At 34.8% G+C, this 144,179-nt stretch overlaps 5 protein-coding genes across 18 annotated transcripts in view; 2 read left to right on the top strand and 3 right to left on the bottom strand.

The window, feature by feature from the left end:
- Positions 1–36,100: 36,100 nt before the first annotated feature.
- LOC134843871 (uncharacterized) lies at positions 36,101–51,520 on the top strand. Of its 3 annotated transcripts, XM_063860186.1 has the most exons (4): positions 36,101–36,333; positions 46,038–46,112; positions 48,764–50,115; positions 50,981–51,520. In XM_063860186.1, exons 3-4 carry the CDS (start codon positions 49,558–49,560, stop codon positions 51,422–51,424), a joined length of 1,002 nt encoding a protein of 333 aa, XP_063716256.1. In that variant the 5' UTR covers positions 36,101–36,333; positions 46,038–46,112; positions 48,764–49,557; the 3' UTR covers positions 51,425–51,520. The 3 variants fall into 3 exon arrangements, with proteins under 3 accessions (XP_063716256.1, XP_063716255.1, XP_063716257.1); XM_063860185.1 differs by lacking the exon at positions 46,038–46,112; XM_063860187.1 differs by lacking the exons at positions 36,101–36,333; positions 46,038–46,112 and adding an exon at positions 48,529–48,562.
- A 4,760-nt stretch (positions 51,521–56,280) lies between these two features.
- Positions 56,281–77,598, bottom strand: LOC134844816 (universal stress protein Sll1388-like). Of its 2 annotated transcripts, XM_063861630.1 has the most exons (5): positions 77,539–77,598; positions 77,262–77,335; positions 76,542–76,689; positions 57,020–57,151; positions 56,281–56,630 (listed from the first exon to the last, which is right to left on the bottom strand). In XM_063861630.1, the coding sequence occupies exons 2-5, from the start codon at positions 77,298–77,300 to the stop codon at positions 56,416–56,418; spliced, it is 534 nt and encodes a 177-aa protein (XP_063717700.1). In that variant the 5' UTR covers positions 77,301–77,335; positions 77,539–77,598; the 3' UTR covers positions 56,281–56,415. The 2 variants fall into 2 exon arrangements, with proteins under 2 accessions (XP_063717700.1, XP_063717701.1); XM_063861631.1 differs by having other exon boundaries at positions 57,020–57,127; positions 77,262–77,598.
- A 13,892-nt stretch (positions 77,599–91,490) lies between these two features.
- On the bottom strand, positions 91,491–99,456 carry LOC134844288 (universal stress protein Sll1388-like). Of its 9 annotated transcripts, none has more exons than XM_063860894.1 (6): positions 97,347–97,459; positions 95,786–95,840; positions 95,599–95,673; positions 95,073–95,229; positions 94,314–94,421; positions 91,491–91,842 (listed from the first exon to the last, which is right to left on the bottom strand). In XM_063860894.1, exons 3-6 carry the CDS (start codon positions 95,635–95,637, stop codon positions 91,562–91,564), a joined length of 585 nt encoding a protein of 194 aa, XP_063716964.1. In that variant the 5' UTR covers positions 95,638–95,673; positions 95,786–95,840; positions 97,347–97,459; the 3' UTR covers positions 91,491–91,561. The 9 variants fall into 9 exon arrangements, with proteins under 9 accessions (XP_063716964.1, XP_063716966.1, XP_063716965.1 ...); XM_063860896.1 differs by having other exon boundaries at positions 95,818–95,840; XM_063860895.1 differs by having other exon boundaries at positions 95,786–95,856; positions 97,347–97,453.
- Positions 99,457–103,892: 4,436 nt separating this feature from the next.
- Positions 103,893–113,806, top strand: LOC134844418 (uncharacterized). 3 transcript variants are annotated; one of them, XM_063861088.1, is made up of 8 exons: positions 103,893–104,233; positions 104,684–104,821; positions 105,270–105,332; positions 106,547–106,729; positions 107,159–107,273; positions 108,337–108,587; positions 112,648–112,882; positions 113,126–113,806. In XM_063861088.1, the coding sequence occupies exons 1-8, from the start codon at positions 104,215–104,217 to the stop codon at positions 113,709–113,711; spliced, it is 1,590 nt and encodes a 529-aa protein (XP_063717158.1). In that variant the 5' UTR covers positions 103,893–104,214; the 3' UTR covers positions 113,712–113,806. The 3 variants fall into 3 exon arrangements, with proteins under 3 accessions (XP_063717158.1, XP_063717156.1, XP_063717159.1); XM_063861086.1 differs by lacking the exon at positions 103,893–104,233 and having other exon boundaries at positions 104,349–104,821; XM_063861089.1 differs by lacking the exons at positions 103,893–104,233; positions 104,684–104,821; positions 105,270–105,332 and adding an exon at positions 105,603–105,658.
- An 8,960-nt stretch (positions 113,807–122,766) lies between these two features.
- The window catches only part of LOC134843709 (mitochondrial uncoupling protein 4-like), a 156,791-nt gene continuing 135,378 nt past the window's right edge, over positions 122,767–144,179 (bottom strand). Inside the window, exons 3-10 of the mRNA XM_063859948.1 lie at positions 127,017–127,160; positions 126,763–126,825; positions 126,612–126,693; positions 126,221–126,343; positions 125,242–125,354; positions 124,798–124,882; positions 124,545–124,637; positions 122,767–123,214 (exon numbers count right to left, since the gene is read on the bottom strand). Of these exons, the coding sequence (XP_063716018.1) occupies positions 123,040–123,214; positions 124,545–124,637; positions 124,798–124,882; positions 125,242–125,354; positions 126,221–126,343; positions 126,612–126,693; positions 126,763–126,825; positions 127,017–127,160 (878 nt within the window). The 3' untranslated portion in view covers positions 122,767–123,039. The remainder of the gene's footprint in view (positions 123,215–124,544; positions 124,638–124,797; positions 124,883–125,241; positions 125,355–126,220; positions 126,344–126,611; positions 126,694–126,762; positions 126,826–127,016; positions 127,161–144,179) is intronic.

The following is a 144,179-nucleotide window of genomic DNA, read 5'->3' as shown; positions in this document are numbered from 1 at the left end:
GTTTAGTGTGTTGTGAAACATCATCTTTAGTGAAATTTTCTTTAATTATATGTAGAAATGTTGAAAATAATGCGATTTCATTTCGTACTTTTGTATGTTTGGATGTTTCAGTTGGTGAGATACTTTGAATTTTTGTTTTTTCTAATATAGATATATAAGTATATATTATTGCAAAAACTTCGTTGAAGAATATGGAGTTTGCTCTTTGTGAATTATGATATTGTATGCTTTTGATATATTCTAGGAATACTTTTGAAAATTCTAATTCAATATCGTCTGTTTGAATTACATATTTGCGATGGGCTGTATTGGGTGTGCTGAATTCTATGGTGTAGATTTCATATTGTTGTGTTAGATTACATATGTCTTTCAAATAATGTTCAATATTTTGTCTTTTGATTTTTACATCTGGGAATTCTGCTTTGCATGGACTGATTCCGGGTTCAAACAAATTTACGAGTAATTTCTTGCAAAAATCGTGTTGTCCTCTATCATCGGGTGAATCTATAAGAAAGGAGTAAACTGCTTCGTCATCTAAACTATTATCACTTTGAATGTGGCTCATGTTTTCGTTTGATGACTGTTAATATATAACTATCGATGTGTCTAATTGGTTGATTCCAATTATACAAGTGTACTGGTTTGTGTTTGTATTGCTTTTTTATTCTTCTTTTTCCTCTTTTTGATGAATTTGAAGTTGTTTCTGAGTCGGAAAAATATAATTGATCATGGATGGGACAATTTTTATCAATTGATTCTTTTAATTTGTAGAGTTCATCTAAATTGCTGGCTTCTGATTCAGAAAAAGCGTTTCTATTTTTTGAAAGTCTTTTTCGTGTGATTTGTCTTTGTTTGTTTATAATTTTTCTTTTTATTGTTTGTCGTTTTGTTCTAATGTATCCAACTGTTTGTGTATGAGGTGTGATTACAAGATCATATTTTTTGTTATCTATTTCACAGTTGTGTAAAACGATTGTTTGTTTATTTCCTAATTTTTTGAATGACATAAGGTTTAGGATGAGGGATGCAAGAAGTTGTTAGTTATTTCTATTTCCTCAGACTGTAAGTCCTTACGATTTTTTGGTTAGCTTAACCTGGGTCTTTTTGTTCAGGGTTGGAGAGAAAAGTATATCGATTCCGGAGAATGATTTTTTACTTTCTCGTGGCTAGTCTAAGCTAAGGTGTTAACTTACTTAATCTTACTTAGGGGTAGTGATTGTGTTCAAGGGTTGGAGAATAGTAAATCGATCCACAAGGTTCAGGTATAATTACAACGCAAGTAGTTCGTTAGATACTATTTTAAACTTACTAAGTCTAAGATCTATCCTGGGTCTGGTAAGAGGAGGGCTCAAGTGAAGGATGAATAACCGAAGTTCTTCACTGTTTATCTTAATTTAAATGGTTAGTTTCATTAAAAAATTTCTATTAGTCCTGGGTCTTTTGGAAGGGTTGGATAGTGAATCGACGTTTGAGGTCGTTAGACACTTGCTAAGTGGGTGGGGGAGAACAAAATTGTTCTGTTGACCCAAGGATAGGCCTTGATGATCAGGTTTTAACTTTATTGAGATAGAAAATTTAATAAGATCCAAGGATAAGCCTTGATGATCTGACTTTAAAAATTAAGTGAATTTAATTTTAAAATGATTTAAATTTATTGAATAAAAAGATTTAGTTCTTTAATGATATTAGTGAGCTTGTGATTGCTGTTATGTTTAGGTGATGAAGCTGGGACAACGAATGATTTATGATTACTAACAATTTATTGTCATGCTATTAATTTTTATTTTTATTTTCAATAAATATTTTTCAAATATGTTTTATATAATACTGCAGAAATTAAGAAAACGATCTGAGATCTTTTTATCAATCGTTATTGTACATTAATAATTTTGTTTAACGCCTGAAATGATCATGATTTATTTCAAAATTTTATGTTTGCAAATGAAAATCTAAATTCATTGCTAATAAGATTTTAAATGCAAAAGTTTGTGTTGGCTTTTGCCGTACAACCATAAAACTAAATGGTAATTTTCTACTTTGTCGTATGTCGTCTCTTGTCCGAGGTCTTTTTCCAATTCCGGGTAGTTCTTTTTATCGTTCGGAATATCGGCTCTGATCTATTGAGTCGTAGAGACATTTCAATTAAATTATTATCGTATAACATTTTGAAAATGTTTTGTCTAATTTCTAATCTATTTTTGGTTAGTTCTAAGCTATTCAGGTCTTATTCGAGACTTATGGTCGCACCAGATGAGTTATGACCGATGTGGTTAACTCATAGAGTAATTTTGGATAGGGTACACCGTCTGCTCTTCACGCTATCTTATTTTCGGCCGGATAGATTCGTGCAACTTCTTAGTCTAATACCGATCCTAATCTTACTCTTATACTTACTAGTCTCAGGGTGTTTAACTAGTCTCTGCTATGCTTAATAGATCTAGGGTATACTGGTTTATTGCGGCTGCTGAAGTTCTCTTGGAGAGGCAACTAATATCTAAGTTAAATTCAAATCTCTCTGGTGCTGAAATTACAAGTAATTTCAGCATTTACAAATAAGTGGGTTGTTAGTTAGATGGATTATGATTGGTTAATATTAAATATTTTACAGTGGTAAATTATCCAATTTATCCAATTATAAAATGTAGTTTAGATCAGGTTCCAATATGTCGTATGGTTTCATTGAAAGTTTCTTAGGCCTGTTCATAATTAACAGAAGACAGTTTAGATTGCTAGCTTTCTGGTCGCTTTATGTTTATGGAAGATTTGCAAATGGTCGTTTGTCTTTCAGGGATGCTGATGTCAGTTTTTTGTAGCATAGCTAGAAGACAAAAGCGTTGTAGCTATATGAAAAAAAAATAATTTCATCAACTTCTTCTGTTGATGTCAACTGATTGGGTCAATTTTTGTGCAAGCTAGAAGGTATTGTTTTGCAAAAGCTGTACTTTGGTGCCCTTGCAGATATTCTCGCTCACTGATTGCCTGCATGTAACAGGAACGTCATTGAGACGCCAGTCTCCTATGGAGTAAATATAGTTCAAATAGAACCTTGGTTCCTTGCAATCTTAACTTCTTATGTCAAATCTAGATTTGCTTTTACTGAGTCCCCAAAAACAATTGCTACAGATAATGTTGTTTGTTTTCTCAGAGGGATGAAGTTTTCTACTGCTTTAACTAGCACATTAGATAAGGTACTGCAGTTGCCTATTAACGCTTGCAATGAGAAGAAGCAAATCTAGGGAAGCTGAACTTTTAAATTTAGGGAAAATGTAGCCTACATGTTTTAAGGGCTTCTGTATCAATGGAAGCAATTTTCAGTGATTGATAGAACGAATTTTCGTTGTTTGGAGCATTAGTTGCTTCAGCTCAATTGCAGCTGTGATCATGGGCGATTATCGATGTATGCTATCGCCTTTCCTGCACAAATTGGTGAAAAAGTCTTTTGTGTTCACTGAGAGAGTTATAGCAAAGATAGTTTTTCTTCTTTTCTTCTATACAATGATTTGCTGAAAACAATTTCAAGTTCTGAACGTTTACTCAAATCTGATCTTGCTGATCCATAAGACAATGTTTATTGTTGGTCCTTGAAAATTGTGATGATTAAGCTTCATCCAAATTGAACTCAGTACCAGTAGTATAGTTTTTTTGCTTAAATTGCTGCTTTTGTAAATTCTTCATCTGTGATTTTTTTGTCGACTATCTCTCCTTTTGTCACGTAGAAATTATTGGTTTTTGCCAAGGAAGAAGGAATTTGTTGTTTTTTGGTGTCTTGTAAGTAATCACAGGTCTGTGGTTTTCTATACATCTACCATGAAACTATTCGACTCCCGGCTATGCTGTAATTATATTCTAAATCAAGTGTTCTTTGCTTTTCACCAAAAGATAGAATATAATCCCGGTTTTAAAGCAAATGGCTTGACTTTAAGTTTGCGTTAAGCCCCATTGGACTAGAAGTTTGATTAAATTTTCTGATAAAAGCAAGAAAGAATATCAGAACGTGTTCATCTTTCAGTTGAGACATTTGCCATCACTCTAATTGTTTTATAAAGCCGCAACGTGATGTTGCAGATTTCCAATGCTCTGGTCCATTTCATGTAAAGCCGAAATTGATGAAACTGGGGCTGCAACAGAATCCTGATATGTTTTCCTAGCCTATCCTACTACCATTGTTTGTGAGCAATTGGTTTTTGTTGGTTATGACTACTTGGATCTATCTCCCCCTTTCTCGCTGCTTGGGGGGGGGGGGGGGGATAAGGCTCAATAGGTTCTTGAGACATGTTTATAAACATTTGAAAATAGTTTGCAAGATATGAAATCATAAACAGATTCTCCAACGAATGAGGAAGGCCAAAATTTACAATATCAAAGCTCAAAAATTACAATCAAAATGAAAAAGAATCGATAAATTTGAGGCAAATAAAGTTACTTTTTTCTGTCCTCAAAGGATGAAAAGCGTTTTGCACACAATAGTAAGGTGCTGCAGAGAGCAATGTTTAATATCCAGATCCAAGGCTAGAGCATCAACCCTGGTAATTTGCTTTTTGATGAGGCAATGGTCGCCCAAACAAAAGTTTACAAAAAAAATTATAGAATCGAATTTACCGTTTTTGCGTGGGGGAGATAGCTCAATTGGTCATTACGGGGGGGGGGGGGGGGGGGGGAGATTGCTCAATTGATCCGACTACTTGATTGTTGTGAAAGGCAGATGTGATCCTTTCAATTTTTTGATTCCTTTTTATATGATATACGCCAAGTTTTTGGATACACATAACCGGCAATTTGTCCAAATGCTGATACCGGTTTTTGTTTTGATAAGTTCGCTGTAGCTTGCATACTATACTAAATGCTCACAATGTCACTAATTGAAGGCGTTTGTTGTGAACTGTAATTGCTTGATAAAACAAAAAGTAAAGTTGCTCTGAAAGGAGCAAAGTTGCTTCTAACTTACAAGTGGATTGCTAGATGCCTGTTGCTGTCTGTCACTATACTTTAAAGTTGCTGCTGAATTCAGCCTTTAAAGCGTTTGTTTTAATGATGCCTTTTGAGGATCGGTTGTAAGAATAAGTCGGAATGCAGTTGCCTAGAGGTTGCAGGATGGAGTTTTTTGATTGAACACCCGCCGAACTACTAGCGGTCAACAGAACAGTCAACAAAGTTCCACGAATTTGCGCAGTTGACACTCATCTTTTTTCGAAATTGATGATTCACCGATTGAAAGAGATTTGCTCTTTCCCTTGAAAAATAACGGATTGCTCTTAAGGTCTGGAAGGATCGCCCGACGTTTGTTGTTGCGACTGCTCTGCAAAGAAAGAGAATTTGTTTCGTTGGATCAACCGAAGACAAAATTAAAGGAAACTTTCTTGATATCGAGCGTTTCGAGATCGGGTAACAATTTGGGTAAAATTTTGGACTAAAGCCGGGATCAAAAAAGTAAAAAAGAACCTGGAGGAGACTTGTAATTGTGCGTTGAAGCATCTGAAAGCCTGAAATGTTTATAAAGATTTTGTGCAAAGTAAAACTGCGTTTCTAGAAATGAAATGATTGACTTTTGTATTTGCCTTTTAAATAAAAAAACACAATCTGTACAACTTTTTATTCAAATGTGAGAAATTAAAATATGGCAGCGTACGCTGAGTAGCAATAACTCATGGATGATAAAATGACTGAGCAGAGTCATTGGTAACGCCGTCTGGGTCCTGCTCTAAAAAATTGCGATGAATTTTTTCGACTGCGAATGTGTTGAAGTGGTCGATGTTGGTGCCACCAGTAGGGCACAAGAACGTAAGGTTTCTCTTTTGACGAGTACCATCGATCGCGCTGTCTCTGTTGTCACGGAACTAGCAAAAAATCTTTCATCAGCCCTGTTAGACAGGAAATCACAAAACTGGGTTTTGAACACATTCAAGGTCCTATATATTTAAATATATCCTCCGGGTTTTTTTTTCCGATTTTTTTCCCACTAAAAGGATCCCTGGTAAGCCTCTCAACAACCCCAGATGGACACTAAACTAAGAATTGAATTCAACTAATCTCCAAATTGCCATTTTCATAGCTTATACTGGAACTGTAACAGCCTAGATCTGGCACCAAAACGGGCACGTTGAGGTAAGCAATGAGGCGGAAACCAAGTCTTCTGCCATCGGAAGATGGCTTGTTAAAGGGAAGAGGCGAGTTTACCGAAATGGCAGAGCGGCTAGAAATAGGAAAGACTGTTATTTTAACTTATCTCACGATAAACCGAGATTTGCTACGTCTCTCAAATGCTCTTTGCGCAAACTAAACTGAAACCACAAACAAAAAAATGGAAAATGCAAGGAAGGCTTATTGTGAAAACATTGATACTGACTGCAGCAAAACACTGCCTACTGAAAAAAAACCTTCAACTTCCGAGGGTATACCTGAAAATTTGGGAGAAGTATCTTCGCTCGTCTCGTTTTGAGGGATCACGCTTTTTCCTGAAAATAAAAAAGATTATATTGACAGGCTACTAAAAGCCATAGAAAATTACTGAAGACCATAGAAAACCAGAGACTGCTCGTGAAGCTCTGAATGTCCCGACTGCTTTTTAAGTTCCATGGAATAAATTTCGCTTTCTAAGAAATTAATTTTTTGTAAAAAATATTTTTTCTTTGAGTTTTTTCCAAAACTATGCAACCAATCACGATGCAAAGTATAAATTTTTTTTTTGCATTGAGCAAAATTTAATAAGAACAAAACGCATTTTAAAAAAAATAGTGAACTTTTCAATTTGAGATTTTTGCCCAAAACCATCCTCTCATTAGCAATGCAAAACACAGCGTTAAATTCTGCATAAAATAAAGTTAAAAGTACACCAAACAACCTTTGAAAAAAAACGGATTAAATTTTCAAAAAAAAACAAATTAATTTAGTTTTTTTTGAGGTTTGTTTCTCAAAAATCACCCCCCACTCGCTATGCAAAGTCTAAAGTGATATATTTTGCCGCATAAGACAAAAAATATTCAGATAAAAAAATATGCCTCAATTGTTATTGGAACAATTTCTATAAAACGCGTATTACATCTCCGCTTACGGTTTAATAGAACAAAAAAAACTTTGAAAATTTTTTTTGAATTAAAAATCAAATAACGTTTCGTAAGAAAAACGTTTTTGTTTCTTGAAGTAGTCTTTGAAGTAAATTTGATGCTTCGAATTTGTGAGTAACTTTGATCACTTCATACCTCGAAAGATGTTAACACAGTACCTATTTACCTTTTTACATAACAGTGGAGTGGATTCTTTTCAATTTCAGATTTGTTTATAAATTACGATAAGAATACTTTTTGTAACTTAACTTTTGAATTAGATTTCAAATGAAGGACCAAACAAGATATTTTAAACATCTAATCGAACGTTCTAAACTGTTTCTAAACTGTTTTGTTCCTTCATTTTCATTAAGTTTTTGTTCTTTAAGTTTTACAATTTTTGAGAAGAGCCCAAGACTATTACTAAAGTTCAACGAATGATCACAGGAAACTAATAGTTGTCCACGATGCCCGTCAGGCGAGTGTGTCTACTATTTTCGCTTTGAGAATAGGGGAACCCCGACTGCTCTAAATATTAAGTAACGAAGGCAGGTAAAAATACTTTGAGTTACCTCAGCTAATTAAAGTTTGATTTAACAAGATCAGAAATCAATAAAAACAGAAAAACTGTCTCCTGATGATAAAAAGGATAAGAGATTAAAAGAAGAATACACAAATTCAAATAGCCGGTGAAGAATAAACATAGTTAAATTTACCACGGATAAGCCGGCTCGCTTTTTTCAGTTATTTCTAATTTTTTCACCCAACAAACAGTTAAAAATCTCTTATTTGCATTCTAATTTATAGTTTCCTTTTGACAACACCTTTTTTAAAGTAATTTACAAGTAATTTCAGCACTTACAAATAAGTGGGTTGTTAGTTAGATGGATTATGATTGGTTAATATTAAATACTTTACAATGGTAAAATATCCAATTTATCCAATCATAAAATATAGTTTAGATCAGGTTCCACTCATCCGGGTTTTACAGAGTTTTTTAGAATTATCTCTCTGCAACTCAAAGGATGGATGATGAACGTTGGTATTCGGCGAACATCGTATTCTTGTCCGGTTCCTCTTGTTGGAGAAGTTCCAGGACGCTGGAGTTAGAAACATCAATCGTTGTGTCGTTTTGTGACAACGACTGTGTTTCCCAATGAAATCAATCTGATTTCAAAATGGTTTGCTATGACGGGTTTTTCTGTATTATGTAGAGAACTTGTTTTGTGTTCAACCTCGTCTGGGAATGGCGTGGAGATTGTGTGTGGAAGGGATGCCTTGTAACTCGGATCTGTACGTATACTTGAACATCGAGGTGGTCATTGGTCTAGTTCAATGAAGTCCTTTTCTGCGAAGTCAAGTCGTACTCTAAATCCTTTGAGTTGTGATTGTGGACGGCATATCGGTTGTGGTTAGCCATTCTTGTTCGAGTGTAATGGGATCATTTTGTCTTTGGATGTTCGTCTTTGTTGTTGTGTGTTGATCTATATACTGCAAGGTATGATTTACTTTTTATAAAATTTTTATTAGTTTGGTTTTTTAATTATGAATTTAGTTAGTTGTTTTCACAAAAGCATTTTGTTTTAGTTCTGTTATTTTGAAGAGATACTCACCCTTGAGTACCTCTTATTAAAAATACAAGTGTGGTCACAAAGCGTGGATGTAGCGCGGTGGGTTAGGCCGGCTATAGAGCATGCTCAGGACGTCCTCTCTGGTGGGTTAGGCCAGGAGTGGGAGTATGGTTTCGTGCGGTTTCTTTGAGAGGTCCTTTTATGTGATAACGTTTTATGTTGGGTTTGTGTTGGTCTTTCTTATGTTTCTTTGGTTGTGTCCTTTTTTCAAAAATCAAATTGTTTTTGTTATGGGCTTGTCTTTTGACTTTTTTGTGTTTTTTTCTTTCTTTCTTAGACTTTATAATAGTCTTCAAAAGAATAAATTATCCAGTTTTAAACTGGGTTAATCCGGTTTGGGTACCGTTGGTTTTCTTTTCTTAGTCATGCTGTTATTTTATGATTCGTGGTGTTTAGTAAGCTGCGTTGGTTAGTTTGGTTTAGTATATAATTCCTTTCCAACCGGCTTAGAGGAAAGTTTGAAACTTGTTATCGTGTGTTAGAGTTGTTGAGTGTGAAAACTTGAAACTTAAAATCATTATTTAAACAATTCTTCGTGGGCGAGCTGTGCGAGTTTGGATAGAATTCTTGTGCGAGTGAATGAAAATATCAAAAGGTTAGTACTGCATTTTCATTTTATCAATTTATTACATAGAATTTCAAATTTACTGCTTTTTGGGAAAACTTAAAGTTGTAAATTTTCATCGTAATTAAATTTACTGCTTTATGGGGAAACAATTTATAAATTAATTTATTACATTTGGTATAAATTTTATTATATTATCTTGTGCAAAATATTAATGAAGTTAAGAAGAATTTTAACAAATTTATTTTTTATTTTTCCTTTCTGTTTTTTGCAGATGATTGTGGTATGAAGACTAAAAATGGAAAAGAAACATGAATAAAGAATGGTTAGTACTAATTTAAATTTATTAGGTAAGAATACTTTTAAATTATACTTACCTGTTAGTCGTCTGGGAAAAAGCCGTGGGGGAAGATGTCGTGTATCATGTCCGATGTTGTTAGTAATTTTGCCAGTATACGGATGATGTTTTTAGTTTGAAGCAGTGGCCAAAGCAATTGAAGTGCTTTAATGGTTTTTAGTTCTTCGGTGCCTACTGCAAACTCATAAGGTGTGTTTTGAATGAAGTTATATATTTTGTGATTATATTTAGTATTGTGAATAAATTCTAATATTGGGATTTCTATAGGCTGGATAAATTCATGTGGGATAAGGAAGGGTCTGGATTCTTCGGCGTTAAAGGTCTTCGTGATGGGACAAAATATATACGTTTGTGTTACTGGGTCATAATTGCGGAGGATGCCGTGGAGGTTAGTAACCTTGATGCAATAAGTGGAATTAAGAAAAAATGGTGAAGTGTACTTCGAGTTAAGAAATTGAAAACGATGGTGTGGTTGTCTTGATGGAGTATGTAAATCAAAATGATTTTGTATGAAGCGATAGTATGTATTTGTATGAGTCTGTTTAGTGCGTAACATAATGTCGTGTGAACAGTGCAAATCGCGTTCATGTGGTGCAATGAAGTGAAAGATTAGTGAAAATAACTGAAATTTGTCTTTAAAACTTTCGTAAGCTTGAATATCATTTAGTGCTTCAGAAATGATGTGATCATATTTTCTATCAAAAATATTAAGTGTGAATACATATGACGTTTTGATAAAAAAGTTTTCTGTTAGTTGTGGGTTAGCGAAGCGGTCGTCATCTAGAAATTGGTCTTGATTAGTTCGGATGATATTATGGTCGTAATATTCTATTGTAAATTCGTTTGCACGAGGTGCAGTGAATGTTTTTAGTAATTTTTTATATCCTATATAAGTAAATTGTCTAGGTGTTAGTGTTGTGGTGAGTCTATATAGCATATCTTTATTCTTTTCTATATCGTCATGAGTACTAGATAGTGGCAGGCAAAGGGGATTAGTAAAATGGTAATATGCTGTCCAGTGAAGTGTGGGCATTAAAACATGTTCAACTACATAACTACGTGTGTCGTTAGTGTCGTTAGGTGTGTTTAATGTATATTGTGGGAATGAGGGTAAAGTGATTACTAGAAAGTCTTTCGTGTTGGTGTGTTGTGGGTGATTAATATATTCGCAGGCTGTTCCGGGTTTGGTCGGGAACGGGTGATTCGGGAATTTTCGTTTAAAAGTGCGATAAGCTCGGTGAGTGCTATTCGAGGTTTCGGTGGATGTGGATGATTGTGCTAATGATGCAGTGTAAGCTGAGGAGGGTGTAGGAGTAGGTGGATTTGAGGATTCTATTGTGGATGAAATTTGATGTATGGTGAGGGTGTATTAACTGTTGTTGTAGGGTGATAAAATTATCGAGTTCCTTGGAAATTTGGGGGGTATCTGGAGAATTATTAGATGATCGGTCAGAATGAAATGGAGAGTAGGTTGGGGTTACTTGCGAAGCATAAGAAGGAGTGGAAACGGATGGAAGTGAATTATTTGTTGGGATTGGTTGAAAAGGGGTTTTGAAAAAACTGAGGATTGGGTTTGAAATTTATTGGATGGAGATGGTTCGGAGTCTGCAAATTCGTCAGGGGTTTCTATATTAGAGTTATTAAGTTGTGAGATGGAGTATAAAACTGAAATATCTGAGTTAGTATCCGAATTCGTGCTTGATGATATTTTAATAGTTGGGAAATTGGGTGGTGGGAAAGCAAAAAGTGGGATTATTTGGAATGGAGCGTGGAGGTTGGTTGGGTGGGAATTTGAGCGGTGTAGGGATCCAAGTTGTCGGCTCATCGTGAGCTAAAAAAATGATTATTTTGAGACTGAAAAACGGTGGTATGAGGCTGTTCTATAATTTGTTCATATGTATTATCATCTTGTGAATGATGTGTCATTATATGTTGTATGGGACTTTGTGATATATTTGGTCTAAAATTTGGGTTATGTGTTATTTCTAGGTTTCGGAAATTACGTGGGACTAAGGATAATGGATGGTTATGTGGTAGGGGTGGCAACTGTGGTGCGGTAGGTGTTACTTCTATGTTTTTATGTTCTTCGTCGTACGTGTTTTGTCTTGTCGCTATTTTTGTATTATATTCTTTTATTTGTGCGTCTAGAAAAATTTTGTTTATTGATGAAGAAAAAATTCCAAAAAATCCTGCAAATAGTATGCGTGCTACACTTTCTTGTCTATTTACTTGTGTGTGTATAGCGCATGTGTTATAGATTCCTTTTAAAAGTGAAAAAAGAAATCCTATAAAGTTAAACATTGCGTATAGGATAGTTAATTTTTCTAAGATGTATTAGGGCCATCCTAGGAGAAATATCTTGTGGTCTGTATTTTGCACCGTTTAGATATATATAGTCTTTAATGTCTTTAAAATATCCGCTATAATCTTGTGTATAAATATCTGCAAATCCTGCGGTTTCGGCAAATTTTCGTAAATTCTGATCAATTGATTGTCTTTGTATAGTGTCCATTTGTGTTAATAATTCTTGGAATTGTTGTGTTCTAATGTGGTGTTGGATATCTGATTTTGAATATATTCCAATTGATTGTAAATCAATATTTGGATTACGAGCAATAGCTCTGATGCTTTCGGGTAAAATTTTTTTGAGTGATTGCATTAACGTAGGGTATGGAGTAAAAAGATAATATTTATCTTCATCAGGGTTCAAATGTACTACATTGTGGCTATTTTCTGATCCACATGGGACTGCGGTATCCCAAAAATATGTTCGTCGTGAAAGTGTGTCAACAAAATGAACCTTATTTTCATAAAATATAGGGATTCTTTTATAGCAGCGTTTATCTTCAAAAACATATAGTGGTGATACTTTTTTGGTACAAGTATAAAACCATAAAATGTTTCCTTCGTAGTCTAGAAAATTTGATCTATTTCCCGATAATAAATATCCTGCGTAGGGTATTTTTAATACTGCTAGTGCGAGTGATTGTAGGATTTGTTACCTTTCTAATTCGCATAGTTGGTGAAGTGTTTCTAGTTCGGAGAGTGACATTTCTTGAAAAATTCGACTAATCGTGTAGTCTAACTTCATATCTAAGTGAATATCATAGTGGATATTACCAAAATAAGTGTTATTCATTAGTGATAGTTCTTGTAAACGTGTATTTCTAGTGTCAGGTGGCTTTATTTTTCCACCAGGTTGACCATTGCTTTTTTGAAAGTTAACTGGTATATATGATATTCCTTCGTTTAGAGGGTGACCTGTGGCATAAGGGTCAAATTTTATTTTTCCAGTGGTCATGTTGAAACCTTTTTCGTATTCAACTAGTATTTCAGAATATTGTGTTTTGTAAAGTGGGTTCCTGTATTTGCATGCGATTTCTGTTTCTTGATATATTTGGAAACGTGTTAATTTATTTTCTATATTATGGATATTTCGGAAATCAGTACTTTGTTTTCGTGACGGATGGACTTGTTCATATGGAATTGATTCTATAAAATATTTTTCGTGAAATTTTATCATTCGAGCGTGTATTTTTGCTACTTGAAATGTTGTGCATGTATCTTCGGGAAACCAAACAATTGTTGCTTGTGTCCGTGTTGTAGGATCACAATAACCTTGTTCGTTTTTACAAGGTAATCTAATTCCTTGATAGATCATTGTGTTGTCGGATAAATCTCGTGTGAGTTGTATTTTTTCGAGTTGTATTTTCCAATCGAAAAACATTATTTCTTGATATCCTTTATTTTTTGTGTCTGCTTTGCAGTTTGATTTATTCCAATATGTGGTATCCAGTGCTTATCGTGCATGTCATAAGTTAATCTTCCGTGTGCGCCGTTGTATGGGTATTTTTCATCTAGTTTTATATGTCCTTGATATCTTTCAAGTTCTGCTTGATGTACAGAATCGGCAAAGACTTGAAAATATACTTGTTTTCTGTCGGTGTTTTTATTTCTTGTGATATTTAGTCTGAGTAGTTCGTTTTACAATCATCGGGATTTAGATGTAGAAGTCGTTCTATATTACTTTGGTAGAATGATTCGTGGTCAAGTCGGTTTTCATTTCCGTTTGACACTTGTGAACAATGTACTTTCTTTTCGGAAAATGTTGCTGTAAATTTATATCCTGCGACTGTAGTTGCTCGGGCTTTTGAATACAGTGTCGCTATTATATTTGTAGTTTCTATAGCTTGTGGTTCTGTTTCGCATTGTGATACATGATTTATTGCATATTTGTGTAGTGTTTTTTGTTCATTTTCTTCACAATCGTAGTGTGTTTTTAATAAGTCCTGGGGTCCTGTGCGGGGATAAGGATTTGTGTTCTGATCGGAAAATATTGGAAAAAAGATTTGTTGAAAGATCAATATTTTTAGAATATACATGTGTGTGATAATCCTGAGTATGGGTTATAAAATGTGATGTAACCAATTGTCTTTTTGGTATATCTGTCGTACTTATATATTACTTCAGTTGTTATAAATGGTGGTGGTAGCGATTGAGCTGTTATATTGGGTGGGTTTAATGGGTAAGGATATTGAACAATGTTGTTAAGTTTAATCGTGATTTCGAAATTTAATTGTAGACTATTTTGTTGGAGTATTTGGATGTTATGTTCACGAATGTCTTCGTGGATGTCTTGTCTATATTGTAGTCTATTGAGTGCCCAATTGTGGAGTCGGTTACTTTCTGGATGTTGTCCAAATAATGGTGGGGGTGCTGTGAACGTGTTCCAATCTAATCTTGAAGGGATATTTGTTGATGATTGTTCTCGATATCTAGCGTCGAGGTTATTTGGAAAATTTAGGGGAAAGGCGTCGGTGAAATCTGGCTTATTGATGGTGTTGATGGTAGTGATAAAGTTTCTGGTAGTGATGATGATGTTGTTGTATCCGTAGAAATATCTATTGGGTCATTTATTAACTTTGGTTCACCTTGTGTGAATGAGTGTGTTGTCCAATATGGTAGTCGTGATGTTTGGTTGGGGGGGTTAAAGGGATTGTCACGTATTTGTTCAGATGTTGATGTTGAACTTAAGTAATCTGAGGGTATACTTGAGGTGCTACGTTGTGAAACAAGTGTAGGGGTTTCTGGTAATGTGCTATTTGGGTTTTCTGGAGTAATTGGTGATGGGGATTGGGGTATATTAAAATGAACTCGGGGGGTTTGAAAATTTCGTGGATGTAAAATTTGTCTATTTATTTCAACTGTATTTTGGTTTTGACTAATGTTTCTTATTCTACTTAATTCTTGTGGTAATGTTGGGTATAAATTATTAACGTAGGGTATGGAGTAAAAAGATAATATTTATCTTCATCAGGGTTCAAATGTACTACATTGTGGCTATTTTCTGATCCACATGGGACTGCGGTATCCCAAAAATATGTTCGTCGTGAAAGTGTGTCAACAAAATGAACCTTATTTTCATAAAATATAGGGATTCTTTTATAGCAGCGTTTATCTTCAAAAACATATAGTGGTGATACTTTTTTGGTACAAGTATAAAACCATAAAATGTTTCCTTCGTAGTCTAGAAAATTTGATCTATTTCCCGATAATAAATATCCTGCGTAGGGTATTTTTAATACTGCTAGTGCGAGTGATTGTAGGATTTGTTACCTTTCTAATTCGCATAGTTGGTGAAGTGTTTCTAGTTCGGAGAGTGACATTTCTTGAAAAATTCGACTAATCGTGTAGTCTAACTTCATATCTAAGTGAATATCATAGTGGATATTACCAAAATAAGTGTTATTCATTAGTGATAGTTCTTGTAAACGTGTATTTCTAGTGTCAGGTGGCTTTATTTTTCCACCAGGTTGACCATTGCTTTTTTGAAAGTTAACTGGTATATATGATGTTCCTTCGTTTAGAGGGTGACCTGTGGCATAAGGGTCAAATTTTATTTTTCCAGTGGTCATGTTGAAACCTTTTTCGTATTCAACTAGTATTTCAGAATATTGTGTTTTGTAAAGTGGGTTCCTGTATTTGCATGCGATTTCTGTTTCTTGATATATTTGGAAACGTGTTAATTTATTTTCTATATTATGGATATTTCGGAAATCAGTACTTTGTTTTCATGACGGATGGACTTGTTCATATGGAATTGATTCTATAAAATATTTTTCGTGAAATTTTATCATTCGAGCGTGTATTTTTGCTACTTGAATTGTTGTGCATGTATCTTCGGGAAACCAAACAATTGTTGCTTGTGTCCGTGTTGTAGGATCACAATAACCTTGTTCGTTTTTACAAGGTAATCTAATTCCTTGATAGATCATTGTGTTGTCGGATAAATCTCGTGTGAGTTGTATTTTTTCGAGTTGTATTTTCCAATCGAAAAACATTATTTCTTGATATCTTTTATTTTTTGTGTCTGCTTTGCAGTTTGATTTATTCCAATATGTGGTATCCAGTGCTTATCGTGCATGTCATAAGTTAATCTTCCGTGTGCGCCGTTGTATGGGTATTTTTCATCTAGTTTTATATGTCCTTGATATCTTTCAAGTTCTGCTTGATGTACAGAATCGGCAAAGACTTGAAAATATACTTGTTTTCTGTCGGTGTTTTTATTTCTTGTGATATTTAGTCTGAGTAGTTCGTTTTACAATCATCGGGATTTAGATGTAGAAGTCGTTCTATATTACTTTGGTAGAATGATTCGTGGTCAAGTCGGTTTTCATTTCCGTTTGACACTTGTGAACAATGTACTTTCTTTTCGGAAAATGTTGCTGTAAATTTATATCCTGCGACTGTAGTTGCTCGGGCTTTTGAATACAGTGTCGCTATTATATTTGTAGTTTCTATAGCTTGTGGTTCTGTTTCGCATTGTGATACTTGATTTATTGCATATTTGTGTAGTGTTTTTTGTTCATTTTCTTCACAATCGTAGTGTGTTTTTAATAAGTCCTGGGGTCCTGTGCGGGGATAAGGATTTGTGTTCTGATCGGAAAATATTGGAAAAAAGATTTGTTGAAAGATCAATATTTTTAGAATATACATGTGTGTGATAATCCTGAGTATGGGTTATAAAATGTGATGTAACCAATTGTCTTTTTGGTATATCTGTCGTACTTATATATTACTTCAGTTGTTATAAATGGTGGTGGTAGCGATTGAGCTGTTATATTGGGTGGGTTTAATGGGTAAGGATATTGAACAATGTTGTTAAGTTTAATCGTGATTTCGAAATTTAATTGTAGACTATTTTGTTGGAGTATTTGGATGTTATGTTCACGAATGTCTTCGTGGATGTCTTGTCTATATTGTAGTCTATTGAGTGCCCAATTGTGGAGTCGGTTACTTTCTGGATGTTGTCCAAATAATGGTGGGGGTGCTGTGAACGTGTTCCAACCTAATCTTGAAGGGATATTTGTTGATGATTGTTCTCGATATCTAGCGTCGAGGTTATTTGGAAAATTTAGGGGAAAGGCGTCGGTGAAATCTGGCTTATTGATGGTGTTGATGGTAGTGATAAAGTTTCTGGTAGTGATGATGATGTTGTTGTATCCGTAGAAATATCTATTGGGTCATTTATTAACTTTGGTTCACCTTGTGTGAATGAGTGTGTTGTCCAATATGGTAGTCGTGATGTTTGTTTGGGGGGGTTAAAGGGATTGTCACGTATTTGTTCAGATGTTGATGTTGAACTTAAGTAATCTGAGGGTATACTTGAGGTGCTACGTTGTGAAACAAGTGTAGGGGTTTCTGGTAATGTGCTATTTGGGTTTTCTGGAGTAATTGGTGATGGGGATTGGGGTATATTAAAATGAACTTGGGGGGTTTGAAAATTTCGTGGATGTAAAATTTGTCTATTTATTTCAACTGTATTTTGGTTTTGACTAATGTTTCTTATTCTACTTAATTCTTGTGGTAATGTTGGGTATAAATTATATGTTGGTTCACTTAGAGGTGCTTGTCTCTGAACTGGTTCTAATGGTTCGGATAAGCGAGCGTGTCGTTCTTCAAAAGTGTATGGGTTATCTTGGAAAGAAATTCGTCTGGATGTTTGGGGTGTTTTGGGTAGTTGTAGGTATTGTCGGGTTTTCTTGGGATGATGTCGGTAAAGACTGACTGTGTTTTTGTTGGTTAGCAACTTTTGAAGGTATTCTGATTGATTTTTCCTAGTGAAAAAATTTATGTTTTTTGAATTATTTTTCAAGGAAAAGAATTAAAAGGATTGTTGCTAAGGCGAATGTGATTATTGCCTTTTTTTTACATTTGCACATTGTCAATATTAGGGATGATAAAAATGTTATAAAAATTACAAATAGTAAAAAAAATCTGTTCTACTAAAAATTGTTCGTATCATTTAAATGAACTTTGGGTTATCGTACCTGTGAATATGGTCAATGATTTTGGAAAAATGGAGATATATTTCAAATAGGGAGTAGAAAATTTAAAAAATGTTGCAAAAAAAGATTAAAATTATTATAAAAGCCTCAAAGGTATCAAAGAGAAATATGAATAAAAGTATTGTGAAAAAGTTTATGAAAATGTTGAAAATTGAATTTTTAAAGATATTGACTGATCGAGAGAAGAGCATTCAAGAAATGGTTTCTTGGTCGAATATTTTTTGTTGTTTGGGGCGATTTTCAAGTGTGGTCGAGTTATTTATTGATTTTTTGACAAGTGGGTTGAGTTTTGTGAAAATTTGTTGCGGGCTAATTTTATGGTGTTGGGGAGATCCTCTTTGCTTTATTTTTATTTGTCAGGTGATCTGAGTTATTTTTGAGATTTTTGTACTTTAGGCTAAATTAATACTGTCGTATTTTTACTTTAGGCTAATTTATCATTTTGGTTGGGGGTTTTTGAGGTCTAAGTTGGGAAAATACTGTTGATCTTTGCGTTGTTAGATAAAGGAGGGTTATGATATTATGGTGGTATTTATTTTAGTTGTCAAGTCTGAGTGATTTGCTTATTTTTGACCTGGAGGTTGTAAAGTTATAGTTATAGATATGCCTGGAGTTTAATATCTTTCGTCTAATAGGTTGGTGTTATAGTTATAGAAGGTGACGGATTGAATGCTATTGGCTAAATTTGAACTAGAATTGTTGCGTTTTTTGTCAGCATGTTATTTTGAAGAATGAAGATTCAATATGATCGGGAGGTGCGAGGATTTTAAAATTAAAGTTGATTTTGAAATTCAACTTTCTTTAATATTTTAGATTGTGGGATGAATATTTTGTAGTTTTTACGTGGTTGATTTCTAAATCGTGATGACTCTCTATGTTCTGATTTCTCGACTTGTTCTTGTGGTAAAATTTTTTCTACCATTTTCCTATTTTTCCTTTCTTTTTGAGGTATTTTTTGATCTAGTTTTTTCGTATTGTTTTGGGTTGTAGTTGGTTTTGTATTTTGTTTTCTATGATGAATGTCGTTTTGTTCCTTTATTTCTTTTTCCGTATGTGGGTGATTTTGAATAACTTTTAAACCTGTGAAAGAATATAATTGAGTTAATTCGCGTAGTGCGTACTTATTGGGTAGTAAGGCAATAGATTGTTCCGATGTTGAACAATTTCTTTTTGGTTTGAATCGGTGATTTTATATGTTACGTCAGTGGGTTTGGCAATTATTTGGTATGGTCCTTTGCGAAGGGGTTGTAATTTTTTCGAAATTCCTTTTTGTTTATTAAAATTAGGTATTCAGACAAATGTTCCAATTTTTAAATCTGAGGCTGGTGTAAAGCGTGAGTTAATTTGTTCGTTAATGTTCTGCCGTTGTAACAATTTTTTTGTTACTTTTTGGTAAATTTCATTGTGTTTTTTATCTCTATTTAAAATCCATTCGGTGTGTGTGCCGGAGGTTAATTTAAGGATTTGTGGATGATGAAAATGATTTTGATCATGCGTGTGTAAAGGTAGGTTATAACAAATTGAGTCTTTATTCGGTTGACAATGACCTTGTGCATTTTTATGAGAGTTTGCTGTAAACATAATTGGTTTACGTGGCTTTTGATTAAAAACCATTTCGTATGGTGACATTCCTAGAGTTGTCGTAATTTGTGAATTATATGCTAAGGGAAATGATTTTACATCTGCTGACCATTCTGTGTATCTTGTATCATTTCCATTTATGATAAATCTAAGATATTCTTGTAGTGAACGGTTCATACCTTCGACTAAACCGTTTGTCCAAGGTGCATGAGATGTACGTGGTTTATGTTTGATGTTATATAAGTGACATAGTGTGATTTCATTATTTATGAATTCTGTACCGTTATCTGTAACTAAGATTTCGGGTAATCCGAATTTAGCTATCCAGTGTTCATAAAGTGTTGTGTAAGCATAACAAGCATTACAATGTGGTACTGGGTTGAGTGCTACATAATGTGTAAATGCATCAACAATTACCATAATGTAGGAGTTTCCTTCAGAGGATGGTGAAATTGGTCCTTTTGTATCGAATGAAATACGATGGTTAAAATATGAACTTTGTCCTTTAAAATCTTGTTTTTATGCTATTTGTTTTTGATTTGAATAAGCTGACATACTATACAATCATTGCATAATACTTTTATCCAAATTGGTGCATTTGGGAAATAAAAATTTTGTGTTAAGTTTGAATATGTTTTCTCTGATCCAGAGTGTCCTTTAGTATTTTGTGTATGCGAAATGTTAAAAGCTATTAGTATCATACTTAAAGGGAGACAGGGAACTGTAGAATCATTTAATTGATATTCTAGAAGGTCTCTGTTTTCATTAACTGTTGTATTATTAAATTTTCGGAAAAATCGCAGTAGTGTTTTATTTCCTAAAATTGTGGTATCTGCTTTTACGGGCTTAGTTTTGTATTTAAGCCATGATTTTAGTTGTCTAATTACTGGGTCAAGATTTTGATATTGTTTTAAGAGTTCAAGTGTAATTTTATCTGTTGGAGGGAGAAAAATATTTCCAATTTCTAATTTTGATAGGGGATCCAAGTATCAGAAATTCATATTCTGTAAGTGTATAAATTATAGCTGTATATTCTCTCATTAGAGTTGAGAGTCGTAGCTCTGCTTGTGTGAATAATCGGGAATTTGCTGATATAAGGTTCATTTTATTTGTACCACTATGTGATTGTAGTAATGCTGCGCCGATGCCAAAATTTGAAGCATCGCACATAGCATAGAATGGTTGATATGTGTCTGGGATTGTGTTTGAAATTTGTTCAGTTAAAAGTTTTTTAATTTCTTCAAATCGTGTTTGATGTTCAGTGGTCCATTCAAAATTATTTTGTTGTCTGAGGATATTGTAGAACGGTCTTAAATATAATTGCATTTTATAAACGTACTTGCTTAAGAAATTTAACATTCCAAGGAATTCTTGGATTTTCGTTTTGTTTGTTGGTGGTTGAAGTTTTTGAATAGCATCAATGCGTAATTTTAATGGAGTGATTGTGTTTCTTTCTATATTATGTCCTAAAAATTTAACTCGTGTCAAAAAGAAGTGTGATTTATCGGGGGCGGCCTTCAGATTTTCGTTCTGAAGTATTTTATGATAGTGCTCTAAAACTGTAAACATTTCTTCTTTTGTCTGTGATTGCATAAAAACATCATCCAAATAAGTGATTGCTTTTTCTTGAGTATTAGTGGTCTAAAAATTTTACTCATAAAAATTGAAAATACTGCTGGTCCTATGGAAATTCCATAGAATAGGCAGTTAAATTCATATTGTTGATTTCCTCTAACAAATTGTGTTAAACGTCGTGATTGTTCATCTAGTGGCATTTGATTGTATGCACTATTCATATATGCGGTTGTAAAATATTTTCCGTTTATTTTTGTTAAGATAACTTGTATTGGTTCAATAGGCCAATTGCATTTCGATTCGTCAATTAGGGAATTGAGGTATCTAGCATCTAAAACTATTTTTAATGATTCTCCTTTTGCTAGAATGATAACAGGGTTAATAAATGTGTTACCTTTTGGTTGTTCTTCTTTATTTACTGGTGAGATAATTTTGTATTGTTCTAAAACATCAAGTAATCTATGTACTTTGTCGTGTAAATGAATTGGTACTTTACTAGCTCTTTGTTTTTTGAAAACTGCGTCAGGTTTTAACGGGAGATGTAGTGATGAACTGACTTTCCCAACGTCAAATTTTGATGTTGCGTAGACTGTTGAATATTTTAACAGTTGTTTTGCTAGTTTGTCAAATTCGATTTGTGTAATTTGTGAGTGTTCAAAATTAAACATCGTTAAAAATTTTTGTTGTTCTTTTGTGTAATTTGTTATATTGAACGTTGGTTTAAAATATGGTGTTTTTGTGAAATAATCTGGGTTTCTCTTTTAATTGCTTATTATATTATTTATGGATAATTCTTCGTCAAGAATTGTGGATTGGCAAATATCTAATAATTGGAGTATATTATTTACGCGGTAGACTACTTCATATATGGGTGAGATTGTAGCGTTTGTTTCGCAATATCCTAAAAGTCCTAAGGGTAATGTTACTTGATACGGTGTATTGTTATACACATGTAACGAAATGATGTCGGAATTCGTGTTTTTCAAATATTTTATAGATGACATCGTGATTTTGAAAAACTTGTGAATAGGTTTAAATTCAAAGTCTGACATAAAAAGTTGTTGTTTATTTTGACTTTTATCATACTGGTGAACTTGTTTTATTAAAAAATTATATATATTTCCTGATAATGGTTTCAGGTGTTTCCGTTGTTGGTTATAAATTGGATAAAATTTTGAGAAGAATGGTGGTTGTTCGTTTAATCTTTGAAAAAATGTATTTTTTGTTTTTTTTTTGTATTTATCTTTGATTAGTATTTTACTATTTAAGATGTTGATTGTTGGTATATATTTTGATATAAATGGTATGCCAATGATATTGTGCTTAATATCAGTAATATGAAATATTTGTTTAAATGGTTTGTTTAGAATTTTATTTTGCTCCATTGTCCTTGTGGGGAGAAGGAATAATTGGATTTTTCCATAATTTACTAATGTTGATCCTTGTGCTGTTGCTAGTTTACTAGAGGCGTTAATTTTGGATGTAATGTTTTGATTTCATTCCATGTGGGAATATTAATTATGTTTGATTCTGCTCCTGAATCAAATAAAAAATCAATTTCAAGATCTGGTGGTTGAAATTCTTTGTTTCTTGGACTTTCTAAGAGAAATGGTATTGTCCAAATTTTTTCTCTGGGTTGTTCTTTTTGTATATTTTGATAAATATGATTTGTGTTTGAACATTTTGTTTTGTCTTTTTCATTGGTTTTAATTACCGTGTTAATTTCGTTTACTTCTTGTGTAGTTTGTGTAGTATCGATGGGTTCAATATAATAATTGTGAAGGAGTTCCAATTGATTTTCATATATATGTGATGTAAAAGGTTGTTCATATATGATAGGTTCATAGTCGTTTTCGACTGTTATCATATTTACGGAGATAGTATTTTCTGTATCACTTTCTGTATCTGATGATCCACAGTTTATTTGATTTAGTTGTAGTTCGTTACTTCCTGTGTCATCAATACCTGGGGGGTCTGATGTTGTTTCTTCATTTGACTGTACTTGATTAATGTATCGATGTTTAGAATTATTATAATGGTGAATATTCCTATGTGGTGACTGGGAATAATTTCTATATTGATTATTATAACTTGAATTTCGATTTTGTGCATTGTTCCGTGATCTGTTTTGATAATTGTCATTTGATCTGTGATAGTTTGATCTATAATACGAGTTATTTCTTGATCGATTGTTCGGTTAATTCTGATTTCGATTGTTCGAATAACTTCTATTTCTATAATTTGAATAGTTTCTATTCCTGTTGTATGATGAGTTTCGTGATTGATTATTCAAATAGTGTTTATTTTTTGGGTTTGATTGGGAACTGGATCTAGAAACAAATTGTGTTGCATTGGAATTTGATCTCGAATAGTTATTTCGACTATTTGATCGATTATATTTATTTTGTGAAGAATTTTGTGTATTTCTTCGTTCTGGTGATCTTCCTCTATAACTTGAGTTATATGGTGATTGATTCCTTGTGTAATTGGTGTTATTCGGAAGTAGTTTTCCTGAACTGTTATAACTATATACATGTTTGTTTGGTAGATTTTGATCTTTTTTCATATATTGATAGAACGATTTATTTGGTTCTTTATGCTTTTGAGGTTTATTCTGATTATCTTGTTGTTTTTGTCCACATTCGGAAAAATTGTGTCCGTATCGTCGGCAATAATTACACCATTTTTTGAGGGATGGTTTGCCTTTAAAATTTGGATGTTTTTCATAGATATTTAGTATTTCAGTGATTTTTTCAATTAGGTCTGTATCTGATTCCTGTATGTTATTTATATGTGTAGTGTTTGTTTCAATTCGATTAACATATTGTAGTTTTAGATTTTCTGTTTCTTCAAGTTTCATTGTGATTTCCGCTTGCTCTAGTTTATCTACTAGTTTTCGAAAATCTAAATCTGGCTCTCGAATTGAGGAAGGATGAGATGCTCTCTTTTTTATTGCTGTTTTCCTTAATTGAGGTGTTAAGGTCATCATTAAAATTTCTGTCATTTTTGTGTTTTTATAGTCATTTGTATTAAGTGAATATGCTTTTCGAACTAGTGTTTCGATGCGTACTGCTAATTGTTTGATGGTTTCATTTGGTAATCTGCGAATTTCATTACATAAAACTATTTGGTGTTGTTTATTTCTTTCGGAGTCAAACATTTTTGAAAATTCTTGTGTAAATCTTTTCCAGTCTGATTTTATTTCTATAGGTAATACTGAAAACCATTTTTGAGCTGCGCCATCTAAGGTTGTTTGTATCAATGCTGTGCGTCTATGTATCCAATTTTGATGTAGTGGCGTATTAATTGGTTCAGGTCCTATATTTAAAATTAAATTTGCTGTTACTGCATTTAAATAATCTTCTACAGAATATTCAGGATCTGTTCCTGTAAATACCATCAGTGGTTTATTGGATTTTATTGATGATCCACCCATGAGGTAGGGATTCATTGTCATCTGTAGTGATTCTTTGGCATTTGGCATTTGCGAAAAATTTGAAAGTTGATTTTTTGTTATTTCGTGTTGCTGAAGGTAATATGGAAGCGGAATTTCATTTTGCATTTGAGTTGGTTGATAAGAATGCATTGACATTGGATTTTTTGTTTGTATTGGTTGAAAAGATTGTGTGTTAAATGGATTTTGTATATGCATTTGTTGTGGATGTTGTACATCTGTTGGGTTTTGTGGGTAAATTTTCATATTTCGAGATGGTTGAGGTTGTCGTGGTCTTTGTGTGCGATATTCTTTAGTATATGGTGCAAAAATATCTGGTTGGTGATAATCATCTTCATCGGATGATAAGTAGTTTGTATTAAATGGTGTATGTTGGTTATTTTTATTTTGTTGGAAGAATGGGAAATTTTCAGTATAATCCTGTGTAGGTCGTGGATTATCTGGAAAATTTACTGAATTTGTCGATGTTTTCGGGAGATTCCAATAATGAGAACAAACGTGATTTAAACTTTGTGTATTTTTTCGGGGAGGTTGATTTGTTCTTTGTTTATGAGCATAATTATAATTGTGTTCTGCAAAGGTGTTTCCTGTGAATGATTTTCGTGTTTTTGACGGTACTGTCATTGGTCTATATGTTTGAGTATCCATATGTGAATATTTTGGAGCAACCGAAGGTTTAACGGTTGATTGTAAGGTTACTTGTGCCAGTGAAGTATTTGTATTTCTTGGTGTTGTTAAATTTGGGTGTATTGGTGAAATATTTTGTTGTGTAGTTGTTGTTGTTTGGACAATTTCTTCATTTATGAAGTGTGATGGTGTTTGAATATCTTGTTGTGTAAGATTTCTAGTTCCATTAAGGTTTTCATTGTGTATTTCGGTCGAATTTAAACTGTTATTTCGTGTATCAGGTAAAAATGTATTGTAGTTCAATGGTGTTGCATCAATGGTTAGTGGTATTACTTTTACATAATCTCTGTGATAAGATATTGTACTTATTGCTTGACTTGAGATAGATTGTGGGATATTTATAAATGGAGGATGAGACCATTCAGGGTCCCAAACGTAGTCTGATTGTTCTGTAATGTCAGTGTCATCATTAGAATTTTGAGGTCTGAAATTTTTTCTTGCTTGTGAAATTAAGTCTAAATTATGTGTGAAATAATCTATTATAAACCATGCCAAAATTTTTTGTAAGTCATGTTTAGTGTGTTGTGAAACATCATCATCATCTTTTGTGAAATTTTCTTTGATTATATGTAGAAAAGTTGAAAATAATGTAATTTCATTTCGTACTTTTGTATGTTTGGATGTTTCAGTTGGTGAGATACTTTGAAATTCTGTTTTTTTTCTAATATAGAGATATAGGTATATATTATTGCAAAAACTTCATTAGTGAATATAGAGTTTGCTCTTTGTGAATTATGATATTGTATGCTTTTGATATATTCTAGGAATACTTTTGAAAATTCTAATTCAAGATCGTCTGTTTGAATTACATATTTACGATGGTTCGTATTTGGTGTGCTGAATTCTATGGTGTAGATTCCATATTTTTGTGTTAAGTTACATATGTCTTTTAAATAATGTTCAATAATTTGTCTTTTGATTTTGATATCTGGGAATTCTGCTTTGCATGGACTGATTCCGGGTTCAAACAAATTTACGAGTAAATTCTTGCAAAAATCATATTGCCCTCTATTATCGGGTGCATCTATGAGGAAGGGGTAAACCTCTTCGTCATCTGGACTATCGTCACTTTGAGTGTGGCTCATTTTTTCGTTTGATGACTGTTAATATATAGCTATCAATGTGTCTAATTGGTTGATTCCAGTTATACAGGTGTACTGGTTTGTGTTTGTATTGCTTTTTTATTCTTCTTTTTCCTCTTTTTGATGAATTTGAAGTTGTTTCTGAATCGGAAAAACATAATTGATTGTGAATGGGACAATTTTTATCAATTGATTCTTTTAATTTGTAGAGTTCATCTAAACTGCTGGTTTCTGATTCGGAAAATGCGTTTCTATTTTTTGAAAATCTTTTTCGTGTGATTTGTCTTTGTTTGTTTATAATTTTTCTTTTTATTGTTTGTCGTTTTGTTCTAATGTATCCAACTGTTTGTGTATGAGGTGTGATCACAAGATCGTATTTTTTGTTATCTATCTCATAGTTGTGTAAAACGATTGTTTGCTTATTTCCTAGATTTTTGAATGACATAAGGTTTAGAATGAGGGATGCAAAAAGTTGTTAGGTATTTCTATTTTCTTAGACTGATAGCCCTTACGATTTTTTGGTTAGCTTAACCTGGGTCTTTTTATTTAGGGTTGGAGAGAAAAGTATATCGATTCCGAAGAATGATTTTTTATTTTCTCGTGGCTAGTCTAAGCTAAGGTGTTAACTTACTTAATCTTACTTAGGGGTAGTGATTGTGTTCAAGGGTTGGAGAATAGTAAATCAAATCACAAGGTTCAGGTATAATTAGAACGCAAGTAGTTCGTTAGATACTATTTTAAACTTACTAAGTCTAAGATCTATCCTGGGTCTGGTAAGAGGAGGGTTCAAGTGAAGGATGAATAAGCGAAGTTCTTCACTGTTTATCTTAATTTGAATGGTTAGTCTTATTAAAAAATTTCTATTAATCTCGGGTCTTTTAAATTTAGTGAAATAGAAAATTAATTAAGATCCAAGGATAAGCCTTGATGATCTGATTTTAAAATTAAGTGATTTTAAGTTTAAAATGGTTTAAATTTATTTGAGAAAAAGATTTAGTATTTTAATGATATTAGTGAGCTTATGATTGCTGTTATGTTTAGGTGATGAAGCTGGGAAAACAGATGATTTATGATTACTAACAATTTATTGTCATGCTACTAATTTTTTTTTTCATTTTCAATAAATATTTTTCAAATATGTTTTATATAAGACTGCAGAAATTAAGAAAACGATCTGAGATCTTTTTATCAATCGTTATTGTAAAATAATAATTTTGTTTAGCGCCTGAAATGATCATGAAGATTGACTTCAAAATTTTATGTTTGCAGATGAAAATATAAATTCATTGCTAATAAGATTCTAAATATAAAATTTTGTGTTGGCTTTTGCCGTACAATCATAAAACTAAATGGTAAGTTTCTACTTTGTCGTATGTTGTCTCTTGTTCGAGGTCTTCTTCCAATTCCGGGTAGTTCTATTATTGTTCGGAATATCGGCTCTGATCTATTGAGTCGTAGAGACATTTCGATTAAATTATTATCGTATAACATTTTGAAAATGTTTGTCTAAATTCTAATCTATTTTTGGTTAGTTCTAAGCTATTAAGGTCTTATTCGAGACTTATGGTCGCACCAGATGAGTTAGAACCGATGTGGTTAACTCATAGAGTAGTTTCGGGTACACCGTCTGCTCGTCACGCTATCTTATTTTCGGCCGGATAGATTCGGGCAACTTCTTAGTCTAATACCGATCCTAATCTTACTCTTATACTTTCTAGTCTCAGGGTGTTTAACTAGTCTCTGCTAGGCTCAATAGATCTAGGGTATACTGGTTTGTTGCGGCTACTGAAGTTCTCTTGGAGAGGCAACTAATTTCTAAGTTAAATTCAAATCTCTCTGGTGCTGAAATTACAAGTAATTTCAGCACTTACAAATAAGTGGGTTGTTAGTTAGATGGATTATGATTGGTTAATTTTAAATACTTTACAGTGGTATAATATCCAATTTATCCAATCATAAAATATAGTTTAGATCAGGTTCCACTGTTCGTTTTTTCAGCTATCTTTTGCAAAATATTGTATGAGTAAAACTAATATGATTTATGAAACAGAACTCCACTCTCTTTGGTATAAGTTAACAACAGATAAACAGTTGTGTTTAATCAAAAAACCTCACTTTTCAAATGTTTTTTTTTGTACCTTAATTGCTTGCATAATTATCATTTTAGTTCTAGGACTAGATCAACTATGATCTATGATAGAACCAGAACTGAGACTTATTTTTTGGTTATAAATTGAAACATGTATTCTATCAAAAACTATTGCTTCTTTTACTACAGTGAGATTGCATATAAATTACTATACGTGCCGAGTTTTATGCACTTGTTTGACAAGAAATTTTTTTAATGGAATTGTATGACAAGAAGATTTGGCCAACGCGGGCTCTAGTCAACGACTGAAGTGACGAGGTTCTCAATTTGATTCTAAGAACTGAATTTTCCGAATTGAGGCTAAAGGTACCTAACTGTTGCTGGCTAATTTGAAATTATTAGCTTTCTCGATAATGGCTGGCAATAATCTATAAATTTCAAGTTTTTTCAACAAGGTTTTTAAAAAATACAATTGTTGGCTTTCTCGCACCAGATGATGGAGCAAATTTAAGTTTTTTTTTCAAGAAAAACAAAAAATTAAGAATGCTTTCAAGGCTGAGCAGATGCTTCAAAATTGTTTACTTGTGTTCAAGTTTGGAGCCTGGGTTGCTTTTAAGTGTTGGTTAAAAAGTAAGCTAGGTGTAGACCAGCAGACTACGCCCATTTCAAGATCCTTGCAAATTTCACCCTAATTTTTTTACTCAGTTAACTCGGGAGGCTTAATGCACTTTGCCCTGAAGCGGGTTGGCACATGTTGCGTCTTGGGTTGATAAAAGTTATGTATGTTTAGAGACACCAAAAATTAGTATGTCCAGAACCTGCAGACCGAAAATTGGTATGCCCAGACTCTGGGCACCACAATCTACTATGTCCATATCGTGAAGATCAAAAACTTCTTTGTCTACACCGTGTGGAAATTCGATTTCAGACTTCGAGATCAAAAAAATCTGGACCAAAAAGCTTACCAATCTCGATACACTCATACAAAAATTCCTTGCGATCATCGGCGCTCTTTTACAACACGCGCCACAGAAACGATATGAGCGGTCGGAATTACTAGGGCACTGGAAGAGAAGTTTGAAAATAAGAGTGAAATCTGCCGCAGCTAGGGTCGAGATGATCACTTTTTGTTTCGAATTTCAAAAACAGGGGTTTGGGTCGAGCATAAAATCGAAACTTAACTCGAGCACGGTCAAAACATACTTCGAGCACGGTCGAAAAATTACAATTGTGTCGCGGTAATTCGGAGTCAAGGAGTCAAAGAGAAAAGTTTTTTTTTTGAAATAAGAACATATTTTTAAACATTTTTGACGTAATTTGCAAACAAGCTTTCCAAACGATAAAAAAATAGCTCAAAATCAAATCATCTCTACGATGCATCAACTTTGAAACTAATTCTATTCATACTGTTCTGATAGGAAAATTATCATAAGATTTGCTCGAAAAGCATAAATTATAACGTTTAAATTTGGATAACTCGTGTTGTTTTAAAATCAAAACATACCCGAACTCGGTCGAGCACGGTCGAAACTTATCTTGCATGTGTCAAGCTTGATCGAATGCAAATTTTTTGGTCGAGCATGGGATATCTTGTTTAGGTCGAGCACGGTAGAACAGGTTTGCTTCGGTCGAGCTCGGTCTAAATATACCGAACTTTGGTCGAAACCGTCGAAACGGTCGAACTATACTGATTTTTGGTCACGACGGTCGGAAAGTAAAGTGGGCACTCCAACCCGGGAGGACGAAATCAATCTGCTGCAGGACAGGACAAAGTGGGTCGATTCTATTTTCAGCACGCAAACTTTGTCATCCCAAGTTTTTGAAGAAGGCGCGCCAAAACAGCTTTCAGACAAAAAACAACTAAGACCGCTTCTATCAGGGCAAATCTTTTAGTTTTTCGACTGCCCATAAATTGTTCTCTATTAATTTTTGCTCAATGAAATATTGAAAAGAACAATTTCTATGCTGATAGTAACAAAAATCAAAAATTAAAATTTGAGAAGTGTATGGAATTAAAAAGACCAATTAGCTTGCCTGAATTCCTTATGGATTGATATTATTATTTTGGAAAGATCGCCACGCGTAATTAAAGTGCGCTGCACTTTCAGCATCAAAGTAGAAACGAGCAGCAATAAAATTTTCTTATGGTTCTTGATTGGAAATTAATGAAACAATAAAAATTTCACATTTTTTTCTTTTTATCCCCAAACACGAATATAAACTACCCAAGGAAGGATGTATTTAGCCTTGGGTAGACTTATATCCTAAGAGTTCGTTCAGATGACTTGCTCTCATGCAGAACGCGTTAACCCACCGCTTATGAATGTAATAAAACCGCATAAAACCGCAAACTGCGCAATAGTTATCCCAAATTGAGTACATTAACATTTTTGTAACCCTCAAAACATTATATATTAAATGAAAATCGGAATGCGCTATGGACGCAAGGACGCAATGTTTAACTGAATGCAATGGCTTAGCTTTGACGAATGCAACGTTTAAAAAACTCTTTAGGCTTAACGTTTAAGCGAAGGCCAAGAATGTTCTAGAACTATCAAATTTTCTTAAGACTGGAATATTCTAGAATTATTTTAAAAAATAATTCAATGCTTTAGACAAAATGAACGCAATTCATTTTCACTGCTAGACTGTGCTTTTTTTTCGAAATTTTGCCTTTTCAGATTGATTTCATTCTGAAACAAACCAATTAAAAGCAGCACTATCCTTGCTAGAAAAACTAGCTGTTTGCAAACCGATTTGCGTTGTGAACTGTTTTCAAAGTTTCATATTTCAAAGTTTCATCGCTTGAATAGCTTTCTTAGAAAGTTTTATACATTTCGCCAATCGATTTGCTCTGTGAGCACTTGAGATAATTCAAAGTTTCATTGCCTTAAAAGCTTGCTTGGAAAAACTGAAAATTCTCGCCAGATGATTTTCACTATGAAATTGCTCTGTGAACACTTGAGATAATTCAAAGTTTCACTGCCTTAAAAGCTTGCTTAGAAAACTTAAACTTCTCGCCAGTCGATTTTCTCTAGGAAAATGAAATTGACATAGTTTAAAGTTTCGTCACTTGAATAGCGTGCTCAGAAAAACTTTGAGAAACTTCAAGCTATAGACAGTATCGTTTTGCGAAAATCTCAAGCAAGTTTTTTGCAAAGTGATTTGACCTTTGAAATATCCTAAATTTTTCACAGCTTTAACATCTCGCTTAGATAAACCTAAGATTTTTTCAAAAAAATTGTTCTTTGAAATAACTGGAAATAATTTGAAACTTTTTAATTTTAAAAGCTTGCTTAGAAAACTTCAACTTTTCGCAAACCAATTCAGTCTATGAGTTAAATTGAAATATTTTAGTCGCATAGCTTGAATAGCTTGTTTTGAAAACCCTAAAGTTTTTTGCGAACTGATTCTGTTTATGAAATAAGTTGAAACATTTCAAAGTTGTATAGCTCTAATAGCTTCCTTAGATAAATTTAAATTTTTTTTGCAAACCGATTTGGTCTACGGAATAACTTGAAAAAATTTAAAGTTTCATATCTTGAATAGCTTGCCTAGACAATTTTAATCTGTTCAAAAATAGATTCGGTTTCTGAAATAACTTGAAAAAATATTTCAAAGTTTCTTGCTGTAAAAGTTTGCTTAAAACAATAAGTTTTTTGCGGGCTGATTCAGTCCATGAAATAACTTGAAATATTTCATAGCTTAAATATCTTCCTCAGAAAAACATTTATTTTTGAAAAACTGATTTGTTCTACAAATAACTTGAACTTTTTCAAAATTTCAACGGTTGAGTGACTCAAAAGGGAAAAACATTAGCTTTTTGCTATCCGATTCTCTGCATAAAAACTTAGAAAAACTTGAGCTTTTTGCGAAGCGGTTTGTCCATAAAACAATTTGAAATAACTCACATGTTCATAGCTCTAATAGCTTGCTTGAAATTTGGCATAGCTCCTTGAAACTTGGCATAGCTTGCTCAGTAATAGTAAATTTTTTGAAAACGGATTCGGTCGATGAAATAGCTTTGAATGTTTTATAGCTTGAATAGGAGAACTAGCTTCAAGGAGAACATAAGCTTTTTGTGAACCAAATTGTCTGAGAAATGAGTTGAAGCGTTTCAAAACTTGCATACCAAAAGTTTTTTTGCTAATCACTTGATCTATCAAATATCTTGAATTATTTAAAAACTTTATGGGGTGATTGGCTCCAATAGAAAACTAGAAATTTGTGCTACCCGACTGAGTTTATGAACTATTATCAAAAAACCAAAGTTTCATTGGTTGAATTGCTTCAAAATTAATTAAATTTTTTTCGCTATCCGATTCGCTGTAGAGCTGAATAGCTTGCTTAAGAAAAACAAAACTTTTTTTGTGAACCGATTTGTTCTATGAAGTAGAAGTAACCTGAAATATTTCAAAGTTTCATCGCTTGAACAGCTTACAAAGAAAAACTTTAACTGTTCACCAAATGATTCGCTCTATAAAACAACGTGAAATTTTTCACAGTTTCCTTGCTTTAATAACTTGCCTGGAAAAACTTCATTTTTTTGCAATTTGACTCTATCTATGAAACAAATTGAAAAAATTTAATATTTTATTGCTTGAAAAGATTCCGTAAAAAAACCTGAAAAGCTTCCGTAAAAAAAGTTTCGCCGTCCGATTTTCTTCAGGAAACATTTTGAAGTATTTCAAACTTTCAGAGCTTGAATAGTTTGCTTAGAAAATTTCAATTTTTCGGGTACCGATGGTCTAGGAACCCTACAATTTTCAACCCGATTTACGATATGACTCAAATTGAAATGGATCAAAACTTCATTGCTTTGATAGCTAGATCAGAAGAACGACTAAATTTCTGCGAGCCAATTGATTATTGGAGGCGGGCTTGCTAGTTTTTTTTAAATGATTACAAGTAAAGCATAGTTTATTTTTGAACCGAAGATATCAATATTTTTAATCAGAGCTTTACTTTGATACGAACAGTCTGGTTTGTTTCGATTTTTGCTGAAACTAAGGAAGAATTTTACTCGGGCGATTTTTTTTATTCAGAACAACTCTCAAAAATAGTTTCATAGTTTCCTCGAGGCAGCGATCCATAGACCTTTGTGAAACCAGCAGGGTCGCGCTCATCACTAGACTTTTCGGACTTAAAGACTGCTGTGAAATGCTCATAAATAGACTAACGTGACTATAAGAGCCCTGTGATACTTGAATACTTGAAGTTTAACGCGCATTATTTACGCGTGGCGAGTTATCCCGCGCTGCAAAATCGTTCCAAATTCAATTGAGGCAGGCTAATTGGTCTTATTATTTTACATACATGATTCTTAATATTCAGCTCAAAGCTCATATTTTGTCAATATTTCATTCACCAAGAACTATTTGAGACCAGTTTATGGATAGACGGAACAATCAGGGCTTTGCCCTGACACGAACAGTCTTGTTCGCGTAAAGCAAAAAATTAAATAGACCAACGAGAGTGCTTCAAATCAATTTTGAAAATTTCTAACAGGGGTTGATTTCAGCTTACGCGATAATAGCGCGAAGTATATCACGCGTTAATTGTCCCAAATTGGCCAGATTGACAATCTTTAAACTCCCATAACTTCGCAAAAAATGATCACAGATGAAATACTTTTTGTTCCGACTTTCGATACGAAAGTAACGGAATATTTATGCTCGGGGTGGGTTTTTTCTTCAGACAAATTTCGATTTTTTAACTAGCAATTTTTGACGGATTTTTTAAATATCATTCGAAAGGTATTGTTGACCTGAGCTCAAATTTGAAAAGATATTTTACGTGTGATCATTTTTCGTAAAGTTACGGGGGTTTAAAGGTTGCCATTTTGGCCCATTTGGGACAATTAACTCGCGATATATGTCGCACTATTAATGCGTAAGCTGAGAGTTAATCCGTCTTAGAAATCATTCCAAATTGGTTGTACGAAGCTTATTTGCAATTTTCATTTTGTTGTATTTCATTTAATTTTTTTAAATTCTATACTGCTCCATAAACCTTAAAAGGCAAACGCAACATTCAGGGCTTAGCCCTGATACGAGCAGTCTTGTTCAATTTTGAGCTCAGGTCAACAATATCTTTCGAAGGGGGCGTTCAACAGTGCCGAAGTACAACAGTGCCGAAAATGGCGAGAAAATTGCAGAATAATGTAACCGCGTTTTCTAAAGCGCGGGAAAATACTGACGCTAATTACAAAGGAAATCTCGGGGGTGTAGCTATTAGCATGTGTGCATATTAGCATGCGATAACTGTTTTGATTGGGTGTGCATTCAGATGAAAAACAAATCAGCCTATATTTTCAAATAGTATCGCAAACCACTTGATTTGTTAAGGAATTAAACTTATAACTTTGCCTAATTAAAAATTCGGCTAATTGCACTCTGATAAAAAATTGCAAATTTGAGTAAACAAATGTGAAATTGAGAATTTTCAAACTGCATTCTTCTACATGGGTCTAGGACAACGAGCCGACGGGACTTCAAGCCGAATTTAAACTTTACAAGCACCTCAAATTACAATTTTTTTATCTGAAAAACGTTGTTTTTCGAAAATTGAGGCAAGTTTAATCGATAATAAGCGTTATTCATGACAATGAATCACTAAGGATTGGCATTCGTTAATAATTTCAGACAGTTTTTGAAATGCATAACTTATAAACAAGAAAATTGCATTCAACCGTGTTTTATGTTTCAACTTTCTTAAACATCATTTGGAGGCTGAAATTTTTTGACAAAGCCAATGATTACTGAAAAAAAGATCATAACAGTAGGAAATTCTTTAAAAATTTTTTAAAATTAATCCTATTTCATATTATGAGAAAATTTTCGGCCTGAAGTCCCTAATTTTACGATTCGGCTTGAAGTCCCGTCGGCTTGATGTCCAGCACCCCTTCTACATGGGCATGCTAATCGGTACACATGCTAATAGGCCGATCCCCGAAAATCACTCCAATTTTGGCGCCAAAATGTCTACAACTTCAAATTAAACAATTACTTTGTTACCAAGTTGCAAATTTTCTCGCTCAAAATATTAGTGTCACTAAGATTGTAATCGAGCGCCGTTTAATTTTTGATTGCAGCTCTTAATATATTAAAAATTGTTCAAATTTTTGGCACTGTTGAACAAGGTTTTCATTTTCGGCACTGTTGAACGAATTTTTTCGGCACTGTTGTACTTCGGCACTCACTGGTTGTACTGCCCCCTTTTGAGCGACATGAAATAATTCCGTCAAAAATTGCTAGTTAAAAAGTCGAGATTTGTCTGGAGCAAAAAAAACACCCCGAGCATAAGTTTGTCATTTTCTTTGAAAATCATCGGAGCAAAAATTTGGCTGAGGGCGCGCGGATCAAAATATGCAAATTTGAGCAAACAAAGCGTGAAATTGCAAATTTTCAAATTACATTACATATCGGGCATGACAATCGGTACCGTCACACATGCTAAAAGGCTGGTCCCCATAATTTGAGGTTTTTCCAAGCGGTTTAAAAAATAGGCTTTGAGTCCTGTCGGCTTTTTGCCGTAGACGCATTCTCCTTGGTGTTGCGTTTTTTCATTCTGCTTTCTTTTCCTTTTGTTTTCCCATTCCAAATACTTATGCAAAGAAAGGCGCGGAGCACAGAAAATTCCACTTTATATTTCCTTTCACATTTTCAGGCAAATAGGTTCGTTGAGGAAATATTGAGCATGTTATATCATACGACAGTATTACGTGATATTTGTTCACATTTCTTCACGTGTCGTACTGTTCGTACTAGACTCGCCTGTCAGTCACCTTAAACTGTATGTAATGAAGTGTTTTAAATTGTCCAGACAAAACTTACGTACACATATTTCACGTTTTGCAAAAGAAAAGAATACGCGTTTATTTTGCGTTACTGCAGTTACGTTGTTATGCCGTGTTTAGTGATGGTGAGCTATTTGTCTTTAATTATATATCGCTTCCATCCGCAATTTTTTATTGCATACAAATTTGATTTTGCTAAAGCGTGCAAGATGGATAGTTAATGACATCCAAAACAGGCAAAAAATTCCATGGCACCCCCGGCCGCGATTAAAGTCAAATTTTCTTCTGTGTTGAATTGAAGTTTAAGCTGAACGATTTGAGCCGTTCGCAGATTAAACTTTATTTGAATCTTGTTAACTATTTCCCCCTATTTCGATTTTCAGAAATTTTTTAGGTATCATATAAACAGTGAGTAATACAAATACGAACGCGCGAAAATGAAAAACCAATAATTAATTTTTGACATTTTTGCAGGGTGCCGGACATCAAGCCGACGGGACTTCATGCCGAATTGTAAAATTAGGGACTTCAAGCCGAATAATTCCTTATAAAGTTGTGAAATATGAACAATTTGATGAACAATTTGAAAATTTTTTTGAAGAATTTCTGAATTTCATGATCTTTCTTCACTAGTTATTGGCGTGTGCATATAATTTAAGCTTCCAAATGATGTTCCGGAAAGTTGAAAAGTAAAACATGGTTGAAGGCATTTTTCATGTTTATAATTTATGCATTTCAAAAACCGGCTGATGTTATTAACGGATGCGAATCACAAGTGGTGCACTGTCATGAATAAAGCTTTTTATAGACTAAACTTGCCAAAATTTTAGAAAAGCAAGATTTTGCAGATGATAAAATAGCGTTTTGGGGTGCTTGTAAAGTTTTAATTTCGGCTTCAAGTCCCTTCGGCTTGAAGTCCCGTCGGCTTGTTGTCCTAGACCCATTTTTGCAATGCATATTTTATACAGAAATGGTGTTGTCAAAAATATTACATGCATGGGGGGATAGTTAAGAAGGTTAAAAAGAGGGAAAATAGTTAACAAGATCCCTTCATATCAATACAGTCTAACAGTTGTTTATTCTCCCAGCCGGGCGTGGACCGGAGGTTTCTGCCGGTTTTGGATCTCATTAACTATCCATCTTGAATCCTGAACGCTTAAGCATATTCGAATTTGTATACCTAATATCGGAATCCCCCCTTGTTTTGAAAAAGGGGGGAATAGTAAACCCAAGTCGAGCCGCTCTCAAAAGGGCTCAAGATTTGTACGCTTTTAACACTTTTCCAGCAAGTTTTGAACGGTTTGAGAGATATGAGCGGTTTTTGCAGAACCTCTCAAACATCCGCTAAAAGCTTGTTTGAAAATTGTAGTGACGTGTATTATGTAACTTAAGCTTATTACTTATTATATATTATATTGCTATCGTATGGTACCAAGGTCAACATGATAGAGATCGTAAACTATGCGTTTAGCCAGTGGCGCTGGTGACCGAAAAGAATTAAAGTTCCCGCACTCAGTAAAAAGAGAAAATAATCGATTATATTACAATTATAATTGTATTTTTTATCAAAATTACAATTAATTATAAGCGCCAAATTTAGATGTTTAAACGATTTATAATCCATTATAATGATAACATTTTTCGTGTCATTATCATGAACTATAATCTATTACAATTGATTTTAATGTTTCCGAAAATCTCTTATAATCTCTTATAATATCAATATCTTATACTCTCTTATAAATTCTTATAATCTATTATACTAGATTATAATCTTATGTTCTGTCAAAAATCTCTAAAAAGGAGATGTCTTGTCACTCTTTGGTTCATCTGAACACAAAGTTTTACCAAGAAACAAAAGCTTCATAGAGATCCCTTCATATTAGTTGAAAGAATACCGCTGTAAGTGGATTACAACTCTTGTATATAAATCATGAAACTAAAGCAGTGTGCTGATTTGTTGGTGATCAAAAAAAGCTTAAAATGTGCATCTTGAAGCAATAATAATCAAAAAACCTTAAAATTTTAGTTGATTCGAAAACTGTTAAAACAATTTTCCCCTTTTTTCACATAAATTAACGTCTTCAAAAAGAAAAGCATAAAATATAAGCAATTCAGGTGGAAATTCGGGGACAAAATGAGCAAACGAAATGGATTATTAACACTTACAATCAATTATAATGTTTTTTTTTCCTGCAAAACAAATGAATTACAAATTCGGGTAAAATTAATTGATTATAATGTATAATAATTGATTATATTTGAGTTCAAAAAAGAGATTATAATCGATTATTAATTAATTAAAATCGGTTTTTTTCTCATTTACTGTAAGACTGGTTCTAAAATCATATTTTAATCGATTTGTAACGCTTGAAACTGGATGCTGGTTGTTCTTCTACGTTTTCTTTGATAACAAAGATATATATTATTTGATATATATTATTACACCTCTAATGAGTTCACTTCTACATGGCGCAATCACAAACGAAATTCAACTACTGTAGGCTAAATGTTTTTTGGAACGGACCAACTGAGGAGCCGCCGGTACCCTGGAAAGGTTGGGTGCACAATATACTCCTGGTCGTAAGGGCCAACGAAGATATAGATATTCACTATCTGTTTGCTTAAAGTACATTATCGGAGAACGTGTACTCGACCTTGGAAGAGCATATTGAGACGAAAGAAGCTCAAGTGAGAATAGAGAGAGAAGCTCTTAATGAAACGGCAGGGCGGTCGTGGAGGGAAGAAGAAACCTGTCGGTTGGACGATGAGAAGAAGCTGTTCAAGGGAAGTATCAGAGGAGAAGCGGATAAAAGGTTGAAGTCAAAGTTTTTTCTATCACTAGGAAACAGAAACAAAGATATTTTTACCAAAATTTTTCTCTTAGCAAATAAACCATCACCGAGCTGTGGAAATTGGCAGTAGATGTTTTTTTGAAAGAACCAAATGTTACGAACCGTAGATTTATCCTTTTCGGAAGAAAACAATCAAAAAACGAAGGGATGGAGCAGTTTTTTGGGATATTAAGTGATCTCTTCCGAGCATATGACTTTGGCCCGAAAGAGGAGTCTATAATTCGGGACATGTTTATTTTCAACATGCGAAATGAAGAATTTCGTAAACAATTTTGTAAGGAAACGTTCATGCCAGCAGATGCATTACAATTTGCAGTGGTGTGTGAGGGGGACAGGAGAAAGGATGTATAAGAGAGTAAGCGGGGGCCTACTGAAGTTCGGGAAAAGTAAGTTTATTCCCGGACGAACGAATAACAGCGGAGGGCAACAGTCAGGGTACATACATAGAGAATCGGTGAACAAGGTTAAGGGCCAAAGACAAGTGTCATAATTGTGATATTTGGCTAAAACCAAACCATCGGGAAAACTGTCCTGCAAAATTTTTTAATTGTAACAATTGCAGTGGGCGCGGACAATTTGCAAAGCATTTTAAAACTTCTGGTAAACTAAATCGACGAATTTGATTTAGCTCAGTACGAAAAGAATGTAATTCAAAAATGGGATGAAAAGAAGGATGATGAGGAGTTTGGCGTGTTTGCGATTAGAACGGTACGGGACAAAACTGGTAACAAGAATAGAAAATTGTGTGGCGTTCAAATGGGGAAAAACTGTTGGCATACGGAATTTCAGATAGATTGTGCCAGCCTGGAGTCCTTTCTTTCACGAGTGAAATTAGACGAGCTCAAATTTCAGGACAGATTTGTAGAAATTCGTTCGGTAACAGGCCATTTGAAAACTGTTTTCTACAGTTCCACGGATAATACGATCAGATAATCGGAAGAATCGTTATCGATATTAGGTCCGAAGGATGGTTGGCAGGAAGCGCGGAGCTGTTTTTTAGCGAAGGCGGTCAACAGGACATGTTCTGCTGCATTTGTGAATCGAAGTTCGACCGAAACCGATGGCTTCTTTGATCAATGATTTTCGGGTGGGGGGGGGGGGGGGGGGAGGAGTGACTGCTCAGGAATACAAATCTCTCCAACCCAACGTAGGTCCTTTAAGTATATTTTGCAATAGTTCAAGGAATTATTTGAACGGAAAGGAGTAGTAAAAAATTGCCAAGTGAGAACGCATTTTCATGAACCGCTACGCCCGATACAGAAAAAGGGGAAACGGGTACCAAGTTGAGGGAACAATCGGCAATTTGCAAAAAAAAGGGCCACATTTTTCCGCTCCAAATTTACCGAAGCCGCTACCAAATGCTAAATATGATTGAAATGGTGATAACATAGCAATGGCTATCAGTGGAAACACCAATGATCCCATGTGGTACTCAAACATCGATCTGAAGTACGCGTATTCTCAGATGAAACTGAGCGAAACTACCAGCCGGCATTGTAAATTGAGTATTGTTGGCGGCAATATAACAGGAAAAACCGGTTCAAAACGGGATTTTATAGATTGGGGGATATGCCCAAGGAATTCCAAAGGGTTATGGATTCGCTGTTGGGCCACCTACCAGAGGTGCACGTATATTTAGATAATATACTCATTGATACTGGATTGAAGTGCGGGGGCCTAAGAAGTACTGAATGCAAATAATGCGGCGGTTAAGTGGAGTAAATGTACTTTCTTCGTTAAAGAAATAGAGTGGTTGGGATTTTGTTTGTCCAATAAAGGCACCGTACTGGTAGAAGGAAAAGTTGAGTCTATCAAGAAAATGAAACAACCGGAAAATATCACGGATTTCAGGTCGCTGATTGGTTCCATTAACCAATTCATAATATTGAAACGCAATCTTGCAGCACCAGTAACCGTTCAGAAATTTAATGAAAAAACGTTTCCGTTTTGAATGGGGAGTCGCCCATGAAGAGGCATTTTTGAAGATGAAAGAGATTGTGAGTGATTTTAACCAAAATAAACTCTTTGATGTTCAAAAATTGACTAGTTTAAAGTGACGCCTCGAAACAGAGCCTGGCGGCTGACTTAGAGCAATTACATGCAGATGATCGGAAACTGATTTGGTATGAATCCAGGTTTCTAAACGATGCGGAGTAAAATTATAGTTTTAATGAGCTTAACAACACATTCGTACTAGCACAAATTAACGCAATTACTAGGCTACTTAAATCAGCGGCTAAAACAAACACCGTTGAGAATGATCGAAATCATGATGTAATAGTACAGAAACGGAACAAGAATTACGTCATCGAAAAGAAGTTGCAGCGAAGAAACTAATTGACGCGTTTCGAAGCTCTCGTTCCATCAAATTTTGTGCCGCTGGTTACGTAATCATAGAAAAATGCAATAATTGTACTTTTTTGAATCCATTGAAGATGAATCTTGATAATTCAAATGAAAAAGTGCAGGAGACCCACGAATTACCCACTGGTAATGTCCATGGGACTATCTCGCAACAGCCGTCAGCTGAAAAGTGGTTGATTTCAACGGAAATGTTTGCAGTTGCATTGTTTGAGTGGCCGGAGTTTTTCGATGCTGAGTTCATTGCGATTGTCACTAAAGCAGACGAAATACTAGATTGTATTCTTGAAGCGTTACAATCAAATAAACTAAACAAGATGCGAGACTTCGGATCTTACTTTACCAATTATCTCGACAAGTTGCACACATTGAACGGGATATTAGAAGACGATGTTGATGCCGCCTCACTTATGGGCCCCAATCATGATGAGGCTCCACAAAGGTCACTCGGGCATGTGGAAACTGAAGGAAGTGGCAAATAATTACTTTTGTTGGCTCCACGTGAACCGTAAAATTCAACTGACGGCGGCGAACTGTCGAGACTGCATCAAATCTGGTAGGAATTTGAAATCGGTCGTTCCGGAGGGGGACGTTACGAAACTTGATCTGTTAGAAGAACCGAATCAAGAAGTCCAGCTAGATTTTGTGGGGCCGTTGCCGTCGTTTGGGGGGGGGGGCAAGTAATTACATACTCATTTGCGTGGATAGATTTTCCGAGTTTCCTTCAATCCAAGTTACTACCAGAACAACGACTGGGGTAATTAAGGGATTTTTGCAGAATTGTATTACGTTACACGCAATACCGAGGCTAATCAAGACAGATCGGGATTCATTTCGAAATCCATTGGTGATTTCTGTGCAAAAAAAATAAAAGGTTGATACTCGCACCGGTGAGGAACCACTGGGCAACCGGGATTGTAAAGCGGTGTATTCAAACAGTACGGGAACGCCTCATGGCATGCTCTTTCAAAAAATCAAACTTGCTCTTAAAACGGCACTTTACGAAATAATGTTTACAGTCAATGGGATGTTCGCCATTTGAAGCCCATTTTGGCTGGAAGCCAATTACGGTTTGGCATACGGTCACTCAAACTGCGTCCTCAAATATCTTGTCTTGTGAAAATGTGTTATGATTTTTAGACAAGAATAAGATGTTTCTGGGCCAAGTATTGCAGAATTACACTTAACCCGACGATGAGACTATAATGGGAATATGTGATCTGATAGAACATCCGTTATTGGCTCAAGGAGAGGACAGCGCTAAAACGAGCCAAGGCACGCCGAACAAAGCGCCATTTTTGATCGCTCAGAAAAAAGGTTATCATCTCCTTCGAAAAAAAACAAGAACGATTAACATCGGAAGCGTATTTTGAAATTAAGACAGAAAAAGTTTTGCGGGAAACAGATCATACGGTTACGTTGGATTCTAGAAAAGTGATTCATAAGTCTGATATTTCGATGAGTTTAGGTGGAAGAATCCCGGACCAGGGGAAATCTCAAACGCCCGAAGACCACACAGTAGTGTGCCACCGGTCTGAGATGGGCGGCAAGCAGACGTATCTAGTTATCCGAGGAGGGCAGCGGCGTTAAAGGAGCCACGAGACCGTCCTAGCGACTCGCTAAAAGCAACGACCAAAAATGTGGACAATACAACTGAAACAGCAAGGTCAGTGGATAATCCGATTGTTATCGACAGTTCTCCGGACGGGTTATTGTCCATGGAAAGCCCAATAGAAACATCTGCTTCTGAGCCGGATCCTGTAATCTACGCTGCAGAGCCGAAGGTCGTTGTACACCCGAAGACCGGCGAAACAGTCCCGAACTATAGCTCCGAATAAAGTAGCGGAATAAGAATCGACATGAAAACAAGAGTGACGGAGCAGAGTAGTCCAATCATTCTCTGGCGTAGAGGAAGTGGACGAAAACTGCCAAACGGCTAATGAGTCCTCAGGAATGGATGACCAAGACGGGGTAACAAGTCCTCGCAAGGAATCAGAGGGGCTAACTACAACAACAGAACCATTTAAGATGGAGTGTTTTTTAGCTCGCCCCAGGAAGACATCCGACGGAACTGGAGGAAACAAGCAGTCCGTTGGCTAGAACGCCAAAACTGATGGTACGTCATAATACCAGACCGCCACAGGAACGCAATCCGCCAAAGTTTCCAGGAGAGCGATTTTTGACCAGTGTGCTAACAGCGGATGCTACCACTATTAACGTCATTCGGACAACAGACAGCTCGGAGGTTGAGGGCACTAAGTTGCCAAAAGGCGGCCCAGGGCCGGCATATAAACGAGCAAGCCATAGTGGAGACCGGGGAGACCCGAAAAAAGAAGTAATGTTTCCGAAGATCCCTAATCCTACGAAAAGGAACGCCGCGAGGGCACATACTTTGACCGAGAGATGTGTCGCTTTTACTGGGGAGCGGATTACGCTCATGACGATATCACCGACTTGGAAAAACCGGTCTCGCTACATTCCGTTGATTTACTAGACAAGCTACGTAGGATCAACAAGCATTCGAAATGAATAGTGCTAGTTACTGATTCGCAGCTGAACTAGTCGATGAATCCAGTCTGCAATCATTTTATCAAGGACTTGAGGCGCGTATTCGCAATAGTCGAAAGAACTCGGGGTTGGGTAAACTAGTTGACGCGGGTCAGGCCGAAATCCAGCGGACTCGACAAGCCATCGAAAAGGCGGGGCAAGAGCTGCTCAAAAGAGTTATGTCGGAGGGTGATAATAGCCCAACACAGAGCGCAGGGCGAAATTAATTTGGAGTTTTACCCGAAACCGCTGAATCAGGATCTGGTGGAACAGTTACATCAGAACTAACACCAGTGGCAACTGTGTCGTCAGAGTTAGAGACTAATCAACTGGCGTTAACACCATCATCGTCATCACTGCTTTCCGAACAAAACGTCGAAAGAAGCGAATCCCAAGGTGATATTGGATAGTGGTTCGCCAATCAAAGGGCAAGTAGATCATGACTGCGATGAGCCATCACCAATCAAACCAGGCGTAGCAGATCTAGCTTATGTGAGCGGGGATTCGAGTAGGCCGACGGTGACAGACGATGTGGATATCGCGGACGAATTGTCGGCGATAAGTATGACCAAGGAAGATCAGATCATCGCCCGAGTTTAGAGGAGAGTCTATGGAATTGAACGAACTTGACTTCTCTAAACGTGCCTCTTTGGGGGGAAAATGATCGGATATTATTAACAGACTTTTTGAATAAAAGACTAGAACTACTTATATGTTATTGAAGCAGTAAATTAATTACCCAACATTTCAAATTAATGAACGGGGAGTGTAGTGAGGTTTATTAAGTAACTTATGCCTATTACGTATTATGTATTATTTTGTTTTCGTATGGTACCAAGGTCAGTATGACAGAGAGCGTGAACTGTTCGTTTAGCCAGTGGCGCTGGTATTCGAAAAAAATTAAAGTTGTTCTTTTACGTTTTCTTTGTTAACAACATACATTATTACACCTTAAATGAGTACACTTCTACAAAAATGCTGCTCAAAAGCCGCTCATTTCTTGTTGAGGCTTTTGAACGGATTTTGGGCAAGGTTTCGACGGTTTTTGAGCAGTTCGAGGTGCTGCTATGATAGCGTAGTCCCTTGAAAATAAACAGGTCCCTTGAGAATCATAGTTGCTTTTTCGAGGGACCACTCTATCATGGTAGTACCTGATATTGTACTGCACGAACATGAGTTTGAGTACAGTTTCATCCAAAATGTTCTATCTATCGTGTAGAAACGAACTAAGTACAGAAAAAACGTTCAACAGAAACTGATGTACATGGTAAAAACGATTCTTCCCTTTTTATCGTCCACACTTCGGCCCAGTAACGGATTTAGAGATTAAGGCTGGGGGAGCGGACGCCTCGCCATATGACCCTCCTATGGGATTTGATCCCATAACCACACAAAGGGTCAACCCTTTCCCTTTGTTACTATTTTGAGACCTCCGTTTTTTGCTGATCGGACCTATAATTGTAATGCATAGTTCATACAGAAATGGTTGTCATAAATAACATGCATAGGGGGATGCATAGGGGGAACAAGGTCCAATAGGGGGGAGTTATTTAACAAGATCCTAATGATTTTGTAATTATTCAGTATTTCAATTTTGTGTTTCGATTTTTATGCTAGTCGATACGATTTTCAAGTTTAAAATTTTATGCTAGTAGAGCTTTTTGCTAGTCGATACACCGCCCTGCAGATAAAAATTCGGGCAATCAATTTCCAGAAATTTATTTACAATCAGTTTTTAACTATGACTCTAACTTGCAAATCAGATTCATTGATTTTAATTTGATTCGTGTTAACTGTTGCTGGTTTCACAAATTTTCCGTTTTTTGCTGATGAATATTTGCTATTTTCCATAATGGTTGTAGAATGCAATACCAGGCACGGATCAAATTAACATCCCCCCCAGATTGACCAAGTTAAGATCTTCCACGCCAGCATTTTTTGCGCATTAACTTTCCTGAGCGCTGCATGTAAAATGCTTGATTCTGATTGGCTGAAAATTCCCAGCTTAGAACCAAGTTAACATCCTCCCCCCTTTCTCCCCCCCCCACATTTCAAATTTTTTTCAGATGTTTCACGTATTATGGCTGAATGCAAGCAAGCTGCAACATTGAAAGAGTTGAAGAACAAATGTCTTCACAATAGTTAGTTTATTCACCATGCAAATTTTCATTACATTATGACATCGTAAAGTTTTTAAAAACTGAAATTCAAATGTGGGCGGAAAGTTGAAAAAGCCCATAACCCAAAGTATATGACAAGATTGATTAAAATTAAGGTTTAACTGATCCCCCGAAAAATTTCAGTCTTCAAGCATATATTACTACAATAATTAATGAATAATTGCTTCTTTTTGATTTTTTGTTGGACCTGCATAGACTTAAATAAAAAAATTGAATTATTTTAAAAATTTTATAGGTAGCTTTTTTGAGGACATTATCTATCATAGATGGTTGCTTGCGTTAAAAGACAAGAGCCGAGACTCTTTCAAACGAACTTGACGTCGAGCAAAATATATGCGGTTTTCTGCAGTTTTTTGTACTTTTCATGCAGGTTTTAAAAAGATGTTGTGTCTCTATTTAATGTGCTGTATAAACCAGCGGAAACATAACCCAGCTTACACACAAAGCAGTCAAAAGTTCTGAGCAGTTTCCTTATAGCTATCTTTAATTATGTAAAAAATATGAAAAAACAAAATATGTAAAAAAAACTTGCTGCAGTTTTTAACTTAGATGATATAAATGTCGGCTGGCTCCTATGCTCTGCTTATTTTTGTTTCATTCAATCTTTGGCTGATTTATCCATTATATTCAAATTATAATTTTTTATTCAATTTTTGTGAAATATATCAGGTCGCGTCAGTTCAAGTACTATTTCAAAGTTTTCGTGATGTAACTTGAACCCTTCTTGAAAAACAAAAATAAATTCGAGGGTCATAGTAAAATAAGCAAATTTGAAAACATTTATTGTAGAAATATGACTAAAAAAAAAACAAAACAAAAAATTAAGAAACATTTTCAATTTTTGCAGTTTTGAATTTTGAAGTTTTTTATTCCAAAAAGACGCTAAAATACTCAAGAAAACTAACTTTCCTCGAGATAAACTAAATTTTTACTACTTAAATTAAGCTTTTGTAAGCTTTTAGGCCATTAAAATAAGCTATTTCAAGCTAACTTATTCGCTCAAATTAAGACGAAAAATCAAAAATTCAAACCAGTTTTTCTCGACACTGGGAATTTTTTTTTGAAATTTCCAAATGTCGTTCAAATCACGACTGAAATGGTTTTAATATGATATATCAGTCAACTCTCTCCGATGAGTATTTGGGGTAGCTGATTTAGCGTGGAAAACAAACAAAAGCAAAAAATAAAACGCCCCGGAATACAAAGTTCCTTCCCATTTTTCTAATGTTCGGAACAATAATTAACTAAATTGAAGGATATATTAGCATGGTATTAATATTTACCTAAGTAAACTGGAGAACCGGAAATGGAGTATCAAAATAAATATTGAAATTGGAAATAAGGGTTGCTGGTTGCTGTATTTTCCTATCACATTTATAAAAAGAACAACAAAAAAGTTTGTCTACAAAAAAAAAGAACTAAAAAATGTTTTAGAGTATATTGTCATTTTTGTGGGTACTGTGATAAAAAAAGCTATACAAGCGTGAAATATAGTGAATTAAGCTTAATCGATAGTTCGACTATAGTTCTCTTCAAACAAAATGAAAGAGTTTTTCGAAAAAAATCTTAAATTTATCTTAACTGTATCTAAAATTTATCGGCGCAGAAAATTTGGTCAACGTGGGGTCTTTATAGTGATTTGGGAGAGCTCAGAAATTCAATTTGGTTTACCTTAAAAAAGTCGGCATACTTGTCGATTTTTTTTGAAAATCCGCCCCCCTCGAGAAAATCCTAGATCCACCCCTGGTCAAACCGGTTTGGTTTTTCCCGACACTGGGATCACTGACAGGGCTCTTATTTGATTTATCACTCGCCTCATACAGATGATTATTTGTGGAACCTGATTTTGCGTGGAAAAGAAAAAAGAAAACATCCGAATACAATACAAAATTTCTCTCCCAATTTACAATGGTGGGAACAAAGAAAACTAAAACACACCCGAAGACAAAGTTCCTCCCCATTTTTTTTAATAGTCGTACCAAAAAACTCACCAACATGCTAAACTTCAAGCTTCAATTCGTTGAGATATGAAGCCGTATGTAGCAATTTAGGATAATCGGTGTCATGATTGGCTGTTTTGAACTGAAAAGATGTTTGAAGCCGACACATATTCTTTTTGATTAATGGCGTTTCAAATGTCCTGACACAAAAATTTTACACACCCTTTAGAAATAGCAGCTTGATATTTGCTGCAAACAATTCTGAAAGTCAGCAAAGTTGAGTTTTTTTTCAGATAAATCAAATATAAAAATTTAGGCTTCATTTACCTTCAAAGACAAAATTCATAGATCGCTAGTTAAAATGAAGAGACTTCTATTACTGAATTTGTCACCCGACCGCATGTGAAAAATTACATCATTCATTTTACAGTGAATGTGAACAAATCGCCGCGAGTAAACGTGAACAACATGGTATGTTTTTGTCATCAGTATTTTTCAGTTACCAACTGGCAGATTATTTTTTGTTTGTCTTATAATTTTTAAAATATCAATTACGCGTAACTGTTTACATACCAACGTTCCAACTTTTTGGTTTTCATGTTAATAATTGAAAAGTTTAAAGAAACCTTTTTATTAATTCAATTCAACTTTAACCTTTCGTATTCATTTTAGGTGTTTGAGTGACCACCGAATATCTCGACCTTTGGAGTTTTGATGAGCTTAGCATTATAAATCTAGCTCTTTACTTTTTGTATTACAGGGCTTATTTAAATAATTTGACTTTGACCTGATAACAGACATTTAAATAGAAGTCATTCGTTAAATTGAAAGTTTGAACCTGCTGACAAATTGGACCTTACGATGACTCGCATTTTTGTGATCTTTGATTTGCTTCGACGCGAACTTCAACCCTAATTTCTTGTCTAAACACGCAAACTTCATGAGCTTTAAAATCATTTGCTGTTATATTTCCCACACACCTCACTAATTTTGTAATTTAGTTGGTTGATAGGATTTCGCTTGCTTGCTATAGTTTTGAGTTTTATGGTGGGACCATAACCTCATCTGAGCTTGGAAGAAAAAAATAGCATTTATCAGTTTTTATTTTAAAGAATAGCTGACGTTGATTTCCTTCAATTTGGTAATTTGATGAAAATTGTCCAGCCAGTCTGAAAATCATTGCATTTCGTTTCAAATTGAATTGCAGCCATCTTGAGTTGGTTAAGGCCCTAGCGTACCAGATATTCTTCGCTTATCGATACCATCCTATTTTTGAAGCGCATTTCATTATTAATTCATTGTGAGGAAATCACTTCGTCAATTTTTAATTCATATCTTCTCAAGTCACAAATCAGAATCGACCGCTGATTGTTATAACATTATTCAGTGCACTGGTTTATGTTCAAATACCGCTTACAATTTTTATTTTGTGGTACTGTTTGAATAAAAGTGGGTTCGTTTCAAAAATGCTGCCTCACTTCCTGAAATGTTACCCTTCACTTCTAGCCAACGCAAGTAAAGCCCAAAAACGCAGTTACTATGCTATCTTCGCCAATTTAATGTCGAGCAGTTTCATTTCATCAGGTATTTTGTTCATCAAACTCAGCAAAAGCGAAGGAAGTGAAATTTCCTTCATTGTTGGAATTTGCGGCATTCTTACTAGTCTCGTTTTTATCATGAAGTCAGCCAAATCGACCGAACCGGATGCGAAATTTCCAAGTGAAAAATTAAAATCAGAAAGTTTGAGATCCATCAAGTCGTTCGGTGCCAAAGATGTAATTTGCACACTGTTATTGGGCGCCGTGTTTTGCGGTGCATACACACATTTTTACTTTTACTCCTTGAATTACATAACAATGGGCGACGCTTTTACAGTTTCTCTTGCGATTCATTTCGTTTGCAACATTATTTTGGAGAGTATAGTGCTCAAAGAGATGCCACATGTTTTGACATTGATTTCAGGACTTCTCGGTCTCATCGGCTTAGTGCTCATCTGCCAACCGGAGAGTCTGTTGCAACTTCAGGTACTAAATTAATCGATGGGTTCCAAGAAACACCAATTGTGCTAACGGGCGAAGCATTTCGCAATAAATTGTGAACATGCATTATCTCCTCGAAAGTTTTCCGTAAAGGGCAATAGTTTGGCACAATAAAGCCTACTAGTCACAAAATTGAAGCTTCTCCCAGCCTTAATTGTGCGGTTGGCTCGGTTTTGTTTGTAAACAGACATTCTTCTCATAATTTTCTTTTCTGATACACTAGTGGACAAAATTATTTACACATTCAGGTTTTTACTGTTTGAAATGTCTGGAAAAGGATGATTTTTGATCTGATTCACTTCGAGTTTAAACGAAATTTTTACATAGAAAAAAAAACGAAAATATTTATAAAGATTTGCATTGACGAAGAGAAAATGATCAGAGCCACACTCTATGATTTTATCAAAAACTGATTTAAAGGAGTTTTTTTCGTTTTTAAACTAAACGTACTTTTACGATTAGACTTGAAGTTCCGTCGGCCTGATATCCGGAACCCGAAATCATCGTTTCTGTTTGAATGCTTCATTAAAATGCTTCCAATTGTCTATGAGTAGATTTCTCAGAGGAATAAAAATTTACATTTTGGTCCAGCTTTCTCAGTGTCAAATTGGGTTAGTTTTATTGTTACGGAACAAATATCTATCAATAAATTTTTGTTAGATTAAAAATCTTTTATAGTGGTTTTGGTATGCTGTATTCCTTTCAAACTTGAACGTTGAAAGTTTTTCTTAAAATTTTTTCTTTTTGTTTTTTTTGTTTCTTTGAGTTCATTGATTTTTTTCAACTATCTGTTTGCTATGTTTTGAATTTGAAAAGATAGACGTAATCTAATATTGATTTTGAGTTTCAGTTTGACCTCAAGTACACTACAGGAGTGGGCTTTGGTGTCTTATCTGGAGTTTCAGGCACAATATACTACTGCGGGTTACAGAAGTTCAAAAACGTGCCTGGATCCATCACACAGTTGAGCTACTTTGTGGGGCCTGTGCTTTATTGCAGTTACGACATGATTAAAAATCATATGCAGTTATCAATTTGTGCCTCTAATCTTCGCCTCTTTGCGCTCTGTGGATGTTTCATGTATGTCTTTGGAGGAATGGCCAGTGTGCAGGGATCCCAACTGTCTTTGCCTTCGATAGCCACGCTGCTGAAACTGCTGACAATTATTCTGGGATATATTTTGCAAATCATTTTCCTCTCAGAGACGCTTTCTCTATTCTCAACGATCGGCGCTTGTCTCATCTTCACAAGTATTCTACTACAAAGTTTCCTCCTCATCAAAATCAGAAAGTAAATTCTCCCTGAACATCTTGAAGCAAAAACACAGTGTGCTTTTATTTTTGTTGCTCTCAGCTTAAGTTGTTTCGTAATTGTAGATTTAAGTAGAAAATATCACCAATGTTTTTTTCTCTATTTTGCTAGCAGGACCATGATTTTAGCAGACAGAGAAGATAGTCATAGGGTCGATATGCCTCGATATTGGGGGAGAGAAAAAATTAGGATCGGTATGCCAAAATTGTTGTCATAAAATAATTCCAAAGAAAAAAAGTGTCAAATGCTGCGCTGCACGTATTTTTTAAGAGAACATGCAAAAACGTCAAATTTAGACAATTTTGAAAATTGTAGTCAGCGAGCTCTCCTCACTCGAGCGAAAAATTTCGGCTTGGTCCATGAAATGCCGCGCAACGCCTTTCGGTTCAGCAGAAGGGCGAAAAACCAAGTCCGTTTCTGACACTGGGTTATATCTGTTTTGAGAAATTATAAAAAATCAAAAAAATACTTCAGAAAAAATTCTTGGCATTGATTGCGACATAAACAAAATAGTTTGGATATAAAATTGAGACTAATATGATAAACAAAAAAGAAGAAATTGGAACGAGACTGATCATCAGGGCGAGACTGATCATCACGAGACTGATCATCATAACTTTCAGAAAAAATTTCACCCGGAAAATATTTTTCATAATTGAGCTCAGAGCATCAACAACTTTCAGATAAAATAAAAAAATCCGTCAAATAATGTAAAGATAAAATTTGAAATTGAATAGAAAAAAGTACCCGGGGCATAGATACTTCTATACTTTCTTAGAACTATGGAGCAAAATTTCATGTTGGATTTGGAGCGAAGTTTGACAGTTTTCAATTTCACGCACAGTGGAAATTGATCAATCATTTTCCTATATAATGAAAAGGGTCAAGAAAGCTAGTACAAGACTTCGAACGTCGTGGCGACAATAACTCTCATTCGTTTTAAGCTAATGAAATCTGCATTAATCGTTTTATGATTTCTTTAAGGCAATAGTTGGCAGCGCAAAAAAATCCGATTTGTATGGTTTTATAGTTTTCTGTAAAATACAAAAACTTTTGTCTATTTTCGAAGTGTTTCATCGAAAAAATGTTTATCAAATTCAGAAAGTTTTTGGAAAAATTGATTGTTTTGATCATTTAAAATGGGGAGGAACCTTGTATCTGCGCGATTAAGATTTTTCTTCATCACGCAAAATCAGGTAACACAAAACTTCAGCGGAATGAGTCCAGGGATATATCGAAATAAAGCATTTTCAATTATTCGAGCGTAACTAAAAAAAATTCGAATGTTGGCCCAGTGTCGAGAAATTTTGGTTTGAATTTTTGAAGTTTTACAACGAGTAGAACGATCTAGCAAGTAATGTTTGGAAATCGTTCATTTAGAAATCGGTCATTCAGGCTGAAAAAATGAATTTTATCAGACAAACTAGTTTTGAAAGTTTCATTTAGCGCTTCCGTGGCAAAAAAAAATTCTATAAACTAAATTGTGCGCAAAAGTAGAAAAATTAGAATTTTTTAAAACGTTATTAAAATTTTGTTTATTTATTTTTAAAGACAACTGTTGTCGATTATGCCTAATTTACTAAGTTCATACGCGTTGTATAGTTTTCCGTCTCACCACGCACAAGAAACAAAGGCAAAATCAAATGTATAATTGAATATTTTTTGTCGATACTCTTCAAAATGAAAAATTGAAAAAAGGACAGCAAAAAAACGTAGCATTTGTGCTTAAAGCTTACTGCTATTAGCTTACTAGTTTTTAACTATTAACCAAATATCCTAAATAACAAGCTCAATTTTGAACTACCTGTGGCAATAAAAAAATTCAGTGTTCAATCAATTTTTTTAGTTAATAAAAGAAAATCGGCAAAAAATACGGATTAAAACGTCAATAATTAGCTTGAAATCCAGCCCTTATTAAGTCGTCCGTCGATTAAAATGTTTGTATTTGAGCTTATAAAAAGGGTGGAAAAAAATCAAATTCAAATAGTTCAGCTTTTATTTTGGCTTGTTTGAACATGGTTTTAAAATTTTTTAATTATGTTTTTAGTGTTTCTACTGTTTCATAATCTTTGGATAATGTTTTCCTGTTTTTGCAGCACCCACATTTTTCATTTTTTGTTCAGCTGTTTTGAAGAAACTCAGCCTAGTAAAACTAAATCATTGGACTAGAAGGAAGATGAAATTTCTTTCTTTTGTGAGATATCTCATGCTTGTCAACTCATTCAAATCTAGCACATGGAAAAAATTTAATTACCAATCAGAAACTGTAAGCCAAAGATAAACTTCCAAAAAAGCATCAATCTATTTCCAAATAAACTTAATAATTTGTTGCAGATTCTACGGCAAAGCTTTTTTCATCTTTGTGGTAAAATTCGCTCACAATTTGGAAATATAGTTAGGTCTCTTAATAAATTACTGCAGAGGTGTCCTAGTTGGGGCCTAGGAAAATAAACCAGCAAATTAGGCAATCGTAAATTCATTTAATTAAGTGAAAAACTCTTTGTTAATTTAGATGGTTAAGAAATGGGCCAACGGAATTTTTTGTCTAGAATGAATTTACACTTAGCAAAAAAAGTATATTATCACAAAACCGATCAAAATTATTATTGTAACATTATTTTTAACAATAAATTGAAAAAATTTGAATTAAAAAAATTTAATGTAGAATAGTGACATTAATAACTTCATTTGCGTCTGCAAAAAACTTTTACGCAAATTGAACGCAAGTTATTAACTGAGTTCCATTTCCTTCGGATCGTCTTTTTTGCTTGTCGTCTTATTTCCTAACCCACGCTCTAGTTTGCTCTATTAACTTAGATTTAATACCAAATCTGAGGTAAAAAAAACAGGTACCCCTTTTTTTAACTCTAAACAACTTAACACCCTACAATTTCACTCCCTACTTTTTGTTGCCTTAGCATTTCAACATCGTTACATTTTAGAAAAATTTCTATGAATTAACAACGTTTTAATCCAAAATGAAAATAAAACTTACTTCAAAGGGGATTTCGGTAGCCATCAAAGAATTAGACGAGAGAAATTTTTGCCATTTAAAGCCAGACAAATTCGCGCTACTTAATTTGCGTAAGTTTTGAACAGAAATGACCTTGCAAATGATTTCAATGAAATGTTTCAAACTAACATGAAATGTCCATGCCAAAATTTTCAATGAATCATTCCAAAATGAACCAAAAACAAGCAATAGTTCAATGAACTTCAAAAGCCCGCAAATAATTAGACGTCCTTTGACTAATATGAACTAATTTGCTAGACAATTTCAGCCGCTATAGAATATTAAAAAAAGTTTAACCAAAAATATTTAAAAAAAGGTTTTAAAATATTAACCAAGCGTCTTTTTGCAGGCTGCCCACTACTTTCCACATATTTGGGTGAGCTCCGCTGACAAAGGATTGAATCCCGAAATGCCATCCCTCGACAGCATTTGTTGTTGGAGCAATCCAACTCACGGCCGCATCTCGCTGGTTCCAAAGGGATGGTGGGAATAAATTTTCACGGTTTGGCACCGAGCTTTTTATATAAGTAGAGTCAAAGTACAGACGAATATCGTCAATTTTCTCAATTTTCTCGGGTTCTAAACAATTTCTGTCGCATACATTCTGTATTTCCTGAACGATAATGTCAAAGGAATTGCCGATCTTTTCTTTATTTTTCGAATGCAAGGGATGGCAGCATTTTAAAAGCCAGCGCTAAATCGTGATTCGTTTTGTAGGTCACTTTGAGACCCAATTCAATAAGTTTTTCATGTAACTTTGGGAGATGTGGAAAAAAACAACCCGATAAATGTGCTTCGGGGAATGTTTTTTGGAAGAACTGAAGAGCAGCTTGCTCAAATCTAACAAAATTTTTTCAGGCCGGCAGTTAGGTGCTAAATCAACTAACGCCTGCAAGAATCGATTGTACTTTTTTTTCGGTTTTGTTAGGAAGGAAAGCGTAAATGCAAGCTGGCGCAATGCCAGATACACTAACATGCTTTGATTACAGCTGATAGAACATTTTTGGAGTAATTTTAACAGTTCCATTGGCTAACCAGAAAGATGACTTCTTCAGAACTCTCAGCATTAATTTTAACAGTGAAATGACTAGGTTTTAAAGTGTACTGTGTTAAACTGGAAAATAGGAGTTATATTGTTGTCGATTTAAATTTTTTAGTAGTGAATTGACTAAGTGTTAAAAAGTACGGTGTTAAATTGTATGTCATTACATTGTAGGACACCAAAAAAAACTTACTAGTAGAAACAGAGGCAAAATGCAATCACAAGCCGCAAGAAACAGCCAGAAGTTCTCGAGCTTCGAGAAAACAAAGGTTAAGCCGAATCATTGTTTGTATTGCTTTATTATTATATTCTTAGGGGTTAAAATAAACTTCAATCATTTTGTATCCTAACTTCATTGAAACAGGCAGTCGTAATATTCTTGACTTTTGGCAAAAACAATTTTCGCCTATTTTAAGTGAATCTTCAACCTTAAAACATTATAATCAGTTTTTGCTTCTCGTGTAGGCGGATAAAAATGTTACGTTCAAAATAAACTCATGTACTTTCCTGGTAGGCATTGAATTTTTTTGTTTGAACTGTCGGAGGCAATGGGCTGGAAAAAATTAACCATTACTAACAAAAGTATTACGAAAATAGTGAAATTATTTAAAGGCGAACAAATAAATGGCTTGCCTTGTTAACAAATATCGTTATTCATGTTCATTATTCCAAGGCTTTTCTAATGGTTTGTTATTGTAGTATGCAATGATTTTCTTTTGAGCGGCCTGCATTTAGTCGTGGTTTCAGCAAATTTAACCTTTTTTTAGTAAAATTTTTTCCAAGTTAAGATTTCACTATTGCAATTATGTTTTTACGATTCAATTCTCATTAGCTGAGTTGACCATTTATCAGTTCGTGTTTCATCAACCGTTTTCAGCTAGTTTGCCCATTTGGTGCTTCTTTAAGATTTTTTGCAGTTCTATTCGGATTTGCCTTTTTTCAATGTAGGTGGAACAATAGTGACCGGAATATGAGCATGATGCAAGACGTAGTCGCTGGTACTGCCCAGAAAGGTCCTCCTTATCGCACCCATGCCTCTGTTGCCCATGATGACGTAATCTACGCTTCTCTTCTCGCATACATCAATAATGGCCTCGCCCGCATGATGGAGAGCCGAAGAGTGGAGGAACTCGCCTAAGAGAGCAGTTTTTATCCGTTATAACCTTGATGTGTTTTTAAGGTTTAAAAACCAATGGTCTGAAGTAAATATCAAAAGATATATCTGCAAATTTAAATAGTTGTCAATTTAAGTTGATTTAGTTTTGAACCTGAATCTTTGGCGTTTTCAATTTAGAACAATTTTGATTTTTTGAGTTGCCACGCAAAAAAAATTCCTAGCCCCAATGATTTTATAGTAAATCCCAAGCTAACCTTGCACATCTTGCTGTGGCATGAGTTTCAACCCGAAAAAGATATAATTTCAAAGAACTTTAGTCCGGATTACGACCACCGAATTAGAGATATAAGTCCACGTATAGAAATAGGAGTCATATAGAGGAAATGTCGTAATGGAAAATGCTGACCTTGGACATTGTTGACGTTGAGCAGATTGACGTACTTCAGTTTGAGTTCTTTCACCTCCTGCTCTTTCTCCTTAAGCATATTCTCAACTGCAGTCATTTGAAGGGGACCTGCAAATTCATTGCCAAATTGACCTGTGAAAATAACAGAAACCAAAAGTTTTCAAAGCATTTTGGAACCTGATCTAAACTATATTTTATGATTGGATAAATTAAATGTTTTACCAATGTAAAGTATTTAATATTAACCAATCATGATCCATCTAACTAACAACCCACTTATTTGTAAAGTGCTGAAGTTACTTGTAACTTCAGCACCAGAGAGATTTGAATTTAACTTAGAAATTAGTTGGACTCTCCCGAGCACTTCAGCAACCGCAATAAACCAGTATACCCTAGATCTATTGAGCCTAGCAGAGACTAGTTAAACAACCTGAGACTAGATAGTATAAGAGTAAGATTAGGATCGGTATTAGACTAAGAAGTTGCACGAATCTATCCGGCCGAAAATAAGATAGCGTGACGAGCAGACGGTGTACCCTATCCGAAATTACTCTATGAGTTATACACTCCAGTCCTAACTCATCTGGTGCGACCATAAGTCTCGAACAAGACCTTACTAGATTAGAATTAACCAAAAATAGATTAGAAATTAGACAAAAACATTTACAAAATGTTATACGACAATAATTTAATTGAAATGTCTCTCCGACTCAATAGATCAGAGCCAATATTCCGAACCATAACAGAACTACCCGGAATTGGAAGAAGACCTCGAACCAAAGACGACATACGACAAAGTAGAAACTTGCCGTATAGTTATATGATAGTTCGGCAAAAGCCAGAACAAACTTTTATATTTCGAATACTACTTGCAATGAATTTAGATTTCCATTTGCAAACATAAAACCTTGAAGTTACTCTTCAAAATCATTTCAGGCGCTAAACAAAATTAATATTATACAATAACGATTGATAAAAAGATCTTAGATCGTTTTCCTAAAACTCTGCAGTATTATACAAAACATGTTTGAAAAATATTTATTGGAAAATAAAAATAAAAATTAGTAGCATGACAATAATTGGCTAGTAATCATAAATCATCCTGTTGTTCCAGCTTCATCATCTAAAACATAACAGCAATCATAAACCCACTAACATCATCAAAACACTAAATCTTTCCTTTACACACATTTAAAATTTTATTAAAACTTAAATTCACTTAATTTTAAAACCAGATCATCAAGGCTTATCCTTGGATCTTAAATCATTTTCTATTTAATTGAATTTTAAATTTGATCATCAAGGCTTATCCTTGGATCAAACAGAACAACTTGGTTCTCCCCCACCCACTTAATTAGTGTCTAACGACCTCAAACGTCGATTCACTACCCAACCCTTTCTAAAGACCCAAGACTAATAGAATTTTTTAAACAAAACTAATCATTCAAATTAGGATAAATAGTGAAGAACTTCGGTTATTCATCCTTCACTTGACCCCCCCTCTTACCAGACCCAGGATAAATCTTAGACTTAGTAAGTTTAAAATAGTATCTAACGAACTACTCGCGTTCTAATTATACCTGAACCTTGTGGATCGATTTACTATTCTCCAACCCTTGAACACAATCACTACCCCTAAGTAAGATTAAGTAAGTTAACACCTTAGCTTATACTAGTCACGAGAAAGTAAAGAATCATTCTTCGGAATCGATATACCTTTCTCTCCAACCCTGAACAAATAGACCCAGGTTAAGCTAACCAAAAAATCGTAAGAACTAACAGTTTAGGAAAATAGAAATCATTTAACAACCTTTGCATCCGTCATTCTAAACCTTATGTCATTTAAAAACCTAGGAAATAAACAAACAATCGTTTTACACAATTGTGAAATAAATAACAAAAAATACGACCTTGTAATCACACCTCATACACAAACAGTTGGATACATTCGCACAAAACGACAAACACTAAAGAGGAAAACAATAACTAAACAAAGACAAATAACACGAAAAAGATTTTCAAAAAATCGAAACGCATTTTCAGAATCAGAAACCAACAGTTTAGACGAACTTTACAAACTAAAAGAATCAATAGATAAAAATTGCCCACTTCACGATCAACTATATTTTTCTGACTCAGAAACAACTTCAAATTCATCAAAAAGAGGAAAAAGAAGAATAAAAAAGCAGTATAAACACAAACCAGTACATTTGTACAATTGGAATCAACCAATTCGACACATTAATAATTACATATTAACAGTCATCGAACGAAAAAATGAGCTCAACGCACACCCCAGGTGACGAAACCCCAGATGATGATGAAATCTTTCCTTTTATAGTAGATGCAGATACTGATAGAGGACAACACATATTTTGTCAAAATTTACTCGTAAATTTATTTGAACCCGGAATCAGTCCATGTAAAACAGAGTTCCCCGATGTAAAAATCAAAAGACAAATCATAGATCACTATCTAAAAGATATATGCAACATAACACAACAGTATGGAATCTACTCTATAGAATTCACTTCCCCAAACCATAATAATAGAACATATACTATTCAAACAGACGATCTTGATTTAGAATTTTCAAAAGTTTTTTCAGAATATATAAAAAGCATCCAATACCATAACTCACAAAGAGCAAACTCCATTTTCACCAATGAAGTTTTCGCAATAATATATAGTTATATTTCGATATTAGAAAACGAAATCCCATTAACAAATGTCTCACCGACAGAAACATCTAAACATTTAAGAGTACGACATGAAATCACACTACTCTCTAGTTATTTAAACATCATTAAAGAAAATTTCACGAAAGACGACGTTTCACAACATACCAAACACGATTACAAAAAATTTTGGCATGGTTCATAATAGATTATTTCACACACAATATTGATTTAATTGCACAAGCAAGAAAAAATTTTAGACCCCAAAATTCGAACGATGATACCGCTATCACAGAACAATCAGATTATGTTTGGGACCCCGAATGGTCTCATCCCGCATTTATAAGCTTTCCACAATCAATCTCAAGTCAAGCAATAGGTACAATATCTTACATAAGAGATTATGTAAGAGTAATACCATTAACAATTGATGCAACACCATTAAACTATAATACATTTTTACCCGATACACAAAATAATAGTTTAAACTCTACAGTCATACACAACGAAAACCTCAATGGAACTAGGAATCTTACTCAACAAGATATCCAGACACCATCACACTTCATAAATGAAGAAATTGTACACACAACAACTACACAACAAAGTATTTCACCAATACGCCCAAATTTAACAACACCAAGAAATACAAATCCTTCACAAACACAGGTAACCTTACAATCAACCGTTAAACCTTCGGTTGCCCCTAAATATTCACATATGGATTACCAAACATACAGACCCATGACAATACCATCAAAAACACGCAAAACATTCACTAGAAACAACTTTGCAGACCATAATTATAATTATACACATACATCAAAAACAAATTATCAACCACAAAGGAATTTTAATCAATATACAAAACGTCGAAACTGGGATAACCCAACGGCCCAATATAATTCAAAAAATTTTCAACCAAATCCTCCACAGGATCGCAGTGAAAATTACCCATTTTTTCAACAAAATAAAAATAAAAAACAAACATCTTATCATATGGATTATTTATCCTCAGATGATGATTTCTTACAACCAGATATATTTGCACAAAATACTCAAGAATATCGTAGACAAGGAATACAGAAAACATGTACAAACCATAGAAATTTTTCTCCACAAACAATAGATGCACAACATCAACAACCAATTCAACAACAAAATCCAATTAATACACAATCTTTTCAACCAATTCAACAACAAAATCCAATGACTGCACACTCGTATCAACCATCACAAATGCAAAATGAAATACCACTCCCATATTATCTCCAACAACATGAAATAACAAGAAACCAACTTTCAAATTTTTCTCAAATGCCAAATGCAGCAGAATCATTACAAATGACAATGAATCCATACCTTATGGGTGGATCATCAATAACATCAAACAAACCCTTAATGGTTTTCACAGGAACAGACCCTGAATACTCTGTAGAAGATTATTTAAATGCAGTAACAGCAAATTTGATTTTAAATATAGGACCTGAACCAATTAATACGCCACTACATCAAAACTGGATACATCGACGCACAGCATTAATACAAACAACCTTAGATGGCGCAGCCCAAAAATGGTTTTCAGTACTACCTCTAGAAATAAAATCAAACTGGAAAAGATTTACACAAGAATTTTCAAAAATGTTTGACTCCGAAAGAAACAAACAACAACAAAGAGTTTTATGTAATGAAATTCGCAGATTACCAAACGAAACCATCAAGCAAATAGCAGTACGAATCGAAACACTAGTTCGAAAAGCATATTCATTAAATACACATGACTATAAAAACACAAAGATGACAGAAATCTTAATGATGACCTTAACACCACAATTAAGGAAAATAGCAATAAAAAAGAGAGCATCTCATCCTTCTTCAATTCGAGAACCCGATTTAGATTTTCGAAAACTAGTAGACAAATTAGAACAAGCAGAAATCACGATGAAACTAGAAGAAACGGAAAATCTGAAATTACAATACGTTAACAGAATTGAAACGACTCCCACTAATATTAATAATATACAGGAATCAGAAACAGACCTCGTTGAAAAAATCACTGAAATACTCAATATTTACGAAAAGAACCCGAACTTTAAAGGCAAACCATCTTTCAAAAAATGGTGTAATTATTGCCGACGATACGGACATAGTATTTCCGAATGTAGACAAAAACAGCAAGATAATCAAAATAAACCTCAAAAATATAAAGAACCAAATAAATCATTCTATCAATACATGAAAAAAGATCAAAATCTACCGAACAAAACAGTCCACAGCAACAACAGTTCAGGAAAACCACTCCCGAACAACACAAATTATACAAGAAATCAATCACCATATAACTCAAGTTATAGAGGAAGATCACCAGAACGAAGAAACACGAACAATTCATCACAAAATCACTACAATAGACCAAATAGTCGAAATAACTACTCCAGATCAAATTCAAATACACAACGATTTGTTTCTAGATCTAATTCCCAATCAAGAAATAACTACTATCCAAACAACCAATCACGAAATTCATCATACAATAGGAATAGAAACTACTCCTATAATCGAAATAGAAGTTATTCAAACAACCGAAACCAGAATTACCCGAACAGTCAATCAAGGAATAACTCATATAATAGATCGAACTATAACAGACCAAACAATAATTACCAAAACAGATCGCGAAATAATTCACAAAATCGACACTCAAGTTATAATAATCGTTATAGAAATTATTCCCAATCACCACACCGGAATAATAATAACTATAATAATTCTAATAATCGCCACAGAAGTAGTACACCTAAACATCAAAGACATATTAATCAAGTACAATCTAATCCAGAAACAACATCAGACCCTCCAGGTATTGATGACACAGTAACTGATACGTTACAACTCAATCAAATAAACTGTACATCATCAGATTCAGAAAGTGATACTGAAAACACTCTTTCTATCAATATGATAAAAGTCGAAAATGACTATGAATCTGTCATATATGAACAACCCTTTTCATCACACATATATGAAAATCAATCAGAATTTCTTCAAAATTATTACACTACACCCATAAATTCCACACCAACGACGCAAGAAACAAATGAGATTAACACTACAGATCAAACCAATAAAAATACCAAAACAAAATGCTTGAATACAAACCATATTTATCAAAATATACAAAAAGAACAACCCAAAGAAAAAATTTGGACAATACCATTTCTCTTAGAAAGCCCAAGAAATAAAGAATTTCAACCACCAGACCTTGAAATAGATTTTTTAATTGATTCAGGAGCAGAATCAAACATAATAAACATCCCCACATGGAATGAAATAAAAACCTTACACCCAAAGCTAACACCTCTTGAAACCTCCAGCAAACTAGCAACAGCACAAGGATCAACATTGATAAACTACGGAAAAATCCAATTATTTCTCCTCCCCACCAGAACAATGGAACAAAGCAAAATTTTAAATAAGCCATTTAAACAAATATTCCATATCACTGACATTAAATATAATATCATTGGAATACCATTTATTTCGAAGTATATACCAACAATTAACATACTAAATAGTAAAATATTAATCAAAGATAAATATACAAAAACAAAAGAAACATCCTTAACATTTTTTCAAAGATTAAATAAACAACCACCATTCTTTTCAAAATTCTACCCGATATTTAACCAACAAAGAAAACACCTAAAACCACTATCAGGAAATATCTATAATTTTTCAATCAAACAAGTTCACCAATATGATAAAGAACAAAACAAACAAAAATTTTATATGTCAGATTTTGAATTCAAACCTATTCATAAATTTTTCAAAATCACAATCTCTTCAATAAAATATTTGAAAAATTCGAATTCAGATATTATTTCCTTACATGTTTATAACAACACACCTTACCAAGTAACATTACCTTTAGGACTTTTAGGATATTGTGAAACCAACGCTACAATATCACCAATACACGAAAAAGCCTATCGCGTAAATAATATACTCCAATTACTAGATATTTGCCAATCTACAATTCTTAATGAAGAATTATCTATAAATAATATAATAAGTAACGAAAACAGAAATACGGATTATTTCACAAAAACTCCATATTTCAAACCTACATTCAACATAAGTAACTACACAGAGGACCAACAGAAATTTTTAACAATGTTTAATTTCCAACATTCACAAATAACACAAGTCGAATTCGAAAAGTTAGCCAAACAGCTAATTGAATATTCATCAGTCTATGCAACATCAAAATTCGATGTTGGAAAAATCAGTTCATCACTACATCTCCCATTAAAACCAGACGCAGTTTTCAAAAAACAGAGAGCAAGTAAAGTACCAATTCACTTACATGATAAAGTAAACAGATTACTCGATATTTTAGAACAGTACAATATTATATCACCAGTTAATAAAGAAGAACAACCAAAAGGCAACACATTCATCAACCCCGTTATCATTCTAGCTAAAGGAGAATCATTAAAAATCGTTCTCGACGCTAGATACCTCAATTCACTCATAGATGAATCAAAATGCAATTGGCCCATCGAACCAATACAAGTTATTTTAACAAAAATAAACGGCAAATACTTCACAACCGCCGATATGAATAGTGCATACAATCAAATGCCACTAGATGAACAATCACGACGTTTAACACAATTTGTTATCGGAAACCAACAATATGAATTTAACCGCTTATTCTATGGAATATCCATAGGACCAGCAGCATTTTCAGCTTTTATGAGCAAAATTTTTAGACCACTAATACTCAAGAAAAACGCAATCACCTATCTAGACGATGTTTTTATGCAATCACAAACAAAAGACGAAATGTTCAAAGTTTTAGAAAAATATCACCAAATACTTCAGAACGAAAATCTGAAGGCCGCCCCCGATAAATCACACTTCTTTTTGACAAGAGTTAAATTCTTAGGACATAATATAGAAAGAAAAACAGTCACTCCATTGAAATCACGCATTGACGCTATTCAAAAACTTCAACCACCAACAAATAAAAAGAAAATCCAAGAATTTCTTGGAATGTTAAACTTTTTAAGTAAATATGTTTATAAAATGCAATTATAACTACGACCATTTTACAACATCCTTAGACAACAAAATAATTTTGAATGGAATACAGAACATCAAGCACGATTCGAAGAAATAAAGAAACTTTTAACTGAACAAATTTCAAACACAATTCCAGACCCTGATCAACCATTTTATGCAATGTGCGATGCTTCGAACTTTGGCATCGGTGCAGCACTATTACAATCACATAATGGTACAAATAAAATGAACCTCATATCAGCAAATTCTCGATTATTCACTCAAGCAGAGCTACGACTCTCAACTCTAATGAGAGAATGTACAGCCATAATATATACACTGACAGAATATGAATTTCTGATACTTGGATCAAAACATCCAACAGTTCTATTCACCGACCATAAACCAATCATCTTTCTCTTTACGCAAAAATCTAACCCAAACCACCGAGTTTACAGATTTCAACTAATTCTAATGAAATTTCCAAACTTACATATAGTTTGGACTGCAGGAAAAAATCTTGCATTACCAGACACCTTAAGTCGAAATACACCACCTGAATTACTTACACGAAAAACAACAGTTGAAATACCCAAAAACATAAAATTCTACCTTGCAGAAAACGAAACATCACCCCGATTAGAATGCAAATATGCAGTTAAAACTGATATTGAACAATCACAAATAAATAATTTACAACATTTCCCACTTTATTTAGATTGTCAAAATAATCATTATGAAGTTGATTTACTTGGAACATCAACTTTCAAACCAATCCCATATTCTCAATGGATAAAAAATAACACCCAACAAAAACGAACAAAACAACACCTGCCTAAGAAAGACCATTTTCCACTAATTGAAAAAGAAGATTTAACTGATAAAATAAATTTATCAGGACCACAAACAAATGATTCAAAATACACAATAAATCAAGTTTTTGACCTTCACGACCCACTTGATACAATACCCTTATCTAAATTAGAAATCGAAAACATTTTTCTCCCCCCAACAGAAATAATTACAATTTCAACACTGAAACAATATCAAAACCTTGACCCAGTAATTCGACAACTGAAATCATGGCACAGATATAAAACTAAACCTAACAAAGCAGATTCAACCATACTAGGCAACAAGACACTCCTCCGATATTTTCGCAAATTTAATTACACAACAATGAATGAAACTACAGACCTTTTAGAATACAACTTAAACGAATCCATAGTCCCCTGTCTTCCTTTAAGTATGATTCTCATCGCTTTTAATATTTCACATACACAAAATATTAAAGGACACTCTGGATCAGAAAAAACATATTCAAATTTTATACAAAATTTTTACTTCCCAAATGCACCAATCTGGATAAAAGTACTATGCAATGATTGTATAATATGTCAGCTAAATAAACCTTACCCAAATCAAAAACAAATAGCACAAAAACAAGATTTTAAAGGACAAAGTTTGTACTTTAATCATCGTATCTCATTTGATACTAAAGGACCAATTTCACCCTCATCAGAAGGAAACTCCTACATTATGGTAATTGTTGACGCATTTACACATTATGTAGCACTTAACCCAGTACCACATTGTAACGCTTATTACGCTTACACAACACTCTATGAACACTGGATAGCAAAATTCGGACTACCAGAAATTTTAGTTACAGACAATGGTACAGAATTCATAAATAATGAAATAATAACACTATGTCATTTATACAACATTAAACACAAACCACGTACATCTCATGCACCTTGGACAAACGGCTTAGTCGAAGGTATGAACCGTTCACTACAAGAATATCTTAGATGTATCATCAACGGAAATGATACAAAATATACCGAATGGTCAGCAGATGTAAAATTATTTCCCTTAGCATATAACTCACAAATTACGACAACACTAGGAATGTCACCATACGAAATGGTTTTTAACCAAAAGCCACGCAAACCAATAATGTTTACAGCAAATTCCCATAAAAACGCACAAGGTTATTGTAAACCAAATAAAGATTCAATTTGTTATAACCTACCTTTACATACACACGATGAAGATCATTTTCATCACCCACAAATTCTTAAATTAGCCTCCGGTACACACACCGAATGGATTTTAAATAGAGATAAGAAACACAATGAAATTTACCAAAAAATAACGAAAAAGTTATTACAAAGACAAAACATAAATGAACTAATCAATTCACGTTTTACACCAGCTTCCGATTTAAAAATTGGAACATTTGTTTTAATACCTAATTTTAATACTCAAAAAGGAATTTCTAAAAAATTACAACCCCTTCGAAAAGGACCATACCAAATAATTGCAAAACCCACTGATGTCACATATAAAATTACCGACTCAAACAAAAAAGAAATCGTTCAACATCGAAACAACCTATTACCTTATTACCCAAAAGAATACGCACTCCGCGAATTAACCCAATTATATTCTTTCACAGGATTAAAAATCATTCAAAATGAACCACATCTGAAAAACACAGAACAAAATGATAACCCCACCGAAAATCAAAACACAAAACCAACCGCCACCAAAAACAATACACAAAACCATAAAGAATCTCCAAAACAAAGAAAAAATAGAAAAATGACAGAACAAATAATACCCCAAGAAGAAATAGACAAATCTGAACATAGAAAAACAACAAGACTCCGAAATCAACCACGTAAAAACTACAAAATGTTCATCCCCCAATCTAAAATATTAAAGAAAGTAGAATTTAAAAAGTAATTTTAAGATTTTATACTTCACAATCTTGAAACCTCCGTAACATTTTTCATTTCAATTTTTCAAAATAACATGCTCACAAGTACGCAATAATTCTAGTTCAAAATAGACCAATAGGATTCATCCAATCCGCCACTTTCTCTAACTCAAACTAAATACAATTAGACGAATAATCTAGAACTCCAGGCACATCTCTAACTATAACTTTACAACCTCCAGGTCAAAAATAAGCAAACCACTCCAACTTGACAACTAAAATAAATATCACCATAATACCGTACCCCTCCCTTATCTAATAACCCAAAGATCAACAATATTTCCCCAACTCAGACCACGAATACCCCCAAAACAAATTTGATAACTTAGCCTAAAGTAACAAAATGAAGATTTTAATTAGCCTAAAGTATAAAAATCTCACCATACCCCGGATCATTTGACAAACAAAAATAAAGAAAAAGACGACCTCCCAGTCACCATGAAAATTGCCCCCAACAATTTTTTACAAAACTCAACCCACTTGTCAAAAAACTAATAAATAATTCGACCACACTAGAAAATCGCCTCAAACAGCAAAAAATTTTCGACCAAGAGATCATTTCTTAAATGCTCTTCTCTCAAACAGTTGCTCAAATACTTATAAATTTTAAACATTTTTTTTCAATACTTGAAGCCTTTATAATATTTCTTTTTGATATACTTGAATATTTTCTAATAATCCTAATCATTTTTTGTAACATTTTTTTAATTTTCTACACTATACTCGAACTATTCCTCCAACTTTCCAAAACCCTTGAATATATCCACAGGTACGATTTTAACAACTTGTCTAAATGATACGAACAATTTTCAGTAGAACTGATATTTTTTTATTGTTTGTAATTTTCATAGCATTCTTATCATCCCTCATTTTGACAATATGTAAATGTATAAAGAAAGCAATCCTCACATTTGCCCTAGCAACAACCCTTCTAATTCTTTTTTTGGAAGAATATTATAATAAACACAAAATTTCTCACTAAAGTAATAATTCAAAAAACTATCAAAAATTGCTACCCAACAGTCACAGAATCAGTCTTCACCGACATCATCCCAAGATAACCAAACACCACCTTCAACTACTCAAAATCCTCAAACATCTACACGAATTTCTTTTCAAGACAATCCATACACTTTTGAAGAACGACATGCTCGTTTATCAGAACCACTAGAACCAGTTCAACGACAAGCACCTTTAAGCGAACCAACATATAACCTATATCCAACACTACCACAAGAACTAAGTAGAATAAAAAATTCTAGTAAAAACCAAAATACAGTCGAAATAAATAGACAAATTATACATCCTCGACGAAACAGAAATTTTCAAACTCCCCGAGTTCATTTTGATATACCTCAATCCCCATCACAAAACACTCCAGAAAACCCCATTGGTATATTACCAGAAACCCCTACGCTTCTTTCACAACGTAGCACCTCAAGCCTACCATCAGATTACTTAGGTTCAACACCAACATCTGAGCAAATACGTGAAAATCCCTTTAACCCCCCAAACCAGGCATCACGATTTCCATATTGGACTACACATTCATTTACACAAGGTGAACCAAATTTAGTCAATGACCCCATAGATATTTCTACGGATACAACAACATCCTCATCACTACCAGAAACATTATCACTACCATCAACACCATCAATAAGCCAGTTTTCACCACCACCCTTTAACTTAAATTTTCCAAATAATCTCGACGCCAGATATCGAGAACAATCATCAATAAATATTCCTTTAAGATTAGATTGGAATACATTCACAGCACCTCCACCATTATTTGGACAACATCAAGAAAGTAACCGCCTTCATAACTGGGCACTTAATAGATTACAATATCGCCAAGATATTCACAACGATATCCGTGATCACAATATTCAAATACTCCAACAAAACAGTTTACAATTAAAGTTTGAAATCACAGTTAAGTTAAATAATATTACCCAACATCCCTACCCATTAAATCCACCTAACATAACAGCTCAATCACTACCACCACCGTTTATAACTACTGAAGTAATATATAAATACGACAGATATACCAAAAACACAATTGGTTACATTACATTTTATAACCCATACTCAGGATTATCATACACATGTATATTCTAAAATTATTAATTTTTCTCCAACTCCTTTTTCTAGTAATCTCAAATCAAAACATAAACCCTTCCCCTCGTACAGGACCACAAGATTTATTAGTAACACATTACGATTGCGAAGAAAATGAACAAAAAACACTACATAAATATGCAATAAATCAAGTATCACAATGTGAAACAGAACCACAAGCTATAGAAACCACAGATGTAATAGCAACACTCTATTCAAAAGCCCGAGCAACAACAGTTACAGGTTATAAATTCACAGCGACATTTTCCGAAAAGAAAGTACATTGTTCACAAGTCTCCAACGGCAACAAAAACCGACTTGACCATGAATCATTCTATCAAAGTAATATAGAACGTCTTTTACATCTCAATCCCGACGATTGTAAAAATGAATTACTTAGACTAAACATCACACAAAATAAAAACTCCCAAAGAAAATTAGTTAATTTTCAAGTTTTTTCAGACTCTGTACATCAATCACAACTTGAAAGACACCAAGGACATATAAAACTAGACGAAAAATACCCGTATAACGGCGCACACGGACGATTAACCTATGACCTACATGATAAACATTGGATACCACACATTGGTATAAATAACCCATCAAACTGCAAAGCAGACACAAAAAATAAAGGATACCAAGAAATAATGTTTTTCGATTGGAAAATACAACTCGAAAAAATACAACTCACACGAGATTTATCTGATAATACAATGATCTATCAAGGAATCCGACTACCTTGTAAAAATGATCAAGGATATTGCGACCCTACAACAAGAACACAAGCAACAATTGTTTGGTTCCCCGAAGATACATGTACAACATTTCAAGTAGCAAAAATACACGCTCTTATGATAAAATTTCACGAAAAATATTTCATACAATCAATTCCTTATGAACAAGTCCATCCATCACGAAAACTAAGTTCTAATTTTAGAAACATTGACAATATAGAAAATAAATTGACACGTTTTCAAATATATCAAGAAACAGAACTTGCATGTAAATACAGGAATCCACTTCACAGAACACAATACTCTGAAATATTAGTTGAATACGAAAAAGGATTCGACATGACCACTGGAAAAGTAAAAATCGACCCATATGCCACAGGTCATCCTCTAAACGAAGGAACATCCTATATACCAGTTAATTTTGAAAAAAGCAACGGACAACCTGGTGGACATCTAAAACCTTATGACACCAGAAGCACACGCTTACAAGAATTATCACTAATGAATACTACATATTTCGGTAATATCCACTATGACATTCATTTAGATATGAAACTAGATTATACAATTAGCCGAATTTTTCAAGAAATGTCACTCTCCGAATTAGAAACACTACACCAACTATGCGAATTAGAACGAACACAAATATTACAATCACTTGCACTAGCAGTATTAAAAATACCCTATGCAGGATACTTATTATCAGGAAATAGATCAAATTTTTTAGACTACGAAGGAAACATCTTATGGTTTTATACTTGTACCAAAAAAGTATCACCACTATACGTTTTTGAAGATAAACGATGTTATAAAAGAATCCCTATCTTTTATAAGAATAAAGTACATTTCGTGGATACACTTTCACGAAGAACCTATTTCTGGGATACCGCAGTCCCATGTGGATCAGAAAATAGCCACAATGTAGTACAACTAAACCCTGATGAAAATAAATATTATCTTCTCACTCCATACCCCACATTAATGCAATCACTCAAAAAATTTTCACCAGAAAGCATTCGCGCTATCGCTCGAAACCCAAATATAGACTTACAATCAATAGGAATCTATTCAAAATCAGATATTCAACATCACATTAGAACACAACAATTCCAAGAATTATTAACACAAATGGACACTATACAAAGACAATCAATTGACCAAAATCTACGCAAACTTGCAGAAACCGCAGGTTTTGCCGATATCTACACACAAGACTATAGCGGATATTTTAAAGACATTAAAGATTATATATATCTAAACGGCGAAAAATACCGTCCCCAAGATATATCACCAATCAACATTTTTAGCTTTGTTACACTCAAGAATGAAATCCTTGATTTTCTAGGATGGCCCTACTACATCTTAGAAAAATTGACTATTTTATACGCAATGTTTAACTTTATTGGATTTCTTTTCTCACTCTTAAAAGGAATCTACAATACATGTGCTATACACACACAAGTAAACAGACAAGCAAGCGTAGCACGCATACTCTTTGCAGGATTTTTTGGAATTTTTTCCACATCTATCAACAAAATTCTTTTAGACGCACAAATAAAAGAATATAACACAAAAATAGCAACACGACAAAATACATACGACGAAGAACATAACAATGTCGACACACAGCCAACGGCACCACAATTACCACCCCTACCAAATAACCATCCACTATCCCTAGTCCCACGAAATTTTCGACATTTAGCAATCACACATAATCCAAATTTTCGACTCAATACATCGCAAAGTCCCGTCCAACATATAATAACACATCAATCACAAGATGATAATACTTATGAACAAATTATTGAACAGCCCCATACCACCGCTTTTCAATCTCAAAATAATAATTTTTTTAGCCCACGATGAGCCGCCAACTTGGATCACTACACCGATCAAATTCCCATCCAACCAATCTTACCTCTCCAATCCCAATCATACCACTTTTTGCTTTTCCGCCACCCGATTTTCCATCTAGCAATGTAACATCAGGCATGAATTCCGACACTAACTCACATATTTCAGTTTTATACTCCATCTCACAGCTAAATAACCCGAATATTGAAACCCCCGATGAATTTGCCGACTCAGAACCATCCCCATCCAATAATTTTCATAACCCTTCTAATTTTTCTCAACCTCCTTTTCCACCCATATTGTCCAATAACCCTGACCCAATCACTCCCACACCCTCTTATGCTTCCCAAGTTACCCCAACCTATTCCTCATACCATTCTGACCAATCATCTCATTCTCCAGACACCCCCCGAATCTCCCCAGAGCTAGATAATTTTATTACCCTCCAACAACAACCCTACCACCTTAACACCCCGACCATAAACCAAATCTCCTCCACTACAAATTCATCCAATCCCCCTACACCCTCTTCAAATTATACTGAATCATTAACACCATCATCCACATCCACTATATCTTCACTAAACACTAATAGAGCTTACCGCACTTTTAAAAGAAAATTCCCCAACCATCCTTTCCCAGCAAAACCAGGAACAGCCCGTGAATACATCAACCACCCCCAGCATACTAACACTAAAGAATTTTTAGCTATCACTTTACCCTCGTTTCCACAATACACCTTAAATACCCCTCACGACGCTAACGAAACACGCAACTTTGTAGATGAATACGTTTTAATGCCCACTCTCTCTTGGACCTCATACTATCATTTCACAAACCCTCTTTGCTTACCATTATCCAACACTTCCATCGATATAGAACGAAACAAAGACATGCTATATCAACTAACTACACCACTAACCGCTAGACAGTTTACTTACGTTGGATATAAAAAATCACTAAAAATACACACTGCACCTAGAGCTAATGAATATACACTAGAATACTACGATCACAACATCATCAGAGCTAACCAAGATCAATTCTTAGACGACGATCGCTTCGCTAATCCACAAATCACCGAGAAATTTTTCATCAAGACACCATATGTATTTACACTAAACATCTTCGACCGAAAGTTTGATCACATTATTTCAGAAGCACTAACAAACACACAAGCATACGAAAGTTTTAAAGAACGCTTCCAAATCTTTTCACTAACCTTTCATTTCCTTGCACCACACGAAAGAGATTTGCACTGCTCACATGATATTATGTTGCGCACTAAACAAACACATACATACAGTTACTATCGTTTCATCCAAAATCACTTTGACCTCCACACACCCTCTAGACAACCACACCATCGTTTTCAATTCATCAATTCAAAATACACTTCACCGTATTTCCTAAATTTCACATATTGTATTAAAGGCACTAACCTCCATGGTATTCTTCGTAATTATGACCCCATAACCCAATTGTACATTTTCTGCCCCATCACCAAGACCTTCAACGCCGAAGAATCCCGACCCTTCCTTATCCCGCACGAGTTTGTACAGCCTATAGAAATCCCAATTTTAGAATTCATCCACAACACTAAATTTAACCACAAATTATATAACTTAATCCAAAACACACCTTATGAGTTTGCTGTAGGCACTGAAGAACTAACCACTATTAAGGCACTTCAATTGCTTTGGCCACTGCTTCAGACTAAAAATATCATCCGCATTCTAGCTAAACTACTAACAACTTCAGAACTAATTCACGACATCTTCCCCCACGGTTTTTTCCCCGACGACTAACAGGTAAGTATGAATTAAGTGAATATTACTAACTAATTAAAATATTAAAAAACTCACCATACTTTATCCATGTTTTCTTTAGATTTTTAGCCTTCATCCGACAATCACCTACAAAAACCACAAAAGACAAATAAAAATCGCAAATTTCATCAAACAGATTTCAAAAATTCTATTAATCTCTTACACTTATAAATTAATAAATTTAATACCAATGCAGTAAATTCATCTATAATATTTTCCCCCAAAGCAGTAAATCTAATTATGATGAAAATTTGTATCTTAAAATTCCTCCATAATTAGCAGTAAATTTCCAAATTCTATGCAGTAAATTAATAAAATGCAATTGCAGTACTAACCTTTTAATATTTTCATTCATTCGCACAGAAATTCTATCCACACTCGCACAGCTCGCCCACGAAGAATTGTTTAAAATAATGAATTTCAGTTTCAAGTTTTCACACTCAACAACTCTAACATATAATAACATGTTTCAAACTTTCCTTTAACCCGGTTGGAAAGGAATCATATACTAAACAAAACTAACCAACGCAGCTTACTAAATACCACAAATCATAGAATAACAGCATGACTAAGAAAAGGAAACCAACGGTACCCAAACCGGATTAACCCAGTTTAAAACTGGATAATTTATTCTTTTGAGGACTATTATAAAGTCTAAGAAAGAAATAATAAAACACAAAAAAGTCGAAAGACAAACCCATACCACAAACAATTTGCTTTTTGAAAAAAGGACACAACCAACAAAACATAAGAAAGACCACAACAAACCCAACATAAAACGTTGTCACATAACAGGACCCCTCACAAAAACCGCATGAAATCATACTCCCACTCCTGGCCTAACCCACCAGGAAGGACGTCCTGAGCATGCTCTATAGCCGGCCTAACCCACCGTGCTACATCCACGCTTTGTGACCACACCTCTATTTTTAATAAGAGCTACTCAAGTGTGAGTAACTCTTCAAAATAACCGAACTAAAACAAAAAGCTTTTGTGAAAACAACTAACTAAAATCATTATTAAAAAATATTAAACTAATAAAAGTTTTATAAAATATAAAATCACATGATGCAATATATAGATCAGAATACAACACCAAGGACGAACATCAAAAGACAAGACGACCCCACTACACTCGAGAGAGAATGACCAACTACAATCGATATGCCGCTCACAACCACAACTCAAAGGATTTAGAGTACGACTTGACCTCGCAGAAAAGGACTTCATTGAACTAGACCAATGACCACCTCGATGTTCAAGTATACGTACAGATCCGAGTAACCAGGCATCCCCTCCACGCACAATCTCCACGCCATTCCCAAGCTAGATCAGACACAAAAGAAGTTCTCCACGAAGAACAGAAAAACCTGACATAGCCAACCATTCTGAAATCAGATTTGAGTTTGTTGCGAAGACTTAGTCGTTGTCACTAGAAGACACAACGTCTTATGTCTCTAACTCCAGCTTCCTGGAACTTCTTTAACAAAAAAGGAAACAGAAGAAATAAGATGTTCGCCAAACACCAACTTCCATCATCCATCCTTCGAATTGCAGAAGAACTATTCTAAAAAACTCTGTAAAACCCGGATGGGTGGAACCTGATCTAAACTATATTTTATGATTGGATAAATTAAATGTTTTACCAATGTAAAGTATTTAATATTAACCAATCATGATCCATCTAACTAACAACCCACTTATTTGTAAAGTGCTGAAGTTACTTGTAACTTCAGCACCAGAGAGATTTGAATTTAACTTAGAAATTAGTTGGACTCTCCCGAGCACTTCAGCAACCGCAATAAACCAGTATACCCTAGATCTATTGAGCCTAGCAGAGACTAGTTAAACAACCTGAGACTAGATAGTATAAGAGTAAGATTAGGATCGGTATTAGACTAAGAAGTTGCACGAATCTATCCGGCCGAAAATAAGATAGCGTGACGAGCAGACGGTGTACCCTATCCGAAATTACTCTATGAGTTATACACTCCAGTCCTAACTCAATTTCTAGCCACTTATAAATATGCCCCAAAAGTTTGGAGCTGCTCTGACCAATAAAAAACTGCTTCCTTTAGTATCTTTGATGATACTACTATAACTGGCACATCAGTCACTGGCAAGCCAGGGATGGTATAACAGCCAAATGCATAATAAAAGTTTTCGAGAGCAAACTTCAATATTGTAAAACCAAAACTTCAATAAGTTTCCAAAATTTGTAAAAAACTTTCAATCCTGATGATGCACAAAATGTGCGAAAACGTTTGAATTAACATTTTAAAATTCTTATATCTTCCAACCTTTATATTTGGCGTAGCCGGCAAAACTTTCACTCTTTTGAGACCATCAACTATGTTTAAATGTTTGTGTTTTCCCAAAATCGAAACACTCCCAGCGTCAAAACCGGGCAGCAAGGTCATGAACAGTGCTGAATTATCTCACCTGCCCACATGTATCCGCTAGAGGAGAGAATGTTGCCGGTATCCATACAGTGGAACATCACCACGAAGTCATGAGGCAGTTTGCCAAATTTGAAGTACCACTCCACCGCGCGCAGAGAGTGATCGCTCTCATCCACCGGCAACAACACCTACGCAAGCATGACCAAATAAATCCTACGAAGAGACATATCCCCTTCAAAGAACATGGCCACTCATAAAACATACAAGGAGAACATCGCGTTGCTTTTAAAGGAAGCACAAAGTTCCGGCTTCTTACTTATGGGTACAATTGCGATTCTGATTCATCAGCTGATTAGCTTGTTGTTAGGTGTTTTCCACAGTTCAGAAACACTTAGTTGCCATGCTTTCATAACCAAAAACAAAACAGTAAAGACTTTGAAGGCAAAAATAGGTATTACGAAGATGTGCTATGAAATTTTTACTTGCTCATCAAATCCAGAGTCAAATGGCGTCAAATTGATGTAACGCTCCCATTTGCTTTTTATTTGAACCCCTTCGAATAATGTCTTCTGAAAAATAGTCGAACAAAACATCACCAAAACACTCTAAAAAGTACTCACACATTTTTGGCTTGAAAAAGATTCGGAAAGTTGTATTTAGCCAACACTTGTAGCTAACTATCATACTAACTAACTCAGTAAGTATAGTATCAACGAATGGGGAAGATGAAACCTTGAAAATTTTTTGGCATAAACTTTACCTTCCTGTGCTGCTCTGGTCCGACGTCCAGCAGAGCCATGGGTACAGAGAGTCACGTCGCAATCCGAGGTAAAACTAAGACAAGTATAAATAGGATTGATATATGGAGTTAACTCAAAAAAATTGAATGTCACAGATCTTTCGTTATTTTTTCACTGAAATCGTAAATTACCCCGCCGAGATCGGCTGAACAATTAATCAAACACACAATCACTTGTAAATGGATTTGGTTTCAGAAGCAGAAAATATCTACAACAAACAGTTGCAATCAGACTTACAGAGAGTAGCAAAAAGTCAGGCAGACAGTGCGTACATATATCTCTAAACAAATTTATCGGATAAAGTCTTGAATTTTTGAAATAATTCTGACCTTGAGAATATGAAATGGCGTTTATAGCTTTTAAAAAACCTATCGGACAATGTATATAATTTCTGCAATAATTCGGGCCTTCAAATTTAAAGTAAATCGAATTAACTATTTGAAGTTTCTCGTTTGCGTGTTTGTCGGCATTTTTTTTTTGGCTCTGAAAACTTGCATGGCAAATCATTGTTAAATGAAAATTGTTTTTCAATTGAGCTCTTGAAATAAAGCAAAAATTTTCCAGCAACCATTTTGCATTGCTTTTTTTTCAGTTCAAAAGCACTTTTGAAAACTAGATAAAATTTTAAGGCCATTTCACTTATTCATTCAGACTTGTTTCAAAAATATAGAATGTCGTCCGATAAATTTGTTGAAAGCTATATAGTGGTGCAAAAATGCATTCAGTCGTCAAACTAAGCGTTTATTAACTTCGTTCAGATTTGTTGACCGAAAAATTTTGGGACTAGCTGTGGGTTAGTTGCTCTTTTCTGTTTGTCCGAACTTTTTGCAAATCTCAATAACTATAGTAACTTTCCACAGTGCTTATGATATTTATCGGACATCATAAAATTTCAAAAAACTCTGACCCTGAGGGATAGAAATGTCATTAAAGTAAGTCATTTGCTCTTTTTAATTATTTTTGTCTGTTCAAATTTTATACCACGCTATATTTTGAACCTGTTTGAGAGAGTTTTTGAAGCTAACAGAATCAAACTAATTTCGTTTATTCCAGAACGTACTGTTTCTCTAGAGAATAGCAAAAAGTTGGATGAAACAAAAAAAGAGCAAACGATCTATTTTAGACGACCTTTTTACATGCGACAGCTAATTTTTGAGACTGAAAGTATGTCTCAAATTCACCGAAAATTTCAATATTGCATGCAAATTTTTTCCAAATAGTGAGTTTTTCTGATTTAAGGTTTTTGCTCTTTTGCTCAACAAGAATTTTTGTCAATGTTTTTGCTCAACGGTAATTTTGGTGAGATCAAGAAATGGCTGTAAAAACATACCTGTTTTATGGTTTCGAGCAGGATTGTTGGACAGCGTTTTAATTCCTGTGAGTATTTCTGAACTTCGAGCTAAAACTAATTTGAAACAAAATAATTCTTTGAAGGCTGAGTTTGCTTTTTATCGGTGTTTTATTTGTTTTTGCCTTTAAACATTGCATGGCATATTGTTGTGAAAAGCAAATTGTTTTGAGACTGTGGTCTTTAAACAAATTGTCGGGGTTATTCCCATGATGAAGGGACTAACGATGGAAAACTTGCGATCAATCAAAACCGAAGTCATTATTACAGAATTATAGCAGCAAAGCTAAGTTTTGCTCTACACAAATTTCTGCAGGTATACAGAAAAAATTTTTTTTTTGTTTTTCATTCTTACCCTTGCAATAAGCAAGGGTATTGCTATCGGGTACTAGACGTTTTTGCCCTCTAACAACCTTGACCACAGAACTCATTGGACTCCTGGTGGTATCTTGGCTCATAGCCAATTCAAACTTCGTAGTTCTCTTGCACGCTTAGCCTGTTGGTAACGAATACGCCAAAAGTCTGGGGTGCAAAACTGACCAGGACCTGTTTTTTTTTCAAACGGTCCGGTTAAAAAAAAAGTTATTATTTGTCTGCCTATTATTTGTCTGCTTATATTTTTTGATTTAAATGCCACATCTAAAAACTGTTTATTTTAGCTGTATTAATTTTTTACTGCAGTTGTTTTAATCATTTAAAGTCCGGCCGAATCAAAACTTGTACGACCAATTTTTTTTTGCGCGTGTGTGCGCCTTGAGGGGAAAAGGGACTTAACATATTTTATAAGTTTAGATTTTTTGATTTTCTTTTCGGCATGAAGGGTTTCTGCTCAGGTTTCTTCGGCTTTGTTACCGCTTGATTATTATAAATGCAAATCGGGTCACCTTTTTTAGACTATCATCCGTCTGTTTGTTTTTGTCGGCTTAGTTCCCGTAGCCCAAAAATTTAGGTTTATTTCAAGTTGCTGTAAGCCCTATGGTTGAGACGCCAAAGCCCGGAAGTTCGATTCCAGTTGAGACCTACTTTTCTTGGTGCAAGCAATTTTGTTCCGAATATTTAGGGTTTTTGTGGCAATTTTTAGTGACTAAAACATTTTTTTGAATTTTTTGTCGTTTGATTTAATTCATAGTCATTGATATGTGTATCGCAAGTGGTGCAAAGCTCAGCTTATCCTCTGTATGAAAAAATGGTTTTAGGTTTTTCCAATTTCCTCACTCGACTTTCAATATGTGAAAATTATTGTATCTGCTTGTTTTCCATATATTCAAAATTAAAACTAATGGCCTGATTTTAGTCGCTTTCTTTAAAATTTTCGCAATTTCTTTGAAGTTTTATTTGAAATACTCAAGTCAGATTGTCTGAAAGTAACTGAAAACAATTTTTCCTTATTCGGTCACTCCGTGATGAGGGACGCAAAACGACACAATCTCTAAACAAACTGTCTGATAAATGATCATACCATCACTTGATTACCCGCGGATGTAGGTGCTCACTTTATGCTTGAAATATTTCTTGAGCACGGTCAAAACATACCTCGAGCACGTTAGAAAATTACCATTTGACCAACGGTCTTTCGGAGTCATTTTTTTTTGAAATGTCAACATATTTTTTAATATGCAAGACTCCAATTGCAAGCCAGTATTCAAAGAAATGGAAAATAGCTAAAAGTTCATCTCTCAAAGCATTTAAGTTGCAAATGACTATTATTATTTTATATTGATAAGAAAACATCATGAGATGTTACCAAAAAACTTAAACTGCAACGTTTAAATTTAGATGAACCATGTTTTTTGGAAGTCAATCATATCCGAATTTGGTCGAGTACGGTCAAAACATATTTTGCTTGTGTAGAGCTTGTTTGTTTTTGTCGAGCACAAACGAAACATATCTTGCTTGGGTCGAGCACGGTCAAACACATTTTTCCGTCGAGCACAGTCAAAATATATCTTCCTTCGGTAGCGCACGGTCGAGCACATTTGATTCAGTCAAGCACAGTCAAAACATACCGAGTTTTAGTCAAGCACAGTCAAAACAGCCAAAATTTGGTCAAAACGATGGAAACACCAATTTTGGTTTTGGTCGAGACGGCTGGAACATGAAATGAACATCTCGACCCGGGTACTGGTCAACTGAATATTGTTTTTTCAAGGCATTCGGTGACAGAAAAGAATTAACTATGAGAAACAAACCAATTTTTAGCTCTCTTTCGAGCAAGCAAGTTTCCGACCTACGTGCTAAAAATATATTTTATGCTGTACCTCCAAGCACTAAATGAATAGCTTTTTCCTCAAAATACCACTTACATCAGAGAAACGGTTCATATGGTTAAACAATTGAATCCCATTTCAAAGCTTGAGTTTTGATTGAAGCAGTAAATCTCGGCAATCCAAGCTGACTATTAAAGGTATTCCACTATACAAACGTTGACGACCAGGTTTCTTTGAAAAAAAAAGCATAAAATGAAAATTTTATACATATAAATGACTTGAACCAACAATTTGTAATTTGACTTTCGAAGAAAGTAAAGAAAAATATGCTTGATGCAGTTTTTTGAAGGGAGAGCGTGTAGGAATTGATCCGGAAATCATTGGATTGCCAAGCAAACAAGTTTGCACCAGAATAAAAAACTGATTGCATAGCTTCTGGATTGATACTTTTTCATAGATGCTGGGTTTCATACGAGAATGGTTCATGAGTTGCAAAATATTCGCACTCATTACCCTTCCAAAAGAAATTGAGACCTTCTAATAGGTCATAAAAATTCGACTCGAATTTTAGCATTTCACATTTTAATTTGACAAGATAAGGTTTGCTGTACGGGGAAAACTTCGACACCAATTATGTCATCAAAACATCCAAGGTTTTGCCCTGATATACCAATAGTCTTATTGTTCCGACTTTCGACGGATTATTCATGCTTGGGGTGATTTGTTTTTTTTTAGTCATTTTTCGCCGATCGAAATGATAGTTTTTAACAAGAATCTTTCATATAGCAAGAATATATTGAATTTTGGGCGTCTGAAAATTGCCAATTTGGCTATGCTGTGAACTAATTTATGCGCGCTCTGAAGAGTTTAATGTTAACGCCAAAAGTCTAATGCGATTTATTTTTGCGCAGCAAAATATCCCGCACAGCAAAATTATTCCAAAAAGAATTGAGGCAAGCTAATCAGTCGCACTTATAATATCGTCCAAAATATATGATTTTAAAATATATTCATTAGCAACAACTATTTGATACCGATTAAGGTGCAGTCGAAATTTTGCTTTGCCCTGATATACGAACAGTATTGGGCTCTTTTCCAGTCTCCCCCCTTTTGTTTTTTCTGAATTCCCTTAAATTAAAGTCTAATTAAATTGACTTTTGATGTTATAAACTGCATGAAAACGTGTCAGCGTGAAAAGGTGAGCAAGTTTGTACAATGCTTCTAATATGCAAATTGCCGTGTGAACAATTTTTGAACATCTTTATTTTGTAACTTTACGAGGGGGGTGTGAAACTGGAACAAAGCCCAGTATTGTTGTTCCGACTTGATTTGAAAAAATATTTTACCGGTGATCTTCTTTCGTAAAGCTATAGGGGTTCAAAGATTGCCATTTTGGCCAATTTGGGACAATTAATGCGCGATATATTTCGCGCTATTAAAGCGTAAGCGGGATTTACTACGTCTTAAAAATCGTTCCAAATTGGTTCAGGGAAGAATATATGCCATAATTGATTTGTTAATAGGAGCAAATTCTATCACTTTATACTTAATATGGTGTGTGGGGTGATGTTTTTACAAAAAATCTCAAATTTTTTAGAAAAAAATTTTAATTTTATTTTATTTCATTTAAATTTTCCATGTTATTACTGCTGCATAGACTTTAAAAGGCAGTCGGAACATTCAGGGCTTCGCCCTGATACGAGCAGTCTTGTTTTGTTTAGCGGCATTTGCTTGTGTATTGGAAAATGAACTTTTTAGCTTTTATCAAATACCCTAAAAACCCTCTTAACTCATAATTTGAAATCAGATTTTTTTTGGCGCATATATCTCACTAATCGAAATTCATTTTCAATACTTTACAAATAATTGATTTGTCATAATTTAATTGAACTATTGCTAATAGTATTTTTTTTGTTCCGTTACAACCACTCCAAGCATCCATAATCCTAACCAAGAAAATCGGATTTAAAAAAGTACAAACAACTCTATTGAAGTGATTAAAGTGTTTCCCGCAAATGATCAATTCGATGCGTTTTCTTTTCACTCATCCCAATAAAGTTGAATCTGAATTTCATATTAAGGAGGGCGTTCGGAATTTTTTGTAATCTTTGCAGATCAACCAGCTACTCCTGTTGTAGGCTCAGAGTCTCTTTTTACTCCCCCATCTACATAAACATCTTTTTATGGTGTAACGAGGGGTTTTACAAGGTTGAGTAAGAAAACCAAATATGTTTCCCATGGCATAATTAGTCCATATATCATTTTTGAAGAATGTGAACAAAATGTTAACAACAACGTGAAAGAATGTGAACAAAAAACTTTGAAGGTGGGGAAGAGAAAAAAAAAGAGCCTGTACAGTAGCTCAGAAATTCCCCGTCACAATTTTTTCATCAAGCTTTTAGCTCACATGGTCATCAGTAAAACAAGCAGTTCTTTTCCTCTCCCATCCACCTTTTGTTTTCAGTTATTAAAAACTATTTTAACGCTGTCAAAAATCAATCAAACTTGGCATTGTGAACAAACTAACAATTATGAACAGAAAATATCCATGCCTTACATCGCATCATTATGCATTTACCCATAATAACACGTAAAACTACTTGAAAAAGAGAAAGTTTGAAGTTTTGGGAGGAGGAGCGAAGGCAAAAAAGCATTTGATTAGCTCTAGCGCCTAAATAGTTAAGAGTTTTCACCCTAAACGAATTGACGATAAAGGTGAGAGCTCCCCCAGCCAATCTAAGTTAACTTCCATTGATCCACCAAATTTCGCTGGCATAAATTTGTTTCAAAGGAAGGCTTTTTGGAGGGGGGACTCGCGAGGTTCTCGACTTATGTTTCTTTTTTGACTCGTATTCGATATATTTCGATTGTTTCGACTTTTTTACCAAAAAAACTAGGTATGTGCTCGGCACACCCGCACTCAGTAGAAAGAGAAAGTAATCGATTATGTTACATTTATAATTGTACTTAAATCAAAATTATAATTATTTATAAGCTCCAAGTTTAGATGTTCAAGCAATTTATAAACCATTGTGATAATAAGATTATTAGTGAAATTATAATAAATTATAATCTATTATAATTGATTATAATTTTTCCGAAACACTTTCAGTGATATTATAATTGATCGTAATTCATTATAAATCAAAATTAGGTATTCTTTGAAAACAAAATCCCTGAAATGAGATTTATTGTCACATCTTAAATCAGCTGAACACAAAACTTTTCCATTTTTCCACAAAACAAAAGTTTCATGGAGAACCTTTCATATTATTTGAAAATTTCCCGCGGTAGGTGAAAAAAGAATTCGTCCAAATAAGTCATTAAACTAAATCTGATTTTTGGAAAGAACTTAAAATGTGCATCATGAAACAACTCTAAACGAATAAAAGAAAAAAAGGTGTAAATTTGAATTGATTTGAACACTGCTAAAACAATTTTCCCTTTTTTCACATAAACCAACTTATGCGAAAAGCATAAAATAAAAGCAATTCAGATGCAAGGCCAAAGACAAAAGGGGCAAACAAAAGGGATTATAATAGATTACAATGGATTTTTTGTGCGAACCTTATGATTTGGTAATTGGGATAAAAATAATCAATTATAATCAATTATAATCGATTCTAATTGTATCAAAAAAGTAGATGAATTAATAAGCGATTATTTGTGATTGTAATATGATTTTAAAAAAACTATAATCAATTTCATCTCATTAAAATTAATTTTTTCTCAAATTTAGTTCAATTGATCAATTGATCCTTAAATCTTAATACAACCGATTATTAACGCTTGAAAATAAATGCGGGTAGCTTGAAGTGCAAGTTTCGACTGTGCTTGATCTATGTTTCGAATTCTTGGCTGAACAAAATACGTTTCCACTGTTCTTTTTCTGAAGGCATACTTCCGAAACAATTGCATAACAACAAGGACAATCTGTTATTCCGTGAAGCGACAAGTCGTAACAGGCGACAATTCGTAACATTAGTTTAGGCCGCAAACACTAATTTATGCGCACTATTCCTTTTGTGCCAATTGTAATCGCAGCGGAGCAAGGCAATGCCCTGTTACGAATTGTCGCTTGTTATTCTGACAAAAGTAACGGAATGTGTGTAACGAAAGTAACGGAATATTTGTGCTCGGGGTGGTATGTTTTTATTCAGACAAATTTCGACTTTTTAAGTAGCCATGTTTGACAAAAACTTTAAAATAACCGTTCAAAACACTTTGTTGTCCTGAGCTTAAAATTAAACAGACATTTCACCTGCGATCATTTTTTGTGGTAGTTTAAATATTGCCAATTTGACCAACTTGACCAACGCGATATATTTGATGCTATTAATACGCAAGCGGAGATTTATTTTGTCTTAGAAATCGTTCCAATTATTGAAGGAAGCTTATTTGCCATAATTGATTTGTAAATAAGATCAAAATCTATCTTTTTGTGTTTTATATGGCTCACATTAAAACAAATAGTTTATTTATTACATTTAATTTTTTCATGTTATTACTGCGCCCTAGACCTTAAAAGGCAGTCGGAACATTCAGGATTTCGCCCTGATACGAGCAGTCTTCTTACAAATCGTCGCCTATTACGAATTGTCGCCCTCCCTGTTATTATGTTTTCTGCATGACAATATTAATTTATTAACGGTAATCTTATTTTCGGTTTGTGCTTTTGGGCTTGTTGGCCCACCCCAGCTCGACTGACGGTTGACCCAACAATTGTAATTGGCAGTCAACTTTGTATTCGATTTGAGGCTGCTTCTCGACCGCGGAAACTTAGTCGCAAAACTACACTTGCTGGACAAAGTCTAAAGTTAAGACGATCACCCCGACCCGGGGGTGCAATCGCCCCACCTGCACTAAGTATATTTCTAAAGCATTTATCTGATCAGTTAGTTAACCAGTGTATTAACCAGACTGCTCGTAACATGACCAAACTTTGAAAGTTCCTACTGCCACTCAAAGTGTCTGCAGTATTGTAGTAGTTTTCAACCTACGTAACAAACAAACCCTAATGGTGTCCGCCAAAAAATTAAATTCTCTATAAAATATTTTTTATTAATAGACAGTTTTGATAAATGTAACAGCTTTTGCATTTAGAGCTTCTTCACTTTTGTGATTTTTATTTTTCCGGCACTCCAATTGGTCGCAAAGGAATTATGTCGAAAAGGCGGATTTCAATTTTTTTTGTCGACTTATTTTAGTGAATCATTTTGATTTTCCAAGTGCTCCTAAATCAGTATGCGACCACATAAAAAATGCGAGGAGTATTGGTTAAAAAAGATATCCAGCTATACATCTCCAACTACTTATGTTTTAGTTGGAGGTTGATGCGGAGACAATTTTTTTTGAAGACGACTGCTCTTTACAGGGCAAAACTCCGAACGTTCTGACAGCCCTTCAAGGTTTCAGCAGCAGTTTTAAATCTACATAAAAAATAATCCCTGTTGATGTCCATTGAAAAAGTACATTTTAAAAACAAAAATTATCAACAGGAAGTTCTTCTTCCTTATAACTTAAATGCATTTGATAAAAGAATATTTGATGCAAACAAATTTTCCTCGCTTTTGATATTTCAATTTTCAGGCACTTAATCAATGAATCAAAATAGAAATGCCTCCTTATGCTTACAGAAGGATTAGCTGTTGAGCAGCCTCAATTTTTTTTCCAGTTTTTTTAAAACAAATTGATTTTTTTCTAAGCAACGTTTTAATTGAAATATAGTAGTTATTAACCCAAAATTTGGTAATTTGGCAATCTTAAATGCTCATTATTTTATAAACGTTGGTCGAAGGTGAATTAATTTTCTGAGCTTCGAGTCAGAGCGTTGATATTTGTCAGATACTAAAAAAAAACTTAGCCAAAATGGATTAATGAAAAGTTCGCAATTGATTTGAAATAAAACATCCCAAGCAAGAGACGGATATGGGTTTTTAAGGGGCGGATTTCAAAAAACATTCGAATTTTCAAAAAACATTCCTAATTGATTTTCCAAGCTCTCTCCAATCACTATGAGACTCTACCTTATCAATTATAAGACCTTACTATGACCAACAGAAAGTTTTGGTCAAAAAATTGTATTATTTTGGTAAGCTCCTCCCTAAGAGTTAATTTAATTTGGCGCCGAAGGCGTAATAGAAAACCCTTAAGGTCGGTCAGGCAAGAAAAATTGTCATATAATGATACCGAAAGACGAACATTTTGAGTGGTCAGAAGGCCCTCCTCGCATGAATCCGCTTCTTAATTTTTTTCGAATTGAGGAGCAACAAGAGTAAACGACTGCTGTTTAAAAATCTCAGAAACTTAAGATCTATTACGGTAGAAAAAAATTGCATAGATAAAAACGAATTTGGATTGAACAATAAAAATGTAATGGACCAATTGCAACTATTAGTTATCTCTCAAGTAATTTTGTATCATTTTTATCATCAACCACATTAACAATGCAACCTACATCTATATGGTTCAGACAGCAAAATTTAAAATAAGATTCATTCAATGATTCGCCTCTCGAATTGCACGCACTGACAACTTTGAGCTTAAAATTGATAGAAATCAATTTTTCTGCAGATAAAAAACGGTTTGAAAACCGATTTACGATAGCCCGCCCAATTAGATACGTCAGTCAATTTAGAACGGTTTAAAAAGATTTTCACAAAGAAACAAAAATTGATTTTATTGCTTAAGAAATTGATTTGAATCGATTTACATGGATTTTTGCAAGGCAGTGAAGTTCATCAAAATCTCGAGAAACTTAATCAATTGTTTCTAGTCCTTTTGTTTCGATAGTTGAGCTAACTTTTAGACTCAAAAAAGTCTCCACTGGAGCTACAGAGAGAAAGAGTCACTCGAGGAGAGTTTTTCACCGCAAACTATTGTGATGAAGGGAATCATTTTCGAGCTTTCTAAATCTAAGGGCGCCCGCAGTATGAAAAGTAAAGTTATGCAAATTTTTTCCAAATGTCATTTTCTTTATCAACGTTCAAGGCTAAATTTTAATAGGCAAATGACCTATACTTGAATAATTCAATCTAGAACAATTCATTTTTGGTGCAACAAGTTTTCTAGTTAATTATAGTCAGGGTTTTTTTCAAGCCAAACATCAACAGGAAAGACAAATCTATAGCATTTTTTAAAATTTTACATTGAAGTTTTTCTGTTCTGTAATAACGGAGAAAATCTAGAGAAAATCGGAATAGAATCTTTTTATACGACGGCTTTTTAATGGCTGCCCTAAAAAGGTTATTTTCGCACTTACTTTGCACTTTCTTTTTGTTAAGTTTTCTCCTATGCGCATTTTTAAAAACTAAGTGATGTATTTCTCTTTGAATATCATGCTATAAGGAACACTTAACTTGGATCAGTTAGTTTTGGAATCATTCAATTTGCCGTACAAGCTACATGTTACAAAACCCATTAATTTTCAAAAACGGTTGCAGGCAAAATTTGTTCTTGACTTTGACCGCAGAACACGAAGTCTTTTAAATATTTCACAATTTTAAGCAAAAAATCAAAATAAGAAAATCGCATCAATTAAAAAAAACTTCATTCCTCACAAACGATCATTCCTCGCAAAATTCTGAGGGGTTTAAAAATTGTCAAAAACACTCGTTTGGAATGAAAACTTGGAGAGATACGCGTGGAGAGATGAAATGAGGAACCAATATATAGATTTTTCTTAAAATTTTTCATCATTTTTTGTTTAAAGCGCGGGTTTTTCTATGCTCGTGGATTTTTTATTCGGTCGAATGACTGTGATCAATTAAACAGTTTAAAAAGAAAAATTTAGAACCTGTTTTATTTTATTCAGTTCTTGAAATTATAAATAAGGATGAGAAAAATGTAATGCAAGTTGTTTATGCGTGGCGAACCAACCCATTATATTTATCCCACACTGCTGACTATGGAGTGATCAAAATATTCAGAGACGTTTGAAAACGGACCATTTGGTCTAAAGGCGTTCTTTTAAGCTTCACACCAAGATATAGTTATTACCAATATCTTATACTAATCTATCAATTTTTGAGCCTGAAAACAATTTATTGTTGTATATTATTATTCAATGTTTCGCCCTGATATACGAACCGTCTTGTTTCAACTGTAAACATATCAGTAGGATGTTAAGAAAACATTTGAAACAGTTAGGGTATTGCCCTGATACGAAACTAATTGTTTGTGAACGAGAAATGGGAAAAACAAAAATGAATGCGCAAAAATTTTTATTGCTACCTGGATTTTCAAACAACGAATTCCGAATCAAAAATAAAAATTTTCAAGATAAATCGAGTTTTAAGATACGTTTTACTTAGAGGACACATCTCCAAATGAAGTGTACCTTCTAGTGGAAACTTATTTATGAGAAAATCTTTTTTTTTTGTGATTTCAGACAACACAAAAGTTTGAATAGAAACTAGTTAATTCTGTTGATTTTCGAAAAAGTGAAGAATATATAAGCTTGGACGGCTTCTGCAGCAGTATTGTTCTGAAACAATATTTGCTCATTCGGGGGGACCGATTTTCGGATCTTTATAAGCCGTCGAGCGCGCTCTGAAACCCTGTCGGGCGCGCTCTGGGTGACTTGTTTCTTGCTCCGAAACAAGTTCCTCTGAGCTGCTTTGAAATTTGATTAGAAAATTGTAGCGCAAAGTATTTTTGCGCGGTTAATTATCCCACACTACAAAATTGTTCCAATTTGAATTGAGGCAAGCTAGTTGTTCTTGTTAATTATTTAGATGATTATTTAGTTTTCATCGTTCTTTTTTTTGACAACTTCATTACACTTTTTCTTAGAAAAACGCTACTCCATAGACTTTAAAACGCAGTCAGAACACTCAAAGCTTGAATCTGACAGGAGCAGTTTTCTTGTTTCGCCCTTCGAAAAGACAATGGAACATATATTTTTCTTTTTTCGAGTATACAAACCATAAATATAGCAAGCATATTTACTACTTTTTCAATCTACTGATTCCGTTTTGCAATAAAAAATAATTGTCTTCTCAATGGCTTGTATCAAACAGTTGCTGACGAAAAAAACCGGAAGAAAAAAACAATACAAAAACGGAAACAAAAAACGATGAACAATGCGCAATTAGCGAACTGATAAGTTAAACCACTTGTATTATGTGTCAGTTCTTGAATTTTGTTTGAATTTTGACAGAGCTGCATACCTTATGTCAAATGACAAACGGAATATGTCGTTAATCCGCGTTACGGAATGTTCTTACACTTTTTTCCGTAATTTATTTCCACAGGTGGTCCCTCCTTGGTGAAAAAACCACATTTTATATTTCACATCACCCCCATCAAATTGATTCAAATTATGGATTATCGATTATCGGCTGGTAAGTTTTACTGTGTAGTTAACAGTTTCCAACAATAAGTAACACTCAGTTTAAGTTGTTTGGTTTTTCAATCAAGAAGCTCAGCATTTTTTTCTGGTCTGTAAAGCAAAAAAAAACTTCTTTGTGGTTTTGGATAACTGCCCACGAAATTAAATGAGACCTTGAAAGTTCTGAGAACATGAAAATTGGTTAGAAAAATCACCCCCTCCCCACACGCTATGTGAAATACAAATCATTTGTTTTTATACACCTAAGTAGCAAAAAAACCGCATTACATGCCTCAAATGAATTTGAAACGATTTTAAGACTAGTTAAATTTTCGCTTACGCGTTAAAAGCACGAATAATATCTCGCGCAGTTTGTCCCAAATTGTTCAAAAAGGGAACTTTTAAATACTCAAAATTTTACAAAAAATGATCACGGGCCAAATAATTTCTTTTTAAATTGAGCTCAATACAACAATATTCCTCGAAAGATATTAATTTCGTCAAAAAAAGCTGGTAAAAATGTCAAAGATTATATGGGGAAAAAACCCAAATGTTTTTTAACTTTCTTAGAAATGTGGAACAATAACCCATTTTCAAAATTTCTTCGTTGATCCGGTCAAAAAAATCCAAGACTTTGCGTATAAGTTTTTTTTCAAATTCAGTTTTTTAAATTATCTCTCACACATATTAAACACAATTTGATAGATTACAATTGCACAAATTGGCTTAATTAGACATTAATTAACCCTTTTAATTTTACCAACAACGATAACTGGCAAAAAAAATCAACGGTAATTCAATTGGCAAGTGTTGGGAAAAACGAAAACCTAAAAAAAATTAAGCCAGGATTTCCTTTCAAATTGTTACTTCAGTATATATTACAGGGCAGTCGGAACATTTAGGTCAACGCCCTGATGCAAGCAATCTTGTTCTCTTGTCTGAAAATACTAAGCATTCACTTCAATAGTCTAGGAAAATGTTTATCATGCATTTACATTTTTCTTTCGAATTTTATGGAATTTATGCATATTTTCATTAAAAGCTGATCTACATATTATATGCATTATCAGCATTTGTCATCGATTGCGGTTAATTGGTAAACTGTCTCTGACTAAAATTTCTGGAGCCTAAAACCTGGAAAATGGGAGAATTTAGCGTGCATGAAATTGATCGCTCACAGTAGGTTCTCAACATAATCCTAAATTTTTTGCACGGGTCTGCCTTTATACAGGTGCTTTATCTTTGTCCTGATGTTTTACAGTTCATTGATCAACACGAAAAAAATTCCCCTGAAAATTTACTTCTTATTAATTTAGTTTCGTATGAATGATTTACAAATAAGCTCAATTCATCAATTGATTGCGCTTTTTTCAGCTAGCTTTTTTCATTTGTTGCTTCCTTTGGATCCTTCGCAGTTCCATTCGGCTGCTCAGTTTCTTTCGATTTTGAGTCTTTCTTCAATGTCGGCGGTGGAATAATAGTGACCGGAATATGTGCATGATGTAAGACGTAGTCGCTGATACTGCCCAGAAAAGTCCTCCTAATCGCACCCATGCCTCTGTTGCCCATAATGACGTAATGAATACTTCTCTGCTCACAAGCATCAATAATCGCCTCCCCCGCATGATTGAAAGCGGAAGAGTAGAGAAACTCGCCTACAGGCACTTTTCCATTAAGTTTTTTTTTGCTTCAAAGTAGTGGGATCTTCATCTGAGTATCAAAAGATCTTAGTCTGTCCAAAATTTTGGACAGACTAAGTTCAAATATTAGTAGCAAAAACTTCGGACAAACAGAATTAATTAAAATGAGCAGTCAGTGTTTTTCGACGTTTTTTTGCATGCAAAATCTGAAGCCGAATAACCTTCAATTTTTTGTCAGACTAAATTCGAAATGCGAGGTCATCGATTATTCAATGACTACGCAAGCCGCCTAATTTTTAAATGCTGCGTTGTAAATCCAGATCTAACAATAAATCAGGCTAGCAAAATTACTTAAATTCAAAATTTACCGTTTATGAAATTTTACAAAGACGCATATCAAGGAGTTATAATAAGTAGCAAAAAGTTCGGACAGACAAAATTAATTAAAAAGAGTAATTGACCTTTTTTGGAAATATTTTGCATGCAAAATCTAACTTTTCAGTCCGATTTCGTGTCTCAAGGCTGTATGAAAGAAGAAATTGCATGCAAAAATCTGTCAAAATAGTACGATTGCTCTTTTCAATTAATTCTGTATGTCCGAACTTTTTCAACTCTCTATATATTCAACAACAAAAAAATTAGGCCGCCCCAATAAAACAGATGGAAGTGAAGATGATCAAATCATTCAAAATTTGGAAACTAATTTCAGAAATCCTCAGCCCCCTGAGCAATAATGTTCCCGTCTCAAGATTTACTTTTCAACGTATTCAAAAAGCAGGATTTCGTTACGAGAAACTCGCAAATTTTTCGACGTCACAACAATGAGTAAAACGAATCTCTTATGCAAATCGTTACTTGAATTTCGATTGGATTTAGATTATGTTTTCCGACGAAATGTTTGTGAAATTTAAAAACGAGAAAATACTTTTGGAGACGGTCCGGCAAACGATTTGAAACACGAACTTCGATCGATACCCAAATTTAGAGGGGTAGAAATTTGACAGTCTGGGGTTGTTTTTTATTTTTTTGATTTCGGCTGTATCGAAACTTTCTATTCGACAATGAACGCCCAGCATTATACAGAAAAAATTTTATCAAAATTTCTGCTCCTTTGTGTGGACATGCTGAAACCCCCCCCCCCCCCGAGAAGAACGTTTGTTTTTCAGCAATACAATACCACCCCCATACTGCAAATGTGACAAAAAATTATTTACCAGAAAAAAATTGTTCGTCTCTCGATTGGCCACCATGTAGCCCTGATCTAAACCTTATCGAAATTAGTGGGGGGAAAAAGAAAAAAATGGCTTTAGATCCACCAAAAACTCCTGAAGAAGCTGCCCAAAAAGTTTGAGATATTTGGGTTTCTTTGCCGAAAGAGGATGTGCAAAACCTTGCCCTTAGTGTGCCTGGTCGACTTAGGAATGCAATTTCCCGCCGTGGTTATAGGTTTTGTGCAAAAATTCTGCTTTATGAACTTTCGTCGTTGTGTTTATTTCAGTTTCAACTTCCTTTGATGTCTAGACAGTTACTCTTTTTATTTAATTCTATCTGTCCGAATTTCTTGCAACTCTATCAGAAGCAAAAAAAATCGGACAGATAAAACTAACCAAAAGAGCATGTAAAGCCTAATTTATCAGAGTTTGAGGCTCAAGGTTCTCCAAAAAAAAATGAAATTGCTTTTAAAGATCTGTCGAAATGGGACGATTGCTTTAATAAATAATTCTGTCTGTCCGAATTTTTTATGCCCCATTTTATTCATTTTTCGGAAAAAAAATGCCTGCAAAATATTTATAAAAATTTGGCAGATTGCTCTTTGTATTTTTCTGTCTATGCGAATTTTTGCAACTGTTTCTAGTTGCTAACTATAGTAATCTTGGTCAGGGGCGGATCTAGAATTTTCTCGAGGGGGGGCGGATTTTTTTTTTTAGGTCGACCAAATTGATTTTCGAGCTCTCCCAAAGCACTGTTTTGCCCCTATTTTAGCTAAATTTTCTGCGCCGCAGGCAAATTTCAAATTTTTGAAAAAACAGTCAAAGCCGTTTTTGGGCACTTTTTGAAAAATTTTGACAAAAAAAATCGCGTTTATTTTTGGCGCGCGCTCCCCCTCAAAGTTAGTATATATTGGCGCCCAAGGCGCCTTTAGAAAAAATTTAGGGTGGGTTGGCCAAAAATGGATTCTGAAAAAGTATCAAAGGGGGACCCTTTGGGTCGGCAGGGGGTCGAATTCCTGAGGGGGGGGGGCGTCCGCCCCGCCTTCCCCCTAAATCCGCCCCTGATCTTGGTTCAGCTTTCAAAAAGATATCAGGCAATAACGCCAAAGACAATTTTCAGAGCCTTTAAGTACGGGAAGGAGTGTTGCTTCTTGTTGCCATATGAACTACGCCAGAAAAAGAAAAATTTCATTAAAAAAACCGTTAAGCTAAGGTAAATAACAGATATTTGAACTACTTAAAAAAAGGGTTAGTCATAACGAAAAGTGAGCTGGCCTTGAACATGGTTGACATTGAGCAGATTGACGTACTTCAGTTTGAGTTCTTTGACCTCTTGCTCTTTCTCCTTAAGCATCTTCTCAACTGCAGTCATCGGAAGAGGACCTGAAAATTCACTTTTCAATAACTTCAGGAGTCAATGCGTCCTAAGTCAATCTTGTCACAGAACTCTGGACTAGACTGTTCAATAATTTTCCTTCTGCCTTCAGGATATTCTACACTTAAAAATTAGCGATATTTCAACGCTTAAAATTCAGTTTCTATTCCATACAGGATAGACAATATTTCGGCAACTATTTTTTTCCAAAAACTGTCTTAACTGGTTAGTGAAAATACCCAGGCAAGCCCGAAAAAGTTGCTTTCAAACATCTTGCTAAAACCTTGAAATCAAAAATTTGACTTCAATGACTGCAAACTAGATAAGTTTGATTCAATGTGGGTGTATTTCATCGTTGACAATTTGGACATCTTGCCGACCTTGAGTAAACTGAATTGGTTAGAGAATGGGCGTAGTTTTCTTGGTTTTTGTGATGCGACTTCAAAGTGAGAATTTTTTTATGTCAAATGAACATTAGGGTTAAATATTCCCGTTCGGATGCATTGCTCGCTCGAAAAGAATTTTGCGCATAATTTGGCATTATCTATACACTTCCCTGGTTTAGAAAATTTACTTAGTGCGAACGCATATGCTGAATAAAGTTGACATGTATGGGTAATTTATATTATTTATTGGTAGTAATAATAGCTCGTGCTTACTTATCTCACCTGCCCACGTGTATCCACTGGATGGGATGATGCTACTGGTGTCCACACTGTGGAATAGCACCACAAAGTCCTGGGGTAGTTTGCCAAACTTGAAGTACCACTCAACCGCGCGCAGAGAGTGATCGCTCTCATCCACCGGCAACAACACCTACGCAAGCATGGCCGAACATAAAAACTACAAATGCTTGCTTTGTAAGTATTAGAATTTCCGACTGCTTACTTATAGGTGTAAATAACTCTTATGACAGTGAAAAATCTTTTCCGATGCAAAAGTCTTCAAAAGTTTTCCTTGCCGTATCGCGCTTGGATAAGGCTTCGCCCCCATATGTCAAATTCCTTACAGCATATCTCCTATCTCCAACACTTACAACCTATCTCCAAATCTTCATATTTGTGGCTCTAAAATTTGTTGGTAAACTATCGCAGCCACTAATTTCTTGTTACAGAAGGCTAATCACGGTAGATCATATACGCAATAATGAAGCTAAAAGGTAGTTTGAATATTCTTGTGGCCTACCTTCCTGTGCTGATCAGGTCCGAAGTCCAATTGAGGCATGACGAGTACAGATAGTCACGTGATCCAAGATAAACGCTAAACAGGTTCAAAACTAATGTTTTAGGCTTCTTAGAGAAATAAAATGCCAAAACTGAAGTAAACCCAGATCTTAATTTTATTTTTACAAACTAATTTTGAAATATCGTACCAAGCTTGTTTCTTAATCAGCGAGACTCTCACCTCTGCTTAGATTTGATTTCAGTCTCCGCCAATACAGTGCTGATTTAAATTAACCGGACAAAACGCGTTAAACTTGAAATTTAAAACGCCTTTTTCTCAAATTGGGATGATTTTAGGTGAAAACTTGTGAAGACAAAACTTGCTTAGAATTTTAGCAGAGTTAATATGGTGTAATTTGTTTTGCGGAATTCGGGTCCGAAATTTTACCCCAAAAATGGGTCATTTTGGCTTTTCTTAGTTAATCAAAAATTACGCCAAAAATACCCAGTCGATCACAGACATAATTATTTCAAAGTGAGCCCCTTACGTAGCTCAACAAACTTTAAGAAGGGTATTTTCTCCAAAAAAAATGCAAATTGTTTAAAAATTGTTTTTAAATAAAAAGTTGGTATTTTATATAGTAAAAATGACCTTTTTTGTCTATCAAACAAAAATAAATTAACTTATACAATTTTTTGGAGATTATACCCTTCTTAAAGTTTGTTGAGCTACGCAAGGGGCTTACTTTGATATAATTATGTCTGTAATCGACTGGGTATTTTTGGCGTAATTTTTGATTAACTAAGAAAAACCAAAATGACCCATTTTTGGGGTAAAATTTTGGACCCGATTTTTGCAAAACAAGTTACACCATATTAATTCTGCTAAAATTTTAAGCAAGTTTTGTCTTCATGAGTTTTCTCCTAAAATCAACCCAATTTGAGAAAAACGCGTTTTAAATTTCAAGTTTAACGCGTTTTGTCCGGTTAATTTAAATCAGCACTGTACAGTGCTGATTTAAATTATCCGGACGAAACGAACAAAACTTGAATTTTCAAACGCGTTTTTCTCAAATTGGGTTAAGATTAGACAAAAAGTGAAGACAACAAAAGTTGCTTAGAATTTCACCAGAATTAATATGGTGCTATTTTTTCTCCGAAATTTTCAACAAAAATGTTTCCCCAAAAATGGGTCATTTTGGCTTTTTTTCAATTAATCAAGAATTAACTAGAATTAATGAAACAATTAATCAAGAATTAATGAAACTATTTTGTTAATTGATATGAAAATTATATCACAGGAAGCCTCTTACGCAGTTCAACAAAGTTTAAGAAGGGTTAAATCTCCAAAAACCAGTATAAATGAAAAAATTTTCACTTGATAGTCAATAAATGTGATTTTTACTATATAAAACCCAGAATCTCTGTTTTAAAATAAGTTTTGAACAATTTGCGCAAGTTTTTGGCAAATTAACTCTTCTTAAACTTTGTTGAACTGCGTAAGAGGCTTCCTGTGATATAATTTTCATATCAATTAACAAAGTAGTTTCAGCGTAATTCTTGATTAATTGAAAAAAGCCAAAATGACCCATTTTTGGGGTAACATTTTTGTTGAGAATTTTAGAGAAAAAATGGCACCATATTAATTCTGGTGAAATTCTAAGCAACTTTTGTCGTCTTCACTTTTTGTCTAATCTTAACCCAATTTGAGAAAAACGCGTTTGAAAGTTCAAGTTTTGTTCGTTTCGTCCGGATAATTTAAATCAGCACTGTAGAAGTTAATAAGGCAAAACTCAATTTCTGCAATCACGCTGCGTTGATTTCTTTTGGCTATCTAAGCTCTTTCAAGTTCCGGAGGTTTGCCGAGAGAGATACGATTTTGGTGTTTCTGTGCAATAGTGAATTCGAATTATCCGAAGGTCATATACCAACAATTAATTAACTTTGTTCAAGAACTGGTGTTCTTATTAAGTGCTCTAAATAATCTTTGAAAAGCAGACAAGACCAAAGCAGCATGTATGTTCTGAACACTGTTGTAAGTTTAGTCATTTGAAGAACGAATATTATCAACTGTGAAAACGCACAGAAATTTTATTTATGATTTTCATGGTAATTGCGATAAATGCATTTTTGTTACAATTTTCGACGAAATTGACGGATCATTTCTGATCGCAGAAAAATCGACGTTTAACTAGCTATTTTTGGCGAAATTTTTTATAGAATCTGAAGCATCCCGATGTACTACTATAATGATAGTGGTCCCTTGAGAATTCTTTAGTACTTACGATTGCGCCATTCAGAAAGATGGCGCAGTATGTTTTCAAACAAATTTTATGTTTCGTTACCTCGTAAAAACTCCTTACAATTTTGGAAAATTTAAAAAACTGTCAATAGTGAATTTTGATGGGAAATAAGGCAACCCAATTATGGTTGTTGAAGAGTAAAATAAATTGAAGCGAGCTTGATTCTTGATATAAACTAGAAAGTAATTAGAATTATTAATCTGAACAGTTAGACTCATTTTTGCAAATTTTTGACTTTATAGAAAACTTAGCTATGCGCTGAGTGTATTATTTTGTACTTTAAGTAGCGTGATGTGGAGGGATAATTTTTGTGAAAAAAATTTAGAACATGATTTTTTTAAACATTTTTTACCAAAGTTTCATCAATTTATTCAAAAGTGAACATTATTATGTACACTTTAAAAAACGGTCGGAACATTCAAGGCTTGATACGAGCAGTCTTGTTCAGTTTGACACTTGTGATTAGCTACCCTCAAAAAGTGGCTATTCTCTTAATGGAGGATCGAAATTGATTCAAAGTTTTAGGCCATCAAAATCTGATATCCGTGCAGTTATAGTCCATGCAGATATTGTAAAATTTGTCTTTCAGTTTTCTTTTTTGTCAGTTTTTGAAATACTAATTTTTGAGTCTTTGATTTGAAATAAATAAAGTCACTGCTGCCAATCTGCTGATTTTGCAATCGGTAAATGCAAATTTTAATGGCTTGTTTTTATTTTCTTTCTTTAAGTTTTTTTGATTTGATTGAGATGTTTGTTCCGACTTTTGAAAAAAAAACAGAACATTTATGCTTGGAATGATTTTTTATACCCCATTAAAGATATTGACTCCCTGATATCAAATATAAGATTATATTTTTACCTCCGATCATTTTTTGATCCGTTCTGGAAGTTTAAAATTGCCAATTTGGTTATGCACTGGACTGATTTTTGTGGGTTTTGGAGTTTTGTTCATAATGCTGAAAACGTAGCGCAAACTTTTTATGCGTGGTGAAATATCCCGAACAACAAAATGGATACAAGTTGAATTGAGATTTTTTATTTGGTCATATTAATTTCGTACCTCAATTTTTTTACACCTGATTACTGATTTTGTCCAAAATGTATAGTTTTTCTTTTTTTTTCCCCAAAAACTATATGATCTGGATTAAGGGACAGTCGGAACATTCAAGGCTTTGCCTTGATATACGAGCAGTCTTGTTGAGACTTAAGTTCTGATTGGCCAAAGTTAACTTCCATCATTCGGTCTCTCTGGCCTAAGCGAGTCGAACATTTGAAAAGTCTTATTTCCAAAGCTCAAAATCAAAAAGTAATTTTATCTGCGAGCATGTGGTAATATTCCGATACAAGAGCTTGGGGTGGTTTATCGATTCAGCCCAATTTCCAAAAAAAACATGTATTCAGTTGGGGAATTGCTCACTGGATTATTATTTTCTCAGCGGAAGCGAACATCGCTATACTAACCTGACACTACGGTGGCCCTGCAATGAATCCAACCAAACTGCTCATTTAATACTTTGATGCTGAAAGTGTGATGCAAACTATTTATGCGTAAGAATTTATTCCTGCAGTACAAAATTTTAGGATATATAATTTAGCGTAATAAAATAAAGGTACTCTGTATACAAGTTGCTGTGCAAATAAATGCAAAATATCATTTTTCCATTCCGAATCAGTTAATGGCAAGATTAAAAGTGAGCAACAGAAGTAAATCTTCTCAAAAATTTCCTTTTAGTTTTTCAGGTTTCCTTTTTTCATAATTTAATCTAATTTTCGAGTCTGTACATATTCTATATAGTCTGTCTTTTCTATACTATGAATGCACTCAAAATAAAATGCCAGGCTCTTTTATTGCTCCCTATTTTTACAATTAACAAATGTCCTACTTAAAACCTGTTGCCGAAACAACAACATTTTCCCCAATCTTTGTAAATCAAAATCACTGTGATCAAGCATTTGTAATCTCTCTGATATAAACACTCGTGAGACAAATTAAAACTAGGAAAGTTGACTCTTGGAGTTAACTGTTTTGACGCAAAGTGACAAGTCAACTAAAAAAACAGCATATGGTTTGCACTCGGCTAGGTGATAACTTTATTCGCTTAAACCAAATTTTTCAAATCTGACCACCATACAACCAAAAAAACGTCTTCTGAAACCGAGTCCTCTCTACTTTTATCAGCAACACCAGCTTCTTCTTCTATGATTAGTTGCTGGCAACAATTGAAGCTAACCGCCAAAAGAGAAGAACTCAGAGGCTTCGGAGCCACAATGACCTCTATGGGTTGCTGGGCTATAATGGGGAAAAGCCCTGATGTAGAATCTCAATCTCATGAACCTCGTGAATCTTAGCTCTATGTTTCTATTGGCGCACTTTACCTTTTAAGAAAAGGAACTAGGAAAGTTCGTCAAATGTACATCAGAAAATCATTGAATTACAGAAATCAACCTAATTGATTTTCCTATTGTTGACGTTGCGTAATTCAGAACAAGTTGCTGCTGTGACAAAAAAGCAGACAAACGATATTCGACAATTGAACTTTTTAAGCAGAAACGTTTCTGGTCACTACCAATCTCGAATTTTTTTCCGTGACTTGCGCATTATCGCTGAAGCTTAATTTAAAATGAGTTTATAAAAAATTGACAGTTGAGTCGGTGATTTTGTTGTTCACCGGAATGTGTATATTATCCGGTTTGATTGCGTTTGCTGGTGGCAGGCTTAAATTTCCTACCTTTAGTAGATTCAACTGATTGTTTAACATTGAACTTAGAACAAGACTGGTGTATCATGACGAAGCCTTGCATATTCTGACTGCCCTTTATCGTCGATGGAAAGGTTTATGGATGAAACATTGCTAAAAATATTCAATAAAAATTTTAAAATGGGTTTTTTTCATTTTTTCTTAATTTTGCATATTTAAACGCTATGCAAAGTATAAAACCAAAAAAAATTGTGATTTCATTAAGATAGTAATCACAATATCAGCGTGTTGCTCTTCTCAAATCAACTTCGAGTTATTTAACTGTTCCGACTTTCGAAAGGGTATTTTTGCTTGGGGTGTTTTTATATTCAGTCAATTATATTCAGTCAAGTCATCTGAAAAGCATTGTTTTCCTGTGTTCAAATTGAAAAAGATATTTCACTTGCAACTTTTTTGTAAAGTTATGGAGCTTTGAAAATTGCTTGGGATAAATAACGAGCGATATATTGCGTTCTTAAAACATGCGTTAGCGGCAAACAAATGCGATACAAACTAATTTGAGGCAAATCGCTTTGTCATAACATTACGATGCAAAAACGCTAAATATATGCCTTTAGAGCAAACTTTAGCGTTTGAGGTGATAAATTGAATTACGAAATAAAGAAAGAAAATTTTTTGTTAAAATTTTGTCAATTATTCAACAAACTTTTAAATTGGCTTTAAATTGTAGTCAGAACTTTCAGGGCTTCGCCCTAATTTACAAGCAGACTTGTTTTTGCTTTTGCTTTAATCGGAAGAGATAGATCGCGCGCTTCTTCTTTCAAAGTATTTAACAATAGTCAAAGAACCTCAAATTCAAACTACCATAATCTTGCAAAATATGGGAAAAGCCGAAACATTTTCCTGATGTTGAGATTTAATGTTTCAATTTCAGTCAAAACGGCTGTTGGAAAGACGAAAATTGTCTAGGGAAAAAAACTACCTCGAGCATTGAATCTGTTCCAATTTCTTCAAAATTGGAGCAATAATCTTTACCATTTTGAAGGCAATTTTGCTACTAGGTAGCCAAAATGGTTTTCTGGTCTTGGCATTCTGTTCGGGTCGCACAGAGGATGCGCGAGTTTTGTTCATTCCCCTGCTTGAACGCATCAGAGGATAGACATGCTGGAGGTGTTTTCTTACCCAGATCAATATTTCTTTCACAGGACCGAGATCAATATTTCTCTCCATGGATCTTCGTGGTCCCAGAAAGGGCGTCCTCGCCAGTACACTATACTGATTTAAAAAGTACTGTGAAACGCTCAATAAAAGACTAACAATGACTATGAGAGGGCTTTGATAATTTTATACTTTTTAATGCATTTTTTACGCGTGGCGAATTATCCAGCACTACAAAATCGTTAATCGTTCCAAAATCAATGAAAGCATTATTATTGATCTCATTTTTCCGTACACGACTTTTTTTGCAAGCGTAAAATTCATTGTTTGTCTAAATTATAGAAACCCAAAACTATTTGAGACAAGTTGTGGACAATCTGAGCATTCACGGCTCCGTCCTGATACAACAGTCGTGTTGATTTTTTAGAGCTGAAATAAAATTTTTTCTAAACTGATTACGCTCAGAAGGCTTTCAAAACTTCAACAAAAAAAGTGAAATTTCAAATCCCAAATTTTAAAGATTACAACAAACATGCTTTGGATAGAGTTTTTCGGTATATGTACATTTACAGTGTAAAGTTATATATACTTCTGTATATGGACTCGAGTGTAATTAATTGCGTTTTGCACGAGTTTCTCACTGGCGATTGAAGTTTTGGGCTTCAATTTTCTGATAATATCACCGTCAATTCAAAATTATACCATCAGTCTCTTTACATTAGGTTCTTCGCAGAGCATCCGATTGAAAAACTCCCAAACTGTGTTTCAATTTAGTTTCAACGAACTACCAAAGTTATCTGATAGGCAGTTAATGCATTATAAAAAAATAAGCGTAAGTATGAGGCCAGCACCTGGTAAGGGTGGTCAATGCTTCAAGTGATATTCTTTTTGACTGTCTGTAAATTTCTCATTTTAAGGCTTGGTTTCATTTAAGTTGGTTAACTTGTAACTATTGTTCAATTTTTTGTTGAGTTCAATTTTTTTAAACCTTCTTTCTAAATTTGTTGTGTATAATTTTTTTTTCTGTTTAGGTAATTTGGTTAAATTATTTTTGGTTTCTATTGTGCATTTAAAAAGAATTAATTATAAGCCGTCTAATTAAATCTTTGATTTTTCAGGATGTGAAAATACTTTGTGCGAACGGTTTAAAACGTTAAAACTGTCTGATTACTGTTTGGCCCAATTGTTCCACTCATTTTGACTGAATTTTCTTAATTTCAAGTTGTCTAAACCGTCTCTGATTGAATTGTTTTGTCGCGTTACCCTTTATATCAAATAGAATACAAGGTTTGAAACTAAGCTGTTTGACTACAGGGTGATGATGTGATGGAATGATAGGATGGAATTGATGTTATCCTATGCGATCTATCTTCACTCTGGACTTGTTTTTGATCATGCTTCGATCATATTCTTTGTATGCCTTTGACGAGCTGTGGAAGAAAGAAAGAAAGAATTTATTCTCATTGTTAATGGTGAATATGCATATAACGAGAATTTAAACATGAAGCACCAGAAACAGTGAGGGGACAGTTAACGAAACCAATTGGGTTACAGAGCACTGCCCGTTTTATCAAATGAAATACTTAAATTGAGATCTTTTCAATGGCTATGGGTTGTTATGGCATGAGAAATTTTAGTTCATGAGATCTTCTAATACTGAGACAAATGTATGGCATCGTTTTTCATTATACTTTTTTTTTACAAATCCGAGAGAACTCTTTTTCAACTCCTGTTGTCTGACTAAAATTACTAATCCTTGAGCCCACTCACCCATAAAAATTTAATATCATAAAAAAGAATTGGATTACTTGTAAGCTAGTGGACTGACCGTTTTCCTAAAAAGAATTCAGTACGCAAAAGTGATATAAAAGCTGCTAGGGGAACAACAAAATGGACCACAAAATACCATTTTTCCCGTGATCTTGAAAAATTCACACAACTCGATTTTGAACAAAACAACTCGCTTCAATCACATGCTGTTTTCAACGCGATTCACCCGGTTGAAGGATGTTACAATATCAACGCGAAAAGCTAAACTGGTAACCGCTTCAAAAAACCTTTTGTTGACAAATAATCAGCCAGTTGTAAATGACTTAGTGCGGAACCATGATTCAAGCATTATGTCGGGTTTGTTCCAGCATACCACGGCCATATTAATCTGAACTGAAACAATTGAAAAATGACATGAAAAGAACGTGATCCAGTTTATGGTTCAGGCCGATTTCTTGTTAAAACATCAGATTCGCTTGTAAATCGAGTTGTATAAAATTGTCTTTATGTTGCGCAATTGATTTCAAAAATGAGTTTTTTTTTCAAAATTACGTAATTTGTTAGATTCTATTTTCAGTTTTCAATTTTTTAGTATATATATATATATTTTACAATTTTGGAAGACAGACCTAGCAAAATTTTACACGCATCAATTTTAGAAAATGTCTTTCTACATGATCAATCTTCATTAAATCTTGGATTGTTTAAATGGTGAACAACATACCGGGTGAGTTATGGTCTAAAATCAAATGATACATCGATTTCCAATTTAGGTCAATTAAAACATCACTTATGTTTTTGAAGATATGTAAAAAAGTCCATAAAATATAAAAACGCTTCGGGTCAAACTGATCTGCTAATGCTTTTTAACACTACATCAAAACCATCTTTATTTTCATATTTCTGCGTTCATTTTTGTACAGTTAAAACATCTCAACGTCTCCACATATATGCAAACCCTGACTTTGCTTAAGTTTCTTGTTGATCAATGATTTTGCGATTCCTTATAGCCCTTTCTGACCTTCGATAACTTGTAGAAAAAAAATCCAGAACGTTACAAAAATCAATTGATAAATTTATGATAAGAATTAGCATATACCAAACTTACTTATAAATTTTCGAAGGCCATTTATGCCGTAAACAGTCATGTTTTTTGCTGATTATGACGTGTTCGTAGGTCCCGCTTCTCCTACTGGTGATGTTTCCCCCAAAAGGACCGGCGGCGGCTTCCAGCTACTGGACACTGACTTCATAAGAGATACGTTCGGCTTCTCCAACCGGGGAGTGATCAGTGACCGCCGGAACAACACCAAAGGCAGGGGCGGATTTAGGGGGGGGCGGGGGGGGCGGACGCCCCCCCCCTCAGGGATTTGACCCCTTGCCGACCCAAATGGTCCCCCCTTTGATACTTTTTCAGAAATCCATTTTTGGCTGACCGACCCTAAAATTTTTCTAAAGGCGCCTTCGGCGCCAATAAATGCTATTTTTGAGGGGGAGCGCGCGCCAAAAAAACGCATTTTTTTTTTCAAAATTTTTCAAAAAGTGCCCAAAAACGGCTTTTTTTGACTGTTTTTTCAAAAATTTGACTGCGGCGCAGAAAATTTTGCCAAAATAAGGGCAAAACAGTGCTTTAGGAGAGCGCGAAAAATAAAAATCAATTTGGTCGACCTAAAAAAAAAAAAAAAAGGTCGTCAAAATTTTGGAAAATTTTTTGAAAATCCGCCCCCCCCTCGAGAAAATCCTAGATCCGCCCCTGACCAAAGGTATCCAGATTGCGACGAACGTGGACTTGTCTCAATGGTGCGAGGAGGAATTTATTCATTTAGGTGAGCGAAAAAAACTTTAGAATACTTTCTTACCACCCAGAGAGCACATATAATTGTACTATTATTAAACTAAGACAGAGGCGGAACTAGGAGGCTGGGAGGGGGGACTTTCAAAAATATTGTCCGTCGTCCAAATTGATTTTGCTAGCACTCTCAATGCACTAAACAGACCCTGTTTTGGCCAAATTTTGTGCGCCTAAAATCGCAAATGTTTACCAAAAATCGCTTTTTTTGGCGCGCGCTCCCCTTTCAAAATTAGTATACATTGACGCCGAAAAATTTTCTAAATCCGCTCCTGCACTAAAAGACGCCTATTTTAGAATCAGGTAAATCAAGTTGACGTTTATTTATTGCCAGTGTGGATCTATATTTTTCTTGAGGGGGGGGGATTTTTAACATTTTTATTTGAAAATTTTGTTGACCTTTTTTTTAGATAGATCATATTGAGTTTCCGATTTCTTTAAATACCATCAAAACCCTATTTTGACAAAAAAAAATTGCACCGCAGGCGAAGTTTTGACGTTAATTTTACCAAGTGTTTCAGATAAAATTTCTCAAAAATCATTCCAATTTCTCATTAAGAAAATGTTCAGGGGTGTCGAATAATGTCCTGTAAGGTTTCGTCCTTGGCGGATTTAGTCCGCGAGCGTATGATCTGAGTGCTGAAAGTTTCACCCCACGTAAAAATAGATGGAAAGAGAGTGCAAAAGGTTCTTAGGCTGTAGGTAGCTTTCGTTTTCACCTCAGGCTGTTGTTTTCACGTCTTAATTGCCTATAGTAATATCAGTTTGAAAAATCATAGTTAAAAAATTTTCCGGTCAACTACAGTTCAAATTTTCAGTATCTCCGCGCAAAATTTATTGAGGAATTCGGCGTTTACTTGGGAAATTTAATCTGAAACATCCTGTACGTGATTCAAATTGAGAAAAAAGAGCAGGTATTATCAAACAGTTTTTGCAATCAGTTAACAGTTTTGTCAATAACGACTACATGCTTAACGACTACATGCATGTTTTTTGAATTTTTTCTGGGCTGGGTAACGTTCCCTTAAGCAACGAGCACGGATCATGTTGGGCCTCATCGGAACATCCGACCTTTCGATTGAGAGGCGGAGACGTAACCACTTCACCACCGCTCCCCTAAAAATACAACTGATAATATTACAATTGACTGTCTAATGGCAACTAGTCTATTTTACCACAATCTGTTTCCAGAGATGCCTGATGACTTGATTGACAAACTGGCGCCCTACCTGGGCAAGCGGGGCCTTGAGGCCGCTCAGGCTCTGAAAGAAATGCCATTGGAGATCACGTGGTTCGACGCAGATCTTCTCTCTAAGGCGGTGATGCGATACTGGGCCAAGTACTATGCTAATATATACGACGAATCTGTTAAGTGTACGTTCACTTCTCTATAAAAATATGAGTGTCATTTTTGAAAAAAGTGTTTGAACTTGTTTTGAGAACTTAAAACATTAAAGGGCTCTGCTCGCATTTCATTTTGCGATGTCGTAAAAGAAACTGCGGTATCGATTACCAAATGATGTCACATTTTTTGATTATATGATCAAGTTACTGAAGACTTAACGAAAAAGCATGTCGACCAAAATGTCGACATGCCGACCAAAATTGGAGGTTAGAAAAATTGACTGAATATGTTTTGTAACTATTTTTAAAAAAACGTGTACAATTTGTATTATTTCAAAAGTCGCTTTAAATCATAGAAACGATTTTGTTCTTATTAAGGAACTGAAAAATTGGCTTCAGATTTGAAAATTTGATCAATTGTGATTGCAATTAATTTCCAAGCAATTTTGCGAGTTTCAGCGATCAAAGGGAGACATCTTCTGAGTTGGGAGGAGTTGGATGTCAGAGTCCGAACGATTATATACGTGGTGTTGCAGCAGGTTCCCTCAGTGTCAACTGTGCCCAACTTCTGGAAGTAAGAACGGACATAGAAGCATTGTAATGGTTTTTTAATTAATTCTCAACTCCCATCAGTTTATGTTAGGCTATCCATTTCTTATCCATATCATTGGTTTGGAGCACAGCAACTTCATTTAAAATGTATAAAATGCTACATCACACTGAACAGGGACAGATATAGGGGGTAGGGGCGCAATTTCGGCACACTCGCCACCCAAAGATCTTAACCTTCCGTAGTAAATTAACTTTTGAAGTCTTTTACTCCACTTTTGATTTTAGTGCCCGCACCGAGCGCCCATGGATTCTAATAGATTATAATGGATTATCGAGACAAAAATAATCCATTATAATCCATTACAGATGTAAAATTCACATCACGAAATCGATTATATTGCCATTATAATCGATTAATTCTGAAAAAATATAATCATTATAATCGATTATAATCCATTATTTTTGTCACTGAAATCGATTTTTTTTGCCAAGATAATCAATTATAATTGATTATTTTTAAATGAAAACCCATTATAATCCATTTCATTTTTAGAACTAAATTCGATTATTTTTTTGCAGGCTAAAAGGGCAGGGTAAACTGGGTGGGGGGGGGGGGGGGTGGGGTAAACTGCTAGGGGGGGATGGTTTATTGTTCGACGTTTGAAGAAAGTGACGGAATGTTTGTTCTTGGGTGGTTTTTTCTTCTGAACAGTTGCGACTTCTTAACTAGCTATTTTTGATGGGATTTTTTTTTTATATATCATTCGAAAAATATTGTTGTCTTGAGCTTAATTTTAAAAAGCTATTTCTACTGTGATCGTTTTTTTTGTAAAATAAAGAAGTTTGAAGATTGTCAATTTGTTGGTCTATTTAATATTTTGCCATAAGCGAAATTGGTAGTGTTCAAAACCTTCAAAAAAACATTCAAAACATTCAAAAACTTTCCATTATAAAAATTTGATTAATTTTTACAAACCGATCACCGCTGTATAGACTTTAAAGAGCAGAAGAAACATTCAGAGGGCGTCGCCCTGATACGAACGGTCATGTTCTATACTTTAAAAGTAGTTTTCTATTTGCTTCAGTCATTTAACACGCCAGCACTGGAAGCACGTGCATTCTGAACTGAAGATAATGTACAAGCGAGACCTGCTTCGGAAAGGGGGCGAGAGCGAATATTTTAATGAGTTCCTGAAACAGGAGAATCTGTTGAATGAGAAGACTGGAGGGCAGCACAAAATGGTCACACTGCAGTTGCCAGACATCAACTCTGGACTGAGTAGGTCCCTGGATAACTTAAACAGCAGCACGAGTGGCTTCAAAGAAGAATCAAGTGGTGAGTCATGCTGAATTGTTCGAACTACAAAGAACCGATCCTGAGCGGCAGTTTTGAAAAATTGTGAACTTGCCCAGTATTCAATTTGGTCTATTTAGTTCGATCTATTCGAAATCTATCTCTATATTAAACGAATGACATGTTTTTCGTCTTCATAACAATCGATCTATTCGAAATCTATCTCTATCTTATATATTAAATGAAAGTCTTTATATGCTATGGACGCAACGTTTTAACTTTTTTTTCCCAGCACAGCGTTTAAGAAGACTTAGATCAGAAGTTTTAAGAATCGTTCAGAGCAACCATCGAGCTCAAGTTTTAAGAGGCGTTTAGTCAAGCAAGAACTTTCAATCATTCTAAATTCTGGATTATTCTAGAAATCTTTCCGAAAAAAGTTCAAAGCTCTTCAAACAAGATGAACTCAATTCAGTTTCAAGGCTAGACAGTACCCACCCACTTACTATCCAAAATTTTGCGTTTACAGATTCATTTCAGTCTAAAACTAAATGACTAAAAAGAGCAACCTCCATGCTTGCAAGAACCAATTTTTAGTAAACTGATTTGCGCTATGAAATAACTTGAAATATTTCATAGCTTGAAAAACTTGTTAAAAAAATCAGACTTTTCGCAAACCAAGCCGATCGAATAAAATATTTCAAAGATTCATAGCTTCAATAAGAAAAAGATAAATTATTGCAAACCATTTTGGTCTATGAAATAGTTTAATAGTTTGAATATCTTGTTTAGAAAAACTTGAACTGTTTGTGAATTGATTGGCTCTGTAAAATGAATGGAAATATTTCAAAAGTTCATTGATTAAATAGCTTGATAGAAAAACTTCAACTTTTTGCAAAATGATTCTTTCTAAAAATACCATGTAATAATTCAAATCTTCCTCGTTCGAATGGCTTCAGCAGAAGAAATAATTTTGTTTGCCTTCAGATTCGCTTCAAAAAATAAGTTGATTTGTTTCAAAGTATCATAACAAGATTCGATTGCTTAAAAAAACTTGAAATTTTCACGAAAGGATACGGTCTAAGAAACAACTTAAAGCACAGAGGAGAAGCTGAGCTTCGCACCACTTGAAATACACATATAGCTCCAAAAGTCATAAGACAATATGTCTCAAACATAAAAAATTTTGAATGATTTTGTTGAAAAAACCGAACGCTAAAATATCAAGAACAATTTTATTGCAAATGTTAAAGAAATCAATTACCTTCAAAAGAAAAAAAATGATTTGGGCTGAACTTTTGTTTTGATAACCAATAGATAAAAACGACCAGAAAACATTTTGATTGAAAAATTGAGATAGAAAAAGCACCAAATATACTCGAAAATTGTTCGTTAATTTTTGCAAACAAACAATTTTGCATATCCAACAAAGTTAATTGGGTGTGAAAGGCCCTATCCGCTTACTGCTATAATACAAGACCAAAAAAAACAAGTTTTCAAGAACTTGATGCAAAATAACAAACAATTGCCACAGAAAAGAATTTGCTGAAAATCTGACAAAACACTGAAAACCTATAAACATAACCCAATTACATCAAAAACTATAAGTTATGAACACATTATTCGCAACGGAAAAAGGTCTATATTACAAAAAACAACATAAAAAAACTGCCTCTGAAATAAAAAAAAACACGAAAAACTTTTTTTTGTCAAAACTGCAGCCGGAGAAAACTACACTTCTAGAGCTCGTGCAGAACTTGGCACCACATTCCTTTGCAGACAAAACAGTCGAGTCAACCTTGCAGTAAAAATCTAGAAGTTTATTTTTTTTGACGTATTGAAACAATACTTTGAATCATCAGCTTCAATCAATTTCAAACAAAATTGTTCAAACCTAAAACACACTTAACTAATTAAAACTCAAGCTAATTTCACGCACTTTTAGAACAAAAAAATCGAGAGCCATGCATCCCAAAAATTGAATTTTTTTTCGCAAAAAAATTGCAGCTGAAAAAAAAGTCAAGTTTTATTTCCAACAGAAAAATTTGGCGCCCGTAAAAACCAGAAAACCACGAACTATATTTATCCTCATGAAAATCAAGAAAAAAGTACTTGAGAAATCTATCAAAAGAATTTACGGAATTATTTACCCGGCAAGTAAGCCGGAAAATTTGTGTCGAAATCAATACTGCCGACAAAAAAATCAACTTCAGCTGTAAAATAATTATCAATTCAGTCGGTGAAGCCAGCTGTTGAATTGCAGCCGTTAGACGTGCAAGTTGGGTAGAAATTGAGAGGCAGGTTGAGATGACCAAACTTCAGTCATCCTATGGATAAAGTTGTTAGCAGGAAAAAAAGTCTGTTATCCGATTGTAATTTTCTTGCTTATCGCAAGAGTATGAATCCAAAAATTCATTGCTTGATCGTTTCAATAGAAGAACTCAAGTTTTTTTGCAAACAGATTTGCTGCATGAAATTACCTGATATTTTGAAGTTTTATTGCTTGAACAGCTTGTTTAGAAAAAATTTAATTTTTCTCAAACTGATTCGCTTCACGAAATTAATTGGAAGTATTTAAAATGTCGTAGCTTGAATAGCTTGCTCAGATAAGTTCAACTTTTCGCGAACCGTTTGTTGTATAAAACGGTAAGTTTTCAAACCGATTTACGATCTGGCTCAGCTTGAGATTGTTCAAAGCTTCATAGCTTGATCAGAACAGCAACTACTTTTTTGCGAGCTGATTAATTACTGGAAAAGGGCTTGCTAGTATTAAACAAATGACAAGTTTTTCATACTCATAAGGCGCAATGGTTAAAATGCGGCTATCGGTCGCAACGTGTAAGAAATTGATATCTGCCAAGCTTGAAAAGAGTTTTATAGAACTACGTTTTCTGAATCTAGAATATTCTCAAATATTTTGGTAGGTCGCTGCTTCAGACAATTTAAACCCAATCAAACTTCAAGACTAGACAGTTCATATCGTTTTCTTTTGCCAAGGGATTTCTCGAATATTTGTTTTTATAAAACGAGCGAAACTTAATACAACGAAAATCTAAGATTTTAAACGCTTGATGCGCTATCAAAAAACTGAAATTTTTCAAAAACTCATGATGAGCTTTCTTTAAGAACGGATATTTTGTGAACCGACTCGTTTTCTCTGAAATTACAAAAAAATGTAGTTTCATCGCTTGATGAGCTTGATCCTTATTTTTGCGTTTTGTTCAAAAAAAAGAAAACAATAAAGCTTCTAAATTTTATCTCTCGATAAGGTTGCCTGAGAAAAATTGATTTTTTTTGCGAACAGATTCACTTTGAAATAACTAAACCTTCATTGCATTACGAGCTTGCTTTGATAAGCTAAATAAGCTTGCTTCGACGTGAGCAACCAAAAAATGGAATTTTTCAAAATTTCGCCGCTTGAGTTTGCTCAAGAAAAGTTATTTTGTTTCGCGAGCCAATTAACTAACTCTGAATTAAGTATAACTTTTCAAACTTTCATTGCTTCATGAACTTGTTTTGACAGTTTGCGCTATAAAAAAACTTAAATCTTTCAAAACTTTGACGCTTGATGAGCTTGCTTAGAAAAATCTTTTTTCTCAACAAATTTACCTCTCTGAAATAATTACTAGCCTTTTGAAGTTTGCTAACCAATTCACGCTATAAAAACTTTAATTATTTCATTGGTTTGACGCTTGATGAGCTTGCTCAAAAAAACTTAGTTTCTTGAAGCGATTTGTTTTTTGAAATAACTACAAATATTCAAAGTTTCTTCTTCGATTGAAAACTTCAATTGGCTAGAAAATGATTCACTGTCTCAAACATGAACCTATCAAATCAAAAAATTTTATCGCTTGATGAGCTTGTTTAGAAAAACTTTTTGTGAACCGAAGTTTTATTGCTTGATAACTTTCGTTCGAAAACTTAAAGCTGAGAATAGATTTTACAGAAATTTGACGATCATTGTTTTTTATTTCATCATCTGATTATAGTTACATCTTTCTAGAAAATTTACGAGAAAAAGCTAAAAATAGATAAGAAAGTAGAGAAAACTAAATAGACCTGAATATTCAAAATTGCAGAGGCCATTTTTTTTCTTTTATTTCAGGAGGCCATGGGGGCAGTGGCTTCTCAATTAAAGACAACCACCTGCTCTCCCTCTCTGCCTGCTCGGGAGGAGGAGGAATGGGCTCCTCTGAGCTCTCCTCGGCTGCCTCTTCCAGCTGCAGACCCCATATAGGCAGTCCTATCCCTCATATTGGATCCGTCAACATGCGGAGGAGCAGATCCCCCAGCATGAACGGCCAGCAACTCCTCATCGACAATTTCGTGAATTCAGATAGGTGAGCATAAAAACTGAGCGAATGGGGCGCTTTTCTTTAAATACGAGGTTATGAGTACAAAAACAACCGTGAGTTTTGCTTGCGAGGTTCTTTTTGAATTTCTATTGAACCTTTTTCGAGCACTCATTCAACGCCAAATTTGTTTACTGAGTCACAAAATTAAGAGAACTAGATTTATTTTGGGTTTTTAAAATATTGATGAATAATTGAAGCTTTTGGATCTAAACTAAAGTTTATCTGCAGTGCCGGCGATGAATCACAGTTGTCGGCCATCGAAGTCCGCGCCTGGGACAAAGACCCCTGTCCCTATCCGAACAAGAAACACGACCACTTGGGCCGTAAACACCGTTCGTCAAGCTTCAACTCAAATGCCAATGAAAACAACTGCGATATCAAAGTTCCGCCTCCCGGGTACAGTGAGATAACAGTGGTAGATGACATAACAGTCATGCACAAGTTGGAAAGACAATCCATATCTAAAGCATCTTCTTGTGCCTTCACGTCGTCAACTCCTGTGAGCGGATCTCCGAACCCCTCGCGACGAGGATCTTTTACTTTGGAACCGATTAACAGTCCTGTACCTAGTAGGCGCAGCAGTACACACAGCAAATCAAGTAACAGACACAATGAACGGGACAGAAGAGGTTCAATGATCAACCTGTTGCCGCCCTTGGATAACAGTTTGCGCCAAATATCCGACAGTAAACGTGACAGTCAGATTAGAAGCTTAGAAGCATCACCGACAACTCAGCGAAGAAAGATGCTCTTTTCATCTAATAGCATCACTGACAATAACGGAAAACTTTATGTACCTAGTTTTGGACGATGATTTGTATCAATTTGAATATACTCAGCCAATAATGATTTAGTTACGCTTCATTAAATGGACTAGCTTTTTTCAGTGACTAAAAATGCTTGCAGGAAGTTGTTGTTTTGATGAGCATAGTAAAGATGAGAATGAAGACTCTGCAATAAGCTAAAAGGGAATTCAATTCAGGATTGCTGTCAACAAAAAAATTGAAAGTTTATTCCTCGTGTATCAAACAAAATTCAGACAAAATTTGAATCACGATACTTAATGATATGGGAGGGGATAGACAAAAATCATTTTGTATGCTTATTAGGGGTCTGATTGAAACACAATTAATAGCCAAAATATAAAACCAGCATGATTATACATTATTTATATTAAATTAAAACCCGAGAAAAAGAGAAACAATAGAAAAAAATACAAACTATATTGAATCAGCTTACGAGGTTGTCCCCGTCAAACAAACTCAAAGAGATACATGATAGTGCAAACACAACCATTCCATAAAAAACATAATCATTTAATAAAACTACATATAATCAAGAAACACGGTTTCTATACTAGAAGCTCTTACCACTAATAAAAGCTTCGCACCCCTTGTAATACAACACAAACATAGCAAGAAAGCAGACAGAAAAAAGTCGAAAGCCGCTGTCAAAAAAAGAAGTTTTTAAAATATCGAGAAAAGCTAAATCTTTCAAAGTTTTCATTTCTTTGTCTTGAATAAAATTTAACTTCTAAAAAAAACATGAACATAAAAAAAATCAACAAAAGTAATTGACTAAATAACGGCATTCAAGCCGACAAATTTTAGGCAGACACTCGTTGCCTAAAAAAGGTTTTCATAAGCAAAATTTAAAAACTTTTAAGAACTATCATTTTACATCATCAAAAGACTCACAAGCATAGTAAACTTGTTTGGCTCGTTCAGCAAGAAAAAATGATGTCACTAAACCCAATAAGCATAAAGTGAAAAATCAAAAAATAAACAAAAATGTTTTTTCATTAAGTTTTTTTAATTTGAAATTTTAAAAAAGAAAAGTATAAAAGAAAAGTCCGCAAAAAACCTGGTACCTCAATTAGCTACGCCAACGTTGCTTTAGGATTGGTATCTAAGAAATGAGAAAAAAACTGGACCGTACACGGTTGCAACACTCTTGCTTATAGCAAGTGTAACCAAAACTGTGGCATCTGGAGTTCGCAGAAGATCTATAGAAGGCTATCTAGCCTTTCTAAGGATAGTCCTTTTCTCTCAAATACTCACCTTCCAAATTAAGCATTTGGGTTAAGCAAAGGGCTGTTTTTGCAACTCAAGACCTACTCTTTTGCGGCGTCTGGAAGTTTCGAAAATTACCATTATTGTACTTAAAATTGGTCAGGCTGTATTAGGCTTGAAGCTCGAGGTCAAAAGAAAGCTCGTCTTTAAACACAATTATTGCCATGTCATGAGAGGGAATACAAAATCTGACAAAATCAAAGTGAACGCCTTACTGCTATGCTATGTACCTCCGTCGCGTGTGTTTGCTATTATCACTTTTGTATCTGACCGTTTCAAAATTCCGAACTCGTCTTGATTCACAGTGCTTGTTGCCAACGAGTAATGCAAATTAACTCAGCGCAAAAAAATTATATATGCATACAGTTCTCAATCACGGGCACAAGAGATTATTTGGTGGTAATTTCCATTTTGGATAAGCTATCTCAATTATTCAGAAATTTCAAAACAGTTTATATCAACACGTCAATTTTTGCATCATGTTTTTGCAAAACTGAGTTATTTTTACACATTTTGCTCACAAAAACCATTAGAAATTTGAATAATGTGGAAGCTAATTTGGCTATCAAAGTACTGATAACAATCACGCCCAAATACCTCAAGGTTCATGTACAAAGTTTTGGAATGTGATATGTTTCACCTCTCCTAAAATAAATGGGATAACTTGTCCCTCACACTTTTTCCCACAGTTTAAGGAATTTTGTGTGTGAACATTAAGGGCAAAACGTGTGTGAACCAAATGTGTTTCTGTTTAAAAGACAAAGAGGAAGCTGAGCTTAGCATCTCGTGCGTTACCGAATAGATGTATAAACAAAACATTATAAACATTCTAAAAAGCAGGACGCAGCAAAAAAATTATTTTTAGTGTATTAGCGTACGACAACATCAAAAGAAAACTCTAAACCTGTTAGAAAAAAAAACCGAAAAGTTCAAAAAAACTCATTATTGAACTTTTATGAAAGTGCAGTATTCCCAGTTTGATAAAAAAACAAAAAAAAGATGCAGGAAAAATGTATATCGATACCTTAAACATGTGCAACTTGTTAGTGAATATTGATACTTAAAATTTTTTATATTCGAAATGACTGCTTAGTTTGATCAATTTTGCTTTAAGTTTTTCAAACTTAGGTTCCGTCTATCTTTAGTGTTTCAAAGGAACTATGGCGTAGTTTGTGTTTTTTTTTCTTTATTTTGAATAAATTAAAGAAAGCTCCTATGTCGGCCAAGTGTACGCTCTTTCGGCCTGGTTCTGAAATCAATTCAGCTATAATCCAGTTTTCTTTCTAATTTGAATACCTCTATTTCTCAACTGGCTCAATCGCTTTTGGGTGAAAGAAGAACAACAGAAACGTTAAGGAAAAAAATCAAGGAAAAAGTTTGAAACCTAGTTTGAATCCTTGGAAAAAACTGTTATCCTAGTTTCATTATGAAGTAATTCTACATTAAGCATAGCATCAAAATTTTTGACTGCGTTCAAACAACAAACTATTTTTCGATAATATATTTTGCGCAAGTATTTCTAATAATTCAATTTTGCTGAAAGATGGTGAAACGCAAACATCCTATCAAAAACTAAAATAGCACAAAAAATTGTATGAAGAATAGCCGGTCACTGTGCAAGTAGCACAGAATGATCCGACCCAAGTCTTAACAAATTCAATGTTTTTTTTTCGAAGTGGCGTGATAAAAATATCTCAACGAAAAACAAGAACTTAGACATACTCAACAATCATAGTAAAATAGGCAAATTGGACAACAGTTTTTGCAGAATGACCAAAAAAACAAAACAAAGGTATAAAAAATCAAAAAGTTCAAAATTTTGTTCAAAATTTGCTCGTTTCATTTGCTCGGATTTCAAATTTTAAACCTTCAACACATCAAAACTTTAAAACTGGCTTTTCTCTATATTGGGACATTTTTCTGAAAGTTTTTAGGCTCGCTCGAATGAAGACTGAAGGAGTTTCAATATGATATATCACTTGACCCACTCCGATGATTATTTGTGGTACCTGATTGTACTGGAAAAATTGAAGAAAAAAAACACACCCGAATACAAAGTTCTTCACTGTTTTCAATAGTCAAAACAATGATGTAAAAATTTTTAAATAATCAAGGAGCTAGAAATCTATTGAGTCCAATTAATTGGTATTAAACTTGATCCTCATAAACCAAAAAACAATGATTTGAAAAAAGGAAAAGCTACTAATTTTTAAACAAAATTCGGTGTTTTCGATTGGTTCTCCAACTGGATAAATGCTTCCAAATTGAATTAATTGACTTTTGCGCGTCCAGACAATTCGGCCAAAGACAATTCAGCCGATTTGAAATTCAGACAATTCAGCCAAAAGTATGCAGACAATTCAGCCAATAGTGACCGCCGCAGTCTGCAAAATTTAGAGCCGTTATCGCCGCGCCCACCGGCGACCTTAAACCGAGAAATAACTCCAATTCCGATTTTTTTCTTTCGAATCTAGGGTTTTGTAAAACTGGCTGAATTGTCTCATGCTGAATTGTCTGTATATTTCTGGCTGAATTGTCTGTATTTCAAAATGGCTGAATTGTCTTTGAGCGAATTGTCTGTGCGCCGACTTATGATATGATAAAATTTGATTCAAAGTTACTACACAACGCTCACCAAAGCTAAACGAACAGATAGTGCTAGAAGAAGTGCAACTCTCGGCAGAAGCAGCTTGTGAACAAAACTTGTAATGTTTGTACAGTTTTAAAGAAGTCTAGCACTTGTTTACAGTTGCCCTAACTTTTTGCTACTCAACTTTTGATCGCGCCATTTTTTCCATACGTTTCTACAGCAACGGTTTATTTCCACGCCATAATTTTACCCCTAAAGTTATTGTTTCTGTTATAACATCTCACCGATATTCAAGAAAAAAGTAATTGAGTCTTATCAAGTCAATACTCAAAGCGAATATGCGGAAAATAAAGTTTCCCTATTTTAATACATAGGTCTTAATTAGGTCTTAGTAAAAATCAGATAAGAGCTGACTGATTATTTTGACGAAACTCTAGCATAGATTTTCAGTTCACTCTTGACATTACTCATAATTATTTTCAATCACAATAACTGGTAAAGTTTAATTTCGTGATTTCTTCTAAAAACAAACGTATTCGATTCATTTTTTTGTCATGAAGCTGACAAGAAACGTGAAATAAATACTCAATCATCAATTTAGCTAACTCCGACATGACCGAAACTTCAAATCTCCAATTTTTGGTTTGCAGACGAAAATTTCAAATTAAGCGCTAAATTTTCTGCAAGTTTACTTTATTCATATCAGTATGGCTGTGGCAGCACCTTATTGCCTTTGTTTGATTACCAAATAAAAGTTTATAAAAAAAATGTACAACATTTTTTACTAGCCTAGATAAAGCTAGCCCCAAAAATCAGTCCGCAAAAATGTGTTGGGTTTCGAGTAGTCAAATAAAAGTTTCCTTAACACCAGTTACCTGGTTGATTCTTTCAATTGCAGCAAAACTTTACCAAAAAAATCCAGATTCAGGTCGTAACACTTTGTACGAGTTGAATCATGTGCTTGCTTTGGTATATAAAATTGCTCCCGTCTGAGCTTTGGCAAAAAAAAGCTTAGCAATTGGCAGGATAGTTTTCGAGAAAAGTCAAAGAGTTTCCAAAGCAAAAACGTCCGAGTTTCAAAACTGACTTCTTTGAGCGCCGTAGCTTTTGCTTCAAAAAATTGGACGCAGCCAATTGTAAAGGTAAGCGTTCAACGAGCTGTTATTTTGATCAATCCTTGATATCAGATTTGACAGGATAGTTATCGAGAAAAGCGGTCAGCAAAAAACAGTCAGCAAATCTCAAATAGATGACTTTTCCGAGATTCATAGCTTTTTATGTAGAAAAAAAATTAGCTTAGTTGCCTAAGCAGATGTTTATGTAACTTGTTATTTCAATTGAAACCTAAAAACTCAGATTTGAGAGGGTAGTTTTGGAGAAAAGCCAAATAGTTCCAAAAGACAGCGATAAAAGCTTAAAACAGTTTCTGAAACCATAACTTTTCGGTGTAAAAAAATTTGGCGTCATCGATTCTGGAGGGGAGCTTCACATCACTTCAATATCTGAGATATCAATCGAAATAAAAGCTATAGATCTCCAGAAAAACTTCAAAAACCTGTCAAAAATTCAAAATTTTGATTTTTCCGAGAGCAATAGTTTTTTGTATAAGAAATTAGGGAGTGGCCATAACTTCTTAACACCCGTAAACCCCATTGAAACTAGAATTTTGGATTTGTGAGAGTAGTTTGTGAGGAAATGAAACAGAAACCAAAATTATGGGTCAGTTATCTTCCCATAGACACTTTCGAAGGCTGTCGACAGTGATGTATCTTAAGAAGATACAACTTTTTCAGTGATGTAACTTTTTCAAAACGTCTCAAAAACACACAAAACCCAATTTCATTCATTTTCATGAAACTTGTTTTTATCAAACAAGTTAAGGCAAGCAGGCTAAACAATACACTCGAATTTTGAATAAGCAACAGAACAAAACTTACAAACCGGAAACAAAGCCGATACCAGTTGAGCCGAAAACAAACTTTCTAAAAAAATCTTTGTAAAGTTTCAAGTCCGCCCTAAAACTACAATGAGAAACACGTGCAAATTTTATGGTACTTGCTTACCGCACAAGAAAAATCCGTGATGTGTAACCCTGAGAAAAATTGAGCAGACAAACGAAAATACAACCCAATTTTTATCGGAACAAGTTTTCAATTGCAGCAAAACTTTACCAAAAAAATCCAGATTCAGGTCGTAACACTTTGTACGAGTTGAATCATGTGCTTGCTTTGGTATATAAAATTGCTCCCGTCTGAGCTTTGGCAAAAAAAAAGCTTAGCAATTGGCAGGATAGTTTTCGAGAAAAGTCAAAGAGTTTCCAAAGCAAAAACGTCCGTGTTTCAAAACTGACTTCTTTGAGCGCCGTAGCTTTTGCTTCAAAAAATTGGACGCAGCCAATTGTAAAGGTAAGCGTTCAACGAGCTGTTATTTTGATCAATCCTTGATATCAGATTTGACAGGATAGTTATCGAGAAAAGCGGTCAGCAAAAAACAGTCAGCAAATCTCAAATAGATGACTTTTCCGAGATTCATAGCTTTTTATGTAGAAAAAAAATTAGCTTAGTTGCCTAAGCAGATGTTTATGCAACTTGTTATTTCAATTGAAACCTAAAAACTCAGATTTGAGAGGGTAGTTTTGGAGAAAAGCCAAATAGTTCCAAAAGACAGCGATAAAAGCTTAAAACAGTTTCTGAAACCATAACTTTTCGGTGTAAAAAATTTTGGCGTCATCGATTCTGGAGGGGAGCTTCACATCACTTCAATATCTGAGATATCAATCGAAATAAAAGCTTTAGATCTCCAGAAAAACTTCAAAAACCTGTCAAAAATTCAAAATTTTGATTTTTCCGAGAGCAATAGTTTTTTGTATAAGAAATTAGGGAGTGGCCATAACTTCTTAACACCCGTAAACCCCATTGAAACTAGAATTTTGGATTTGTGAGAGTAGTTTGTGAGGAAATGAAACAGAAACCAAAATTATGGGTCAGTTATCTTCCCATAGACATTTTCGAAGGCTGTCGACAGTGATGTATCTTAAGAAGATACAACTTTTTCAGTGATGTAACTTTTTCAAAACGTCTCAAAAACACACAAAACCCAATTTCATTCATTTTCATGAAACTTGTTTTTATCAAACAAGTTAAGGCAAGCAGGCTAAACAATACACTCGAATTTTGAATAAGCAACAGAACAAAACTTACAAACCGGAAACAAAGCCGATACCAGTTGAGCCGAAAACAAACTTTCTAAAAAAATCTTTGTAAAGTTTCAAGTCCGCCCTGAAACTACAATGAGAAACACGTGCAAATTTTATGGTACTTGCTTACCGCACAAGAAAAATCCGTGATGTGTAACCCTGAGAAAAATTGAGCAGACAAACGAAAATACAACCCAATTTTTATCGGAACAAGTTTTCAATTGTACAAACACTGAAAACAAAGGTCCTGCCGGAAATCAAACACCAGACTTTAGGGTGCAAAAGCAACCGCGTTACCTCCAGGCCAATTGGGAAGGAACCTGAAAGGGCCAATGAATAAAGCAAGTTCACTTTCTTGTAGAAGCTGCTAGCGCAAAAAAAAAATCTGGTTCCCGATTACAAGCCGTGCTCTGGCAAGTGTAATGATTTTATATCATCATTTTTTTCAAACTTAGAGTTCTTGATAAAAACTAACTAATAAGGTGACACTTTTTCCAAACTCGTTGATTTCGTATCAGCTTTAATGTTATTTGTAACATTAAACAACCTAATTAATTGATCGCAGTTGTCTAGTTTGTTGATATTAATGGTTTCTGAAGTCTGCTACTAAAGGACAAAACAAACTTTATTTTGATTATTTCAGGCTGGTGTTTTTGACTCCTTGTCTTCTGCGCTCTGTTCATGGATAGCGGCAAGGTAACTAAGCTAAAATTCCAGATTAATTTATGTTTGGTTGATTTAAATCAGGTTGATTTGAAACAGCAAAAAAATACTTATCTTGTCGTCTCGACATGGAAGACAAAGCCTCCTTGAAAGTTAGTTCATATTTATAACAACCGGGTAAAGTAAAAATTTCTAATTAAAATATATTGTTAACGCAGGAGGGATAAAAATAGACGCAACCGGCATGCTGAACGGGCAAAACCTATCACTGAAGAGCAAATAGTGGAATTATAATTCTGGTGTCTGCAAGCATCGATTAGTAAAATTATTGGCAGACAAACATGCGGTTCTCATTGGTTACGTGAATCACTAGAGATCTCCGGATTCAGACATTATTCAAGATTTTTTTTTTCAGATTTTTTTTGCGACAGCTGACCAACTGAACTTTAAAATTTACCTTTTAAACATAGCCAATCAAAGGTTGGAAAAGAGTAATGAGCGCACGTAAACATAAAAAAACTGAACTTCTTGAAAAATTGTCAGTTTTCCATTTTCGAAGAAAAAATACATGCTCTATAAGATCTTTGCATTTCCAGAACAGTTAATGCTGGGCGCTTTGATTGATAACATGAACCCAACTAGAGAAAATTGCATCAATAGGTAAAAAAATTTTCCGCTGGAAATCTAAATTAAATTCCACTTTAGAAACTAGAAATCGTTCACGTTTTTTTGCGCCATTTCCACGTTCGTATTTGGAGAGTGCTATTTACGTCACTTTCAGCAGATTAATTTCAATTGAATTGGAAAATTGCATATATACCTGAGTTCTTTCATAAATGCATCATTATATATGAATGCCCATCTGTTGTTATTAGAGACTTTTCCTGAAAAAAAAACAAAAAAATCAGCAAGACCTATATAAGAGTCTTCACTACGTTCATTTCTCTTAAAAACAAAGTAAGTTTAAGCAGCATAAATGCTCTTTTTAACTGTTTTGACATTTTACGCAGAGATTGCACTAAGCAAACACAAGCAACAAAACGGCAAAAAGAAGCTCTAAGCGTGAACAACGAAAAAGAAGCTAAAACATGACTTGAAAAAACACAACTTCTGCCATGTGTCGGAATCGAACCCCTAATCTCCGCGATTAAGTCACACGTCCTCGCATCTGTGCCATCATAGCACGCGTGTCGTGAAACACTAGAATAGTCACCAATAAACCAGATGCCATTTCATCGTCTATTGCAGCAGAATAGCCACCAAATGAGCAACTTTATTTGTGACTTTTGTTGGAAAAAAGTGAATTAGTATTATAAAGCTACGCTCACTAGGGTAAAAAAAAGATCCGTAAAACTATATTATCGACTTTATTATACCCTATCTAACTACATTGAATTCATATGTAGTATACACATTCTTGCATAATGAATAAAAAAGAATAGATAAAATCTGCACATATGTAAAGCACAAATAGTTAAATAAAGTCTGCAAACTCTTTAGAGCAGTTTTTGGTCTTCAGTTTTCATTGGTTACTAAGAGAGCACGTATTGAATGCCCATGAGCCCAAATAATTAGCTAAAAATTAGCAATGTGAGTGAGCGGGCAAGATAATTGTTTGGTTCTAAAAAGATGGTACGCCAGCAAAGTATCTGATCTTCTCGTAGCTGATCCAGAACACGAGAGACCAGGGTGCCATTCGAGACCAGATGGGCACGAATCCCTTCCAGAGGGCTAACACACCTTCCTCTCCCACTGTTCTCCTCAGGCAGTCTACAACGCCTTTGTACACTAGGGGTCTGAAAAAGTCAAAGATGAATGTTACAATTTTCAATTTAGCCTAAGCTAGTGAATTAAAAATTTCACATGGTTTGAACTAAACATCTGTATTGCACTTTGCTTTAACAATTAAAAAAACAACAGCATGCCGTTGAAACAATGAAGCTAACCGAAACATTTAAGATCGAAAGCAATGAAAAACGAACTAAAGTTGGAAAGATATGCTGTCGTTTGTATTGTTCCGACCATTTGAAAAATGGGGATGAATTTTGTATTCGGGTGTGTTTTAGTTTTTTTGTTTTCCAAAATCAGACACCACAAATAATCAGCAGAATTGATCGAGTGATATGTCATATTAAAGCGCTTTCAGTTGTCATTCGAACGAATCTCAAAAATTTGTCCCAGTATCGAGAAAAACAGGATTAAAACTAAGTTATGTATCTACTGACCGTTTAGCCCTGAACCAAAACTATTTGTGTTACGGGGGCTCTAGGGGATGGGACACAGTTAGTAGAAGCAGTAACCGCTAAGCGAACAAGTTCAAGTTTTGTAATTGAACCACGACTGTTAAGCTTTCAGAATTTCAACACCCAAAACCCTTTTTACAGCAATAATTTTGTCTGTGCTCGAATTAGACTATATCAGTTCGTAAAAAAATAATCCCACGTAGTTAATGGACTATTTAAGGCTTTAGTTGCAATATAAGAAGAACGCTTCCCATGGATAATTTGACAAACAAGTAATTGAATGTTTAGTTTTTTTTCTCTTATTCTCCTCATTTTAACTTATCCTTATATTAGTATTTCATGCGCTTTTCATAGAACGGCAGCAGTCCACTTAGAGTTTCAATTTACTGTTAATAGGTTGCTGGTGATCTTTTGAATTATGTAATGTAATTTGTGGTAATGAGAATTCAATTCTTTTTCCTCTTCTTTTTCTAAGTTCGAGCGAAACACGGAAGCTTTTATATGATTTTGCTTTGTTTTGCATTTTTCCACTAAAATTTTTGTCTAATTTGCTTATTTTATTATGACTGTCGAATTCGAATATGCCTAAGATCTAGTTTTTCAGATCCTTTTATCACACTGAGCAGAAAAAACTACAAACATTTGAAAACCGTTTTTATACTTTCTTAAGACTATGGTCGGAACATTCTTGGCTACTTGCACTGTAACCGGCTATACTTGTTACCAATTCGCTTTGCTTGCATGAAACTCAAATTAGGCAAAATGTTTTTAAAGAGTTACAATCCTGCAGCAAACACAAATAAACATAGCTAAATTTGTTTGGAAACTTTCTAAATATGAAACAAAATGTTTTGTTGATTTTCAGTAAATCTTGATCACTTACTTTCCACTTTGGTCTACAGGTTGGTTCATGATTCTCGTTTTGATCACATCGGCAGGAGTTCCCACCAAAGCTGCCACCAGACCACTTGCAGCACTGAAAAACAGCATTCATGTATCTTAACCTACCAATTTCTCTTTGACTTTCCCGGCAAACCTTCATATTTCATTTGAAATTGATGAAATAATTTAAGATACTTAAATTGACAATTTAAGGGGATATTTAACTTAATTGACAAAACGCGTTCAAATATTACCTTGATAAGGAATGAGTTAGAGCATTGTCTTTCATCGAGAAGTCAATTAACAGTTTGCGTTTCACCTGGTCATACGTTGCTAGCTCTAAAAACATGAAACATTCCCTCAAATTATCATACTCAATGCCGCAAATGAAACACTATCAAATGATGCCAAAAACATTTAGAAGTTATAAAGAAGGTGAGGTTGGTGAGAATCTATGATTTTCACTCAAGGAGGGGGTTCTTGTAGGTCGGCTAAAGTACAGGCCAAACGAAGTTTCAGATCATTTTTTGGAATGTTTTGACTAGAAAATTGTTTTTTTTTTCAGCGCGCACACTCTCAAACTTAGCGTTTGGTTACGCCAAAGAGCCAAAAAATACGGTGAAATACTACCAAATGTGAGACCCTTTTGAAGGTCAGGGGTTAGAACAGCTGAAGAGAACACTTAACCAAGTGCATACCTCCAAGATTGACTAAAGCAGCTCTTTGGCAGTTAGGAAGCCAGCCCCTCCACAATCCAAGCACACCTCCCTCGCTAAGCAACACTCTCATGGCATGCAAGCTGTTGCGAAATCTAAAACAGCCAGCTTCAGCTCTATTTCTATTAGTCTGACCCGAGCCAAAAAAATAAATTATCTCCGAAACTATGGTATCACGCTTAGATGTTTAAAATATTTCAGTTTACGAAGCGCTATCATGCGACGACTACAATTACCCAAAAAAAAAAAAATTGGAACTAACGATACTGCCCTTGTCGCCTATAGCCAAATTAATTGAACGTATACTGCTCAATTCTTTCAACAGCATTAAAAGTCAATATTAAAAAAGTCAAGTTTTACAAAAATGTCAACTTTAGAAAATCCAAGAAAAAATAGATGTCCTTAAAGCTCTTTAAATTTGTAGAAAAATTTATGACTGACACTTTTTTGATTTAAAAAACTCAATTTGAGAAAACTGGATCAATAAGTAGTTTATTTTGCTGTGAAACATGAAAACTAAATTCGAAAGCAGAAGTCGATCAGGTTTTTCGTGACCTTTACACTTTCGCTGCTCGATAGTGGACTTTGCCTAACTTTTCAAACAAAGGAAATGAACTGAATTTGAAAAAGAATCAAAAGTCAAACCGCTAAAAAACAAATTTGAGCGTGAACAAACTTTAAGACTTTTTCCTGAAGAAAAATCATCACAACTTATATTAGAGTCTTCAGTACGTTTGTCGACGACTCGTAATCAGGACTGAAATAACTTCGAGACCGTACTCCGTTGGTGCACTTAGCCTTTAAGATTCCACACTATTGCAGTGTGAAAAATGTCAGGACCACTTCAATTTCTATGATGAAAGGATTGATTAACCACTGTCTTGACAGTTGAATGTTTTTCATCTGCCTGTGAGTTGGTATTCGTGCGCAATATATGTTTAATGCATTCTCTGTGACTTACCGCACCGGTTCGCCTTTTAGCCTTCTGATTCCTTCAGTCTGCATCTGGACCTTCAGCAGATCCATGGGACTGGCAATTAATTGGCCAAGGGCTCCCGCTGTTGACCCAGCTACACACGATTTCCTATAAAATATGAAATTTACGCACTTCACAAAGTTCTGAAGACAATGCAAAACTATATTTATTCAATACCTAGCGTGAACTATCAACCTTCTTCTTAACTAACTAATCAATACTTTTAGCTAATAAAAATGATCATTCGCGTGTTTTTTCTAACTGAATTGATAATTAATCGATTTAAACCACTTTAATCGATTTAATTACTATCTGCTATAATCATTCCACATTCTAAATTTGTCATGATTTTACGTACTTCCGTTGCTTCACTCACCAGATTGAAAAACTTCCGTCTTCATTTTGGCCTAGAAGTCCTCGAAACTTCTCGTAGGTCATTATCCTAAATCCGGAGTAAACTGAAAGCGAGATATAACATGGTAGTGTCGTTAGTCTCTTCAATTTGTTTCAATCACTCATCTACATACTCATGTGTCTATACACTGCAGGCGGAAGACCCGACCACAGTCTGAACAAACCCTCTTTCTTCACTAAAACGATCACAATAAAACCCAGTAAACGCGACAAACATTAGAAAGAGACTAGGATATGAATGGTCAAATAAATTAAAGGAACTGCGATGGCAGGTGTTTAACCATTTCAACACATGATTCGACAAAATAGTAGGGACAAACAGAAAAAATTCAATTCAAGTAAAGCTATTTCGAACAGTTCAACTTACCAATTTGCATGAAAATCGAAACAACTCCGTGATACTTTGGTCCAGCTGCATTTAGATGAGCTTTTGGATGATTATGGGTCTTGGAAGCAACAGACAATTTCTGGATTTGCAGACGCGTTTTGATCAAGTCCAGTGGATATGTGGCTGGTAAACACACAAGCTTATTCAATATAGGTGCTCGAGTTCCTAATCTACTGGATATCAAAAAACAGATTCAAGGTATACTACCAGTCCCACTGCAGCTAAAGCTGCTTCTCAAAAATGACAACGACTATCTGTTAAATGGAAAAAGGCTCTCAAACGAAAAATACTTCAAACAAAAACAGGCCAGACAGTTGAAGGTTTCAAATACTGAAAAAAAAATCTAGCTTTGCAAAATTCCGTTTTATATCAAACTTTTGATATCTGAACAGAAGAAAACATTGATTCGCATGACTAGTGTAATTGCGCATTCTTCAAAAAAAAACTTGGAAAAAATTGCTAAATAAAAAAATCGGGAGTCACATATTTACTGTTTCAACTTGCATTTCAGATGAGTGATGTATTAACAAGTAGCCAGTCATCTTGAAAGAAACAAAAAAAAATACCAGGGCAAGCGGTTGACCTAAATCAAGGGTTGCATGATTAAAATCAACTTGATTTAAATCAATGATTTAATTCCGATTTTAATCAAAGAATAAAAATCAGAAGAATCAACTGTGCAAATCTATTGCGTCATCCCGCCGCGGTAAACAAATATAGCAGCTATGCAGTGTATACACTGATTACCTAAATCGCTCTTTCTTCTTGTATTCTGCTATGCTGCTCACATCGCAGCTATGCAGTATTAAAATTTAGCTTCACTTGAGCTTTTAACTAGCTTCACACTTTCGACCAATCCAGCTTACACTTTCGGGCTCAGCTTCACACTTTCGTTTTTGGGCGGTCGCGGCATTATTTGGAAGAATCATTGGAAAATCAATTAGAATTCGAAATTTCATTCCGTTCAAATGGTTCGTAGCAATATCAGTGATTTGTAAGCCATGTTATAGAACCGTACTAATAGCGCCTATATTCCGAGACCTCTCAGAGATTTGTCCCGAAAAACATGATTCACACCGTAACAAAGGGTCACTTTTATTTTATAAACGCTAAAAGCTGACCTGATATTACCTACAACAACTACACCTAGACTACAACTGATGTTTGATACTTTGAAGCTTTAACTATTGATACTTTTCATGTTTTCATACTTGTTTCATTGTCTTTTCAGAAGACTTGAATTTACACTTCTTCTTCTTCACACTTTCAACTGGCCGAAGACAGCATGGTCAAGAATGTTGCCAAGTACGGGTTCAAAGTATGTGGATTTGTTACTGACAACGCAGCGGATGTGCGGAAAATGAGGAAGACTCTTTCTGAAAGTGACCACGAAGCGGTATTCATGCTTGGATGCTCAGCACACATTCTCAACTTACTGATGAAAGATTTTTAAGTCAAAAGTGTACTAGATAAAATCTTACGAGTCATCAAGTATTTCCAAAACGTTCATAAAGCTGTTTCTTGGCTACGTGAAAAAGAATTGCCCCAGAAACTTTCTCTGCCCAATGACACTCGCTGGAACAGTACCCGGGATGGCCTAACGTTATACTTCGAAGCATGACCTGCTATGGTAACAATTGCCGAAGAAAATCGAATAGAAATGCCGAAAGAAATTTACGATGCGATAACCAACTTGAACCTGAAACGCAATATTGAAGATTATTTGTTACTTCTGAATCCTTAAGTAAAGCTTTGGATAAAATTCAAGCTTCTAACGTGAACTTGCCAGAAGCTGTCAAAATCAAAAAAATCAACTGTGCAAATATATTGCGTCATCCCGCCGCGGTAAACAAATATAGCAGCTATGCAGTGTATACATTGATTACCTAAATCGCGCTTTCATCTTGTACTCTGCTATGCTGCTCACATCGCAGCTATGCAGTATTACAAATTAGCTTCACTTTAGCTTTTAACTTAGCTGCACACTTTCGACCAATCCGACGCCTTTGGGCTATCTTGGCATTATTTGGAAGAATCATTGGAAAATCAATTAGAATCCGAAATTTCATTAGGGTCAAATGGTTCGTAGCAATATCAGTGATTTGTAAGCCAAGTTATAGAACCGTACTAATAGCGCTTATATTCCGAGACCTCTCAGAGATTTGTCCCAATAAACAGGAGTTACACCGTAATAAAGGGTCACTTTTAATTTATAAACGTTAAGAGCTGACCTGATATTACTTACAACAACTACACCTAGACTACAACTGATGTTTGATACTTTGAAGCTTTAACTATTGATACTTTTCATGTTTTCATACTTGTTTCATTGTCTTTTCAGAAGACTTGAATTTACACTTCTTCTTCTTCACACTTTCAACTGGCCGAAGACAGCATGGTCAAGAATGTTGCCAAGTACGGGTTCAAAGTATGTGGATTTGTTACTGACAACGCAGCGATTGTGCAGAAAATGAGGAGTACTCTTTCTGAAGGTGACCACGAAGCGGTATTCATGTTTGGATGCTCAGCACACATTCTCAACTTACTGATGAAAGATTTTTAAGTCAAAAGTGTCCTAGATAAAATCTTACGAGTCAAGTATTTCCGAAACGTTCATAAAGCTGTTTCTTGGCTACGTGAAGAAAAATTGCCCCGGAAAATTTCTTCGCCCAATGACACTCGCTGGAGCAGTACCCGGGATGGCCTAACGTCGTACATCGAAGCATGACCTGCTATGGTAACAATTGCCGAAGAACATCGCATAGAAATGCCGATAGAAATTTACGATACGATAACCAACTTGAACCTGAAACGCAATATTGAAGATTATTTGTTACTTCTGAATCCTTGAGTTACGCTTTGGATAAAATTCAAGCTTCTGTCGTGAACTTGCCAGAAGCTGTCAAAATCAAAAGAATCAACCGTGCAAATCTATTGCGTCATCCTGCCGCGGTAAACAAATATAGCAGCTATGCAGTGTATACATTGATTACCTAAATCGATCTTTCATCTTGTACTCTGCTATGCTGCTCACATCGCAGCTATGCAGTATAAAAATTTAGCTTCACTTTAGCTTTTAACTCAGCTTCACACTTTCGACCAATGGCATTATTTGGAAGAATCATTGGAAAATCAATTAGAATCCGAATTTTCATTCCGGTCAAATGGTTCGTAGCAATATCAGTGATTTGTAAGCCAAGTTCTAGAATCGTAATAATAGCGCTTATATTCCGAGACCTCTCAGAGATTTCTCCCAATAAACAGGAGTTACACCGTAAAAAAAGGGTCACTTTTAACTTATAAACGTTGAAAGCTGACCTGATATTACCTACAACAACTACACCTAGACTACAACTGATGTTTGATACTTTGAAACGTTAACTATTGATACTGAAACGCTGGAGCAGTACCCGGGATGGCCTAACGTCATACATCGAAGCATGACCTGCTATGGTAACAATTGCCGAAGAAAATCGAATAGAAATGCCGAAAGAAATTTACGATGCGATAACCAACTTGAACCTGAAACGCAATATTGAAGATTATTTGCTACTTCTGAATCCTTGAGTTACGCTTTGGATAAAATTCAAGCTTCTGTCGTGAACTTGCCAGAAGCTGTCAAAATCAAAAGAATCAACTGTCCAAATCTATTGCGTCATCCTGCCGCGGTAAACAAATATAGCAGCTATGCAGTGTATACATTGATTACCTAAATCGATCTTTCATCTTGTACTCTGCTATGCTGCTCACATCGCAGCTATGCAGTATTAAAATTTAGCTTCACTTTAGCTTTTAACTCAGCTTCACACTTTCGACCAATGGCATTATTTGGAAGAATCATTGGAAAATCAATTAGAATCCGAATTTTCATTCCGGTCAAATGGTTCGTAGCAATATCAGTGATTTGTAAGCCAAGTTCTAGAATCGTAATAATAGCTCTTATATTCCGAGACCTCTCAGAGATTTGTCCCAATAAACAGGAGTTACACCGTAATAAAGGGTCACTTTTAACTTATAAACGTTGAAAGCTGACCTGATATTACCTACAACAACTACACCTAGACTACAACTGATGTTTGATACTTTGAAACGTTAACTATTGATACTTTTCATGTTTTCATACTTGTATTATTGCCTTTTCAGAAGACTTGCAGTTACACTTCTTCTTCTTCTTCACACTTTCAACTGGCCGAATACAGCATGGTCAAGAATGTTGCCAAGTACGGGTTCAAAGTATGTGGATTTGTTACTGACAACGCAGCGGATGTGCGGAAAATGAGGAACACTCTTTCTGAAAGTGACCACGAAGCGGTATTCATGCTTGGATGCTCAGCACACATTCTCAACTTACTGATGAAAGATTTTTAAGTCAAAAGTGTCCTAGATAAAATCTTACGAGTCCAGTATTTCCGAAACGTTCATAAAGCTGTTTCTTGGCTACGTGAAGAAGAATTGCCCCAGAAAATTTCTTCGCCCAATGACACTCACTGGAGCAGTACCCATGATGGCCTAACGTCATAAATCGAAGCATGACCTGCTATGGTAACAATTGCCGAAGACCATCGCATAGAAATGCCGAAAGAAATTTACGATGCGATAATCAACTTGAACCTGAAACGCAATATTGAAGATTATTTGTTACTTCTGAATCCTTGAGTTACGCTTTGGATAAAATTCAAGCTTCTGTCGTGAACTTGCCAGAAGCTGTCAAAATCAAAAGAATCAACTGTCCAAATCTATTGCGTCATCCTGCCGCGGTAAACAAATATAGCAGCTATGCAGTGTATACATTGATTACCTAAATCGATCTTTCATCTTGTACTCTGCTATGCTGCTCACATCGCAGCTATGCAGTATTAAAATTTAGCTTCACTTTAGCTTTTAACTCAGCTTCACACTTTCGACCAATGGCATTATTTGGAAGAATCATTGGAAAATCAATTAGAATCCGTATTTTCATTCCGGTCAAATGGTTCGTAGCAATATCAGTGATTTGTAAGCCAAGTTCTAGAATCGTAATAATAGCGCTTATATTCCGAGACCTCTCAGAGATTTGTCCCAATAAACAGGAGTTACACCGTGATAAAGGGTCACTTTTAACTTATAAACGTTGAAAGCTGACCTGATATTACCTACAACAACTACACCTAGACTACAACTGATGTTTGATACTTTGAAACGTTAACTATTGATACTGAAACGCTGGAGCAGTACCCGGGATGGCCTAACGTCATACATCGAAGCATGACCTGCTATGGTAACAATTGCCGAAGAAAATCGAATAGAAATGCCGAAAGAAATTTACGATGCGATAACCAACTTGAACCTGAAACGCAATATTGAAGATTATTTGTTACTTCTGAATCCTTGAGTTACGCTTTGGATAAAATTCAAGCTTCTGACGTGAAATTGCCAGAAGCTGTCAAAATCAAAAGAATCAACTGTGCAAATCTACAGCGTCATCCCGCCGCGGTAAACAAATATAGCAGCTATGCAGTGTATACATTGATTACCTAAATCGCTCTTTCATCTTGTACTCCGCTATGCTGCTCACATCGCAGCTATGCAGAATTAAAAATTAGCTTCACTTTAGCTTTTAACTTAGCTTCACACTTTCGACCAATCCGACGCCTTTGGGCTGTCGCGGCATTATTTGGAAGAATCATTGGAAAATCAATTAAAAAACGAAAATTCATTCCGGTCAAATGGTTCGTAGCAATATCAGTATTTGTAAGCCAAGTTATAGAACCGTACTAATAGCGCTTATATTCCGAGACCTCTCAGAGATTTGTCCCAATAAACAGGAGTTACACCGTAATAAAAGGTCTTTTGAATTTATAAACGTTGAAAGCTGACCTGATATTACCTACAACAACGACACCTAGACTACAACTGATGTTTGATACTTCGAAACTTTAACTATTGATACTTTTCATGTTTTCATACTTGTATTATTGCCTTTTCAGAAGACTTGCAGTTACACTTCTTCTTCTTCACACTTTCAACTGGCCGAAGACAGCATGGTCAAGAATGTTGCCAAGTACGGGTTCAAAGTATGTGGATTTCTTACTGAACACGCAGCGGATGTGCGGAAAATGAGGAAGACTCTTTCTGAAAGTGACCACGAAGCGGTTTTCATGTTTGGATGCTCAGCACACATTCTCAACTTACTGATGAACGATTTTTAAGTCAAAAGTGTCCTAGATAAAATCTTACGAGTCAAGTATTTCCGAAACGTTCATAAAGCTGTTTCTTGGCTACGTGAAAAAGAATTGCCCCGGAAATTTTCTTCGCCCAATGACACTCGCTGGAGCAGTACCCGGGATGGCCTAACGTCATACATCGAAGCATGACCTGCTATGGTAACAATTGCCGAAGAACATCGCATAGAAAAGCCGAAAGAAATTTGAGATGCGATAAGCAACTTGAACCTGAAACGCAATATTGAAGATTATTTGTTACTTCTGAATCCTTGAGTTACGCTTTGGATAAAATTCAAGCTTCTGTCGTGAACTTGCCAGAAGCTGTCAAAATCAAAAGAATCAACTGTCCAAATCTATTGCGTCATCCTGCCGCGGTAAACAAATATAGCAGCTATGCAGTGTATACATTGATTACCTAAATCGATCTTTCATCTTGTACTCTGCTATGCTGCTCACATCGCAGCTATGCAGTATTAAAATTTAGCTTCACTTTAGCTTTTAACTCAGCTTCACACTTTCGACCAATGGCATTATTTGGAAGAATCATTGGAAAATCAATTAGAATCCGAATTTTCATTCCGGTCAAATGGTTCGTAGCAATATCAGTGATTTGTAAGCCAAGTTCTAGAATCGTAATAATAGCGCTTATATTCCGAGACCTCTCAGATATTTGTCCCAATAAACAGGAGTTACACCGTAATAAAGGGTCACTTTTAATTTATAAACGTTGAAAGCTGACCTGATATTACCTACAACAACTACACCTAGACTACAACTGATGTTTGATACTTTGAAACGTTAACTATTGATACTGAAACGCTGGAGCAGTACCCGGGATGGCCTAACGTCATACATCGAAGCATGACCTGCTATGGTAACAATTGCCGAAGAACATCGCATAGAAATGCCGAAAGAAATTTACGATGCGATAACCAACTTGAACCTGAAACGCAATATTGAAGATTATTTGTTACTTCTGAATCCTTGAGTTACGCTTTGGATAAAATTCAAGCTTCTGTCGTGAACATGCCAGAAGCTGTCAAAATCAAAAGAATCAACTGTGCAAATCTATTGCATCATCCTGCCGCGGTAAACAAAAATAGCAGCTATGCAGTGTATGCATTGATTACCTAAATCGATCTTTCATCTTGTACTCTGCTATGCTGCTCACATCGCAGCTATGCAGTATTAAAATTTAGCTTCACTTTAGCTTTTAACTCAGCTTCACACTTTCGACCAATGCCATTATTTGGAAGAATCATTGGAAAATCAATTAGATTCCGAAGTTTCATTCCGGTCAAATGGTTCGTAGCAATATCAGTGATTTGTAAGCCAAGTTCTAGAATCGTAATAATAGCGCTTATATTCCGAGACCTCTCAGAGATTTGTCCCAATAAACAGGAGTTACACCGTAATAAAGGGTCACTTTTAATTTATAAACCTTGAAAGCTGACCTGATATTACCTACAACAACTACACCTAGACTACAACTGATGTTTGATACTTTGAAACGTTAACTATTGATACTATTGTTTCGGGCGGTCGCGGCATTATTTGGAAGAATCATTGGAAAATCAATTAGAATCCGAATTTTCATTCCGGTCAAATGGTTCGTAGCAATATCAGTGATTTGTAAGCCAAGTTCTAGAATCGTAATAAAAGCGCTTATATTTCGAGACCTCTCAGAGATTTGTCCCAATAAACAGGAGTTACACCGTAATAAAGGGTCACTTTTAATTTATAAACGTTAAAGCTGACCTGATATTACTTACCCACAACAACTACACCTAGACTACAACTGATGTTTGATACTTCGAAACTTTAACTATTGATACTTTTCATGTTTTCATACTTGTATTATTGCCTTTTCAGAAGACTTGCATTTGCATTTACACTTCTTCTTCTTCACACTTTCAACTGGCCGAAGGCAGCATGGTCAAGAATGTTGCCAAGTACGGGTTCAAAGTATGTGGATTTGTTACTGCCAACGCAGCGAATGTGCAGAAAACGAGGAAGACTTTCTGAAAGTGACCACGAAGCGGTATTCATGTTTGGATGCTCAGCACACATTCTCAACTTAATGATGAAAGATTTTCAAGTCAAAGTGTCCTAGATAAAATCTTACCAGTCATCAAGTATTTCCGAAACGTTCATAAAGCTGTTTCTTGGCTACGTGAAAAAGAATTGCGCCGGAAATTTTCTTCGCCCAATGACACTCGCTGGAGCAGTACCCGGGATGGCCTAACGTCATACATCCAAGCATGACCTGCTATGGTAACAATTGCCGAGGAACATCGCATAGAAATGCCGAAAGAAATTTACGATGCGATAACCAACTTGAACCTGAAACGCAATATTGAAGATTATTTGTTACTTCTGAATCCTTGAGTTACGCTTTGGATAAAATTCAAGCTTCTGTCGTGAACTTGCCAGATGTTGTCAAAATCAAAAGAATCAACTGTGCAAATCTATTGCGTCATCCTGCCGCGGTAAACAAATATAGCAGCTATGCAGTGTATACATTGATTACCTAAATCGATCTTTCATCTTGTACTCTGCTATACTGCTCACATCGCAGCTATGCAGTATTAAAATTTAGCTTCACTTTAGCTTTTAACTCAGCTTCACACTTTCGACCAATGGCATTATTTGGAAGAATCATTGGAAAATCAATTAGAATCCGAAGTTTCATTCCGGTCAAATGGTTCGTAGCAATATCAGTGATTTGTAAGCCAAGTTCTAGAATCGTAATAATAGCGCTTATATTCCGAGACCTCTCAGAGATTTGTCCCAATAAACAGGAGTTACACCGTAATCAAGGGTCACTTTTAATTTATAAACCTTGAAAGCTGACCTGATATTACCTACAACAACTACACCTAGACTACAACTGATGTTTGATACTTTGAAACGTTAACTATTGATACTATTGTTTCGGGCGGTCGCGGCATTATTTGGAAGAATCATTGGAAAATCAATTAGAATCCGAATTTTCATTCCGGTCAAATGGTTCGTAGCAATATCAGTGATTTGTAAGCCAAGTTCTAGAATCGTAATAATAGCGCTTATATTCCGAGACCTCTCAGAGATTTGTCCCAATAAACAGGAGTTACACCGTAATAAAGGGTCACTTTTAATTTATAAACGTTGAAAGCTGACCTGATATTACTTACCCACAACAACTACACCTAGACTACAACTGATGTTTGATACTTCGAAACTTTAACTATTGATACTTTTCATGTTTTCATACTTGTATTATTGCCTTTTCAGAAGACTTGCATTTGCATTTACACTTCTTCTTCTTCACACTTTCAACTGGCCGAAGGCAGCATGGTCAAGAATGTTGCCAAGTACGGGTTCAAAGTATGTGGATTTGTTACTGACAACGCAGCGAATGTGCAGAAAACGAGGAAGACTTTCTGAAAGTGACCACGAAGCGGTATTCATGTTTGGATGCTCAGCACACGTTCTCAACTTAATGATGAAAGATTTTCAAGTCAAAGTGTCCTAGATAAAATCTTACCAGTCATCAAGTATTTCCGAAACGTTCATAAAGCTGTTTCTTGGCTACGTGAAAAAGAATTGCCCCGGAAATTTTCTTCGCCCAATGACACTCGCTGGAGCAGTACCCGGGATGGCCTAACGTCATACATCGAAGCATGACCTGCTATGGTAACAATTGCCGAGGAACATCGCATAGAAATGCCGAAAAAAATTTACGATGCGATAACCAACTTGAACCTGAAACGCAAAATTGAAGATTATTTGTTACTTCTGAATTCTTGAGTTACGCTTTCGATAAAATTCAAGCTTCTGTCGTGAACTTGCCAGAAGCTGTCAAAATCAAAAGAATCAACTGTGCAAATCTATTGCGTCATCCTGCCGCGGTAAACAAATATAGCAGCTATGCAGTGTATACATTGATTACCTAAATCGATCTTTCATCTTGTACTCTGCTACGCTGCTCACATCGCAGCTATGCAGTATTCAAATTTAGCTTCACTTTAGCTTTTAACTCAGCTTCACACTTTGACCAATCCGACGCCTTCGGGCGGTCGCGGCATTATTTGGAAGAATCATTGGGAAATCAATTAGAATCCGAATTTTCATTCCGGTCAAATGGTTCGTAGCAATATCAGTGATTTGTAAGCCAAGTTCTAGAATCGTAATAATAGCGCTTATATTCCGAGACCTCTCAGAGATTTGTCCCAATAAACAGGAGTTACACCGTAATAAAGGGTCACTTTTAATTTATAAACGTTGAAAGCTGACCTGATATTACTTACCCACAACAACTACACCTAGACTACAACTGATGTTTGATACTTTGAAACATTAACTATTGATACTTTTCATACTTGTATTATTGCCTTTTCAGAAGACTTGCATTTGCATTTACACTTCTTCTTCTTCACACTTTCAACTGGCCGAAGACAGCATGGTCAAGAATGTTGCCAAGTACGGGTTTAAAGTATGTGGATTTGTTACTGACAACGCAGCGAATGTGCAGAAAACGAGGAAGACTTTCTGAAAGTGACCACGATGCGGTATTCATGTTTGGATGCTCAGCACACGTTCTCAACTTAATGATGAAAGATTTTCAAGTCAAAGTGTCCTAGATAAAATCTTACCAGTCATCAAGTATTTCCGAAACGTTCATAAAGCTGTTTCTTGGCTACGTGAAAAAGAATTGCCCCGGAAATTTTCTTCGCCAAATGACACTCGCTGGAGCAGTACCCGGGATGGCCTAACGTCATACATCGAAGCATGACCTGCTATGGTAACAATTGCCGAGGAACATCGCATAGAAATGCCGAAAGAAATTTACGATGCGATAACCAACTTGAACCTGAAACGCAATATTGAAGATTATTTGTTACTTCTGAATCCTTGAGTTACGCTTTGGATAAAATTCAAGCTTCTGTCGTGAACTTGCCAGAAGTTGTCAAAATCAAAAAAATAAACTGTGCAAATCTATTGCGTCATCCTGCCGCGGTAAACAAATATAGCAGCTATGCAGTGTATACATTGATTACCTAAATCGATCTTTCATCTTGTACTCTGCTATGCTGCTCACATCGCAGCTATGCAGTATTAAAATTTAGCTTCACTTTAGCTTTTAACTCAGCTTCACACTTTCGACCAATCCGACGCCTTCGGGCGGTCGCGGCATTATTTGGAAGAATCATTGGAAAATCAATTAGAATCCGAATTTTCATTCCGGTCAAATGGTTCGTAGCAATATCAGTGATTTGTAAGCCAAGTTCTAGAATCGTAATAATAGCGCTTATATTCCGAGACCTCTCAGTGATTTGTCCCAATAAACAGGAGTTACACCGTAATAAAGGGTCACTTTTAATTTATAAACGTTGAAAGCTGACCTGATATTACCTACAACAACTACACCTAGACTACAACTGATGTTTGATACTTTGAAACGTTAACTATTGATACTTTTCATGTTTTCATACTTGTATTATTGCCTTTTCAGAAGACTTGCATTTACACTTCTTCTTCTTCACATTTTCAACTGGCCGAAGGCAGCATGGTCAAGAATGTTGCCAAGTACGGGTTCAAAGTATGTGGATTTGTTACTGACAACGCAGCGAATGTGCAGAAAACGAGGAAGACTTTCTGAAAGTGACCACGAAGCGGTATTCATGTTTGGATGCTCAGCACACATTCTCAACTTACTGATGAAAGATTTTCAAGTCAAAAGTGCACTAGATAAAATCTTACCAGTCATCAAGTATTTCCGAAACGTTCATAAAGCTGTTTCTTGGCTACGTGAAAAAGAATTGCCCCGAAAATTTTCTTCGCCCAATGACACTCGCTGGAGCAGTACCCGGGATGGCCTAACGTCATACATCGAAGCATGACCTGCTATGGCAACAATTGCCGAAGAACATCGCATAGAAAAGCCGAAAGAAATTTACGATGCGATAACCGACTTGAACCTGAAACGCAATATTGAAGATTATTTGTTACTTCCGAATCCTTGAGTTACGCATTGTATAAAAATCAAGCTTCTGTCGTGAACTTGCCAGAAGCTGTCAAAATCAAAAGAATCAACTGTGCAAATCTATTGCGTCATGCTGCCACGGTAAACAAATATAGCAGCTATGCAGTGTATACATTGATTACCTAAATCGATCTTTCATCTTGTACTCTGCTATGCTGCTCACATCGCAGCTATGCAGTATGAAAACTTAGCTTCACTTTAGCTTTTAACTCAGCTTCACATTTTCGACCAATCCGACGCCTTCGGGCGGTCGCGGCATTATTTGGAAGAATCATTGGAAAATCAATTAGAATCCGAATTTTCATTCCGGTCAAATGGTTTGTAGCAATATCAGTGATTTGTAAGCCAAGTTCTAGAATCGTACTAATAGCGCTTATATTCCGAGACATCTCAGAGATTTGTCCCAATAAACAGGAGTTACACCGTAATAAAGGGTCACTTTTAATTTATAAACGTTGAAAGCTGACCTGATATTACCTACAACAACTACACCTAGACTACAACTGATTTTTGATACTTTGAAACGTTAACTATTGATACTTTTCATGTTTTCATACTTGTATTATTGCCTTTTCAGAAGACTTGCATTTACCATTCTTCTTCACACTTTCAACTGGCCGAAGGCAGCATGGTCAAGAATGTTGCCAAGTACGGGTTCAAAGTATGTGGATTTGTTACTGACAACGCAGCGAATGTGCAGAAAACGAGGAAGGATTTCTTAAAGTGAACACAAAGCGGTATTCATGTTTGGATGCTCAGCAAACATTCTCAACTTACTGATGAAAGATTTTTCAAGTCAAAAGTGCGCTAGATAAAATCTCACCAGTCATCAGGTATTTCCGAAACGTTCATAAAGCTGTTTCTCGGCTACGTGAAGATGAACTGGCCGGAAACTTTCTCTGCCTAATGATACTCGCTGGAACAGTACCCGAGATGGCCTAACGTCATACAGCGAAGCATGGCCTGCTATGGTAACAATTGCCAAAGAAAATCGCATAGAAATGCCGAAAAAAAATTTACGATGCGATAATTAGCTTGAACCTGAAACGCAATATTGAAAATTATTTGTTACTTCTGAATCCTGTGAGTTACGCTTTGGATGGAACTCAAGCTTCTGACGTGAACTTGTCAGAAGCTGTCAAAATTTGGCACGATCTTTCGAAGGAACTTGTTGTTCTTTTTATAAATGTGATCGGAAAATACAGCAACCAGCTATCCTTATTTCCAATTGCATTATTTGTTTTGATACTAAATTTTCGGCAATTTGACAGTTTACTTAGGTAAATATTAATTTCATGCTAATATATCCTTCAATTTAGTTAATTATTGTTCCGACCATTGGAAATGGGGAAGAACTTTGTATTCGGGTCTGTTTTTTTTTGTTTTCCACGCAAAATCAGGTACCACAAATAATGAGAACATTGTCAGGGTTGAGTGATATATCATTATAAAGCCCTTACAGTCTTAATTCGAAGCATATTTTTAAAATTTCAAAAAAGATTTCCCAACATCGAGAGAAACCGGTTTAAATTTTTTTCATTTTCGTCTTATTTCGAGCGAATAAAGCGAGCGATCAGTCTCATTTCAATTGCTTACAAGAGCTTAATTTAAAACGTAACCACTTAGTTTTATTTGGGTAACGGCAGTTTACTTTGAAAATTTTAGCGCTTTTTTGGAATCAAAATTTTTTTTTTTTGTTTTTGTTTTTCTAGTAATGTTTCTACAAAAATTGTTTTCCAATTTGCTTATTTTAGTATGGCTGTCGAATATACCTAATCCCCATTTTTTAAATCACTCCACGCAGCTCCTTTTATCTCACCACGCAAAAAAAAGAACAATTTGATAAAACTTTGTTCCTTTTTTTGAAGACTATGGTCGGAACATTCTGTGCTTCTTATTTTTTGAGTATTATGGAAAACTGATCTCAGAAAAAATAATTCAAAATCTATCAGTTAAAAAGGCTTAAAATAGGGAGATAGTGGTAGACAAAAGCAATCAAGTAATAGGTATTGAATTTATAACAGTGATAAAACTAAATATTTAACTAGCGTGTAACGCACCCCCCGGTGCTTCGAATTTATAACAACTCATTAAAAAACCGCATATATTGGAAAAAAGATTTGTATCTTTTGATTGAAATCTGACAGCAAAGATCTACAAGGTTCGTAATTTCAAATTTTGTAATGAGTTTTTATTCAAGTTTTCTCAATTAAAATTTTCAAAAACCATAAAATTTTTTCAAGTTTTTAATATCTATGTTCTTTAAAAAAATTTCAAATGAATAAAAACGTCAAATCTCGGAAACTAAATGCCATTGAGCAGTCGCATATAGATAGCAGATTTTCAACTTCTGAGAGTTTCCTTACAGTAACCAACTACAGTGTCCGGAATTTCAAACTTTGAAAACCTTTCCCCAGTCCGATAATTGTGATACCTGAACAAAAAGGAAAAAACTAAACAACCGAATACAAAGATCCTCCCAAATTTCAATGGTCGGAACAATAACCTTTATAATGCTCTTGACTTTTCAACTTGTGCTCTTGACTTTTTAGGACTTGATTGTAATTGCTAGAAAAACAAAACTGGCAAATTGACTGAGGGCGGTAACAGATTTTTCTAATTTGTCTATCGTTAATTGAACAAGAATACTAACCGAAGATCAAACATACAGGATAAAAAGAAGAAAATAAAACATTTTTTTCACATTTTTTTAATACTGAAAATCAGTGCGAAATATTTATTCCTAAAACTGCTAATTTTTCCTTCACAAGGTTAAAAAATTTGACACGATTAAAAATGTTTTACACAGCCCACTGGCAAATTCATTTTCTTACACAGAGGCTAAGCAGAGCCTTGCACCATTTGCGATGCAAAAAAAATATTAAAACCCAAGTTGAAAAAATTTCAGTCGAAAAGAATAAAAAACATAGGACTTCGTTGAAAAAATCTCAAGCTTCGAATTGGAAAGTTTGAAAAAAACTTTGAAAAAACAAAACGTCATATCTCATAGCTACGAAGATTTGAGCAGTTACATTCGGAGGCAAGATTCGCAACCTCTGAGAGTACTCTGACAGCCCCAAGCCCCATAAAACTTAAACTTTCTCCAAAATTGACTACTGAAATCTGTATTTTTCGAGATGACGTTTGTTTTTTTTCCCAAAATTTGTTTTCGAAAAAATCACAAAAGGTCAAACCTCAAAAACTACAAAGATTTCAGCAGTCAATTTTGGAGGCATGATTCGCAAGCCCTGAGAGTACTCTGACAGCCCCCAGCTACAGGGTTGTGAAGTTTATATTTAAAAAAATGTTTCTAAAAACTAATTGAAAAATTACAAAAATATATCTCGAAAACTATGAAGGTTTGAGCAGTCAATTTTGAGGCAAAATTCGCATATCCTGAGAGTACCCTGACAGATCCTCACTGTAGAGATGAGAACTTCAAAGTTGGTGATATTTTTTTTATATCTGATTTCTTCCAACAATTTATAAAATAATATATAACAAAAGTAACATCTTGGAAGCTAAGAGATTTTAAGCAGTCGCATTAGGAGGCAAGATTTGCACTTTGGAACAGTACCTGACTACAAGGTTAGGAATTTCAATTTAAACTTTTTTTTACAACTAAGTTTTCTGAAAAACTAAAAGAAATCATAAAACACGTCATATCTCGAAAACTACAAAAATTTTAACAGTCATATTTGGAGGCAAGACTCGCAATCCTTGAGAGTACTCTGACAGCACCCAACTATCGGGTTGGGAATGCCATGTTTTGTAATTGATTTTTAAATTCGAGTTTTCAGAAAACTTTAGAAAATCGTCGTATGCTGGAAGGATTTTGGCATTCGTAATTGGAAACCAAATTTGCAACCCCTGAGAAAACCCTGACGGCCACCTACCATTGGGATGCTTTTTTTAATCTCGGTTATATAAGCATTCAAATATCATTGGGGATGGCAAAATAACCGAACACCTAAGACCTGTCCTTTTTGACGAAAAGCTCATCGCCCTCATAAAGATAGACAGAGGTTTGAGACCAATTTTTTCGGAATTCTAAATATCGGGTGCGGAAATAAACGAGGAGCAGAAATAGTTGCACCGTCGTTTCGAAACCTAATTGAGTGCAAAGACAACCCAAAATGCGCTGTGCTTTTAAACTTGGACTTTAAGAATGCCTTCAACTCTTCAAAAAGAGAAACAGTGCTGAATCATGTTTTTTAAAATCAATTGTAAACAACCCACTGCGCGTACAGTAAACCTAGTTACCTTTTTACGGCAGCTCTATCATATAGTCAGAAGATGGAACCCCACAAGGCAATTCTGAAGCCCCGCCCATTTTTGCGGAAACATTTCAGACACTAGTCAAACAGCTTGAGTCGAAAATAAACATCTCCTAATTAGATGATGGAAATTTAGCCGATGACAATAAGGTAGATCTTCGTGAACTTAATAACACTCTGAAATCGGAACAAACTTAAGGCCTGAGCTTGAACACTGAAAATTGATTTTCGGGACCGACTATGAGGAAAACACAGAACCAATCAATTTTAAAATAATTTCGAAAAATATGCTCCAAAATAAAAATAAAAGAAAAATCTCTTAAACTGGGATCTCCAAACGCCGAACTTTGTCGAAAAAAATAGCTCGACGAACAAGTTAAGGAGCTTAAAAAAATCTCGGATGTCAACGGCAAACAAGACGCGCATTACGGTTTTTACCTCCTGAAAAATTGCTTTACCATGCGCGCATGCGCCTAAATACTTGAAAAATGCTCTAAATTGTTATATATTTCTTGTGTCGAGTTGCGTGTTCTTATTTAGGAAATGTAACCCTTAATAACCCTTATCGAGTTTAATTTTAATCACATCAACACTAATCATCTCCTTTTTACCATTCTCACTTCCATATCTAGAAAAC

This window comes from Symsagittifera roscoffensis, chromosome 4 (assembly GCF_963678635.1).
Source record: "Symsagittifera roscoffensis chromosome 4, txSymRosc1.1, whole genome shotgun sequence".
Taxonomy (NCBI): domain Eukaryota; kingdom Metazoa; phylum Xenacoelomorpha; order Acoela; family Convolutidae; genus Symsagittifera; species Symsagittifera roscoffensis.
The sequence above is the reverse complement of the archived record's forward strand: the minus strand, read 5'-3'. Positions and strand labels throughout refer to the sequence as shown.

Coding starts and splice junctions, on each gene's coding strand:
- LOC134843871 (XM_063860185.1), top strand. CDS start 49,558: ATGCTGCCTCACTTCCTGAAATGTTACCCTTCACTTCTAGCCAACGCA. Junction 50,116..50,980: donor AGAGTCTGTTGCAACTTCAG/GTACTAAATTAA, acceptor TTTGAGTTTCAG/TTTGACCTCAAGTACACTAC.
- LOC134844816 (XM_063861630.1), bottom strand. CDS start 77,300: ATGGCTCTGCTGGACGTCGGACCAGAGCAGCACAGGAAG. Junction 76,690..77,261: donor GACCAGAGCAGCACAGGAAG/GTAAAGTTTATG, acceptor ATGCTTGCGTAG/GTGTTGTTGCCGGTGGATGA. Junction 57,152..76,541: donor TAGCGGATACATGTGGGCAG/GTGAGATAATTC, acceptor TTATTTTCACAG/GTCAATTTGGCAATGAATTT.
- LOC134844288 (XM_063860899.1), bottom strand. CDS start 95,637: ATGCCTCAATTGGACTTCGGACCTGATCAGCACAGGAAG. Junction 94,422..95,072: donor CACGTGGGCAGGTGAGATAA/GTAAGCACGAGC, acceptor GTGAATTTTCAG/GTCCTCTTCCGATGACTGCA. Junction 91,843..94,313: donor CAATGTCAACCATGTTCAAG/GCCAGCTCACTT, acceptor AAGTGCCTGTAG/GCGAGTTTCTCTACTCTTCC.
- LOC134844418 (XM_063861086.1), top strand. CDS start 104,653: ATGTTTTTTGCTGATTATGACGTGTTCGTAGGTCCCGCTTCTCCTACT. Junction 104,822..105,269: donor CCGCCGGAACAACACCAAAG/GCAGGGGCGGAT, acceptor CCCTGACCAAAG/GTATCCAGATTGCGACGAAC. Junction 112,883..113,125: donor AATTTCGTGAATTCAGATAG/GTGAGCATAAAA, acceptor GTTTATCTGCAG/TGCCGGCGATGAATCACAGT.